General features: G+C 43.0%; 2 protein-coding genes across 2 annotated transcripts; one reads left to right on the top strand and one right to left on the bottom strand.

Moving 5' to 3' along the window:
• Positions 1-29,592: 29,592 nt before the first annotated feature.
• Positions 29,593-32,948, top strand: LOC134398324 (carbohydrate sulfotransferase 9-like). Its single transcript, XM_063125603.1, has 2 exons — positions 29,593-29,695; positions 31,911-32,948. The coding sequence occupies exons 1-2, from the start codon at positions 29,596-29,598 to the stop codon at positions 32,723-32,725; spliced, it is 915 nt and encodes a 304-aa protein (XP_062981673.1). The 5' UTR covers positions 29,593-29,595; the 3' UTR covers positions 32,726-32,948.
• A 7,965-nt stretch (positions 32,949-40,913) lies between these two features.
• Positions 40,914-119,981, bottom strand: LOC134397462 (xanthine dehydrogenase/oxidase-like). Its single transcript, XM_063124146.1, has 37 exons — positions 119,732-119,981; positions 111,250-111,307; positions 108,941-109,037; positions 107,480-107,588; positions 104,663-104,789; positions 102,657-102,718; positions 97,588-97,656; positions 94,716-94,787; positions 93,377-93,463; positions 91,317-91,458; positions 90,393-90,485; positions 88,040-88,191; positions 86,370-86,463; positions 83,982-84,091; positions 78,509-78,693; positions 78,064-78,238; positions 75,388-75,477; positions 74,756-74,925; positions 73,813-73,936; positions 72,202-72,321; positions 71,534-71,630; positions 69,033-69,157; positions 66,565-66,698; positions 59,704-59,791; positions 58,875-58,961; positions 56,866-57,057; positions 56,045-56,190; positions 55,207-55,288; positions 54,591-54,686; positions 52,572-52,700; positions 50,224-50,298; positions 49,434-49,486; positions 48,619-48,733; positions 47,584-47,649; positions 47,065-47,253; positions 44,546-44,713; positions 40,914-42,834 (listed from the first exon to the last, which is right to left on the bottom strand). Exons 1-37 carry the CDS (start codon positions 119,780-119,782, stop codon positions 42,784-42,786), a joined length of 4,080 nt encoding a protein of 1,359 aa, XP_062980216.1. The 5' UTR covers positions 119,783-119,981; the 3' UTR covers positions 40,914-42,783.
• Positions 119,982-120,290: the final 309 nt, after the last annotated feature.

Raw genomic sequence — 120,290 nt, 5'->3', positions numbered from 1 at the left:
CATGGTGCCGCGTTTGAGGTTTCTAACGTGCAAATTGACAGAGCTATCGAAAGGGGTGTGATGGGTGGTGCGTTAGAGGTTAGAGCCGCGCCAAAAATCAGGGGATGATGGGATTTGCTTGCAACTTGGCGTGCGTGTGGACACATGGATAAGCTGTCCTGGTGCCGAGTTTGAGGTTTCTAACATGCAAATTGACGGAGCTATCCCAAGGGGTGTGAATGGGGTGCCTGATTTTCAAAAATTCGCCCAAAATCAGGGGATGATGGGATTGCCTTGAAACTTGGCGTGCGTGTGTATACGCCCATGAGGTGTCATGGTGCCAAATGTGAGGTTTCTAACTTGAACCAAAAAAAAGTTGTTTACTTTTTTAGCTTTCAATGCAACCCTATGGGGGGGGGAAACGGAGCTCCGGATCCGGATCCGGAGCTCCGAGCGGGGCGGGGCGGAAGTGGGCGGAGCGGGGGCGGAGCGAAGCGGGCCGCTCCGAAAAATGGCGGATCTGGAAATGAAGCGGAGCGGGGGGTCCGTGCACACCCCTATTTTGAATGTAACATCAATGTTTCTCTTGCTCGCAGCTCGCGTCTGTTATGTTGCTGCAAGCCAGTTTGCTGATCAATCAAGATTTATAGCCATTGAACCTTTCAAATGTGTAGCTCTAAACAGCTGGGCAAATTGTTGAGCTAAAATTAGTGGCCTGTGATTCCTACACAGCCTTGCCATAACTAAAGTGAGAGCTTTGAAAGTCCCAGCTCATTTATTGATTAATATTTGCCTCTTTCCCTTTCTCTCTTGCAGAGATAAGAAATGATACAATTGCTGCCATTAGCATCAGCAAATTTTCTGGCCTATAGAATTTGAAAACAAAACTCAGGGCCTTAATTTGGATCCATTCTATTGTACTCCATTTTGAAATGCCTCTTCTGTCTCCATTGATCTCCATGCCCTTGATTACATTACTTTCAGTAATGTAATCAAGGGCATGGAGCCCCTGCATTAAACCATGTTTTGGTGCTGCAAACCTTTCAGATGCCTGTCAAGCAAATACTCATGGAGATTGTCATTTGAGCACCTGAGATCCAAGATGATTTACAATACAATTTGACACCTGTCTATTCAGAAGTCCCATTGAGTTCATTACTCCCCGGCAAATGTATGTGGGATTGCTGTCTTCGTCATTGTCTTTCTCATTCTAGGCAGGCTCAAGGTTGAATTAAGCATCATGCTAAGCAAGCCACTGAGTGAGGCACAAGGCCCATGGGGTGGTGGTGGTGGTGATGCCCGTCTCCTTGAACTGAGTCTGCTTTAAAATTCTCTGTACCTTAGAATAACATAACTCAAGGAAGGAATGGCCATGTGTCTTGCTCTTAGGGGAATTTAAAATTATAACATTTGGTCAGATCTAGTTTGTGGGTAAACCTTGACTCAGAAGATTTATTTACACCCCCTTCTCTCATTTTTTGGGGTTTGTTTTTTTGTTTTTTCCACATTATCAAAATTCAATTATTTTTATTTTTCAGGTCATTTGACCTATTGAAGCCTTTTTATATCAGTTTTTTTTCCTTTTATCTGCTGTGTTGGTCTTCATTTTTTATATATATTGTGTTTAGACTATATGTTGATTATGCTTCTGTTTATTACATTTCTGTTTCTTTATTACATTTCTGTCTTGTCCAAGATCTCTGGGCAGTTCACAACAGTTCAAATCATAAAATACAACAACATGATAAAACAAATGTAAAACTTTTAAAAGAAAAACAACAACAACAGTAGCAGGGTAAAGATCTAAAAATAAATAACAGATTAAAAAAAATAAAAATGAAAGGTTAAGGATAAAAAAGCAACCGAAGCGCACAATGTAAGTAACTAGGCAAACCTCTCTTTGCAAGGAATTCTACTACTGGGGTGCCACAACTGAAATCCATCCCCACCCAGTTGTTAGATGCCCTGAGTGATGCAAATGCATTGGGAAATTAATAAATTAATAAATTTACAATAAATAAAGTGAATCATAAGAAGCAGATTAATGCTCTTTACAGCTAAAAGTTTCAGGGGAAAGTCAAGATGTCTCCTTAGAGGCCATAATAAAAGAATCCCCCCCCAAAAAAAAACAAGCAATGATGAACTCCAAATGGCAACTCCCTTTACCTTCCAAAGCAGGTGTTTCGTAGAAAAGAAAGGCACTTCTCAGTAGGGCTGTGCTCCACTTCGCTTCAGTTCGTAGTAGCGATATCAGAGCGGCCTGATACGCCTCCGCCAAAGGAGGAGATGGATCAGGTCAGGGGCGAGGTGAACCATTGTGAAGCCGGTCACCCATTTGCAGAACAATCCACTTAGTCGTGAGGCTCCGACCACCATTTTGGAACTTTTTTCACATAGGATTGCATTGGGCAAAAGAACGCCTATAACTTCTTCGTTTTTAAAGCTACATCTCTGAAACGTACTGTGCTTAGAGAGTAATGATTGGGGGTCATTTGTGTCAATTTTCAGAATTTTTTGTCCTGCAGTTTGCTTGCTATTAATTTTTATAGAATGGGTAAAGCAGGAGGGGGAAACCTATTTTTTTAACATTGATTGCCAGGATTCGACCATTTTTGTCTGTCTCTTCTGCCAAGACTCTCGTTCACGCACTGGTTATCTCTCGGTTGGACTACTGCAACCTTCTTCTCTCTGGCCTTCCCTCGTCTCACATCAGTCCGCTGGTCTCTGTCCACCACTCTGCCGCTAAGATCATCTTCTTGGCCCGCCGCTCTGACCAGGTCACTCCACTTCTGAAATCTCTTCATTGGCTTCCAATTCACTCCAGAATCCAATATAAACTTCTGCTGATCTTCAAAGCTTTTCACGGTCTAGCTCCTGCCTATCTCTCCTCTCTCATCTCACACTATTGCCCCGCTCGTGCTCTCCGCTCCTCTGATGCCATGCTTCTCGCCTGCCCAAGGACCTCCACTTCCCTTACTCGGCTTCGTCCTTTTTCTTCTGCTGCCCCTTACGCCTGGAATGCTCTTCCAGAACACTTGAGAACTACCAACTCAATCACAGCTTTTAAAACTCAGCTAAAAACTTTTCTTTTCCCTATAGCTTTTAAATATTGAGTTTGTTCTGACTCTATACTGTTAGCCTCACCCTACCCGGTGCCTGTTTACACTTCCCTGTGCCTGTTTGCATTCTCTTTCCCTCCTTATTGTTTACTACAACTTTATTAGATTGTAAGCCTATGCGGCAGGGTCTTGCTATTTACTGTGTAATCTGTACAGCACCATGTACATTGATGGTGCTATATAAATAAATAATAATAATAATAATAAAGCCTATGCGAAGCATCTTCCAATCCCAATGTTGGGTGTGGGGGGGAAATAAGCAAAATGGGATACTTAGTAACTTTTCTTTCTTTGTCTTTTGAAGGACTTTGTCACTTTTTGAGTGCATTGGTGAAGCAGTAGCCCCAGCAAACTCTCACACACAAGCTTAAATAATATACAAAGTAAAATAACAGATAGGCAACACAGTACTGCAAGGTACCCACCATAACCTTTTCTTTTCTGGGGAAAAGAAAATCGCACCTACCAACCAAATTTCAGCTATTAAAAATGAATCCTTTGGGGATAGGCTGGAGGGTGGGTAAGGAGGCATCGGTGAGCCATGTTGGGTTGCGGGACTCCAGTAGTTGCTCAAGGATGCTGTGTGCTGACGGTAGGCCTGCCAACCATTGTTGCATGCTAACAGGTCACTCAGCATCCTTCAAATCCCACTGCAAAGCTCAGGGTTGTAGTTTTCTTCTTCTCCTCTGTCAGTTCAACACTGTGCAATACTTTCAGCAATGGATTGCCCAAAGTGTGTATGTGTGTGTTTCATTTTGTCTGCATTTCCAGATTTGGTTAGAATGTTCTGCCAATTTCAGAAATAAATAACAGCCTCTCAGATCCAATGCACTCTGATTTAGGGAGTAATAACTAGGGTGATGATGTGTCCGATGTTATAGAGGACTGTCCTCTGAAGGGCTGTCAGAGGTCAATACTCTATTTGAACACATCCTCTATTTGGAGGGCTATCCAGTACAAATCCAGTTTAAAGAGAAAGACCATTAGAAGGGAATGCAGAAAAGAGATATCCATAAAGTTAATAAAAAGTGGTATCTAACTCTAGTATGGCTAGCCCACATGGATAAGAGCTCATCACCACTCTGTTGGCGAAAGTGTGGTGGGAGTGTGCGGGCGTTGCTAACTTCTGGAAAAAGGTCTTTCATGAAATTTCTACCATAGTTGGAGCAGAAGTTAATGCAACCCCAGAAAAAGCTCTTTTGCACATATTCAAAGATACGAATGGACTTTTACTAAGAAAGACTTAGGATTTTTGCTAATAGCAGCCAAATTATTAATAGCCAGATGCTGGAAAAATGAAACAGGATTGACGATACAAAAATGGTACAGTATAGTATGGGAGCTTGCATTATCAGAAAAACAAATGCAAAAAAATAAGAGTGTCGAGGGGACAGAAAAATTGGGAAACATTCACTGCTGATTGGTAGGGCTTTATTACATACACAAATCAAGATGATGTGACAATAACAGTCCGAGCTGCCTTTCAAAACTTGTGGTTACAATGAGGGGTGGGGGAGTATATTGATAACAAATTGAATTTACCTGCATGAGCAAAAATAATATTTTTTTGTATATTTCTGTATCTTTCTTGCTCAAGTTGAACATCATAATGAAATATATTATGTATGGTTTGGTATACTTACCCATGAACTTGTGTTAAAACTGTTTCTTAACTTGTTTTAATGTTGAAAAGCAATAAAATAAGAAATTAAGAAAGAAAGAAGGGGATGTGGGGAAGCAGAAATTTTCCACCAGCAGTTAGTGCATGGACAGCAGACTGCGGCTTTAGCTAGACCTAAGGTTTATCCTGGGATCATCCCAGCATTGTCCCTGCCTGCTCCCAGGATATTCTGTGTGTCATTTACATGAACAGGGATGGCCCCAGGATGATCCCAGGATAAACCTTAGGTCTAGCTAAGGCCTGAGAGTTTCATCACATGGGGAATATCACATTTGCTAACGTAGCCTCCACCTGCACATTTGTCCCTCATTACTTCTACTTTTGAAAGAGGAAGTAAACAACATGCACGTGGCCCATTCAGTGGGCCGTTTTGATCGCGCTGCTTCTCCTTCACCCAACAGGAGATAGCAGCAACTTCCATCTTTAAAAATAAGTCAGACTTACAGGGGTGGGTTTTTGTGGCACGAAGAAGGCTAGAGTGGGTCACCTGGTCACAGTCATCACTTCAGTGAGATGTATTACATTTCTATGTAAATTATTGTAATTATAGTTGCAAATAATACTATATTTTTATTTAGTATTATAAAAATATAATACTATTTAATTAGCACATGCAGATTGTCCTTTTTTCTTGATGTATTTCCTCCTTTTTGGTCAGCCTAAGAATAATGCAGTAACATGGTAATGCAAATTTTGTGACTAGCAGAGAGGGAGAGTTTTTTGCTTCAGAGAAAGCAGCAGGGGGTTCATTATGATTTCCTTTGAAGCTGTGTATTAAAGCTAATGATATTTGCAGGTGCAAACAAGCAAACCAAAATAAAAGGACAGCCAATAACCTAAAATTGTCGCTGTTGATGTGTGTTTTTTACCCCAGCTGAACAAGGCCAAAAGTCATCCTTCATTTTTGACAAGATCAGCAGCATCTGCCATTTGTGGCCAAGCCCACAAAAGATTGCACATTTTGCACCTATCTTTTTATTTCTTTTGGTGGGTTTAATCAACTGTGAACTCCTAAAAAATTTGATAATTTCTAATTGCGTAATTTCTATAGATTGCAATAGACATGTGTGTACACACACACACACACACACACACACACACACACCTTTTCAGCTGGAATTGGCTTATCAAGGCATGGACTTTTGTAAACAGCCTACTTTATCAGATGTATGAAGCGGACTGAGAACATAGATTGGTGTGGGTGGTCCAATGCTTTCCCCCACATACACAGATGATCTTTGATTTTTTCCCCCCTTATTTTTGTTGGTCCATTTTTATTTTGCACTCTGCATATACCCAAGAGCTAGTCTAAGTCAGCCTTTCAGATAGTTTTTGCTTGCAAAATTGTACAAAATTTCACCTGAAAGTTGTCATTTGAGAATTTTTGGCCTACCCCTCCACTAATCGAATAGTACAGAGAAAAGGGGAAATTTTCCTCTTTGAGGTAACTCAAAGTTTTCAGCCTATCTGGAATACCTCTAACCAAGTCTAACTGGGTGTGCACAACTTGTTCAGCCATTGTGTACGTGCATATTGAGTTTATGTGAAGTGTGTGTGTGTGTGTGTAGCAACAATTCAAAGAATACTTAGTAGGAATTCTATTGAACTCAGTGAGTCTTACCTCTGGGTAAACATGCTTATGAAAAAAAACTTTGTTTCTTATTTTGCTTTTTAAGTGGAGAGGCGAGTAAGAAATAAATTAATAATAATAATAATAATAATAATAATAATAATAATAATAATAATAATGTTGCCTTAAAAACCAAGCTGCTGGAAAGGATTTAAAAATTTAAAAGGATGCAATACTAAATATATTTCATTCTTCTGAGAAAATATGTTGAGGAAACAATCATTTGCCCAAAGCTGCTATGAGTCTACTGCATATTAAGTGAGAACCCCTAGAGGCCTCACATCGGGTTCCATCTCTCCAACCTAGAAGCACATTAGTGGGTCATGATCATTGCTCCAGTTGTAAAAGTGACTTAAAAGCTATTCTGACAATGCTAGACTCCACATGTGGCTGTTAATCCTCTGCATCTATTTTCATTTCAGAATTGAGATCTGTGCACTACACAGAGTGTTTCCTTTCCAGCTTTTCCACTACATCATCTCTAGGTGGCACTGTCCCATTCAATACTGTGAGAATGGAGAGGAAGGGAAGTTGCCCCTCTCCACCCATGTAATGCAGCCCCATTACAATTGTACAAGAGAAGCAAAGCCCTAATAAAGAAATAGGATGTTCCCTCAATCTAAAGAAGCCCTTGTCCATATCATGTCCAGTACTTTGTGGAAGAAAATAGATCTGTGTGAGGTCAATGGAGAGACTCTTGTGGATTCCACAGATGAATCTTTAAACTAGCCCTCCCCAACCTGGTACCCTGCTGATGATTTGTTCTACACCTCCCATTATCCCTGACCATTGGCCACATTGATTGCTGCTGATGGGAGTTGTAATCCCAAACATCTGGAGGGCAAAGTCTGGGGAAGGCTGCATTAAACAAGTCGTGACATGTTCACTGCTGTTACGCTGATGGAAGAGCTATTGGGAGGCCAGCTCTGGTCTCTTAACATTCTGCTCTGCTTCCCTGTGATCACCTGTATATCCAAAATATTGCAAGATTTGTGTTGAGGATTTGGGCAGTTGCAAACTAGTGATGCTAACCTTTTCTGTGAGCATTTGTTTTTCGATATTTAAAAATAAAATAAACCAAGAAGACCTTCAGGAACATCAGAAGCTGCCTTATACTACCACTGCTCCACCTAGCCCAGTATTGTCTACACTGCCTGGTAGCAGCTCCCCAGGGTTTCAGGTAGGGGCCCCCTCTGCCCTACCTGGAGATGCCAGGGATCGAACCTGGAACCTTCTGCATGGAAAGCAGATGGTTTACCACTGAGCTATGGCCCCTCCTTTCTTAGGGCAGAGTCAAATTCCCTCTAGAAGAATTCAAATATCTCTTACTTTGCTGGTAAAAAAAAAGAAAAGAAAGGTTGAGAACCACCCCAACCAATCCAGGTAGGGTGGCCATGTCTCCTCTTTTGCAGAGGACAATTCTCTATTTTGCTCTAGTTTTGAAGGCTTTCTTTGCCTAAAGGGCTGTCCAGTTTAAAGATTAAAAAACAAACATCAGAATGACCAAATCTATGCCATCAGAATTCACAACTAACATTGCTTTCTTGGAACGTTGCAGGCTGGCAGAGCAAGACTGCTGATCCATCTTTACAGGATTTTATTAGCCGTCACGATATCCTACTGCTACAGGAGACTTGGATAAGGGAGGAACTGGAATTGAATGGCTTTGCAACCTACTCTTTAAAAGCAGAGCCAAGTACTAGGGGAGGGCGTTCTAAGGGAGGCCTTGGGATTTTGGTTTCAACTAAACTCAGAGCCACCTTCACTAGTTCAGATTGTTTACCTGGTATTGCAATTTCTCTAGTGATTGAATTTCACACTTTCTCCTTGTTATTAATAAATGTTTATCTACCCCCTTTGAGTAAAAAACATCTAAATAAAGATAGGTGGTTCAGACTGCAAGAGTTCATTGAAAGAAAGACATCTGAGCATCCAGGAGCATCTGTGATACTGGCAGGAGATTTTAATGCCAGAATTGGTCCGAATGATGAAGCTCTCTACCGCCATTATGGTGAACACCCTCCTGAAACAGAGGTGGCACATCTACTACCTGAAAGGCAGTCTAAAGACAGTGGTTGCAATTACTCCGGATTGTGCCTCCTACATATGATAAATTATTTAGATTTAGTGTTGTTAAATGGGGGTACAGAGGGAGACAGAAAAGGTGAATACACATTTTTACCTCCTTTGAGGTACATGTGGTGAGGCTCTTCGCTCCACTGCGACTGCGGATTGCAGTTCTGTACCGCCCCCCAGGCTCGTCCTCAAAATTTATCTCTGATTTTGATTCGTGGCTGTCCTTTTTCCTCTCTGATAACTGTCCTACTCTTATCTTGGGTGATTTCAATATTCATGTGGATGACCCTCAAGATGCTGCAGCTCTACGATTTCGCTCATTATCTTCCTCTTATGATCTTAAGCTTTGGTCTGATGCACCCACACATTCCCTTGGACACTGTCTGGATCTTGTTCTCACTCGGAATTGCTCTGTGTTGGACTTTTCTACTGCTCACTTTCCGTTGTCAGATCATCACCTAGTTTCTTTCAATATTACTCATAATCCTCCTCCTTCACGTCCCGCTTCTCGCTCTTGTCGTGACTTGCAATCTATCAATTATGAGGCTTTTTCCCAGTCTCTACCCTCCTCCCTTCCTTCTGTCTGTTCGGCTGTCTCCTTGGACTCAGCTGTCTCCTTCTTTAATTCCTCCTTATCTTCAACTCTTGATAATCTTGCTCCATCTACAACTCGGATAGTTCGCCCTTCTCAACCCCAACCGTGGCTCACCTCTTCCCTCCGCTACCTTCGCTCTTGTTCCCGGGCAGCCGAACGCCTTTGGCGTAAGACCAGGGACCGGGCAGACTTTGTCCATTACAAATTTGTACTCTCCTCTTTCTCTTCTGCCATCTCACTGGCCAAACAGCAGTACTACTCAACGCTGATCCATTCAAATGCTAGGCATCCCCAGCGGCTCTTTGCGTCCTTCAATTCTCTTCTGAAGCCTAATCCGCCATCTCTCCCCGCCTCTCTGTCTGCTAATAACTTTGCCTCTTTTTTCAATGCTAAAACCCAAACTATCCGCTCTGATCTGGCCAGCTCTGCTCCTCTTCCAGTTCCTGTTCCTCATCTGTCAGCTCCTCCTGCAAATTTCTCTGCGTTTCCTTCGGTCTCTGCGGATGAACTGTCTACAATACTGCGCTCTTCGAAGCCTTCCACTTGTTCTCGTGATCCGATTCCTTCTCGCGTCTTTATTAATCTTATTCCTGCTATCCTCCCTTCCTTGCTACATATTATTAATCTTTCTCTGTCCTCTGGTTCATTTCCTTCTGCTTTTAAACATGCTACAGTCTCTCCCATTCTCAAGAAACCTACTCTTGATAGGCTATCTCTGTCTAACTACCGACCTGTCTCTTTGTTGCCGTTTGTTTCAAAGATCCTGGAGCGTGCGGTCTACTCTCGCTGTCTTGACTTTCTTTCTAGTAACTCTGCTTTGGATCCATTTCAATCTGGATTCTGTCCTCTGCATTCCACCGAAACAGCCCTTACTAAGATCACCAATGATCTCCTTACTGCCAAGTCTAAAGGCCATTATTCCGTTCTTATTCTCCTTGATCTAACTGCAGCCTTTGACACGGTTGATCATGATCTTCTCTTAGATTCTCTTCATGACCTTGGATTTTGTGGCTCTGTCTATAACTGGTTTGCCTCCTATCTAGCGGGTCGCTCTTTCAGCGTGTTGACTAATGGCAGCTCGTCTTCCTCCTTTCCCCTTTCAGTAGGGGTTCCGCAAGGCTCGGTGCTTGGCCTGTTGTTGTTTTCCTTATACATGTTGCCCTTGGGCAAGCTTATTCAATCTCATGGCCTCCAATATCATCTGTACGCCGATGATACACAACTATATCTGTCATCTCCGGAACTTTCTCCTGATGTTCACGATCGTATCTCGGCATGTCTTTCAGATATCTCAGCTTGGCTGCTTCATCGTCGCTTGAAACTTAACATGGCAAAGACTGAATTGCTTGTTTTTCCTCCTAAACCTTCTCCTCATCTCTCATTCTCTCTTACTGTCAAAGATGTTACGCTTACTCCGGTCAAGGAAGCTCGTAGCCTTGGCTTTATATTCGACTCCTCGCTCTCCTTTATTCCTCATATTGAGGCAGTAGCTAAATCTTGTCGATTTTTCCTGTATAATATTGCCAGGATTCGATCATTTTTGTCTGTCTCTTCTGCCAAAACGCTTGTTCATGCACTGGTTATTTCTCGGTTGGACTACTGCAACCTTCTTCTCTCTGGCCTTCCTTCTTCTCACATCAGTCCGTTGGTTTCTGTTCACCACTCTGCCGCAAAGATCATCTTCTTGGCTCGCCGCTCCAACCATGTTACTCCGCTTCTGAAATCTCTTCATTGGCTTCCAATTCACTACAGAATCCAATATAAACTTCTCCTGTTAACCTTCAAAGCTTTTCACGGTCTAGCTCCTTCCTATCTCTCCTCTCTCATCTCACACTATTGCCCCGCTCGTGCTCTTCGCTCCTCTGATGCCATGTTTCTCGCCTGCCCAAGGGCCTCTACTTCCCTTGCTCGGCTTCATCCATTTTCTTCTGCTGCCCCTTATGCCTGGAACGCTCTTCCAGAACATTTGAGAACTACAAGTTCAACTGCAGCTTTTAAAGCTCAACTAAAAACTTTTCTTTTTCCTAAAGCTTTTAAAACTTGATGTTGTGCAGACTTCTACTGTTACTTTCTACTGTTAGTTTTACCCTACCCTGTGCCTGCTTACCCTACCCTGTACCTGTTTGCATTCTCTTCCCCTCCTTATTGTTTTACTATGATTTTATTAGATTGTAAGCCTATGCGGCAGGGTCTTGCTATTTACTGTTTTACTCTGTACAGCACCATGTATACTGATGGTGCTATATAAATAAATAATAATAATAATAATAATTATCAGGCTCTGGAGCATCAACAATTGATTATTTTATTGTATCGTATAATCTGTTAAATTTGGTGATTAGTTGCAGGGTGGGTACGCGTACAGAGAGTGACCACCTTCCTTTAATGGTACTCCTGAACCTTAGGGATCAGGAAGTCCATGCAGATCATGGACCTTGGATCTTCCCTGAGCCTGAAATTAGAGCCTCACATGTAAGATGGTCTGGCAGGTTAGATAACGACCTACGGCTATTGTTACACTCAGAAAATTGTCTTAGATTGCGAGACACTTTGCTAACTGCGGGGTTCTCGCAAACTGTCTTAGAGTCATATCAAGAGATTATTTTACTCTTTCAAAATTGTTTGACTCAGAAAAAACCCACATATGTCCCTCCTTGTAGATCCAAACCTTGGTTTGACCAAGATTGTGTGGATATGAAGAAATCCTTAATAGATAAATACAGGAGGTACAGGGAATTGGATTTGCCGATTCTACCCTCTGAATGGTTGTCTTTAAAGAAGAGATATAAAAACTTGATTAAGGAGAAAAAGAATCAGGCGCGGAGAGTGGATTGGCAGAATCTAATTGTCGCTTCAAGGGCTCGGGACACAGCCACCTTTTGGAGAATTGTCTCCTCTGGTTGGCAGAGTAAACCAGGTAGAATGGACTTTCATATTCCTGTTAAGACCTGGGAACTATATTTTAGTGAACTGTATGCAGAAAGACAAACTGGAATCTCACTGTCACAAACTGAACTGGTGAATGTCCCCGATTGGCCTCCCGTTTCTATTTCTGAAATTAAAAGCCTTATTTCTAAACTTAAACAAGGTAAAGCACCCGGGAGTGATAATATCCTTCCTGAGATGCTTAAGGCCAATGTGGAGTGGTGGGCCCCTGTTCTAGCAGTCTTATTTACTTGTATCAATAGGACAGCATGTATACCAGAGGACTGGGGCCTTGCTACAATTGTTCCGATATATAAAAAAGGGAAAAGAGGGGACCCTGCTAATTATAGGCCAATTAGTCTGCTGAGCATTGTGAGTAAGTTGTATGCTAGCCACCTCCTTGAGAAACTTTTAAGCTGGATGGAGGAGGAAAATCTTCTGGAAGATGAGCAGGCAGGCTTCAGACCTGGGCGTTCCACAGCGGATCAAGGACTTGTACTACAACATCTGGCTGAGAAATACTCCTCTGCTTCCGGAGGGGCACTTTACACAGCCTTCATCGACTTTAAGTCTGCTTTTGATTCAATCCCAAGAGACAGGTTGTGGCAAAGGCTTGAGGATACCAACATTGATAGGCGATTGCTGTTTCTTATTCGTAGCCTCTATGATAAAACGTGGGTGCAGGTGAGATGCGACCGTGTAGGTCATCTGACCAGAGCGATCCAACTCACATTGGTGTTAGACAGGGCTGTGTTCTTGCCCCCACCTTGTTTAACATTTATATCAACTCTTTGGTCAAGGGGCTCTCTGAGATAAACTCTCACCCTCCCAAGTTGGCACATAGATCGTTGTCCATTTTACTATATGCAGATGATGCGGTACTTCTTTCTTTGACATGCATTGGCTTGAGGCGGTTATTAAGAGCTTTAGGCATCTATTGTAAAACCGAAAAGTTGGTAATTAATTACACTAAATCTAAAGTCTTGGTTTTTACCAGAAAGCGGATTAAACATCAGTAGTACAAGTATGACCATCCATCAAACTCCTAAGCTCCGCCCCTGACAGGTGCCCCTCCCCTTTTAGACCGGAAGTCCCACCTTAGACGGAAGCCCCACCGCCAGAAGTCTCTCCTCCGGAAAGAGTGGTCACCTGACATGGATCACATGACCCCAGCGGGGTCATGTGACCCCTCTAGGGTTGCGTCAGACCACCCTCGACCAATAGGAAGGGGTTTTAGAGCCCTAACCCTTACGGGATTGGAGAAATCCCCCCTAGATTGATATCTCAATGTTGATTGGTCCAAAGGGGGTCATGTGACCCCTCTAGGATTGCGGAAGGCCAGGCTCGACCAATAGGAAGGGGTTTTAGAGCCCTAACCCTTACGGGATTGGAGAAATCCCCCCTAGATTGATATCTCGATGTTGATTGGTTCAAAGGGGGTCATGTGACCCCTCTAGGATTGCAGAAGGCCGGCCTCAACCAATAGGAAGGGGTTTTAGAGCCCTAACCCTTACGGGATTGGAGAAATCCCCCCTAGATTGATATCTCGATGCTGATTGGTCCAAAGGGGGTCATGTGACCCCTCTTGGAAAGTGGAAGGCCGGCCTCGACCAATAGGCTGGGGTTTTAGAGGGTGCATGTGGTCCTGTAAGGCCAACCCCCTCGCTCTAGACGCGTATAGAAGGGAGCCCCCCATTTTGCCTGCCCAGACACGTTTTCCTGCATAGAGAAGATGGCGAATCCAACCCCAGCCAGCGGATCTTCAACAGTGCCTCCACAGACCCCCCTGAGGAATCAAAACAGAAAGAAAGGGGTGAGTCATGCTGTCACATATCCTCCAGAAGACAGAGAAATTGCAACGCCAGCACAGAATATTATAAATAATAGTTCTGATGCCACAATGAGTGAACCCTTATCCATTGGGCCTTCTGGATTTTCTTATCCACTGGCACCCCTGCCTCTTCAGCCCCAAAAACCGGAGCTGTTTCGGTCTTCCTCATACCCGCCAACTGGGCGTTTACCAGGATCTTTGTACCCGGCAGAGCCAGATTCTTTTCCTGAAACCTCACAATGGGCTGATTGGAGAATGGATTGTACCGAGCAATGGTCTGATACAGAGTGTGATTGTGGCTGTGATTTAAAAAATGTGCGCCTAAAGGCGGAGAAGTACAATGATGAAGCTGTGGATGGCGGTGGCCTTATGAAATTGGTTCTACCGTCTGAAGAGAAAATGGAGCAGGAAGATCCTGATACATACCCGCCAATGGAAGAACCGATGGACGTTATGACGGAGAATGTGAGTATTTTTATATATGAAATTTGTTCTTAGTATTAAGGCCAGATTGGTTACTAAAAACCCCTATATTTTGTTTTTACACAGGCCCATGGTGCTTTTGAGAAAATGCAGATTGACACTTCACGAGCAGTCAACATTTCCTGCATATCATGTGTTTCCAAAAAATCTGAACAATGAAAACTAAAATAAATTTAAAAAATGATGCTGCGGAGTCAATAAAAACATTTTGTTGTAAACTTACGTTTCCATTCTTGTGTTAACCTATAATATGGCAGATCATGAAGAAATCCTAAGGGATATTTATTATAACCCCGGACACGTAGGGGGGTTGGGTGGTGTGAACTCCCTATTTCAGGAGGCCAAAAAACAGAGCAAAGACCTGAGCAGAAGAGATGTTATCAGATGGCTGTCAGATCAGGATGCTTACACCCTGCATAAACCAGCCAGGATCCATTTTAAAAGGAATAGAACAATTGTATCTGAGGTGGATGCTCAATGGCAGGCCGATCTAGTCGATATGCAGCAATTTTCTAAATATAACAAGGGCTACAAGTACATTTTAACGGTTATAGATATTCTGTCTAAATATGCTTGGGCAGAGGTTCTAAAAGACAAGACAGGTAGGCAGGTGTCCGCCGCTTTTAAAGCTATTTTCACACGAGACGGAAGAGTTCCTGACAAAATACAGACAGATAAAGGTCGTGAGTTCCTAAACAGGGATGTGAATCAGCTATTCAAGAAACAGGGGGTACACCATTTTGTTACCAATAATGAAGTCAAAGCTGGGGTTGTGGAGAGGTTCAATAGGACTTTAAAAACAAAAATGTGGAGGTATTTCACAGCTAACAACACATACACATATATAGATGTGCTACCCCAATTCCTAAAAAGTTATAACCATAGCTTTCACAGAACTATCAAAACTAGGCCTGTTGATGTTAATAAGTCTAACTCCTTGGCTGTTTGGAGAACAGTATATGTTCACGATATAGAGAGAAAGGCAGAGTTACCACTTTTCAAAAAAGGGGATCATGTACGGGTTTCTAAATGTAAGGGTGTTTTTGCTAAGGGTTATGAACAGAATTTTACCACGGAGTTATTTATAGTGGATGAAGTCATCAAAAGAGCAAAGAGACCTGTATATCTGTTAAAAGATTATGAAGGAGATGCAGTGCTGGGGACCTTCTATCCTGAAGAATTACAAAAAGTGAATGCCAGGTCGGATAGGGCATATAGGATTGAAGAAATCTTAGCCACAAAAGGCAGGGGTCGAAGAAAATGTCACCTAGTTAAATGGTTAGGTTGGCCTAGCAAGTTCAACAGCTGGGTGAACGCTTCTGATCTACGTGAACCTGTATAGAAGAAGTATGGGTGATCAAGGGTTTTACGTTACCTTGCCCAGCAACGCCTGTGCTTCAGCTTTTCCAAACAACAAGAGTTCTGCATACACTATACAACTAGCAAGAGCTCTGGATCTCCAGGGGCCCTGGGAAGTGGGGTTAGCTGAAATACAGTATCCACACACCTGGGAGACTCTAACAACCTGCGGACGATTTGACATTTCTGACAAGGAAAGTATGTATCATTTAGTTGTGTGCAATGGTTATTATGCAGACATCCCCGAGCTGATTAATGCGATGAACAAAGTTATATATGGTGGGGATAAAGTGGTCCTACAGTACGACTCTGTGACTAGAAAAGTCAGTCTAAACCCCGAAGAAAGTGTTATCTTTCAATGTGATGCAGAGCTGGCCCACATATTAGGCGCAAAGCCTGGTATGCCAGTCAAAGAATTCCCTTTTCATGCGGACATTACCCAGGGCTTTAATACCTTATACGTGTATACAGATATCGTGGAGCACCAGATAGTAGGAGACTATTATGTACCGTCACTGCATTGCGTACCCGTGAGTGGAAAGAACAACCGCTGTGTAACCATTGGTTATGACAAACCACACTACCTGCCTGTAATCAAGGACCACATTGACACCATCACCATTGAAATAAAGAACGACCAGAACAAAAACGTAGCATTTTGTTTTGGGAAGGTGTCTGTGAAGTTGCACTTTCGCCCTCGGAGAGCCTTTGTATTTTAAAAAATGGCTATTCTGAAAAGCTATGGTGATCCAGCTGTTTATAGGAATTATTATAAGGCACAGGCTGGCTATGCATTGCCTGGTTACCACAGGGGCCCCGTGATGTACGGCGCAGGGCTTGGTGGTATTTTCAGAAGCCTTTTCCGAAAAGCTATACCCCTGTTGAGAAGAGGTATAGACATCATTAAACCCCATGCAAAAACCACTGCACGTAATATTGCTAAAGACATGATAGGACATGTTACACATGAGGTTTTGAACAGAGTGAACACCCCAACACCGCAAGACGGATCAGGCCTGATGTACATTAAAAGGCGGGGCCCTCTAAAAAGAAAGGCCTCACGGGTTAGATTGGTCGGACCACCCCGCCCCCTTAAAAGAAAACAACCGAGAGGAAAGAAACGTCAGAAGAGACGTGTTGTATCAAAGAGACGACGGTCTGTTACAGCTAAAAGAGATATATTTTAAAATCATCGCCATGGCTTTCATCCACTGCGGCTCTGAAGAATGCGCTAAATCTGAACTTGATCTATTCAACATTGGCCCAACACAGACCAGTATTGAGAGAAACCTGTTTATAGAGGTACCCCCTCTCTCTGCCCTTTCAGACTCTGCACCACTGGATTTCTACATTCCAGGGAATGGGGAAGATTATATGGACTTAAATAACACTTTGCTTTATGTGTGTTGCAAAATTGTCAATCCTGACGGAACCAACCTCGCTGTAAATGAGGAGGTAGGCCTGGTGAATTATCCAATAGCATCCCTCTTTAGTCAGCTGGATGTGACACTTGGCGATCGTTTAATAAGCCAAAGCAACAATTCCTATCCCTACCGAGGGTATTTTGAAGCTGTGCTTAACTACAGTCAGGCTACCTTGGAGACACAATTCTCTACAGCCTTGTTTTTCAAAGATACCGCTGGCGAACATGAATCTGCGGATCTGGAGGGAGATAATACCGGGTTTATTAGAAGGGCAAATCTGACCGCGCAAAGCAGGAAGATAGATCTGTTGGGTCATCTCCACTCCGACCTGTTTTTCCAAGAAAAGCTGCTCTTAAATGGGGTTGATGTGAAAATCAAACTTACCCGGAGCAAAGATGCCTTCTGCTTAATGTCTGACGTTGCAGATAGGCCTTTCAAACTTCAAATTGTGGCAGCCTCACTTTTTGTTAAAAAAGTCAGAGTAGCTCCAGGTGTACGTCTGGGCCATGCCGAAGCGTTGCTGACCTCTAACGCCAAATATCCTGTGGACCGTGTCAGCATGAAAGTGTTTAGCATTCCTAGAGGGAGCCGTGTAGCCAATCAGGAAAACCTGTTTTTGGGTCAATTACCTAAGCAAGTTATTATCGGTATGGTCGACAATGACTCTTATAGCAGTGATTATCATAAAAACCCATTTAATTTTCAACATTTTAATACCAATTTCGCGGCCCTTTACCTGGATGGAGAACAGATACTCACCAAACCTTTTCAACCGTGTTTTGAGGACGGAAATTGTGTCAGAGAATACATGAGCCTTGTACAGGCTGCTGGTAAACACATGAAAGACCGGGCGCTTTTAATTAACCGTGAGGAGTATGCCAGAGGTTACACCCTGTTTGCATTTGTTCTAACCCCCGATCAAGAGGGGGGTGACCACTATTCTTTGATTAAAACAGGAAACCTGAGGGCTGAATTTCGCTTTAGTAGAGCCCTGCCTGACACTATAAATATGATTGTTTATGGGGTTTTTGATAGCTTAATTCAGATTAATAACAGAAGGAATGTACTTTTTGACTATATGTAACATGGATAGCATCCAGTTAGCACATGAACTCAGTTCAAACCCCCATACTAAACGGTCATTCTATGGCGTGTTTCCCTGCGACATTCTACCCAGATGGCGGTTACAACAGAGACCTGTATCATTGGTGGTGAACACACATCCTCATAAATTACCTGGAGAGCATTGGTTGGCTATCTACTTGACAGAAGGCACGGGAGGGGAATTTTTTGATTCCTATGGTCATCCCCCCAACTATGAACAATTTCCTAAAACTATTTTGTCATTTTTAAGAAAAAATGCAAGCAAGATTGTGTATCAACCAAGACAAGTTCAAGCCCCAGATTCGATGGTTTGTGGGTACCACTGTATATTTTTTCTTCAACAGCGCTCTAAGGGTTTAACATTTGGACAGATTCAAGACTTGTATCCTCGAAACTTGGAAAGAAACGACCGGATGGTGGTGCAATCTTTAAAAATCCAGAAGAATATGTACAGACATAGATCAGATATGTTCCAAACATCACAATGCTGTATATCATGTAATGAGTTTCACAATAAAAGCAACCTCTAATAGGGGGTTGTTGTTTTTTTAAAAAAGACTTCTTCTTTTTTGATAGCGGGGTGTTTCATATCACAAAAATAAATATGTTTTTAAAAAATTATTTTAGGACTGGTGAAAAAACAAAACAGCACCTTATTTTGAGATTCCTAGTCTGGGGTGGGTGATGTGGGAAATGTCCTGAATGTGATTAAAAGGTTTCCGTGACGATCCATTGTTCTCAGGGGAAACATTCTAAGATGCTTAAAAGGTGACCTGGCCAGGTGATAAACTAATCATTTTGAGATTCCTAGTCTGGGGTGGGTGATTGGGGAAATGTCCTAAATGTGATTAAAAGGTTTCCGTGACGATCCATTGTTCTCAGGGGAAACATTCTAAGATGCTTAAAAGGTGACTTCAGCCAGGTGATAAACTAATCACTATAATTTACTTAATCTTGATTAGAAGGTAAAATGCAAGAACCAGTGTTTCTGAGAACCACCGTATTGTGTGACCTGAAGTAACCTCAGGCAATAATAAACTCTATACTTCTGGAACACCCTTACATTGTAATATTAAAATCCCAACAGACAATAAAATTAACCAACAGCCTTTTTTTCCTGACGGCTGCACAAAAACTGGCCCTAATAAAACATTGTTGAATTCTCATTTTAGCTTTTGGGAGAGAAAATAAGCTTACAACCTGTAATAAATCCTAAGGATTATTATTATTAATAATAATAATATAGCGCCATCAGTGTACATGTTGTTGTTGTACAGAGTAAAACAATAAAATAGCAAAACCCTGATGCATAGGCTTACATTCTAATAAAATCATTATAAAATTAAGTTTTAAAAACTTTAGGAAAAAAGAAAAAGGTTTTAGCTGTGCTTTAAAAGTTGTGATAAAACTTGTAGGATCCTATAAGGATCCATATATAGGTCTCAAAAGAAATATACCCTATCTCTAAATGGACAATTACATCTGGAACACAACATCGGGGCATCCTAACACTGAACACACACACACAAAAATTTGTTTGTGTGGCTTAAAGAGGACATATCTTATTATTTTTGTTTTGGTTTCTTTGCTTTACCCCATTAAAAGTTGGGATCAATATATGTAACCTCAATTTTTTTTTTCTCCATAACCTCTCTCTTGAAATTAGGTCAATTTAAAATCAATAAAAGACTGCCTATTCGAGCTCCTATAACTTTTATTTCATGCAGATGTTGGAGAATCAAACCTTGGTCAATAGTAGATTGCGCACACACCCTAAAACCATCTTCTATAATATTTTAATAAATATGACAGACCTACAATTTACTAATTATACTTAAAAAGCTTGATTTGCAGGGTCTTTTTGTTTGTTTGTTTGTTTGTTTGTTTGTTTGTTTTTTGGGTGGTGGGTGGGTGGGTGGAGTGGTGGTGGTGGTGGGTGGCACGGTCATATATCATATGATGTACCCAATGTCCAATTAGAATCTCTCCCTAGGGGAAGCCCGTGATTGGTTGGGTAGGGAGGGGGGGTGGGGTGGAGATGCCCTATGTCACATGATGTATCCAATGACCAATTAGAAACTATCCCAAGGGGAACCAATTGTTATAGAAGACGCCCCCTGACATGGGGTTATAAAAGACGCTGCGCGGGTATGCTCTTTCCTGAACCTGGCCTGCAGATACAGTGCAACAAAAACACGTGAGTATTATTTACCTGAATGTTTGGGGGTATTTTATCTAAGGGTCTGACGTCTGTGTAGATATAGCTAGTTTTTTTGCTGTAATTTAAGAGAAATGTTCTTTATATTTCACCATTTTTATTTTTATTTTGAAATGTCTAAATAGGCACATACATTTGTTATGTAATTGCATACATAGGAAGTTAAAGATGATGTTTTCTTAGAAAACTAATGTTATACGAAGGTGTAATTCATATGATTTAAAATACAATGTACATGATTCTGTCTTTCCCCTTCATAACGTAAAACTTGTTTTTCCTTTACTAATTTTCTATGATTATAATTTCTCCTTTTAAATCATGACCTTCAGCATTTCTAATACTGTGGTATACAACTATTTTTATAGTTTTAGAAAAAAATTCACTAGGTTCCATTAACTGTGGGAAAGAGACATAAGTAAAAAAGAGAAAAGGGGCCAGGTATAGTTTAAAAAAAACATTTTATTTTCAAACAGGCAAGAGCAACCATTCTACTGAGAAATAATATCTGCAGACACTTAATATCTTCAAAGTGTAGCGGGATAACCATGGTTTCTTGTCTTCAGATCCATTTTCCTGCAATATAATACATAAATAACAGTTTTAAAGAATATAAAGGCAATGCAATATTTAAATAACTATCAATGTGTCCGAAAACTCACTAAATTTTTCAGCCGCCTCATAGAGTCACTGGCACATGTAGAAAAATGTTCCAGGTCTGCTCTAGTCATGTGTAGGTCTGATGCTTGTAGACTTTCGATCAGCATTTTTGCAAAAAGAAAAATAGTCAAGATTCTGCCAAAATTTATAACTCCATCTGAAAATTCCTCATTCATAACCCTGTTGAAAATCTGGCTTGCCTCAACTGGAGAACGAATCTGTAAAATCCTTATCAATGGTGTAATTTCATTTTTCATTCGTTCTTGGATTTTAGAAGTTGCTTTCTGTATGACCGCGAGGTTCTTGCATCCAGTTGTTTGTCCATCATACAAGGTCAAATATTCATGTACTAGCCTAGCTGTTTGCCCATCCATGCTGCTGCAGACCAATGTTAGAAATAAGTATACAATGCATGGTGGCGGGCTTGCCCCTACATGTCTACATTGGTTCCTTCTGGTCCCACCCATTGCTCATCCCAGATAATCGCAAGCTCTTCGAGGCAGAGGAGCAGGACCTCTTCAAAGACATCCAAAGCCTACCCCGCAATGCAGCCCTTCGGAAACTGAATGATCTCATTAAACGGGCACGGCTAGCCAAGGTGAGTGGCAGGCCCCGGTGCAGTTTTCTTGAGTTCTGAAGGTAGTTTGGCAATAGACATAAAAGGAAGGATTTTCCCTGCATAATAGGTCAGGCACAGTTGAGTGTAGATTTTTAGTTAAACTGCAGCTACATCCAAGGTACTGAGTTCATTTCAAAATAACCCAGGTGTGTTTTTTCCTCTCCCACATTATCCACTATGACCCTGTTCAGGAGACACGTTAAAGCATGGCTTTAACCATGGTGATTAAGGTTTAAGGTGTCTTCTGAACACAGCCTGACTTTCTGGCTTAACCACCATGGCTAAAGCTATGGTTTAAGGTGTCTTCTGAAAGGGGCCATGGTCATGCCGACTCTCAGACATAATGGGGGTGTTATTATTTTTGGTTGCTTGAGTTATTTATTTTTAAAAACTGACTACTGCTGGTGTCTTGCAACTCTTTGTTTCAACATTCTTGTTCAGCCATAAAGCTTCATGGTTGGCTTGAACACATCACAGTCTCTCTCAGCCCAAACTACCATTATAATTTTTATCTACCATTATATCTACCATTATATTATATTTTATATTTCTGTAAACCGCCCAGAGAGCCCTGGCTATGGGAGCGGTATATAAGTGTAATAAATAAATAAATAAATAAATAAAAATATCCACCATTATAAATAAGGTAAGAACTGTAAAAAGCCATTTTTATAACTGTAAATGATGCAATAATTCCATTGTTACTCTTTAAAAAAAACACCATTGTATTATCCTCTATGATGCCCTTAGGTCACTCTATGATGCCCTTAGGTCACATTGTACTATCCTCTATGATGCCCTTAGGTCCATGCTTACATCATTAGCTCACTGAAGAAGGACATGCCATCCGTTTTCGGCAAGGACAATAAGAAGAGAGAACTCGTGAACAATTTAGGAGAGAGATATAGGCGGATCGAGCAGGAGCATCAAATTTCACCAGGAGACTTTCCTAATCTGAAAAAGATGCAAGTAAGTGCCAGAAACAATAAAGAATCTGAGAACAGTGATAGCGGAAACTGCTCTGTTTCAACTACACTGAATAAGCTGAACTCTACTGCTGCCTCTACTAGAACATTCTGGTTTCGAAGGAATGCTGTGACCCAGAAGAGATCCTGGTTTTCAGTTCAGGTTACTGTGAAAGTGGATAGCTATACCTTACCTCTAACTTCCAGAATGGAAGGTTAATGTGTCAATGGCTGTGTTCACTCAACACACTAACCCACCCAGTGTGGGTGGTTGTTGAACCATGGTTACTGTGTTGCGTTTTCTGCAGAGTGGGTTATTGTGTTGTCTGGATGCAGTGCGTTTTCCACAGGGTTGCTCATTAACCATGCAGTGTGGCTTGTTAACCACCCTGAACAACCTAACAACAAGTCATGGGTTCTCAAGGTGGCTTCTTCAAGAAAAATAAACTACATTGCATGGTTAACAAGCCACCCTGAGAAAAACGCACTGTGTTCAGACGTCACAATAACCCACTCTGTGTACAAAGTGGCATAACCAGAACTGCATGTATGCCAAGACTCTACAGGGAAAGCCATACAATATGGTAAAGGCACAGAATTTAGATTCATAGAATCTCAATATATTTAAGTTACTTGTAAAGATTATGGATTGGCTTTTATTGCCATGGAACTTGGATTACTTTCACAGAGAATTGTCTGTACACAGCCTCCAGAATATCCTGAAAAGAACTACTGGTTATGAAAGTCATTCACACTTAAAGGAAAGAGAGTGTCTTCTTGCACTTCTCACCCCAGCCAGAATCTGGAATTGAATCAGAGCCTTGGCTTAAATTTGGTAACTGGCCAGTTTGTTTGAACTGACTATATTTGAGGGAGGGGGAGTCTGTGGCCAAGGTGAACCCTCAGCTTCAAAATGACAATGGATTGTTGGTGAGGTCACCTTTCTTATGTTGGATAGTAACAAAATTCACACCCTGTTCTGTCTGCTGTATGTCTTTCAGGAGCAGCTGCAGGCTCAGGATTTCAGCAAGTTCCAGCCTATAAAGACCAAGTTGCTGGATGCCGTAGAGGATATGTTGGCCTATGACATTGCACAACTCATGGTGCTGGTACGCCAGGAGGAGTCCCAGAGGCCTGTCCAGATGGTGAAAGGAGGCGCCTTTGAAGGCACCCTGCATGGTCCCTTTGGGCATGGCTATGGCGAAGGAGCAGGAGAAGGAATTGATGATGCAGATTGGGTGGTGGCCAGGGATAAGCCCATGTATGATGAGATCTTCTACACATTGTCACCTATCGATGGGAAAATAACTGGTGCTAATGCCAAGAAGGAGATGGTGAGATCCAAGCTGCCTAACACAGTGTTGGGCAAGATATGGAAACTGTGTGATATTGATAGGGATGGGTTGCTGGATGAGGAGGAGTTTGCTTTGGCTAATCATCTCATCAAAGTCAAGTTGGAAGGTCATGAGCTTCCCAATGAGCTTCCATTCCACCTCATCCCTCCATCTAAGAGGAAGTTTGCAGGATGAGGGCCAAAGCAGACATGACTTTAAATGTGTGTCTTCTTTTCATTTTTACTCTAAGGTAGGTGCAGAGACCCTGATCTATATCTTAAAAGCCCCTTTCCCCCTATGCTAGATCTGGATCAGGTGCCGTGCAGCTACACTAGAGTAAAAAATGAAAAGAAAAAAGTTGTAGCTGCTAGATACACATTATTTTAAAGTAATGCCTGTTTTGGTCCTGACAGGAATTTTGGAAGGGACAGAAGAAAGTAAAATGAATATACCTAGGTTGTAACTTTTGAGATTGAGGTCACCTTTTGGCTTATAGCAATTTTCAGGAGAACCTGATGGAAAAAATGAACTCTGTTGCCTTTTCATGGTGATGATGATATGCAATTAATTCTGTCTTGGTAACACCCTCCTTTCTTGATATCTGTTGATAAGATGGAAGTGATGAAAAGAATTGGGGGAGTGAAGTTGGCTGTGATCTATCGATATGGGCGTGGAAAGTTTCTGTTTTCATTCAGTCAAATGCAATTTGAAATTCTCATTGGATTTCTTCCTCATGCTTTAGATAGGCACTGTAATCATTGATGGACCCTAAGACAAAACCTTAGATGAAAAGTACCTCTGGTGGAGAGTGGTGCTTAAAACATGCACTTGAATCTGAAGCATTTTTGCGGAGCAGTGCAATTCCCATGCAGTCCTCCTGTCTGTCATGTCTTTTTTTATTCCTAGGCTGACAAGTATTACCCAGAGGACCTTCTCTTCTGCTGCTCCCAGACTGTGGAATGGTTTGCCGGAGGAGACTTGTCAACTTAATAGTCTATTAGCATCAAGAAAACTATAAAGACTGATCTCTTCGGGCAGGCCTATCCAGTGGAGTTTTAGGATGTTCTTAGAATGTTTTTAGGATCTTTTTACAATGTATATTATGTTTTAATTCAGTTTTATGTATTTTATGTTTAATGTTGTTCTCTGCCTCGATCAAAATGGAAAGGCGGGTAAGAATTAAATTTATTATTATTATTATTATTATTATTATTATTATTATTATTATTTAACGATAGATTTCAAGTGTTGCTGGGCTTCTGTGACATAACTCTGAGAATGGTTTAGTGCACTTTGCAGGTATTGCAAATAACAGTCCAAAGTAAGTGGGAGTGGCTTCGGATTTGTCTCCACAATCATTATTTTGAACCTGATCCACATTGACAAGTCTGGGCCAAGCTATTTCCTGCCACTCTTGCTCTCCCTCATTCCAAATTATGCCTCTTACGTACCCCGTCATTTTGTTAGCACCTGGGATGAGATTACAGACCTCGTTGCTTTCTATAAAATGAGCTTCTACTGTGTTTTGAGGGGTGTGTGGAAGATAAAGAACCTGGGTAAACTTATTTTATATCTCTGCATCACTAGTATATAGAGAAATATATATTCTGTGTGCATAAAAATATCCTTATTGCAGTGTATTTATCATGTCTTTAAAAAAAAGTTAATGTTTTTATCATGTCTTATTTATCATGTCTTTAAAAACAATGTTAGCCCCTCCAAAAACATGATTAAAAAATGAAGACCAGATCTGTTTCATTTGGTGTTTCCTTACATATGTGTTTGAATTGGGGGATTCTCAAAATCCTACTCACACCTTCTTTCTACACACCTTCTTTCTACAGTTTAAACCAACAATCCTAAGCATAATATGCAATGCTACTTTGTGTACTTTCCAGCAATTGGACTCATACTAATTGAAAACTGAAGCTCATCCTGATGGTCTCCATAGCCACGCCCCAAAGAGAGTCTAAACATCCATTTCAGTCTAAACATATCAGCAAACTATTCATCTCCACCAGGAGCAGGCATTTTCTAAAGTCAATGGGTCTTACTTGCCCATTCCAGACCAAGCCATTCAAAAGTACTTTGCATCGCAATAGAAAACAATATATTGTTGCTGGGAAAATTCATTACCCCCAGTTACTGTGAGAATTGCAGCTAAGTTCAGAGGGCACAGGGAACTTTGAGAGGGGTGGCTGATGACATAAGAGTCCCTGCTAATAAAAAAGTCTGAGCACAATATCCCTGTGAACCCCAGCTTTGATACACCACTGTAAGGAACCAGTGGTGAGCAGGCGACATGCTAAGCCATGGTGGTTAAGCATTTTGAGCTAAACATTATGGCTTAACGTGTTGTTTGAACCATGACTTAATGTGTTGTATGAGCCATTCCTAACCGTGGTGGCTACATAACCATGGTTTGAACACTCTAACCATTTGCTGCAAAAGGGTTAGCAGTAGGGCTGTGCAGGGACCCCCCGATTCGCTTTGGATCCCAATTCAGACCTTCTGAATTGAGACTGATTTGATTCGGATCAATTTGGACCCAGTCTGCCTCACTTCGGATCTGAATCAAGATTTGGATGTCCAAATAATTCAGATTTTTATTTTTCCCATAGACTTGCATAGAAAAAAATAAATGCCTATAACTTTTTTATTTTTCAAGATAGAAAAATAAAAGTTGGTGACCTTACAGATGCCCTGGTGGTGCTTATGTGTGCCATATTTCAGACACATCTGTGCAGTGGTTTTCCTGTAATCCACTGCTAAAAATGTGGGTTTTTTTCAAGGAAACAAAGCAGCCACTCAAAGCAGAGCGATTTGAGAAGATGTGTATTCATTAAAGCTCACACTATGCCTTCGAGTGCAAATCTCCCCTACTTTTCTTTTGTTCTGAAGTTGACACATACTCAGGCTCTTCCCATTCAGAGAGAAACAGGGAAACTAGGTCGCCTGCAATACACACACTACCTGGCTGGGAGCACTGTGCCTTTTGTGAACTGCCCAGAGAGCTTCTGCTATTGGGCGGTATAAAAATGCAATAAATAAATGAATAAATAAATAGAAATTGAGTCGAAGCAAAGCCAGAAACACAATGCATACTTTGTTTGATATATCCCTGCCCGCCCGCCCCCCTCCATCCTGATATGGGCAATGTCTCTTTTAAGATGCTGCTTTGCCATCCTCAGTTTTTAAGAGTATATTTATTTTTGCATATATTTAAAAACAAAAACATGTTAATGATTAATAAAGGGTACCTTTTTAGCAGACCTACTCAGAAGTAAGTTTCATTGAGTTCAATGGACCTTACTCCCAGATAATCATGTACAGGATTGCAGCGTTAATTGGTTAATCAAACTGACTGATCAATTAAAAGTTGTAGACTTAATGCAGCTCCAGGAACATTTTAGATCCATCACTAGTATATAAGTAGAAGCTGCTCTACTATCATGAGTGGAAGAAATACCTGTTTTTATTAATTCCCCGTTTTTCTTTCTTTAATAAGCACATATCTGAGATTTGCTAGTGTTTATCATGAATTTAGCACCCTCTAGTGGAAACATAAGGATGCAAGGAAAAGATGAACGACACTTTCTGTACAAAACAAAAGTTAAAAAGTCATTCTATACATTCTACACATTACATGGCATCATACCCTGGTTTATTTGTTACATTCCCCCCTTCCTCCAAGGAGTTCTAGTGGCATACATAAGCCTGTGTGCACCAGTTGCTGGGAAATATGGGTGGGAGGGTGCTGTTGCACCATGTCTTGCTTGTTCATCCCAGGCCAATGGCTGGTTAGCCAATGTGTGAACAGAGTGCTGAACTAGATGGACCCTTGGTCTGATCCAGCAGGGCACTTCTTATGTTCTTATACTTGGTTCCTTCCCATTTTATCCTCACAACACCCCTGTGAGGTTGGCCAGGCTACAATATGGTAATGGATCAAGGACACTGTGTGGCTGAAGGGGATTTGGAGTGGCCACAGTCATATGACAGAGCACATCAGACTCCATGGACTGAACTGTAAAAATTATGGGCTTGCCACTCATATACGCTTCCACAGCGTAAACACGTGGTTCCAAAGCACGGATCCTCATAAGAACATAGGAAGAGCCATGCTGGATCAGACCGAGGGTCTATCTAGTCCAGCACTCTGTTTACCCAGTGGCCAACCAGCTGTTGACCAGGGACCAACAAAGCAGGACACGGTGCAACAGCACCCTCCCCAACCATGTTCCCCAGCAACTGGTGCATATAGGCTTATTGCCTCAGATACTGGAAGTATCCATGAGTTGGAAAAAGTGGAGAAAAGGGCAACTAAAATGATCAAGGGCTGAAGCATCTCCCCTATAAGGTTACAACGGCTGGAATTGTTTCGCTTGGGAAAAAGGAAGCTAAGCGGAGACATGATAGAGATGCACAAAATTATGCATGGTGTGGAGAATGTGGATAGGGGCAGGATCTACACTACTGCTTATAACGGTTCATAATGGTTATAACAACTGTTCAGGCCCAGGACACATTACATATATTGTTTTCATAACATTTTTAAAGTGTTATATCCTGCTTGGTGTAGATCGGGCCTTGGACTACCATGGTGATGTATTAAATGTTACTATAGGAGGAAATAATGAACTCGATCCAGACTTTCCTTAAATATTGGGTACCATTTATCAATTACTGGAATAAGTTCTGGCCCAGTGATTTAGCAACTATAGATATTCTATTATGTGTTAAGTTGAAGTATTGTGACTGTCATGACTGACTGTATTAGGAGATATATCTATCTATCTATCTATCTATCTATATATATGGAAAGTGTTATTTTTTCAGCAAACAACACTAGTGGCTTGTATTTCATGTCTTAATACTATTTCCCAAGAGCCCAGACATATAATAAAAATGAGTCAATAATAGCAGAAGTACAGCTCCAGCCGATATTACTGTATATTTCCTTCACTAATTCTCTCTAAGATTAATAGTCTGGGCAGTTAGACCCAGATAAGACATTGCCATGTATCAAAGCTATGTATTAAGATTGTGCGGACTTTATACTGTTAGTTTTACCCTACCCTGTGCCTGTTGGCATTCTCTTCCCCTCCTTATTGTTTTACTATGATTTTATTAGATTGTAAGCCTATGCGGCAGGGCCTTGCTATTTACTGTTTTACTCTGTACAGCACCATGTACATTGATGGTGCTATATAAATAATAATAATAATAATAATAATAATAATAATAATAATAATAATAATCAGTTCAGTAATCAAGATGGCAGCCTTGACCGTTTTTCATAGGTACACCATCACCCCAAAGTGGAATGATGCTGCAGCTGGTTCTGGGTACTGCTGACATTATCGATCCTCTGGAATCCCTTGGGAAATGTTGCTTCGGTTTGGCTCTCTGGTTTGTATGAGTTTCTCTGACTGTGTCGGTTTAGCAAGCAGAGCCTATGCCTCTACAAACAGTACTTTAACCTTACCCTCCCAATTACTTCTTCTCAGAGTAAACATCCAAGGGTACTTTTGTTGACACTGCTTCAGGTTACTTGATCTGCTTCCATTAATTGAACTAATGGACCGATGAGACCATGCACTTCTTCTCTCGAGTCCTCATCTTAGCTTCCCTGAGCTTGATGTTCTTGCTATGGTGGAGCTATCTTCTCCTGAGACCCACACCCCAGGGCCAAGGTAGGATATCCCCTCCCCCCACGGACTATACAGTGATTCTAACCTGACTTAGCTCAGTGTTGTATTCTCATTCTGTGGCCAGGCATGTGCATTTTAACGGAATGATCAAACACAATGGGGGATCGTTAATTATTATTCAAATGGAATATTTTGACAAAGGTGTTTTTTTCTCATCCCTACAACCTTTGCTGCAGTAACACTGAAGCTGTGGGACCCAGTGGGGATCATAAATGCCCACCCCTGGCTAACTTTGGTGGGGAAAGAACACTACACATTTATATTAATCACATGCCATTTTAGCTGTCATCGTTTCCCCCAAATAACCTTGGGAATCGTAGCGTATTGTGGTCAGTATTGCAAAGTATGAAAGATTCTGTTGAAACAAACCCAACCACCTTCCCATCATGGAACAATAATTCCCAGGCACTGCTGAAGAAAGAGAGGTACTGTTGAAAAAGTTGAAGTTTGTTGCTTTGTACTGGGTGGAAAGGCCCTTCACCTGGCTCCCATCTTGACGGCGGTGCTTTGGTGCCACAAGGCACCTGGCTCCTGTATTTGCATTCCTTCCCAGCACCTACACGGGAAGGAACACAAGTCAAAAGTTTCCCATGGCGCTGAGAGGGAAAGGAATGAGGGGGCAGGAACAAGGCAGCCAGGGGCAGCCAGAGGAGGCAGAGGAGAGGGACGCGGGGCACCCAAACCACCTCTCCTCCCTCTGACCTCCCTCTGGCTGCCTGTTCCTTCCCCTCTTTTTTATTTTTACTATCTGTATCTGCGCAGCTGCACAGATACAGGTAATAACAATACAAAGGGGGAGGAATGGGCCCCTTTCCTCTCCTCCTCCCCCCCCCATTTTTTATATGCATTCAACATCTAAGGTCCTCCTCCAGGTGCCTACCCCGAGGGAAGCTTGGAGAATGGCAACCAGGGAGAGGGCCTTTTAAGTGGTGGCCCCTCAATTATGCAATGATGTCCCTGAAGAAGCTCGCCTGGCACCAACATTGTTATCTTTTCGGCGCCAGTTCAAGACTTTTCTCTTCTCCCAGGCATTTAATAGCATTTAACAGCATATGTTGAGTTTTTAATTGACCCAAGAATAGTTGTTTTAAATGGATATTGTTGCTTTTTATACTTAATTATTGGCTGATTTTAGACAAGAAGCAGCAACCGCAAAAGATGTGCTTAAGTGGAAGAAAGTTAAGAACAATCTCATTAAAGTTAAGTTGACAAGGACAAGGCCCATACTCAAGGGATGAGAACTTCTCTAACTGAAGACAAATGATGGGGGGAAGTATATAAAGCATCAATTGGGCCTTGAAGGGAAATCAACTCCAAGATGCAGCCAGTGCACAGCATGACCCCCTTGCTTCTGAGCATCGATTAATGCTGGCCTCTCAGAATCATAGAATAGTAGAGTTGGAAGGGGCCTATAGGCCATCGAGTCCAACCCCCTGCTCAATGCAGGAATCCACCCTAAAGCATCCCTGACAGATTGGTTGGTTGCTCCAACTTGGTGACTAAAGAAAGAATGAGACAGTTGGATTTAGTTCCATTCTACTTAAAGTAGTGTAAATCCCATGTTGCCCTGGGTGTGAGTAGCCTTGTTCCTTTCACTTTGTTTTGTCCCCACTCACCACAGAGGGGCTCATGAATAATGCCAATGAGGCTCATGCATAGTGACTCCCCCTCTGAAATTTGCATGCAGTGCAGCCCCTCCCCCTCCCTTGTACACCCCGATTGGTCACCTCTCTGCCTCCTTCCCCCTCCCTTGTGGCAGTGACAGACTAACCGTGTAACTGGCTGCCTTCACATCACACTGATTAGCTGAGCAGGGTTGCCCTATCTGTTTGAAACAGAGAAAGTGAATTGCTATTAAAGCCTGAGCTTTGAACCCTTTTTGGAGTTTCAACATTTTCTGCACCTCTATGCTGTTCAAACTTCACTTTAAAATAAAAATGAGCAAAATTGGTCTAGTGGATCTCAAGCAATAAGCCTTACAATGCTGTATTCTTATATAAGATAAAGGTGTTCTAAAAGGATTTTAAGCATTTTGAGTCTCAGCCTATATTTCATCCTGCGATGTCAGGTTTTTGGTAACAGTTGTAGTCCAAAACATGGCACTAGGTTGGGGAAGGCTAAACTACAATGAAGAATTTCATCCCAAAGCCATTTGCACACATTAGATAAACTCCTCTCTTCCTATCATCTTTTCCAGGTGATCTGATCATTGAAGACAGGCAAGTAGATTCATCACTAACGTTTGACACTCTCCTGCACATTCAACAGGTCAGGAAAAAAAAGTTGAGGTCCTTCTGCCACAAAAATCGTAAAATCGTCATGCTTCCTCCGACCCAGCAGGAAGCTTCTCAGGTGTTGTCTTCCATTGCAGTGAATCACAAACTGCATTTCCTGTATTGCAAACTTCCAGCCACAGGGGTGGAAGACTGGGAAGAGCTCTTGGAGATGCTGGGGGAGGAAGAAGGTGGTACGCTGCTGATGCCAATCCCCTATCACCAGCAGTTTGGTAACCAAAAGGCACTGAGTGAGTATAACTTGACATCTATGGAGGCCATGCTAAAGTCCTACACCAAAGTGATTTTCATCAGGGAGCCTTTCCAAAGACTTCTCTCTGCTTTCATGCATGACCTGACCAGCAGACTAACCTTCCATGAGTTCATTCAGTACATCTTGTACAGTGGATCCAGGAATGACAGCATTGAATGGGCACCTTTAGTCAACTTGTGCCATCCATGCCTTGTCCAATATGATTATATAATGATGTTTGGGTTCCTTGGGAACGAAGTGCACCACTTAATGCTCCGGACTGGGCTTCCTGAGCACTTCCAGATTCCTGAATTCATAGACTCCAAAGTCCAGTGGACCTATAGCTGGTTAGAAGAGAAGATGCTCAGCAAACTCACCCTCATGGAGAAGAAAGAGCTCTGTCATTTCTTTCGGTCTGACTTTGCTGCATTTCACTTTCCCAGCAGCTTTCTCTGGGACCACACATGCATTCCTGGAAGCAGTTAAGGTTTACCTTGGGTGGGAGAATGGAGCTTTAGGGGAATGCAGCCAAACTGATCTGGTCTGCTGAAAATCACTATTTTATACACAGTGACGAGCTATGTTGCTTATAGATTCCTGATCAATATTGATTCATTGTTCCTGGAGAGCCACTTGCTCAGAAAAAATGAGCAAGAGAGTATGGTTCAAGTTCCTCAGCCTCAACCCACTAAAGTGAACTGCCAGCAAGTTTTATCACCATGAGTTTATTTTCTCCACTCTAAATTTAACTAATTCATTTTACTTATTACATTTCTGTACCACCCAATAACCAATGCTCTCTGGTGGCTTAAACACCTAAAAAATTAAACACCTAAAATACAATATAAAAAACCATTTACATACAGATAGGTAAACAGACAACACACACACACACACACACACACACACACACACACACACACACACGTGACTACTAAGAAGAGGGCCTTTTCTGCTGTGGCACCCTGGCTGTGGCATGAGCTTCCCAGAGAGACTTGCCTGGTGCTTATGTTGTGCTCTTCCTGACCACAGGTGAAACCCTTTTTGTTTTTCCAGGCATTTAGCTCTATTGTTTTACATCTGTTATTGGATTTTAAATTTCCTCATTGCCACTAGGTCTTCTTTTGGTTTGTACTTTTATTTTGTAGTTTTAAGCTTTTACATTTTATATAGTATTTTATGATGCATTTTGTGGTTTTAATTGTTGTGAACTGCCCAGAGAAATGTAATACATAAATATTATATTTGTATATATACACACACACACACACACACACACACACACACTTTTAACAATCAACAATACCAGATATCCCAATAAGTATCCATTTGAAGGTGGCATCTATGCACCACCTGTTCAAATGTAGAAAGTGTTGTAAGGTCCTCAATCCATTGCATTGGAGGAGGTGAACCTTTATCCTTCCAGTGTTGTAATATCAGTCTTTTAGCTGTGAAAAGAGGCCAGAAAATCTCTCTAAACCTGTCTGTCATGCATGTATAGAGATTTAAATGACCCCAGGATTGGAGTTAGCATAGGTAGGGATTTTGTTTCTCCTGAATACATGCTCTGTATGTTAATACTTCTTTTCCATCTGTAAACCCCGCCTTTTTACCTACGAATAAATATGCCCCATTTTGAATATTCAGTGAATCCTCTGGTGTAATTTGTAAGATTTCTTCCCCACAGACCTCTTCTATGACTCCTTATCCTTGGCCCGGCTTATTGTGTTCAGATTTATAAAGGTCAAGGGACTTCCGGGAAAATGGCGTTGGAGGCTGCAGTGGTGTGTGAGTCTCCGCGACTCATATAATTTAGTTTAGAAGTTTTACTGTTTTATTGACCTATTTTAAGCAGTTTTATTGTTTTATTGTTTTACTCTTTCACTTGTTTTTAATTGCTCTTCCTGCCTCTGCATTTCCAGCTTGCAGTTTTGCAGCTCTTGACGTGCTGCCTCCTTCCTTGAACTGCAAACTGCTTTTTACCAAGAATATAATTAACACTTGGCAGCTTTCGAATATTAGTTGCCACTCCCTGAAAGGGGGTTTAAACTTTTTAGTAGGGTGGACTTTTTTAGTTTGCCTACCTCTTGGTCATTTGGCTGACTATGAGAAGGAAATGAGTTTTATCACCTCCACAAAATGCAAGTAACGCGCCCCGCGCCAAACAGTGCAGGCTCGACAGTTTTATTGCTTGGCAGCCTCCTCATGCCATCTCTGCTGCTTCTCCGAGAGATGAAATCACTTTGTCTAACAGATATGCTCCTCTGGCCGAGGGAGGCGAAGTTACTGGTGAGTCTATCTTAGGAGACGCTGGCGTTTCTCAAACAAACCAGCCAACTGGCAAATCCACGGAAAACTCCCAAAGTGAAGCTTTTTCCTTTGAATTACTGGCTGAGCAATGTTTTCTAACAGCGAGGACACTCCAATCGATTAGTTCTAACTTAGAAACTGTGCTAAGTTCTTTAAATAAACTGTTGACATGGCTCCCAGAAAAGCTTCTCTGCCAAGGCATCCAGGCTCAACCTCCACCCCGCCCTCCCCGTTTAGATCTGGTATTCGAACTTCTCTGCAATAATGGAGGCTGTTTATCTACAGCCCCCAATAGTGGACCAGATATCGGAATAATAGAGCGAAAAAATGGTGGCCTAGTTCTTCAGCCTTGCTCGATGGTTATAGATGTACATCCCCATGGAGGACAACACCCATTCTGGGGATCGGTTCAAAGTGCTTACTTAAACCTCAAATGGCTGCTAAATATTCAGCCATCATATTTGTTGGCTGTGGAACTACTTTTCTCTTCACCTGTTTATAAGAGGTACCTATTGAAGTTTACTAAACCTACCACCCCAAATTTACTAATGAAGGAAAAACTCTTTCTGCACACTGTGGGGATCTACCCATCACGGCTTTTTAAAGATCTCCAGGTTAAACCATTAATATCCATCAAAAGCCGCTCTAATTCTATCCTCCAGCTGCAGTTTAATGCCCCCAAACGGAGTAGCAGCAAATCCATGGCTTTTTCAACTGCGGTGTCTGAAGAAGCAGATTTACCACACAAAAGCTTTTTTCCTTCTTCCTGCCCACTGTGTGAAGACCAGCCTCAAAGCATCCAGCAATCTCCGAGCAGGCCCTCCGACTCCCTCATCTTGGAACAGGAACTGCCTCCCGATTCACTTCATTTGGGGGTGGTCGATTTCTTTTGTGCTCAGCCCTTGGTTGAAGGGCAACATACCATCACTACCTTGCAAGACCTGATAACTTTTGGTCAAGACACTCCTGTGAAAGTTGACAACGTTCGTCCGACGTCGTGCCTCTATCCAGGAGTGCTGCATACATCGGTGGGGAGCAAGACGTCATCCATCCCATCCTGCCAACTGCCACAGCTGTCTGGAGGGCTGCCTAATGCTAATCAAGTAGGGCCGACATCAGAGTTAATATCGCCCAGTCTCATCGATTCCGACCCACAGCTTCCATCGAACCATATGACAGCAAAGAGGAATGGCTGCATTCAGAGGGACATGGATGGACCACTGATCGGGATTACCCCTCTGCATTGATGCCAGTGGCCCCAGGGTGATTCCTACCTCAGGATCATATCCTGGAATATTGTGGGCTGGGCGAACAAACGTTGGGATAGCTGCTTTTGTCAATATATCTCTTGCTTTGATGTAATCTTGCTTCAGGAAACCTGGGCCATGGACACTGTTGTTGTTAATGGATTTTCCTCCTACTCTTTGAATGCTCACCGGGCAAATAAGAAAGGTCGTCCAAGGGGTGGCCTTGCCATTCTGGTGTCCTCCTCACTGATAGCTAAGGTTACTGAATTAGAAAACTGTGAACAACTGGCATTTGGAATTTGTTTGGAAATTAATGCTAGTCATTTTATTTTTGTGAATGTTTATATCCCTCCTGCTAAATCCAATGAGCAGATCAAGAAACTCTGGCATAAAGTAGAGAGCTATTTATCCACTCAAATTATTAGGTTCCCTGATGCATATTTATATATTCTGGGTGATTTTAATGCCAGGATTGGCTCCAATAACCACGATCTAGAAGCAAGATACCCTATCTTGAGTGAACTTAGGGAAAATCGAAATTTTCCACACAGAAACTCAAAAGATCAGTTTCTGAATTACGCTGGTTTTTGCCTGGCTCAATTTCAGCTCAGTCTAGATTTAATTATTTTAAATGGGGTGGACCTTTGGGAAGGCTCAGGTGAATTTACCTTCTCAAATTTATTTGGTTCAAGCACAATAGACTATGGGCTGGCATCTAGAAATGCCTTCCAGTTAGTTTATCGTTTTTATATAGGTACAAGAACCTGTAGCGATCACCAGCCTTTAACCCTTACTTTATGTGCCCCAACTCCTAATTTAAGACTACCCCATACCCACTTAACTGATGTCCTGTTTGAGTGCCCACACAGAATAAGGGTAAAATGGTCTGATAAATTAAGCAGTCTTCTAGAGGAAAGATTAAACTCCGATTCAATAATTCGACTAAGATCAGCAATTTGTGGAAGGAATCGGTTGCATCCTCTATAAAAGCATATGATGATTTAATCGACTCCTTCCAAGATGCTTTAATTCATGCAGGCAGGTCAGGCCCAGATAATACTGCCCCTACGATCTATAAGGGCCCTATTTGGTTTGACAGAGAATGTTACCTGAAGAAAAATGAGTTAAGGGAGTCTTATATAACCTACAGAAAATCGGGCTACAATTATCTCCCTTCGACCTATTTTCAGCTAAAAAAGCAATATAAGTCCCTCATAGCCCAAAAAAGACGCCAAGCTGAACGAAACTCCTGGTCCTTGCTGTTAAATGCCTCCTTGAATAATGATTCAAAAATGTCTTGGCAGATCGTGTCAGGCGCCTTACGATCCAACTGCCAAGCACCCAGTTGCACAATTCCAGCTCAGGTCTGGGAGGATCATTTCAGAGCCATTTTTACCGACCCAGACACTATACAATCAGCTCAGGCTGATATGCAGGATGTCACTTTCTCCTCCTTCCCCCCCTGGAATTCAGTCTCTAAGGAGGAAATGATTGAATTAATCCAACAACTTAAAGGGGGTAAGGCACCCGGCATAGATTTTATCCCTGCTGAATTTATTAAAATCAATCAGGATTGGTGGGCCCCTTTGTTAGCCGCTCTTTTTACCTTTATAAATCAATCTGGCAAAATCCCTGACAGTTGGAGACACGCAATTGTGGTTCCGATATTCAAAAAGGGACATCCAAAGGATCCTGGGAATTTTAGACCTATCAGCCTCCTCTCAATAATAGGCAAGCTCTATGCTCGATTTCTATCTAATAGACTAACTGACATCCTCGAGGCCAATAATGTTGTCACGGAGGCCCAAGCTGCCTTTAGAAAGAATCACTCCACTTCTGATCATGGTCTGATTCTTTTTCACTTAGCCGAGAAACATCTTAAGTTTCTACGTAGCAAACTGTTTGTCGCCTTCATGGATCTGAAGTCCGCTTTCGACTCCATCCCTAGAACTAAACTATGGGAGAAATTAGATAAAATCCTGGTGGACAAAAGACTTCTTAATCTTATAATGGTTCTATACAGCGACAGCAGGATGCAAGTTAGATGTGGCACACAGGGACAGCTTTCAAATGAAATTCCTATGTCTAGAGGAGTAAGACAGGGCTGTATCCTCGCACCTACACTATTTAACTTATACATAAATGATATTGAGGAGGCCCTGTTTGACCATGAAGGACACTTGCCCAAACTTGGCGCAAGGAAAATTCCTATTTTACTTTACGCAGACGATGCTGTTATTCTCTCCCGCTCTAGACCTGGTTTGAAACATCTTTTAATGAAATTCTCCAACTTTTGTTTGACCAACGATCTGAAAATTAATTTTGAGAAATCTAAAGTCATGGTCTTTGAAAATAGATTTTCTCAATGTCGGTGGTCCCTTGATGGGCATATCCTGGAACAGGTGAAAATTTTCTCTTACCTGGGGCTGCTTTTCCATCATACCCTGTCCTGGAGTGCCTATAGATCGGCCACCCTTAATAAAGCTTCAGTCAGTTCAGCTGCAATAACACGCTTTTTCTTTACTAAAGGGGGAATGTTTATACCGTCTGCCATCAAAGTGTTTAATGCCAAGTCTGCAGCCCAGCTTTTATATGCCTCCAATATCTGGATAGGGGGATTAACATCTGAGATAGATAGGCTGCAGACAAGGTTTTTGAGGACCCTTCTTCAACTCCCAAAGTGTGTCCCTAATTCTGTACTTCTGCTGGAAACCGGGGAAAGCTCTCTTTCGCTTAGGGCTTGGTGGTCTGCCTTAAAATTTTGGATGGAAGTTAGTCTTTTTGGGAGGGGCTCAGGTCTGCTTCCCTGTCTGGCTCAGGACAACTATGTGAACAGCTGGTCCAAACTTCTTGCCAGGAAGTCAGCTTCAATAGGTCTCTCCTCTTCCCTCCTCCTTAATCTGGGCTTGAACTTTGCTTTTAAAGCTGTCAAACAAAGACTGTGGGATATAGCCTTCTGCGACTTACGCGCTCGCTCTCATGTTTCTTGCTCTCCCAGTGCATTGCACGTTCATTACGTTGGGCCTCTTCAGCTGGCCGACTATCTAAAGAACTTGTCGGTGGCTAAATATCGTATTGCCTTCTCCAAGGCCAGATGCAATGTTTATTCTATTGAATTACTTCAGGGCAGATATGCTGGTGTCCCGTATCAGGAACGACGGTGCCCCTGTAGGAACATGGAAGTGGAGACGATGGAGCATATCCTTCTGTCCTGTAGCTTTTATAATCAGGCCCGCCATCTTATGATCACCCCATTGTTGAGCAAACTGTCCAGAAGTACAGGCAAATTTTATGTTAAGTTTCTGTTGGAAGATAAGTCCTCAAGTGTAACTTTGGCTGTTGCTAAATTTCTTACAGTGGCGGCTAAGATTAGAGCTCATTGTGTATTAGACTAAAGTTGACAATAGCTCTAACTGTATGATTTCATGTCTGATTCTTGTGTTTGTTTGTCTGTTGTTTGTTTCTTTCTTTTTATGGATCTATGGATCGCAATAAAGAAAGTAAGTAAGTATAAAGGTCAAGGGTGCTCCCAACCCAGTCAGGGAATTATGGTAAACTACCTGAGCAGATCTTGGCTATAATTCATTATGCATTGATACTGGAGAACTACCTACATTATAGGGAGATGGTACCCATCTCACATCTAATGAGAATTTTGCAGCATTGAATAAAATGAATGGTATAGTTTTGGCATCTGTGTCCATTTGGTCTTTTAAGGATCACACTTTGAGTTCCTGTATCTTCCATGTCCCATTTTTATTCAACGTGGTAATATTTGCTTAAGGAGTCGTATGGAGTTATGTTCATAATTGTTGATGAAATCATTTGGGACATGGTATGGATGTTTGAATCACTATTAACACTAAAAATAAAAAAACTGTCATGCTTCATACTGTGTATGTGTGTGTGCATTTATGTATGTCAACACCTATACGAGGCCTGAAGCACTGGATCTTCTGCATTGGCAGGGATTGGACAGAGGTCATTCAGAACTCTGTGGCTGTATCATTCTATGAATATATTAGTGAGGACCCAATTTCAGTCCCAACTTTCTGACAGTGACCAAGAAACAGAATCTAGGATGAAGTAATGCAGATGAAGGGGTGCGACTATGAATGTAGGTGCAGGTTTAATGGCTGAGGTCATCAAGGGTAGGGAGCAGGTTTAGTCTCCAGCCTACGTAATTTCAAAATGCACCATTTTGCCTTTTCCTGTGCAAGTGTGTGGCTGATATTCAATCCATGGGAGCAGAGGGAAGCCAATGCACAGGACAAAATGCTCTGCCTTCCATACCCATCACTTTTTGAAATGATCGTCACTTACAAGTATCTGCAGGGGAAGCCTATCACAATGGCAGGATTTATTTATTTTTGGTAGTTGTTGTTTTGCTAGTTATTAATAAGCAAACTTCCAAAGTACTTTTAAAAGCACATTTATTTTCAATATTGTTCATTTCAAGAAGTATTTCTTATACATCCAGATCACAAAAGTAACGAACAAGAAACCTCATTAAAAGGATTCTATAAAGTATTTAAAACTAAACTAAGTGGTTCCTGTAGACATGCCATTCTTATGAAGGATTATTAACTATAATAGGCTGTTTTTACTAAGCTACTACTATTACTACTTTTGCAGAATGTCATGCTACAGCTATGTTTAGTTTGCTTAGCAGGATATTTTATGGACTGGACAGAAATCACGGACTTTGCTTAGCAGGATATTTTATGGAATAGTCAAACATCACAGACTTTGTTCCACAAAAAGTAATTACAAAAAAGAACCATTTAAGGCTCTGAAAACTGAGGAACAGCCATGAGTTGGATTTATGACAGCAAATGCCAAGAATCGGAAAACAATGGCTGTAGTAGAATCACAGAAAGTCATACTATAGACTACAATACTGAATAAATGCACTAGAGGTATGCTGTGATTTGCCCATTTTATTCACAACAAATTTTACCCACACCAGAAGAGTCCACACAATAACCACAGTATGAGAGGCTGGATCAATCCATTTTCTTGGTTCTAATGGTTTGCTATCATCAAGTGCCAGGTGTCATTTTGGGAAAAGACAAATAGAGGTAGAAAACAATACTGTTTTTAAACAGTACCACAATAGCTTTGAATGCCCCTAGTCAAGATGGATGCATTAGCATATTAAGCAAATCCTCAGAAAAATAAGGATGCTAGACATAACTAATGTAAGTCCCATTGATTTCACTGGATCTGCTCTAAATCTAATTCCAAACCAATAAGTGCATTGTCTCACACATATCCATTACTGACAGGCTATTTTCTTATATTGTGGAAATGCTATTACTAGTGGCAATCAAGGCAATTAAAACATCAATGAATGTTGACTGTGTATTTCTCCTAGAAGGTACGCACTCTGCTTTTATACAACAGATCTAATGTTATCAAGAGATTATACCCCAAGGGCACAGTGCAAAATCAGTACCTTTGAATGATGATGTTCATTGATTTCTGAACATTTGGGGGATGAGTTTACATTTGCTTGACTCAGAGCCAGTTCCTATAAGGCTGTTGTGCTTTTGTATTTGTTTTTTGTTCTTATAAAAGGACATATTTAGCACAAGGAGTGCAATGTGGTTTGGCCTGTGGAAATGGAGTGTAGGCTGTGCAAGAGGAGTTAAGTGGCTAACTAAATTTTATTCCAACATCTCTAGTATTATTATGAACTGACGCTTCTTCAGGGAACAACTGTTCAGAACTCTCTTCATTTCTTCATCACTTTAGGGCTATTCCTCTGTCATTAAAACATGGGAATAGCTCTTCATACAAGATGTTTAAGAAATAACCATGCTGTGCATTTCAGTTCACTTGATCTTCTTCACTTTCAACTTTAATGGTGTCTGGATGAATCCACTGAAGTCACAGAATGCTATTCACTCTAGATGCATAAACAGCAACTAAATGGACTTCAGTGGCTGCCTGCTACACAGAGATCATAGCACAAAGAGAATGTAAGAGACATCTAAATAAATATACATGTAATGGAGTGTTCTTCTGAACTTCTCTGTACCATAAAGTAGGGGATGACAGCACTCTCTAGGGAGTCACCATGGAACACAACATCCTCAGCCTAGCCTATTTTCAGCAAAACTAGTTAGGGGGATATGCGCACTATAAGATGCAAGAAAAGCTGAAATTCTATGACTTATCCAAACCTAACATGATTTTTTTCAAAACTCTCTTGCAGTGCAATCCTATTCAAAAATGTGCCATTGAATTTGATGGGGCTTACTCCTGGGAAACTGAGTATACAATGGAGCCTTAAGCGTCAGTTCCATGTACACCTACTTTTGAGTAGACTGCATTGAAATCAATGTGTCTTACTTTCAAGTAAATACATTTGGGATCAGGCCATTAATCAATCTTTGTACAAAACTGCATTTTATCCCAATGTATTTGAAATCCTCAACTTACCAAAGGGGCGGGGGGGGGAGTTCAGAGCAGAGGTTTTGAGCTCATCAGTTCGATGTTCATTAATTTCCCACATGCATTGGGGCAGAGTGCAATGGGGTCCTGCCCTCATTGTTGTTAGCAATTATCCATCCAAAAGATTAAGGAGAAAACAGTAGAAGAAGGATTGGCTGCATCAAAATCTGTTGAATTAGCATTTTTTTCAGTGTCATGATTACACTTCAAAAGTGAACATATTGACAAGCTGATCTTTTCTCCCATCTTTGCCTCAAACTTAAATGAACCTTGTCAGAGTTTCAGTTTCACAGATAGCAAAACCATCATTTCCTCCCTCTTCATTACATTTACATTCCAGCAATAATCCATCAACAATAACCCTTCATCAGGCAACTGATGATTCATCAATTTAATTACAAAGCTTCATGAATCAGCAGGGCAGACACAGGAATACAGATCTCATTCAGCAGTAGCCTTCACTTTCTTTTGGTCCTTTCAGGTAAAACCAACTTAACCATTGGAGATGGTTCTTAGAGATTGCTTCCTTCATACTCTCACAGACCATGGCTTGAAAGTTCCTGGCTCAGCAGATGGACACTGGACAGAAAAATAAGAATGAAACAGTTGAAATTGAAGGGCAAGGAACAGTTGCCATCATTTGAAAGATTTAGGCCCAATTTGACACATTCTAGTCGCTAAGCAACTAGAAAACAGCATCTTCTGGTTTAATTATCCCCCACCCAAGCAAAGCAAAACTGAGGATTGACATTATTTATTTATTTATTTATTTATTTATATCCCACCTTTTTCTTCAATACTGGGACTCAAGGCGGCTTTACAAATTAAAACATGTAGCAGTTGGTGACTAGTATCTACTACATGGTCAGGCTATAGGATGGCCAGTATTCCTACTTTACAGAGGACAGGCCTCTATTTGAAGGTGTCCCCTATTTGGTGGGCTGCTCAGCACAAGACTGTTTTAAAGTCAAAGAGTTAGTCCCTGGACAGCAGAATGAGCAGTCACATCAGTCTAGTGACATGGATTGTATTTCTATTTAAATTATAGTTATTATTTCTAAATTTGCATTTATTGGTGTCCTCTTTCGTCTCTTTTATAGGCGATGCATTTCCTCTTTTTTGGCAATGCGTAAGTGACAATGCGTATGGGGAAAGTGCCCTGTTTCTGGTTCAGCCCTTTATAAATGCCAAGAAAGCTGAAAAAGTCAGGCATGAGGTGAAGAAGCAGGAACAGGTAGCAAACAACTTTTAAAACAAGTGCTGGTGTTAATCCGGTTTAGAAGTCACCTGTTCTTAGAGTTGCAAAAAGTTCATTGCAAAAATTCTAGCAATTGGGTCAGGTTAGTGGACAGACCCTGGTAGGTCAGGTGCAGAACCTGAATAGGTTCAGACATGCAAACAGATACTTTTCCATGAGGGCTCAGCTTCGGGGATGCAGGGAAATAAAAACTGGATCATTCTTTAAAATTGTGGCTTCAACAACTAAAGTTATGGCAACTAGCAAAGAGGCAGAAAAAATGGCTAGCCAGAAAAAAGAAAAGAAAAGTAAAACCCAGAAAAGAAAAGAAACCCTCCCATAAAATCCCACTTGGGGTGGGGGTATTGTTGTGAGAGCTGGAGCAATGTAGTAGCTAAGAGATTGAGCTACGGAACTAAAATCCCTGGTTCAAATCTTGCATTAGCCATAAACTCACTAGCTGGTCTACCTTACAGGGATTTTGTAAAGATTACAAGTGGATAATGCATGTGAAGCGCTTTGGAAACTTGAAAGTATTGGATAACAGGAACAACTCTGCTTGCTTCCAGACACTAGGGGGCGATAGACAACGTTGCATGGTGAACAGCAGCTTGTCTAGCTCATTCCCACGTTGTCCAGTACCTTCCTCTTCCCCTTTCCTCCTTCTCCTCCTTGCCTTTGGCAACAAGCATCACCATGCCATGTGCTTCTCTGGTGATGTGTGTAAAAGCTCTAATAAAGTAAGTTGATTGAACTTCCTTTTAAACTAGTTCTTGCCTACATTTATCACCTCAAATACTAAAATGCTGTGTTGCCACACTTTCTATCTATCTAAAGCAACTCTGCTGTAAATCATACCAGACTTTCCAACAGAAAACGCGTTATAAATGTTAAGTGTTGTTACTGTTGTTACTTAATGATAGAGAAAATCATTACCACTGAAAACTTGTTTAAAGCTGACCCCTGATTCACAGTTATCTTGTGGGCAACTGACGAATGACCACTGAATTATATTACAGAAGAAGACACTGTGAAGCAGGCATGTTAACCTACCAATTTGGTGAAAATATCAACACAAGCATTGCGTATTCTCTCTGGGGTGGCTGGGCTGTCCAGTCTGAATGTCCCTTTTAGGCCTGATTCTTCCCTGGCAGAAATGATGGCATCTTTAATGGCATAAAACACAGAGGCTGACAGGAACAAGGGAGGCTCACCTACAGCCTAGAGAAATTAAAGAGAATCAAGCACAAAATGAGACATTTCTTATTCACAACATATGCTGAAACTGCTCATGGTATCAATTGCCCATGACCAACATTAATGGCTAGAAAATTGTCTTTATTTATTGATTCAGAATTTCACTAGCCATTTCTCCTTAAGCACACATGCGCACACACACACACACACACACACACTACTAGAAACAAACATGGAAAACACATGTATTCAAATAATTTCTTTTTGTACAATTGGCTGCCTCTGCCCTTGAACCCCCAGGTAACATTTCATAGAATCATAGAATAGTAGAGTTGGAAGGGGCCCATAAGGCCATCGAGTCCAACCCCCTGCTCAATGCAGGAATCCACCTTAAAGCATAATGTCAGCAGCAGTCAATTTGGGGACAATGTAACAGGAAGACAATAATCCTATAGGAGTGTGGAATTAGAGAAGGAATTACAAGGAATGAGCCAGTGGAGATGTGTGGCTTCACACCTTGGATAGCTCCTTTAGAGTTCTGACTGAAACCAGGAGTGAATTCACTACCCCACTGACATCCGAGCCACCATCCTCTACTGGAATGTGCCATCCCAGCAGGGCTCATAACAATTTCTCCACAGTGCTCAAAGGAGTGCTTTCTGTTTAAATGTATAGAGATACTACATATCCTTACAGAAGGAAAGATTTAACATATCATTTCTATGCCCAGTAACACTAGGAAAACAAATGGATAACTTCAGAACAACCTTCTATCTTCAAGCTAGGGCTGTGCATTGCTTCAGATTCAAATCCCGAATCTGAGGCAAATTGGGGTGATTCAGAGGGCTTTGAAAGAGATCCGAATCGAATCGAAACAGGCCCAAATCAGTCCAAAGCAAATCGTATGATCTGAATCGATTTGGATTAATTTGGACCTTTTTCCAGGGCTGGTGGTACCATAGAGGCCACTCAGGCAGCCGCCTAGAGCGCCCAGGTAAGGGGGGCGTCGAACGCTGCACCCGGAAGCTGCTCTCCCACAGCAGCTCTGAGAGGGTGGCTTCCGGGTATGACGTTCCAAAGCCACCCGCTTGCCCCAGCATCCTGGTTTCACTTCGGCTGGACACCCACCCAGCCGAAGCGAAGCCACGCCCCCCCCACTCCAGCGTCCTGGCTTCGCTTTGGTTGGGTGGGCGCCCAGCCGAAGCAAAGCCAGAACGTTGGGGTGGGGGCAGCGGATGAGCGGCTTTGGAACAGCGTGCCCAGAAGTCACTCTCCCAGAGCGGCTTCTGGCTGGGCATGCCATTCCGAAGCTGCCCACCCACCCCAGTGTCCTGGCTTCGCTTCAGCTGGGCAGGTGAGATGGCACCCTGTGCCTAGGTACGCTGGGGTGGGTGTGGGTGAAAGCAGCTCAACTGCCTAGGGCGCAAAATAGTCTGGCACCAGATAGACATGAAAATTTTTCAAGCACAGATAGACATGAAAATTGGCACCATGATAGGGCTTCAGTAGACCTTCATTCCCGCCAAGCTTGAAGCATATCAGTTCATCCACTGATTTTTAGAAATTTTTAAAGTTTGAGATTCTAAAATATTTATTTTTAAAATACACTGTCATTTTTGAAGATAAAGAGATGAAACTAAGCACCACAATAGCTCTTAAGTAGGACGTTTTACGTCTGCCAGGATTGAAGCATATCAGTTCATCCCCTGATATTTAGGAATTTTTTAAAGTTTGAGGTTTTAAAATTAATTCTTTTAAAAATATGCTGTCATTTTTTAAGATAAAGAGTTGAAACTTAGCACCACTATAGCATTTTTCCTTGAAAAATCACATTTTAGCAGTGGATTACAGGGAAACCACTGAACAGATGTGTCTGAAATTTGGTACACATTAGCATCTCCAGGGAACCTGTAAGGTCACCAACTTTCATGTTTCTATCTTGAAAAATAAAAAAGTTATAGGCATTTATTTTTTCCAATGCAAGTGTATGAGAAAATGAAAAATCAGTAATTTGGACATCCGAATCTCAATTCGGATTCAGATCTGAGGTGAGGCAGACTGGGTCCAAATCAATCCAAATCAAATCAGGCTCAATTTGGAAGGTCTGAATCGGGATCCGAAGCGAATCAAGGGGTCCATGCACAGCCCTATTTCAAGCTACTTCAGCTGCCTTCTTCGTTGCTTGTACCTTCGACATGAACCCTGTAACCCCCACATGTCCTCTTCCTTCCTCACACACTCTTGTACAGTGGTGCCCACTAAAATAGCCCCAATGGCGATCCCTCCCCATTGGCTATGGGGGCTAGAGCTGATGGGAGTTGTAAGCAAAAGCACAAATGGGAACACAACCCATCCCATTCTAATAATACAGTTACCTTGGATGAATAAATGGCTTTGCTGTTTGGACAGTCCCGGAGAAGAGAAACGTGGAACTCTGCTGGTATGTCACCAAATGCAGGGATTTTGTACATTCCAGGCCCTCGAGTATATAAATTGCCTTCTGGAGAATAGCGCAGCTCCTCGAGAGTAAATAGCCCAATTCCTTGGGCAAATGCTCCCTCTATCTGCAAAAATAAACCAAGACCAAGGTCACTTTTTTTCCTTTCTTTCTTTCTTTTTTTTTTTTTTTTTTTGCACATGAACTAAACACAAAAAATAAGAATTTGAACTGAATGTTTCACAAAGGTACCAAGTTAATACAAATGCTTAGGGCAAATTCCAAGATGCTTAATTTAGCCATGCTAAATTTCCAAAGAGCAGTTAACAAGCTCCCATGCCAAAAGAGTTCATGTTATTGCCATTGTTTGTTAGACTGGTTGCTGCTTATTAATCACTTTAATCTGCATGAACATTCACACCAGCTCCACAGAGCATGGCCACATTGTATTGCTTACCTGCCCTATATCTATAGCCGGGTTCAAGCTGGTGCCAACATCCATCACAATGTCTGTGCGAAGATTCTAAATATTGGCAGAAGCAAAGACTGAATAAGCACAGGCCTAGACGTATACAATTAACCAAACCTAGGGCTTGCTTGATTTTACATTTTCATGGGTTTTACAGCTAGTAGTCTGTAGTGGTGAAGAGCCTGAGCTATGAGCTGATACTGTCCAAGTCAACTCTCAGCCCAGATATAAATGTACTAAGTTGTCTAAGGCACGCTATTGTCTCTCAGCCAGGCCTCACCCTCCCATCTGCAATACAGCAATAGGAAAACTGCTAAGAATTAATAGGATAAGAGATGGGGATGGGATCCATATTTAATCATATCCAAAGCAGACTCATTAAAACCACATGGGACTTGAGTTTGTCCCAAATAATTCAAGTCCCATTGATTTCAATTGTTCTACTCTAAATATGACTAAATCTGGATCCAACCTGGGAAGTGCTTTGAGTGCATATAAGGAAACACTATTGGCTCTTAACTCAAAGTCTGATACATGGAACCCTTGTCAAAGCAGACTTCAGGACTTGTCAGTTGTATGTGGCAACCACCATCAATATGAACTACAATAATTATTATAAAGTAGGGTAGAGAGGTACAGAGAAAGAGAAGTTAAGACTCTTATGCAAGGCCATATAATGAAGGCCAGAGAAGAAAATAAACTTTCTTCTCTCTCTCTCTCATTCTCTCTCTCTCTCTCTCTCTCTCTCTCTCTCTCTCTCTCTCTCTCTCTCTCTCACACACACACACACACACACACACACACACACACACATATATATATATATATATATATATATATATATTATTATTATTATTATTATTATTATTTATTTATATAGCACCATCAATGTACATGGTGCTGTACAGAGTAAAACAGTAAATAGCAAGACCCTGCCGCATAGGCTTACAATCTAATAAAATCATAGTAATATATATTCCCCATCAAAACAAAGAAGAACTTGTAATTGTTTAGCCTGCTTACCTTATGGTCACCTGTCAGACAGTCTATTTCAACCTCAGAACAAGCAACACCATAAGTGAAGTAATGAAAGGGCCTTCCTGAATTTGTCTTGAAGTCATACCCAACGTTAGGAATTCTTGAGGGAAAAGGGACACGAAAAGATTGAATCAGCAGAGATTTGATTTACTGTTTCACTGGAATCAAGATTTTGCCCAACTGAATCATAGTCATGATGTGCAAAACTGAAGGTTATTGGACTCAAAATGGTTAGGGAAGTTTGAGGATCAGGGCAGTACTCCTTATTAACCAACTTTGTAGGGAATTTGAGAATATGCATCATTTCGATCATTCCAATTTCCATCCCTCTCTGCTTCCCCCCTTTTCTTCCTCCTCCACTCCCCATCACCCCACAGCAACAGAAGCTTTTTAGCTCTTCTCTCTACCTCTTGTCCATACTCCCCCTACTGCAATCTTGCCCAACCTGGGTCACTCCAGATATTTGGGTTTAAACTTTTCAAGAAATAATTAAAAATCAATCAGTCAAGTTCTACAAAGCATCAATGAATGGAAATGCTTTGTGTGTGTTTCTCATCATGGGTCAAATGGAAACTGCACAGTTGGGGACTTCAAAGCTTAGAGGAGTTGGGAGGCACGTGATGATGTTTATAGTACACAACCTTCATGCAAGAGATGACTGGATCGCATCGTCTTCTTATATGCCCAAACAGTTCATGAAATTAGTTCACACTTCATCCAGACAGGCAGAAAGAGCACCCAAGTGCCAAGGGTGCTTAGGACATCCTTTCAAAGACCAACTGGTTCCTGTGCTGACTCACCTAAAAAATCCTGTAGCTGACAGACTCACACAATTATGGTAGGCTGCTGACACCTGATGAAAAAAATACAGATTACTTTTTTAAAAGCTAGTTGTCTTAAACTAGAATGCCTATAAAGCATTATGGAAAAGCTCAGAATGGAAGTGCTCTTTAGGAAAACACAAATGAGAGCATCCCATCTATGCTCATAAGGGGAAGGATCATTACCAGTAGACTCCTAGGGGCTGTTCATACAAGACGCTAACCCACACTCAGTGGTTGAGTGTGGATTTGTTTTGAATTGTGGGTTGTTTGATGAACTGTGGGCTATTGTGCCATCTGAACACAGCCAGGGTGGTTTGTTAACCATGCAGTGTGGCTTATTTTCTTGAACAAGCCACCTTGTGAAACCATGTTTTGTAGCTGGGTTGTTCAGGGTGGATAACAAGCCACACTGCATAGTTTACAAGCCATCCTGGCTGCTTTCAGACAACATGATAACCAGCCCTGTGGGAGATATGCTATGTTCCGACAGAACACTAACCCACAGTTCAACAAACAACCCACAGTTCAAAACAACCCAATTTAACCCACTAAGTGTGAGTTAGCACATTGTGTGAACAGCCCCTTACACTGAAGATGAAATCCCCTCAAACAGAGGACATGCAGCGTTGCTATAAGGGCAGCTAGAATGTACATCAGTCCCCTACTGCCTCCTTTAATCCCTGTCACAGTACATGATAGTTATTGATGATTTGCTAATAGTAGCAAATCCACACATACTTCTAAACTGTAATAAGTGTAAACATACCCAGTCTTCCCAGGATCCTTTGGGATTAGCAGCTTTGAATGGCTCCAATCTCTTTAAGATAGCCTGACAGGCATTCTAAAATAGAAAAAAAAAGAATCCAAAGAAAAACAACACAGCATTAAAATATATATTCCTTGTGCCTGCAGATTACAAGTAAGTATACTCATTTTTCATTCATCTTAAGTTGAAAATAGATAACTCCCTGTCACATGGCCACCGCTTCAAAATGTAGGCTCTAACCATGTGTTCGTAAGGAGGCTCTGGACAGATAGTGAGCCAATAATTACTATGTTTCCCAAGTTAGAAATGTTCTAATATCCACCATATGGCCAGAGAACCACGTCGTTTACTATTAAAGTCACCATGTTGACCATGTTTAAGCAGTAACCTTGCTGTTTGTGTACTTTCATCCCCAATCTAAATGTGCTAGGGGCTTTCCACAATCCAAAACTTTGTAAAGCAAACCAGATAGGTGTGGGGGGGGGGGGTTTACTGAGAGACAAATACACAGCAGGAGAATCAGTACCATCAGTCTCTTCCTATAAGATAGGGATGCAGAATCTCTTTCAACCTGGGGGCCAAATTCAGCTTTGGGGGCCAGATTCCTGTGGTTGGTAGGGTTGAATGTAAAGGCAGTGAGACAAAAGGCAAAAGTGATGGGACCAAAAATACAAAAATGCCAGTATATTGTAGCTTAAGGGTGCAATCCTATGCATGCTTAGACAGGAAAAAAAAGTCCTATAGTCTGGCTGGGGCATACTGGAAGTTGTGAGACTTTTTTCTGGTTAACCATGCATAGGATGCACCGTAAAGTTCTTACTGTCAGTCTCTAAGCCTTAGGAGATGCATTTCGACTTCTCAGAATGGAGGAAATTACACAAAAGCCAGGGAACCACCAAATGTTTGGGGGTTGGTGAAAGAAGGTGGAGACAGGAGACCAGAAACCCTTTCACTGTACCGAGCAATGGCGGATTTGGTCCCTGGGTCTCAGATTCCTCACCCCTGCTATAAGAGATGGATCGGTTTAGAATCTTCTGCTGGTTTATCTCAGATTATATCAGATTAAATATATATGGGAGTTTAGTGTCCAGCTGCTGTACTTCCGAATGGTGGTGCTACTACTAGTACTAATGACTGTACTACTGGTGTTATAAAAATGAATATTGGAACCTCTGGATGGAAGAAGCAAAGATGGAAACACCAAGGAGCTCAAAGAAGCAATTCCCCAAATGTGTGGAACGTTGGAAGTTGCCTCGTATGAGTCAATGACTGGGTTCGGATGACACAATAACCAATGCTGGTTTAAATAGTCCACTATGGGTTAAATAACCCACCGTGGGTTATCGTGTCATCTAGTGGTGGTGGGGTTTTTTTTAAAAAAAAACACCCCACAGTGGGTTGTTTAACTGAAATAACCCACGCAAAAAATCAATGCTATTTGTCCATCTGGCCCTATATCACTTTCTCTGATTAACAGTGGCTCTATAACACATGGCCTGTATACCGTTCCTTCTGGACTTAAGTGAAGCCCTGCTGCCCACTGCCACGGTTGTGATGGTGAAAGCGGAAAAAGAAGCTGCAGTCTGACACTAAACTTCAGCTCCTCCATGAGCCAATTTCATCCCCCCACCCCCGCCTTCACCAGAGGAATCCCTGTTTTAAAACTAAGGATGCAATTCTTTGTATGTTTAGAGAAGGAAAAGATCCTACAACTCCCAGCATGCCCCAGGCAGCATGGTATTTTGTAAAACATTTTTCTGTCTAAATATGCACAGGATTGTGTCCTAAATGGTTTTGCTGCTGCTGTTGCTGAAAGCTAGATGTGGCTAACTTAAATCCTATTGATTTCAATGAGTCTACTCCAAATATGACTAAATCTGGATCCAACCCGGAGTGCAATTTTTTTTTATTTAGAACATTTCTTGGCTGCCTTTCAGGGCAGAAGCTATAGGTTAAAAGAGCCATCATTTTCTTTTTCAGCAGCATCCAAAATATAACTGAAACTCCCAAAAGTGTGTGGCACACCATTCAAGTTGCTCTTGAACAGTTTTCAAAACATTGGCCACTCTGTATTTCTAAAACTGCAAAAAGGTTGTGACCCTGTTCAGTCAACACACTAAGCTACAGTGGTTAAGCATTGTGAGCTAAACATTATGGCTTAGCGTGTTGTGTGAACCTTTCATAACCATGGTGGCTACACAACGGTTTAAAGACACTCAATAATCATTTGCCGCAAAACGGTTAGTGGCTTGAGCATGATTTATCACATTGTCTGAACAGGCCCCCTGGTTTCTTACTGTAGATTGATAATCAAATATAATTATAGAGTGGTAATGAGTATTCCTTACAGAAACAGCCATCCCATTGATGTCAGCGCTGACAGAAGCAGCTGTTGGAGATGTGTTTGGCACAGTGTTGGTGCTTGTCTCACTGATATAGATCTTGGAGGTGGATATTCCCAGAGTTCTGCCAGCAACCTGCAAAGACACATCATGGTTTCCACTGCAGTCTTTATCACTCATACAATGAATCTTGGCTTGTAGGGTGTGAAGACTTCTATATCACATCATATTCCATGCCATTATGGAAAGTGCATCCTTCAGTTATGCAGTTACGGAATATGCTGTTTCAGTCTATCTTCATTTATCATTGCAAGTAAAATCAAAATACACAAGAAAGATGCCACACTTCCAAAGAACATCTAATTTTCAAAGCAAGCATAGAAAACTATATTTTATCTGTATATCCAATCAGCCAGACAAGACGGAGATACTGTTAGCGGGTGGTTTGCCTGTCTGGCTAGGTGATGTACACATTGTTCTGGAGAGGGTTGCACTCCCCTAAAGCATCGGGTTCATAGTTTGGGGGTGCTCTTGGATCCAGAACTGTCACTTGAGGCACAAGTGAACTTAGTGGCAAAGAACGTCTTTTATCAGCTTAGGCTGATATACCAACTGTGCTCTTATTTGGACAGAGATAGCCTACCTACAGTTATCCATGCCCTGATAACCTCTTGTCTGGATTACTGCAATGCGTTATATGTGGGGCTGCCTTTGAAAACAGTCTGGAAACTTCAGCTGGTGCAAAACAGGGCAGCACATTTACTAACAGGGACTGGCCAATGAGACCACATCACGCCAGTCCTTTTCCAGCTTCATTGGCTGCCAGTCCAGGTCCAGGCCAGATTCAAAGTGTTGGTATTAACATTCAAAGCCCTAAACGGCTTTGGGTCAGGCTATCTGAAGGAATGCCTCCTCCAATATGTACTTGCCCGGACCCTAAGGTCATCTTCAGGGGTCTTTCTCCGTGAGCCCCTGCCAAAGATACTAAGGCAGGTGACTACCAGAAGATGGGCCTTCTCTGCTGTGGTGCCTCGGCTGTGGAATGAGCTCCCTAAAAAGATTCACCTGGCACCTACACTATATTCTTTTAGACACCAGGTAAAGACCTTTTTTATTTTCTCAGCATTTTAGCAGTTTAACAACTTAATTTTAACTTTGCTGTTTTAAATTTTTATTTTAAATCTGTATTAATTTCTTCATTGCTGCTCAATTTTATCCTGGTTGTGTTTTTATATTGCAATTTATATTATGCTTTTATACTGTTTGTTTTATATTTTTAATGTTTTATATTTTGAAGCCTCATACCCCTCTCTTTGTTATGATTTTCCTATTATGCTGGAAGCATTTAAAGGATTTTCTACATAAAGTTTTTAACCCGCACCTTTACTGAGGCTTCTGTTTCCAGATTCTCTGTGGAATTAAGATTAGTTCCTTTACATTTTTATTTCCCATGAGTTTTTTTCTCTGCATTTCCATATGTTCCATTGCATAACCACTAGGTGATATAGCAGAATTGTACAAGTATATGATGATTCTATAATAATGTTCAGAAAAATACCAGACTTTCCTCCTTAGGGGGAAAATGCAAAGCATGGGAGAAGTCCTGGAGGATGACAACGCTGAATAAAGGATCCGCAAACTACCGTGAGTGAGCAATCACGAGTGCAAAATAAAAGCCTCATGTAGAAAAGCTCTAAATGATATCCTGGCCACAATTCAGAAAAACACAGGAGGTAGAACAGTTAGGCCAGGTTGTCTTTTTACTTCTTTTCTCAAAAAGCAGCCCATCTGTCCAAAAAGCAGATTGCAATGTAGTGTGAGAAAAGGGAGTGAGTGGGGATATTTGCTTAGAAAAATAGGGAAAAGGCCCAGATTTAAACATGCAGATTTAAACAATAAGAAAAAGACCCAGATTTAAATAAGCTTCCTGGACTGTCAACATTTCCTGTCATAAAAAAACCATTGGAGCAGGGATGATATGTTTTAGAATAGCACCAGACAATTATATACAGCCTCCTAACTTACCTGAATCATCTTGGTGTGCAGGCCCTGACCCATTTCCGTCCCACCATGCGTGAGCAACACTGAACCATCAGTGTACACATGTATCAGTGCACCAGCCTACCACAGAAATTAGACAGACAGGTTGTCAAAAACTCTTTAATACAACATCTCTAGGGTGCTCTGTACAGACACAGTCTACGTATAATCAAGTTTCTTCACTTCATATATGTCTATGTGGTCCTAAGCTTCCCCATTGCCCGAGAAGCCCATTAACATGCCTGTCAGTTGAACAACACTATAGAACGCAACCAGGTGTAGCATTTCCATGTGTGAGGGGAAAGCTATGAATCACTCATAGATCTGAAATTGTGCCTCCATGTTTTCTCGATTCTAACCATCACTATGGCAGTATCACCAAGTTTATGTGACTGAGGGAAAAGGTTTCATATCAGATAGCTCCTTTAGAGTTCTGACTGGTTCTGACTGAAACCCAGAGCAGATTTGCTGCCCCGTTGACATCAGAGCCACCAGCCTCCACTGGTAGACTGAAACATTTTGGCACAAAAGTGATCTACACTGGTAAGCATTGTAATATGAAGGGTATTTTAAAATGTAATAATTTAAGATGCTTGCCAACCTGGTTCAGAAACGGGACTGTGAAGCTGATCCCAAACTTGGTTGGAATTATAGCCATACCTCTTTTCTTCCAGCGATTCTGCCTAGGAGAACAGGACAATGTCAGTCTCTGATTCCTTCTCAATATGCATCCATTTGAAACAAGACACACAGCTTTCTTCTGCATGCTTTCTTTTCCTATGCAGTTTTGCATCAGAACAACATTTACTGGAAGGATGAAAACTCACTGCTTTCTGCTTCCATTTTCATTATGGGATTGCAATTGGCTCAATTACATGGTTTAGATTGAATACTTCCTATCTCCCTATCTTCCATTCGACTCAATAAAACAGCCCTATCTAGTGGTGGAATTATGATAATTATACCAACTTTACAAGGAGCAATTTTGTGGTTGGGTTTTTTAAAAAAGTTGATTATCTCTGTGTTTTCTTACAGCAGAATAAGGGGGATAGTACAGGAGATGTCCTGGCTGTTCATGACATCATGTAATTGACCCACAAACTTCCATGAGTAAGAAGCGTGCTGTAAATCACTCATTTAGAGAAGCCCTCGGTTCCCAACATTTTATTTTAAACTCAACTTGGTCATGTTTCCTCAAACGATCAAACTTATCGACACCCCTCTAAGGCTGATGTATGCTTGGCATGGAATATAAGCCAAACAAGAAAGTCACAAATGTAGTGCTGACACCACTTTGCTATTGGTTCAGGCAAAGGTGAAACACACATCTTTATCACAAGACTTTGATTTCAAATGACAAAACCCAATATCTACCAGGGCTTTATAGTATTTTTAAGTACACCTGAAATTATTCTTAAAAGTAAAAAAAAAAAACCTACCGGTTAAACTCATCAATTAGCTTCCTTCTGCCATGATAGTCTGAATTTATGAGGCATTCTTCCCAACATCTTTGCACAGTGAATCCTTCTAGCTTTTGATCAAAATGAGTCATATCTCCTTCGTTATATAGATTGAGCTTTCGTACCTTCCCGAAGCAAAAGACATACGATCAGCATACATTAACATTTCAAAAGCCTGTGATTTTTTTAATTAAAGAATGACTAATCATATATTAATAGGATATTATTACAGTATATACTGGGCATCCAGATCCTAAACATGTCTTCCTAAGCATGCAGGTCAATTCCACCAAAATTCTGAAGAGTGTTTGGGTAAGGAATGGCGCACAGCACCTTTGACGTGTAAGATTGATCAGTATCGATGTTGAGAATATGTTTCTCAATGGAAACACCAACAAGACTGTACCAGCTGACAGGTGTTCCCTTGCTCAAAAGGCAACCTTTGTTACCTTAATGTTTTTCCTAAAGCTTTTAAAACTTGATTTTGTTCTGACTTTATACTGTTAGTTTTACCCTACCCAGTGCGTGTTTACCCTACCCTGTGCCTGTTTGCATTCTCTTCCCCTCCTTATTGTTTTATTGTGATTTTATTAGAATGTAAGCCTATGCGGCAGGGTCTTGCTATTTACTGTTTTACTCTGTACAGCGCCATGTACATTGATGGTGCTATATAAATAAATAAATAATAATAATAATAATAATAATAATAATAATAATAATAATGTCAGTTGGCTGAAGGATGCATGTTTTATGGAAATGGCACCGTTTATGGAAGCATCTCTCTATGAATGCATGCATACCTCTTCTGCTGGCAGCCCACACTTCAAGGCAATGTCACTCATCCAACACTCAGCAATCATCATCCCCTGGGGACCCCCAAACCCACGGAATGCTGTATTGGAGGACAAGTTTGTTTTGCAGACAATGCCTCTGCCTTTGATGTTTGGGATGTTGTATGAGTTGTCCATGTGCAGCACAGCTCTGTCCATAACCTGGTAACCAACAAAAATAAAACAGATAAGAAATCCACTTATTAGATAGGGTATGGGTATTTGGCTTTCTTTCTTTTTTTGATTCTATAATCATCCATCATTAGCTGCCCCAATCATTTTTCTGATTCTACAATCATTAATCATTGGCACATTTTTCACTGACATTCCAACTGCAGAAAATGTATCCTTAGCATCGTGAAACAGTAATGATGCTGAATTTTACCATGAATACTGTCATCATCTTATTAAAAAGCCTAACTGAAACTGCAGTTTAAGTGGTAGCTGAGATTCTGTGTTAAAGTTCCAAACAAGCCCCAATTAAGGAAGACTTGGGGTCAAATGATTTGTAGTGAAGCCCCAATTTCAGTTTAATGAAAAACAACTTCAGCGTGAAGTAATGTTGTGGAGGAACAGCGTACGTATATGTCTGTATATGATGCACACACATGCTGAACTTTTCCCCTGTCCATCAGTGTTATGCTCCAAATCACCCCACGCTACTTTTTACTTCATTTTTACTGGGGAATACTGGGAATTGCAGGACTTTTTTCTGTCTAAACATGCATACGATGCATGTTTACCCTAAGAAAAATACAACTGGAACCCACCCCTACCCACAGGGGAAAGTAGCTTTGGGGAGATGATTTAGAGTGGGAAAATGGTAGGCAGAGAAAGGGTTAAGCATGCACATGCATGCATACCCCCACCACACACATACAATCTGTACAGCACCATGTACATTGATGGTGCTATATAAATAAATAATAATAATAATAATAATAATAATAATAATAATAATAACAATAATAATAATAACAACAACAACATAAACACACATATCACTCAGCTGCTCAAAATTGCTCTGAAGGGGATTCCTCCCATTTGCATTAAACATATAATTTGGTCCCTTGCACCACAGTTATAAAACCATTCACTTTTAGTAATCTCATTGTGACATTCATGTAGTGTAGCTCTAAAGTGAACTCCCCAACCTGATAATCTCCCGATGGGCTGGATTTCAACTCCCATCATACCAGCATGGCCATTGGTGTTGCAGTACAACACATCTAGAGGGGACCAGGTTGGGGAAGGCGGCTAATTATTATTATTATTATTTTTATTATTATTATTATTATTATTTATTTATTTATTTATTTGTTACCTGCCTCTCCCTCTGGATCGAGGCGGGGTATAACACAAATGCAAACATCATAAAATACAAATAATTAAAACATTCAAAACAGCACATTATTAAAAGGCATCTTAAAATTCAACTGGGTAGGCCTGCTTGAACTAAATGTTTTAGCATTTGAATGGAAATTGGTAGCTCGGGTTAGAAACACTTAGGTCACAATCGTATGCATTTTTAGATGGAAAGAAAGTCCTACAATTCCCAACATTCCCCTGCCAGCCATGTTGGCTGGGGAATGCTGGGAGTTGTAGGACTTTTTTCTGTCTAACTGGGCCTAGGATCACACCCTTACAGTAGCAGAAGTTTACAAAATATGCCAGCAAAAATTTCTAGTCTTAAAGCGACACTTTGAAGTTGGGGGATGGGGTTGAAATGTTCCCCAAAGATGCTTCACTATGCTCTTAACCTTAATTTCCCCCCACCATTCCTCCAGTCATTTCCCTTCTTTGCTGCTGCATTGGGGCCATCCCACCTACCCACCCCCACAAGCTGTCCTCCATCCCCTTCCTTCCCAAGTGATCCTAGCCAATCAGGAATCACAGAAGAAATACAATGCAATGGAAAGGTGAGATACTAATATTTTAAATAAACAAATAAAGCACAGCAGAATGTTTCTTTAACTTACACCATGAGAAAGATCAACCGAATTCCCTCCATTGCTGTAATATACCGCGTCTAGACTAGTAATCCTTCCATTCTTCTTGAAACCAACCTGGCAGCAGAGGAGCAGAGAAGTAAACAATAATTTTGTAGAGTTCAGCAATTAAAATGACAGATGTTTGGATATTCATTAAATTGTGATCCCTAGACATGGAAGATAACCTTCCAGAAAGGCATTGATAGTAATTTAGCTTTCTCCTAGGCCAGCCTTCTTCAATGCGCATGCTGGTTGGTGATGATGGGAATTGTAGTCCAACATATTTCACAGGAGGGTAAGGCTGACAAGCCTACCAGCAGCTTTCTGTAAATTTATCTTGCAAAACAGGAGAGGCTGAGATGAAGCAAGGTGAACCAATTCAGCTAATATAAACACAAACTTTTATGCTTCAGTCCTCTGATGGGACTGTCCCATAGGAATACAGAAAGCTACCTTGTACCAGGTTAGACCATTGGTCAATTCTCCTCCTGACTGTCTACATCTCAAGATATTTTGGCCTACAATGCCCATCTTCCCTCATCGCTGTTTCTAGTTAGCTAACAAAAGCTTAGAATGTGAACTGCACTAATTCTCTCTAGTTCGATTTTCAGTTTTAATTTTTTTAAAGTTTTAAATCTTGACTTTTGTATATTATAGTTTTAATTGTAAACTGCCCAGACAGCCTTGGCTATTGGGCAGTATAAAAATGTAATAAGGTGCAGCATACGCTTTCAGCTATGCATTGTAGACAATGTTGCCCATTTGTTAGTATGACTTTGTCAAGAGAGTGTACTTCTAAGAACTAATTTCCTTTTACCTTATACTGTCCCAGAAAGGGATGTCTTCCACCAGAAATCAGCATATCTTCATCTCGATCCAACATGCATCGTACTGGGCAACCAGCCCTGTAAAGACATCAAAATCAGGCAGAGAATGAGACTGTGCCAAGGATATTGTCATCACATATGTTTTATTGTCTTAAGATCTGCAGGGGAAGCACTACATTATTTCACAGTAAAGGGGAGAGACTTTTCTGTGGTGGTGCCCAATTGTGGAACACCTCCTCTTAGAAGAATGTCCCCTACACTTCCTGGCCATGGCCACCACCCCTACTCCCAGTGAGAACTGCCTGTTTTTATATCCTTCATCTTACTTTCTCTGTATGTATCTAAACAAATATCTCAAATTCAGATTGCTGATAACTCTCCAGCATTATTTCCCCATTTTAAATAAACCGTCCATCTTTCCTTCCCCAATTAATCATCTTCCTGTTAGGAAACAAATGGAAGATTAATTCTATCTCCTATTTTGTTCTAAGTTCTTTCAAATGAGAATTAGTGATCTAGGTTCCAATGGAATTAAAATCACTGTTATTTCATACATTCCACCAGTGATCTTCCAAACTTTCTGAATGCATAGGCAATGCTATTACATAAGTATGTCTCCTTTAAAATAATTATTATAGATCTTGTTTTTAAAAGTTCTGCTCTTTTCTTTGTCTGAAACCTAACAAGTTTATGTTTCTAATTTGATGGGTGGATCCCACACCCCTTCCAGACTCTGTTTTGGATTTCAGAGGTTCTAATTCCACCTCTCAATTTAGAAGAGGCTCAGGTGGCTCTGATGACTTCTGCAATTCAGATGAGACATGGGTATTAACGAAACATCCAGCTATTTTGAAGACTAAGGGTACTAGGGATGTATGGATATTGTTAAGTCGGCTCTGTCAGTTTTTCATGGATTGTCAGATGTCTTTCATTCCACTGTCTGCTTACTGACAGAATCCAGGTTTTAAGGTTTCTTTTCTTTCTTTTTAGAGATGTATGAGAATGTAATTAAATTTCCACAAGTGCGCATTAGTGCAAGAGTGGATATGCGGAAGTCCCCCCCACACACACACACACACAAATGAATTAACATTCTGCAAGTCTGCAGAATCTGCATAACTCAGGAAAGGCTGGAGGGTGACAATACACCCTATTTACCCCATTGTGGCTGTGTAGTGGTGCTGCATTGTTTATATGATGCAGATACCAACTCACAGCCATGATAGGCTTTCCCCCCAAAACTGCGCTTTTTGAAAGTGTTGATTTATGGCATTTTTTTCCTTTGCTCCAAGGTCACCATGTTATTTTTTCATGTCTCAGTTGTGGCCTTGGTTCAGGTTATACAAGTGGGAAGACAGGATTTCTCCAACATCAATATTCCAGTTGAGGCTTTTATTGTGTCTTATTCACCAAATTTTACAATGGATCCTAATACCATTGTCTCCCATTGATAATCCACCTGTGTTTTCCCATTGCTTCTTCCATCTTTTTTATTACCACAGAAGATCCATTAAGGAAAGAAATATGTGTTTTTGATAGGCAGTGCTAGTAACCATCCATATGGAACCACCCCATGGATCCCACTTTATAGTATTTAATTTGTATTAGGCATGTGCTCCGCTCCGATTAGAAGCGCAGAAGCAGGAGTGGATTGGCCTGCTTCGCCTTGCCCAGAGGCGGAGTAGAAGCGGACCGCGGACCCCTAGAAGCAAGGTGAAGAGAAGCGCCCATTTTTCAGAGCTCCTCTTTCAGGCGGACCGCTCCGATCGCCATCTTGAAAACATTTCGCCCATAGGATTGCATTGCGGAAAAGAATTGCGGATAACTGGGTTGTTTTTGAAGCTATCGTTCTGAAATTCTTGTGCTCAGAGAGTCATGGATGGGGGGTCATTTTGAGCCTACTCTCAACTTTCTGCGTCCTGTGGTTCACATGCAATATTTTTTAAAAAAAATCGGGTACATTTACAATACAAACGGTAGGGTAAACCGGCTGCGGCACGGTGGGGTTTATTTGAAGCGATGACAGGCACATTCAACTCCCAATCCAGATGAGAATTGATCACCTCATGAAGCATCCTCCAATCCCAGCGTTTGAGGGGGAGACTAAGCCAGAGTCACCCTCACAGTCAGAGCTCTCAGCGTTTTGTGGGTTTTGGCGTTCGTGGGGATAGGAGGTAGTTTTAGCTGCTGCTGTGTTTGGACTTTGGAGATAGGATTTAGCTTGGTGTGTGTTTGCTTCTTTCTGACTTTTTGCTCAGTTTGCTCTGTGTTTTTCCCTTACTTTGATTTAATATAAACTTTATTTTTAAATTTTGGAGTGTGTGTTTGTTTGGTTGGTTGGTTCTCCCCCCCTCCCCTCTCTTAAAGCCTGATTGTGTTTGATCTTCCTTGTTCCTTCTATCTATATACCAAAAAAAAAACCCAAAAAATAAAAAAAAAAATTCTCTATTGCTCTGTGTTACTTGGACTGTGAGTCTGCTGTGCAACAGCCACAGATAGAGCATTTAATCAAATCCTGTTTGGGCAAAGCATACACACACTTCTTGTCCCATTTCCCTACATATAGTATATTCTTATACATATTATTATTAATATTAATATTATATTCTTATACATATTATTATTACTATTAGTATATTATTATACATATTATTATTAGTATTAGTATAATCAAAATTAGAAGAGGGAGCAGGCGCATGTCTGTGAAGGGGCGTGGTGAAAGCAGTGTTCAAGGCAAGGCTCAGGCTGGCACCAGTAAGCAGGCTGCCTCTCCTGCTGTGAAAATCAAACTGGCAAGTCCTTGGCTGGCTGCTCTGCAACAGAAGCAGGACAAGCAACAGGCAGAGGCAGTCTCTTCTGCTACTTGTGCCCGGCGTTCTCTTTTTGAGGGTGGGAATGGGAAAAGTGCCCCTTTGCAAGAGGCACGTGGCTGCAGTGCCATTACAGTAGGCGGCGGAGGAGGAGTATCCCCAACTCCTTCATTATTGTTTGAGCCTATGAGCCCACTGCTGGACCTGTCTCCAGACCTCCTAGACAAGCAGGAAGAGGCGGTGGTCCTCCAGGATGTGGGGGCTGAGGAGGAGGAGCAGCAGGCCGAGGCTCTCTCCCCAGTCTCATCCCACACCTCTTCCGATGCCACCCCTGTTTCTGTGGCAACACCAGAGAGCTCAGGCGGGCAATTGTTGGTGCCACCACGGAAGCGAAAGACGAGTATAGCGTGGGACCACTTTGAGTTGGGAGCGGATCCTCGCTTTGCTGTCTGTCGCCACTGCAAACTCAGCCTAAGCAGGGGTTCATCTACAGGGCATTATGGAACCAGCAGCATGAAGATGCATCTTCAGAGGAAGCACCAGTCGGTCTTGCTGGGGAAAGAGGCGGGCAAGGCGACTGGTTCCAGGGGAAAGCCGAAGACTGCTGCTGGCACTGCCACTCTAAGCTCTCCATCTCCCATCCCCACGAGGGTTAGGCAGGCAACCCTGCAGGACATGGGGTGGGGGAAGTATGGACCCACAAGATGGCGTTTTCCAACGCCCACCCAGGGTGCTACTGTGGTGGGGCATCTGCCGGGACTGACTCCTCCCCAATACTAGATCTATGACATGTCACTCTGCCTGCCCCTCTGCTAGCCTGTCCTCCTCCTCGGTGACCGACTCGCTGGGATGGTTTGCATTTGCAATGCGTGACTAACTGCAGTGCTGGCTTAGAAACCAGCCATCCTGGCCTCACTTCCTTGTGCCCCCAGAAATGCCCGCAGCCTGCCTTCCTGCCCGCCTGCTTGCCTGTCTGCCCGCCTCCCCCGGGGTGCTGCTGTGGTGGGGCATCTGCCAGGACTGACTCCTCGCCTGCTCTGCCTGCCTCTCTGCCCGCCTGGTGCCTGGGAGATGGGCTTTGCGGTTCGTGCCCAGCACCCTCCGGCACGCTTGCTCCCAGTCGTCCTCCTCTGTGCCCCTCAATGCGTAACTGCTGGCTTAGAAAGAAACAACCAGCCATCTTTGCCTCACTTGCTCCTTGCGCCCGCTTACGGGTTGGTTTGCTATGCGTTAGTGCTCAAGCCATCCTTGCGGCACTACAATGCATGCTGCCTGCCTGCCTGCCTTCCCTCCCTTCTCGCCTTCCCGCCTCGCAGGCATGGTGTATGTGTCTTGCTTTGACTCAGGGGAGAAGTCCTTCCTGCGCTCACTTAGACTTTATCAAGTTCAAAAATCCATTTTTCAAGTGTGCAAGAAGATTTAGGATTATCTCATGGCATGTTGGGATTTCCTTTCAACTGGCCCCATTGAGCTGTCTGCATTGCAATTTTAAAATCCCTGACATACTGGAGTGTCCGATTTTCAAAACTTCCCCTAACATCAGGGGATGATGGGATTGGCTTGAAACTTGGCGTCCATGGGGACACATGGGTAATCTGTCATGGGACCAAAGGATAGGTTTTTGACGTGCAAATTGACGTAGTTGTAGAATGGGACTTGATTTGGGGCGAGTTAAAAAGTTTAAAGCCGCGCCAAAAATCAGGGGATGATGGGATTGCCTTGAGTCTGGGCGTCCATGTGGACACATGGATTAGCTTTCATGGTGCCGAGTTTGAGGTTTCTAACATGCAAAATGACAGAGCTATGGAAAGGGGTGTGAATGGGGTGCCTGATTTTCATAAATTCCCCTAAAAATCAGGGGATGATGGGATTGCCTTGAAACTTGGTGTCCATGTGGACACGTGGATAAGCTATCATGATGCCGAGTTTGAGGTTTCTAACGTGCAAATTGACATAGTTGTAGAATAGGACAATTTGGGGTGAGTTAAGCCGCGCCAAAAATCAGGGGATGATGGGATTGCCTTGAGTCTGGGCGTCCATGTGGACACATGGATTAGCTTTCATGGTGCCGAGTTTGAGGTTTCTAACATGCAAATTGACAGAGCTATCAAAGGGGTGTGAATGGGGTGCCCGATTTTCAATAATTCCCCAAAAATCAGGAGATGATGGGATTGCCTTGAAACTTGGCATCCATGTGGACACATGGATAAGCTATGATGGTGCTGAACTTGAGGTTTCTAACGTGCAAATTGACGGAGTTATCGAAAGGGGTGTGAATTAGGGTTATGGGTGGTGCATTAGAGGTTAGAGCCACGCCAAAAATCAGGGGATGATGGGATTGCCTTGAGTCTGGGCGTCCATGTGGACACATGGATTAGCTTTCATGGTGCCGAGTTTGAGGTTTCTAACATGCAAATTGACGGAGCTATGGAAAGGGGTGTGAATGGGGTGCCCGATTTTCATAAATTCCCCAAAAATCAGGGGATGATGGGATTGCCTTGAAACTTGGCATGCATGTGTATACGTCCATGAGGTGTCATGGTGCCAAACATGAGGTTTCTAACTTTCACAGAAAAAAAGTTGTTTACCTTTTTAGCTTTCAATGCAACCCTATGGGGGGGGGAAACGGAGCTCCGATCCAGATCCGGAGCTCCGAGCGGAGCGGACATAAGCGGAGCGGGGGCGGGGCGAAGCGGCCCGATCCGCAAATCACGGATCTGGAAGTGAAGCGGAGCGGGGGGTCCGTGCACACCCGTAATTTGTATGCTATACAACAGGGAGGAACCTGTGGGCCTCCAAATGTTGTTGGAGTCCAAGCCCATCAACCCCAACTATCATGGCCAATGAATATGTGTGATGGGAGCTGTAGTCCAACATTATCTGATGGGCCAAAGGTTCCCCACATCTGTCATAGAAGAAGGAAAAAATATATTTCAATAAACCATGAAGTTACCTTTCATCTACCTTTCCTAGAGTCTTCCAAAGGTAAATGTCAGTAAAGATCCTAGCTTGCTTCTCAGTGAGCTGTTGCTGCCCACCCTCCCCTCCTCAATATGTTTGGAGTCACTAGACTCCTTGCCCATGCTTAACTCATCTATCATCTTACATAATTCTTTGCCTTCTTCCCACTCTTCCTTTGCCAACCTATAGTATTAATCATCATCATCATCATCATCATCATCAACAACAACAACATTTATATACCACTCAATTATCTAACACAGATTCCAGAGCAGTGAACATAGGTATAAACAGTAAAAAAAAGAAGATTAGAAAAGCAAGTCCTGAGGAACAGATGCAGAAGTACCAAGTTTTGTGTTGAGAAGGAAGAAACAGACTAATTAGCCTGTGGATCTAGGAGTTTAGTGTCTCCAGAGTTTTGTTATAGATCAACCAACGGTCAAAGAATCCCTGCTTCTTCTACGTGGGTGGAAGAGATGTAGGTGGACCAGCCATTCCCATTATTTCCTCAAACAGCTGTGCTGTAATTAATAGCAAACACAGTTGTATCCATTCACAGTTGTGAACACCCCATGTTCCTTCCCAGTTACACAGCCCAGGCTGAGACAAATGTCACTCTTCAACACGATGGAAGAGAGCGCTCCTTCTCCCCAAGAACCATGCTGATAGCCTCACATCTGAGGATGGCGATCCACCTCTAAGCCCCCATCATATGGTTGCCATATTCACACTGTTTCTTCCTTCGACAACAGAGGTGGGAAGATTCACAAACAGGGTGTCTATGCATTTGGCCATTCAAGAAGAATGCCCAGCTTACATATGGGGTTATGTTGTACATGATATAAAATGGGGCAGATGGCACAGAGAAGTCCTGTCCTTGGTGCTGGAATGCTGCCATCTCTGAATCACAGTAGAGTTTTGAATTCATCTGTGGTGAAAGGACTCAGGTAAGCACATGCAGAAGCGCTAGATCTGAAGCAAATCCATTTTCTTAATCCTCTTAAACAAACAGACAAAGTCCTCTTGAACTCCAGGTTATCGTAGGCTGGCTAAACAGAGGTTCCATTCATTAGAACTTACTTAACAGCAGCCACTGCCACAGCTGTGGATACAATCGTGTTCCTTGTCTCTTTTCCTCCAAATCCTCCTCCCATTCTCTTCACGCGGACCACAATTCGGTTTGATGGGACCCCTAAGGCATTGGCAACAAATTCCTAAGCAAAAACAAGTACATGCATCAGCCTACAAGCAGCAAAACCGCCACCAAGTACATGACGTAAAATCAGCCCTCTTTCTGAACAGGCGTGTGTGTGTGTGTGAGAGAGAGAGAGAGAGAGAGATATACACTGGCAGGCCAACAAATGAATATCTAAGTTGAATTTATAGTAAAGCTTTACAACATCAGTACCAGGCTACTTGACTCTCATGAGTTTAGTGTTAGCATCAGGAAACTAGAAACCCATGGGGCTGTCTATATGTCTTCTAAGTCTGTGCAGTTGAAGTGGGTCAGTTATACAGTGCAGCCGCTGACTTGCAGCCACCGTGGGCCCTTTCCTCGAAGTTGTGCAGTTAAAAAGTCGGGAACTCTCCCTGACTTTTTTCTTCAAAGCAAGGCACCACGACCCTTCCATCATGTGACCTTGCTCCATGATTGAGCCAAGGGTGGATGATGACCCCTGATTGGTTGCTGTAAATGGGGCAGAGTTGTGTTAATTAACTTCTCTGATGCTGTGTTAATTCAGTCCAATTTATATCCGAAACTGTGCATTTGTGGAGGGAGCTTTTATCCTTTACTTTGCTGTGCATCTCCAGTTTCTAAAAATAGAGATCAGTTGCATTCCCTGACAGTTTGCTCTAATGGGGCTAGATTAATGCATGGGTGCTCTCATAGGGAGAGCACCACACCCCATTTCACCCCATTCCAGCAAACTACCAGGGAATGCAGCAGACCTCTATTTTTATAAACTGAAGATGCACAGCTGTGCATCAGCAAAGTAAAGGATAAAAGCTCCCTCCACAAATGTGCAGATCCTCCCTTCAGATCCTGCCCTGGATAATTTAGGATTTTTACTTCTTCTCAGATAAGTGGGCATAATGAGGGAGGGGTGGGAGCTATTACTCCCCACCACCCCAACCAGAAGTATGTTTTCCCTGGCACTGAAAATCCAGGTTTTAGGGACAGTCAGCTCTTCCGTATAACACTGATGAATCACAGCCAGTTTCATTGTACTGCAGAGAATAAGAGCAATGTGCTTTCCTCCTGGGCTCATCAAGATGAAGTCCAAAACTTTTGGTTCTCAGCTTATTGACAGGATGCTTTTTACTAAGCTACGTGGAAATGCCAAACCAGAAACACTAGAACAGGGGTACATGAGGTACAGCTCTGGGTCGCATGCCTCTTGGATGCTCCCTATGCAGCTCCCAAAGCTAGCAGGACCCCACTCACTTTTCCCCACAGCCGGCGGGGGTGAGGGTGAGGGCGCTGATACAGTTCCCTGGCTTCCGAGATCACTGCTTTCCCACTGGTAGTAGTGATGGAGAAATTTCAATCTTGGTAGCAATCACTGGGGAATGGGAGAGGCTTTTACCCAGTGGAGGCTGGTGGGTGGCGCCAATGTCAGTGGGGCAGTGAATCCGCTCAGGGTTTCAGTCAGAACTCCGGCGTAAAGCACCTTGGGTAGCTTTAGAGTTCTGACTGAAACCTGGAGCAGATTCACTGCCCCACTGACATTGGAGCCACCAGCCTCCACTGCTTTTACCTCCATACACACAGAGAGCAAGCCCTAGTTCTCTGCGAGCAAGGATGGAAGATTGTGTAGGTGGGTGGGGGTGCATGTGTGAATGCACATGCATGTGCAGCTCCCAGCCCAACACCGAAGAGGTTGTGCACCCCTGCACTAAAGAATAAAATATAATTGCTTCTATATCCACAGACGTACAACACACACAGACAATTTGCCAAAAAAAGTCTTTTCATCTGCAAGCCCAGCACAGTTTTGCTAGTAAACGAGCATTGCTAAGGGTTTATGCTTTGCTTTGTCTTGAAGGGCCAAACTACAATTTTGTCCAGGTTTTTAAGTGCAAACAGCATCAGCTCTGTGTGTGTGTTTAGGGTGAGGGGTGATAATGAATGAGATCAGAGCAGACATGGGGATGGAATTACACCTTTTCCTCTCCTGCTTCACTGCTGAGAAAAATCCCCCCTTTGAAGCTGTAAACTAAGGAGCAGTAAACTCATAGGATCTCCATCACGAATGTTCTCATAACACATACTTGGTAAAACATATGTATCTCCGGAAAGTGTCCAGCTCATTGTTGTCACTTAGGCTGCGATCTGAAGCTGTAAACTAAGGAGCAGTAAACTCATAGAACCATAAAATAGAGTTGGGAAGGGGCCTATAAGGCCATCAAGTCCAACCCGCTGCTCAATGCAGGAATCCACCTTAAAGCATCCCTGACAGGTGGCTAAATAATTGAAGTTATTCTTGTTTATATAAATGTGCAGACTACCCCCCCCCAAATAAAATCTATCTAAGGGGATGACTCACTTGTGTCTTCATTAGATTCTGGGTAGATACAAACAGCTCCATTTCTCCATCTTCTCCTTTTGGCACAGCAATAGTGCAGTGAGTCTCCAGATAAAAATGCTCCTGGCCGCCAAGGTACATCTCACCTGTGGTGGGGAAAAGTTTATTTATTTATTTATTTATTTATTTACGATATTTATATACTGCTCCCCATTCAAAATTTTGGAGCGGTGTAAAAGATAAAATACAATATAAACAGAGTAAAACAGATTAAAATAGATTTTTAAAAGAAGCAGAATGAAAGGTGAACCGTAAACCATGGCTAGTCATCAAGGGAAGGCTTCCTGGAATAATGACGTTTTCAGGATGCGCCGAAAGGAATACAAAATTGGTGCCTGTCTGACCTCCAGAGGCAGGGAATTGTATAGGTGGGGGGCCACCACACTGAAGGCTCTTCCTCTGGTGGACTCCAATTGGAGGATGGGTCTATGTGGAACCACTAGGAGCAGGCCCTCGGATGACCTCAGTGACCAGGCAGGTTGGTAGGGGAGAAGGCGCTCTCTCAGGTATCCTGGTCCCAAGTTGTTTAGGGCTTTGTACACAAGTACAAGAACCTTAAACCTTGCCCGGTAGCGAATAGGCAGCCAGTGCAGTTCCCTCAGCAGAGGAGTTGGCACCAGAAAGAGTACAACATAGCACTAGGCGAGCCTCTCTGGGAAGTTCATTCCACAACGAGGTGCCACAGCAGAAAAGGCCCTCTTCTTGGTAGCCACCTGTCTCACTTCCTTCAGCAGTGGCTCCTAGAGAAGGACTGCTTAAGATGATCTTAGGTTCCGGGCAGAATATATAGGAGGAGATGATCCTTCAGGTAACCTGGCCCCAAGTCATTTAAGGCTTTGAATGTTAATACCAGCTGTGGCGTCACCCACATTTCTATTCCCTTAGGTATGTCTCTAGAGTATGTCTAGAGAGTGTGGACTGAGTGGGTGTGGCTGGTGATGCTGTGGAAAGTGGGGAGGAATATATATATGGGGGAGCTGAGTGGTTCTGATTGTCCTGTTGGTGATTGGGTTTGGAGAGTAGATGTGTTTAGCTGTGCGATTTCTTGTCAAGGAGTGTGAGGAGTGAGTGAAAATAAGATCATAGGGACTAAGGATTGTTATTATTAGATTTGTTACTACCAGTATTCTTAAGAACAGGCAGGAGTTAAATAGAATTTGAAGGAACTAAGAACTGTAAACAACAATAAACATTTTCTTGTCAGTATTATTATTATTATTATTATTATTATTATTATTATTATTATTATTATATTTTTATACTGCTCAATAGCCGAAGCTCTCTGGGCAGTTCACAAAAATTAAAACCACAATAAAACACCCAACAAGTTAAAAACACAATTACGAAATACAGTATAAAAAGCGCAACCAGGATAAAACCACGCAGCAAAATTGATATAAGATTAAAATACAGAGTTAAAACAGTAAAATTTAAATGTAAGTTAAAATTAAGTGTTAAAATACTGAGTGAATAAAAAGGTCTTCGGCTGGCGACGAAAGGAGTACAGTGTAGGCGCCAGGCGGACCTCTCTGGGGAGCTCGTTCCACAGCCGGGGTGCCACAGCGGAGAAGGCCCTCCTCCTAGTAGCCACCTGCCTCACTTCCTTTGGCAGGGGCTCACGGAGAAGGGCCCCTGTAGATGATCTTAAGGTCCGGGTAGGTACATTTATTTATTTATTTATTTACGATATTTATCTATTGGTTCATAAATAAACATTTTACATTAAACTTTCAGTCTGCTATATTCACAGAAAAGCCTTTTCCAAATCTCCTTACCTTTTCCCTCTACTTTAAGGGGAAGGTTACTTCCTCAGGTATTTAGGTGGTGATGCTAGCCTGAGGGAGGTGTGCGCATCAAAGCCTTGTGTGTGAGGTGGTGGCCTCGCACCAGCAGTTTGAATTGAGCCCAGAAATGGAATGGCAGCCAGTGCAGATGGAAAGGTGCTGGCATAATATGATTCCGTTGGCCCCTCCAGTCTCTGCTACTCTCCTGCCCCCAAAGCTTCCACTGAAACACACATTTCCTTTTCTTCCTCAACTTCTTCTACCCAAGAGAAGTGACAGCAAAGAGAGGGGGTTTCCTTTCCTCTCTCTCATTCACTTTCCTCCATTAGTATCTTTGGGCATGTTGGACTTTGGGAAGTGTAGTTCATTAAAGGGATCTGAACTACATCTCCCAAACTTCACAGTGTTAACCAGGGCAGCACTTTGCCATGTTCTTAGCCTCTGATCACTCATTTTGGCTCAGGAAATGTTCCTAGGTTTTTCCCAATTTGAGGGCAGAGGAAGCTGTGGGGGGCGGGGACCCCACAAAACCAAGGAGAACTTCAGAAGGTTCATCCATCTCTAATTATTTTTCAAACAAAGAATCCTGTTACGATATTATTCATTTGATGACTGCATAAAAAGAGGACTTTGATAGATGCACAACATCTTACAAGACACGCAGACATAGAAGCTCACCTTCTACAATATGATCAGCCTCTTGAAATCCTTTCTGGATATTTCCTTTCTCGATCTTCCTTACACTCTCAAAAAATGACTGTTTCTCAATGGCTTCCTGTACAAATTAAATAAGGACACTAAATGTTTGTATTTGCAACAGTTGCTGGGGAACATGGGTGGGAGGGTGCTGTTGTACTCATGTCGTGCTTGTGAGTTTCTTGTGGGCAGCTGGTTGGCCACTATGTGAACAGAATGCTGGTCTAGCTGGACCCTTGGCCTGATCCAGCATGGTTCTTCTTATGGGGACCATCTTCATGAATATAGATTGTGTGGATCATGTCTATGGACTTTATGCATATAGGCCTCTTTTCCAATGTGACATCCAACATCTGGACAACAAAAGGACTCAGAAACAAACAGAGGTTGCTTCCTATAGACTGTGCACAGGCTGTACACATAATAGGCAGTATCCAACTGTGCTGCTCCACCTCTGCTGATTCCGTTGTCTTCATGGCAGTAATGTGTCCTCATAGCATATACATTAATATACACACACATCCATGTTAGAAACAAAGTTGCATAAATCTGAGTAGCTGCCTTCAAAGGCATCTCTTTCACAAGGATCTAGGCTAAGCATTCAGGAGTCTGGGATTGAGGGAGACATCACATTTGTGTCACCATCTTACCTGAATGGTAACAATAGGCGTAAGGTCTTCATATGCAATCTTCACTGCTCTAGCACCTCTTCGAGCATGTTCTTGCGTGTCTGCCAACACCCCACCAATAATGTGGCCAACGCAGGTGACCTGGGATTCAAAAGACCTTAGTTTAGTCACTGACCCCTGACAAACTCAGGCTGCTTTTTTATTTTTTTTCTGGAATATTTCATTTTGCAGTTATTATCTTTGAAACCCAATTTCAATTAAAATGGGCATGCTTCTGCATTTAGATATGCAGTTGCAGAACAGCAGGAGTAAATCAATGTTGCAATCAATGAAGTGCTCAGTATGTTTTATGAGAATGTTCTCATAAAACATACTCTGGTAAAACATATTAGGGGTGTGCACGGACCCCGTACTCCGCTTCACTTTAAGATCCGCCATTTTCGGATCGGCCCGCTCCGCCCTGCCCCCACTCCGCCTGTGCCCACTCCGCTCCGCTCGGAGCTCCGGATCCGAATCGGAGCTCCGGTCCCCCCCCATAGGGGGGGTTACCGGGCAACGGCGGCAGAGCCCGGTAAGGGACCAAGGGGGAGGGGGCCTTACCTGCCTCCGTCCGTGGTCCGTCGCCGTCTTCAATTGAGCCCGCAGTTCCACCAGGAAGTCTGGGCCGCAAGTGCGGCCCAGACTTCCTGCTGGAACCACGGGCTCAATTGGAGACGCTGACGGACCGCGGACGGAGGCAGGTAAGGGAGAGGAGGGCGGGGGGCGTTACCGGGCCCTGCTGCCGTCGCCGCATGGGCGACAGCGACAGCGGCAGGGCCCGGTAAACCCCACTTACCTTTCCGGCGGAGCTCCAGATCGAGGCGAAGGATCCGCCTTCACCTCGATCCTCTTCGCCACGCTCCGCCGGCCCCCCAAGCCTCTTCGCCTCCGCCTTAAGGGCAGGCGAAGCCCCCCGCTCCGCTACTGCTTCTCCGGTCCGATTAGAAGCGGAGCACATCCCTAAAACATATGTATCTCAGGGAAGCATCCAGCTCATTGCTGTCACTTAGGCTGCAATCCTACTTAGAAGTAGGTCCCACTGTGTTTAATGGGAATTACTCCTAGGAAAGCATGAATAGGATTGCAGCCTGAAAGTATGCCTGCACCGCTTAATTTTGCATGATCTATCACTTCAAATAGTGCAGGTTTGTGCTCCATCCCATGTTGTCATTAAATCTCCCCCCCCCCATTAATATTCCACTTCCTAGTTCCTGCTGTATTCATGTGACACTTCATGCTCCATTAGAGGGGCACCAACATCCCCACAAGTAGTTTGCAAGGGATTTGTGCAGTGTTTTTCATTCCAGACATTGTCCCACTCCTCCTCCTTCATTATCAGATACTCTCGTTTTAAAAATACCAAATATATGTATAAATCCACTACAGATGCCCAACCAATTTCTTCTGTTACTTTTTGGAGGCAGGCAGGGGTGAAAAAGTACTGAAAGCCTCCACTTGTCATGCGGGGGGGGGAGAGATATTTGATGAATTAACAATGCTAAGCATGTACAATCAAGTAATGTAGTCCCATCTTAACTCGTAGGGGATAACTTTGAAAATTTTATGAATGGAACAAACAAAAAGGCTACATACAGTGTCCTTTGCAAAGATGGTTTCATCATTAGCAATCCCACTGGCATTACTCCCAGGAACATCCTTAGCAGAGACAAAACATACAAAGCCAGGTACTTTCTGGGCCTCTGTGGTATCAATAGAACTGGGAGGAAAGAGGAGCACAGAGAAGGATTAATTCAAGTTATTTAACCACATAGGCTCATGTAAGCTGTATCGGAAGAAAGGATTCCCTAGAAGTTTGGCCAAAATTCAAAATCCTAAGTGCACATACACACAGCTATGATGTAGCAGATGGGTGCACTACATGACTTGCCTCTTTTATAGATGCTTCCAGTCTTGCAGATTTTAAACTCCTTCCGGAGATAAGTGTGAGTCACAAATATTTCCTGAGCTTTCATTTTAGTTGAAAGAGGCTGGAATGTGTTTCTGTGAGTGCAATAGACAGAAACGCCTTGTACCTCCCAAGGGGTCTTGGCTATATAAACGTCATCCAGTGTTAGTCTAACTTAAGTCCTATTCATTTCAATGGGGCTGCTCTAAGTAGGACTAACACTGGATACAACTCCAAGGCCTTAGATAGATGGGGTGATATCCTGGGGCAATCCCCAGGATCATCCCTGTGCATTCACATGACACACGGGGGATCCCGGGATCAGGGAGAGATGATCCCTCCCTTGCCCCGGGATCTTGCCCCACCCTTTGAGCCTGCTTTTTCCACGGTCTCGGGCTCGTGCACATCTTCTGTTTGTTTTTTAAAAAAAGAAAATGGTGGGCGCAACGTCCTCTCGCTCCGAGATCATCGTGCGCTGTGTGTAAACAGAGGGGGGATCTCACGCTAAAAATATTGCAAGATGTTCACCCCTCCGTCACGCAATACCAGGTAGGTCTAGCTGAGGCCCAAGACTCACACCATCATAATGGTGGGCACTGGATGCTTGTTTGAAAAGACAAAGATACTTACACAATCTTAGCATGGGCTTTGGTGCTGGTAACTAGCGTTAGGTAGAGTTCATTCTCATAGCGAGGGATGTCATCGCAATAGACTGCCTCTCCACTCGCCTGTTTGGCAGCCGAAAGGTGCATCAGGGGTCGTCCCACTGTATCTTCGATGGACTGCCCTGGAGGTACTTCCTGCAACAAAACCAGAGACTGGAAGTACTTTCCTGGGGCTACTGGTCCAAGGTTAACCTAAATATCCCTAACATATATTATACAATGGAAATATTGTATAAATTCCAGTAGCAGCAGTGGGGACATGAGAGGTTTAGAGAAATATTCAGCACATTTATTCCATGGACAGTTCCTTCTATCTAGAGCTGAAAGGAAGAACACATATACAAATCCATACATCATTAATTTGGGTGTGTGTGTGTAAGGGACGCCTATGCGGCAGAGTCTTGCTATTTACTGTTTTACTCTGTACAGCACCATGTACATTGATGGTGCTATATAAATAAATAATAATAATAATAATAATAACAACATAAGACTCAGGGAAGAACAAATGCTAGCCAGGTTCCTAGAATGGAGACAAAGGCAGCACCAGGTGTGACAGTAACTGGAAGGTTGACCATGTGATTCCCTATAACTTACTTGGAAAAGTTGTACATTATTGACAGGATCCTTGTGAAATAATTCAGTGGCACTGGCATACCTCGAGGGGACCACATCACCCAGATTATTCTGCAAAAACATATTTACAACCCAACTTTAATTTCATTTCTTCTAGGAAAAGTTAGTTTTTTTTTCATATATGACTTGTAACTTACACAAAAGCATTACTTAAAAAAAAAAAAACCACCCCCTTATCAATAGCTAATACTACCTACAGTGGTGGGCAAAATTTTGGACACTTTTTGAAATTTTCATGTTTTGCAACTTTGCATGCTTATAGAAAATGTTCTGTTTCACGAAATTCAAATGTTTATATATCAATTGAAAGACCTGATTCACGTAATACAACAATCCTGCTTCTTTTCCTGGGTGTTCAATCAACTCTTTTCTTTGGTGCCATTTCTGATGTACGTACATACACTTTTAATTTGAGAAATCCTTCAAATATTCAGCAAAACTGACTTTCCCCAACTTGAAACATGATGTATCGCAGCTACTGCCATGCGATTGCTCCCCAGAACAAGGACTGTGATAGGCCAGTAGGGTTTGCAATTCCAATCCACTTCTTCAATCACACCTGTGTTTGTTTTTAGACTAAAGTAAGCATAACTTTTTTTTGTACTGCAGATATTTGCATTCTGTTTTTTTGTATTGAATTCAGCATTAAATTCTCTTTCAACTGATAAATAAACATGAGAATTTCAAAGTGTCCACAGTTTTGGCCACCACTGTATACAACTTACACATTCAGTTTGGAAATCAGTTTCCGTTTGTGGCTGGTCTAAAGGATTACAGCGGCAATCGTATACACATTTACCTGGGACCAAGGGCCTTGCTAGACCTACCACCAAATCCGGCGGTGAGGAGAGGCCAGGCCGTGCTAGAAGTAGCGTGGCCTGTAGACCCTGTCTACACCTGAGGCACGACGGGGCCGAGGGAAGCCCCGTTGCGTCCACCATTTTTTTTCAGTTAAAGCGGCCGAGTGCGCAGGAGCGCACCAATGACCGGTAAGTATTTTTTAAAAAAAAAAATAGGGTCCCCCTTCCCCCGATTCCCCCCCGATCTCCCCTGGCCTCCGATCCCCCCCTGTCCCCACCTGCTGTGTCCTGCTGACGCCGCCACCAATGACCCCAGTCACTCTGTCCCGCTGCTGCTGCCGCCATCACTGTCCCCAGCCGCTGTTTCCTGTTGTCACCATGTCCGGCCTGTGATGCCTGCTGTTGCCGGACATGGCAACAACAGGAAATGCTGGCTGGGGACAGTGACGGCGGCAGCAGCGGGACAGAGCGACTGGGGACATTGGCGGCAGTGGCGGCAGCAGGACACAGCAGGTGGGGACAGGGGGGATCAGAAGCCAGGGGAGGTCATGGGGATGGAATTAGGGGAAGGGGGTGGGAGCGCTGCGGCCCATCCACCGCTTTTCCCGGCTACTCGCGCATAAGTGCGGTAGCCAGGAAAAGCGGCGGAACGGTCCACACACCCACGGTCCCAGCCCCAGCCCCAGCCCGACCTGAGGCCGGGACCGAAGGAAGAACCGCACTACAAGCAGTTCAGGTTAGCATGGTGCCAGGGCGGCTCAAGCCGGCATCCCCTGTGCTTCATTTGGACACACAGGGATGAGCACGGGCCTCACACCGCACTAACCCCTGGTCTAGCAAGGCCCTAAGTATCATTCAACCCAATCTGACCTACTTTTAAGTAGACTTGCATCGCATCAGCCAATTTAGTCTATCATAAATTCTTTGGGTTTCCTCCTTTCCTTTCCAGACTTGCCATTTTCCTCCTTCTAATCTTTTATGTTTTTATGACAACCACCCACTCAACAGTGGTAAGTTGAGTATCAGTCTGCTTTCATATTCTGAGAAGGAACAGATGCATCTGCTACTAGCTTCTTCCATCAGCGGAGACACTCCAGTTCTCACACACATTTTAATTCTGCTTTGTACTGTTTAAGGTATTATGATTACACTCTGTAGATTAAGAGCTTTTCTACATGAAGCATTTATTGCGTGCTCATATTCTCCACTCACAGTTGTTTATGAGTTCTTTAGATGATGTCATTACCCTCCAGTTTCACTTCTGTTTTTAAAGAGCACTTCAGTGATTGTTGTGAGGGATTGGGAGGGAGTAGGGAAAATACAGCATTATTTGTGAAAGCAAAATAAAATGCATCCCCCCTTGTATAATTGCGTTATCCTGTTATACTCAGCACCACCTAGAGGTTATATGGCAGAAAAGCAGTAAGGAAAAGCTCTTTGTGTATAGCTCAGAGCTAAATTCTGCAATGGAGCCAAAAGTAGATTCAACAGATTAATAGCCTCATGTAGAAAAGCTCTAAATGCATATTGCAGAATTCCAGTGCTAGAAACACACCAATAGGACCATTGAGGAAACCTAAATATCAAAGGAATTAGGTAATGGATCTCCTCCTCAGATAAATAGGTAATGATCAGTTTCTCTGACTTTCCTACCATGAAGAGAGAAGTTCTAGAATACCCAGAACCTAAGCACAGCCAACCTACCACAAAGACTCATTTCCCATAATGCCCCAATGTCTAAAGGTTCCCAAAAAAATTCAACAGAAGCAGCATTTGTCTCCACATGCTGTGAATTCCTGCCAGACCCTCACTCTGGCAAGATGATGGAAGCACTCACATTGCCATTGAGTTCTAAACTTAATTTCTGTAGCACGGTGAGATAGAACTTAAAGAAGAAGCTGAGCACGAGAGTCCGTCGGAAGTCCACCATGCCACCCGGGGCTGAAGGGGACAGATTCATCTCACCAGCCAGCCTGTGGCAGGCTTCCTGCAAAAGGTTTTCTTTCCATTCCCTGCGGAGAAATGAACCACAAATGAACACAAAATTCCGCTTGCCCTAAAGTCCATGCGGTACAAGTCCTTAGGCTGTCCCCATGTTCAACACATCTGCATTGCCAACATGGGCTGTGGAAAAATCCGTGGGGCCAGCCCAGGCAATATGCTGGCAGAAACTGTCGGCTATGGGTTCTCCTAGATAATATTCCTTCTGCACCGACGACTCTCATGCAGGTACACTGTAAGAATTTCCCCTGTTCTGTAATATCCGAGTCTTGTTTTCCTACCTCCCAATGAGCTCCTGACATGTCTTTGTAACCAGCACAGTTGTGGGAGCCATTCCTCCATAGCTCAGCTTAATTTCTTGTACTCGATCGGTGCCCTCGTGAAAGAGGACTCTCATTCCGCAGGTCACGATAGCAATGTCATCCTCCCGTCGTGAAGCTTGCTTGAATGCTGAGAAATATTCACCCTAGGATAAGAAAAGGAAACTTATTTATCTCAAATTCTTCACTTTGAGGTGGGGGAGATGAATAGAATAAAGACACTCCAATAGTCTATTTCTATGAACAGAATTAAAATTTCACAGCATAATTTTAAGACATGGGAGCAGTGGCAGGGATAAAGTAGGGCAGCATATGGGAGAAAGATCATGGACTTCTGGGCTGAGGGTGGGGTTAGCGTTTCATCATGAAAGGGCAGAAAGTCATTTTTGTGACTAAAAATAGGCACTAATGATGCATACAACAACTTACAGCATTCACTCTGTAGGCAATTTATTTATTTATTTATTTATTACATTTCTATACTGCCCAATAGCTGGAGCTCTCTGGGCGGTTCACAAAAATTAAAAACATTCAAAGTATAAAACAACAGTATAAAACCATAATATAAAATACAATAAAAAAGCTCAACCAGATAAAAACAGCAGCAACGCAAAATTACAAATTTAAAACACCAAGTTAAAATTTATTTATAGACTCTTAAAATGGTGGGAGAATAAAAAGGTCTTCAGCTGGCGTCTAAAAGCATATAATGTAGGTGCCAAGCGAACCTCCTTAGGGAGCTCATTCCACAGCCGGGGTGCCACAGCAGAGAAGGCCCTCCTCCTGGTAGCCACCTGCCTCACTTCCTTTGGCAGGGGCTCGCGGAGAAGGAGTCCGGGCAGGTACATATGGGAGGAGCGGTTCCTTCAGATAACCTGGCCCCAAGCCATTTAACCTGGCCCCAAGCAATACCCATTAATACTACAAACTGCTTCTACGTTATTTCAGTGCTGAGCTGGCTGAGGCATCCCAATTTGGGAGTGGTTCTGTTGTCTTGAAATTGTAAGCAGCTGTCAATCTGAGAAAGATCAGTGGATGTCCAGGGTCATTTGATTTCTCACCTGCTTCCAGCTAAGCCAACTGATCTTTCATTCAAAACACCAATTGTCACTTATTAATCCTCCTAGATAGTATAAAATGTTAATATTCAAGAGAGCCCTAGCATTTGTTTTTCTTGATTTAATCACAACCATTTCATATTAATATATTCTCCCGTTTTAGAATTTATACTGATAGATAAAAGCTAATTTAAACACACACACACACACAACTCAAAGATCACTAATTTTAGATCTTTTAAAAAATGCAACATAAATTAAACAGTCAGTTGTCAACCACATAATCCTGGAGCAAATAATTCCCCTTATTTTGGAGGTATTTCACACTCTCCTTAGGCCTGCACATCCTATAGATGGATGGATGGATGGATGGATGGATAGGTAGATAGATAGATAGATAGATAGATAGATAGATAGATAGATAGATAGATAGATAAATAGATAGATTTGACATGAGTGAAACCATTATTCTCTACAATGGGAAATTGCTCAATGTGAAAATTGTGCTGCACAACTGTTATATAATGAGTTCTGGGAGAAGTCACACAGTACATTTTGTAGGTGTGCACCTTAGATTTTCTAACTACGCGCCTGTAACAAGCAGATAGTATACATTTATCACACTGAGCAGATGTACTGTAAACCTGATCACACACCTGGCTTTGCTGCTGTGTAGGTGTGGTGGGAAAGGCCCTTTCACATATGTACTTTCTAAACACCTGGGTTGGGTGGATCATAGCCATTGCATTCCAATTCTTCCTAGGTGCGAATCACTCCATTGACATAAAGCCACCAACAGAAAAGTAGAAAACACCTACTACCAAAGTCCAGATAGTGAAGTTGGGAGCCAGTGCCTGTATGCCATAAACCAGCCTTCCCCAATTTGGAACCCTCCAGATATGCTGGACTCCGTCTCCCATATCCAAGTCCCAAGTAAGTGGTGGCCCAACACTATGGAGGGCACCAAGTTTTAGGAGGCTGCTACAGTCACTGGTGGCTGAGTGAATAAGGTACCCTGCCCAGGCATTCAACAGATCTTGACAAGAACAAAACTTCTGAATAAACCGTATTTCTCTTTCATACATCATTTCACAATCTACTTTCCTCCCTTCACCTCCACTGTCTCATATGCTTTGCTATACTGCATCATATTTTTAGAGAACTCAGTTCAGCAAAATATGACAAGAGTGCCGGTATCTCAGAGCAACTTTAGACATGCATGAGCCAATTCAAAAGCAAATGGTGTTTTTGTAGGTGTGCACTTCCTAATACACACCCAATGCCCTTCTATACAGACAGTTTTGGATGTGGGCCTTAGCCCGTGAAAGTTGGGTATTTAAAACAATTTTCAGGAATTGCAGTTAAAACATGGCTCTCATGCAAAGGAGACTGAGGCCATAGCTAGACCTAAGGTTTATCCCTGGATCGTCCAGGGGTCAAACCTGTTCATCTAGGTGACACACAGGGGATCCAGTTCTCAGGCAGGGGTGAACCCTGGATGATCCCAGGATAAACCTTAGGTCTAGCTGTGGCCTGAGTCTCAGTACAAGTAGTGCTTAGGAGAGCAGTGGGCAATTTGTGGTCTTCCAGATGTTTTGGTCTAGAACTCCCATCATCACTGGCTACAGCAGCTAGGGCTGATGGGAATTGTAGGCCTAAACACCTGAGGGGCCACAAGTTACCCACCCCTGGCTTAGGAGGTCCAAACCCTTGTGCTTTTTCACAGTGTGGGTAATTCAACCCTTCCCATTTCCATGTGCCACCAAATGCATTTTGTTGAAATATGGCTTACTATGCAGACTTAGCACCCTCTGCTGTGCATGTGTAAAATGACATTAAGCCCTGCTGATTTCAAAGGAGCTTACTTTGTAATTGTGCACAAGTTCGCAGCCTTTTCTACTGCCTCACCTGAGGTGCTGTGATTTACAGCATGGCAAAGCAGGCATGAAACACTAAGAACTCAGTGTCAGTTTTCCCTAGCAGCCACAAACACCCTAAAACCCACAGAAACCAGAGTAGCTCGGTTCCCTTTCCAGATGTTCACACATGTAAGTCTTCTTTCTTCTTCAACACTGAAATACTTATATGACTTGCCGTGAGAACCAAAAAAAAAAAAATGTGGATAAGGCTGGGTGAAAGTGCAAAAACAGCAGCAGCAGCAGCAGCCACCACCAAACAAAACAAAGTACTATAAAAGCTTTATAAATTATGACATTGTACTGGTGCACCAAAACATCTAGGATGGTATGACTAATTTATGCCAGGGTTTATTTGAATTAGAGCCTTTCTGCACAAGGCTTTTATTGCATGCTCATGATTGATCACTATGGAAGTTTGCGGGTCTTTTACATCACATAGTCAATTTCCAGGACAACTCCCATGCTTTTTGACCTTTATCCTACTTTCAAAAGGGAGATAACCCGATAAGAGACATTAATCCAATATACTGTCTGAGTGTAATGATGGCATTGTGCCATAACAGCACCATTTAGTGGCTGTAACCTATAGAACTGAATAGAGAAAGGAAGTCCTTCATTCAAAGCTTGTGTCTGGCCATGTAATCAGAATGAAACGACACACATTACTGCAAAGCAAACAAGATGGTCCTTCTGAGGATGCTATAATACTGGGAATCCATTTTTATTTTATTTTTTACATTTCGTAATCAATGATTTTGTGTGGTCAGTGATGCCTATCTGAAGGGCACCAAGGATCTATACTGCACCATGCTCTGGGGCCCAGCAGTTCTGGGATCCGTGCAGCTCTGCCTTGACAGGCATGTGCAAATTTCACCACCAGGCACTGTGTGGTTGCCCTGTTTCTTGTGGGTCCTGAGCTCAGCTGAAGCCAAGGCAGCTAGCTTCCCAGGGGCTTTAGGGGAGAAACAGATATCACCTTACATCTGTATCTAGCACCCATGCCTGTTGGTTTTCTTAACTCTATGTAAGTGCAGCGGTCCAGTCCAGATCTTAAAGGCCACCCAACCAACCAATCAACCAACACGCTAGTATCCCAATCTGGATCAGGGGGCCCCACCTACGCTACAGTAAAGAGGGGGAGAAGAGGAAATAAGACAAAGCTGCTAGATACAGACTGAAAGCAATATCTGTTTGGGCTCTCAAAGCACTTCCCTCTCAGCTTCCCCACCCCCCACCTGCCAGCCTCCAAGCATTCCAATGTGGTGGCCAAGGTGCAAAGTTGCAGGGCCAAACCAGACTAGCCACTAAACCAGAAGCAACTTTTATGGCCAAACTTAGGGCGACCATATGGAAAGGAGGACAGGGCTCCTGTACCTTTAACAGTTGCATAGAAAAGGGAATTTCAGCAGGTGTCATTATTACAATACAGAGATAATCCAGTATCAATTTATGACAGTTTTTTTATTCCACCACTAGATGGTGCTGTTTCATTGCAACAACCTAATTCTTTTCAATGACATTCTCTTTTAAATTAAAAATCACATGGGCGCTGTTCCACGCCCATTTTGAATGTGAAAAGATCCAAGACCTGGTTAATAAGTGATTTTTTTCCCTAGAAAACCTCTGTATATCTGGAACCCCACAGGAGGAACAGTAGCTGAAGGTGTATGATTTGGAATTGAAAAAAATAACCCCCACCCCGAGCGGCTTTTTCATAGAGAAAGCAGCTGCTGCCATTTAAAAACACTCATTGGCATGAAATGTCTGGCTCATTCCTTTTCATGGTTTCTGCAGCCATTTTACAGTGGCCCTGGGAGTGAAAGGGTAGCCTCTTACCCATCACCCCAAAAAGAGGAAAAAAGAATACACAGATTTGCGTAAAATATGCGTGTGCTAATTTATATTTATAGATGCAAGTGTAGAAATAATTACTGTAATTGAACTAAAGGGGGGAAGATTGTGACCAGGGGGCTGTCTACACACCGGGAGTTACCTGGGCGTTTTCAAATGGAGTGACATCAATATGGCACTTCTGTCATCTGACGTCACTCCAGGGACAATCCAGGGGCAGTGGATGGTGACCAGTGATTGGCTGCCTTCCCCCAGGAAGAGGGTGGGGCAGCTCCAGTACCCAGATGTGCACCTGCAAAGTCTGCTGTCCAGGTGGGGAATGTCCAGGCCTCTGTTACTCTCCCTTCTTGAGGTTCTTTATCTTTAAACAGGACTTGGACTGGACAACCTTTCAAATAAAGGAAGCCTTAAAATAGAGGACTGTCCTCTGTAAAGTATGACATATGGCCACCCTAAGGGAGAATTTCACAAATGTAGGGGGCAGGGTTCTGCACAACATTAATCAATATAGCCAAGAAAGCTTAAATTTGTACTCACAATAAAGTAATGAAAAAGTAATGAAACTATTCTCAAAGAAAGGGGGGGAGTGCTTTCGAATCATCTCACCTTCCTGCTGAAGGGGATCTCAACTGAGACCAGTATTTCCTGAGGCTTTAGTTTAGTCTTTCTATAACCAGTAAAGAAGGTTTCATCCATCTTTATAGTCCTGCTGCCCTCTGCAATGAAAGAAGATGGTGGAAGGAATGTGTAAACAAGCCATCTCCCAGGCCATGCAAGCAATTACGCATTCTGATGTTTTGTCTCCACAAGGAAAAGCATGGAGCTATACTAATGGTGCAATATGTTTTCCTGGCAGTTAAGAACATAGTACAAGTGGAACAGGATAGCAATGGAGTCTTCCCATGATGTTGTGTGTCAGTGTGTTTGTGTCTTGTGTAGTGTCTCTTGGCAAGATTTGGGTCTCCTGAAGACCCTTCTAAAGGGGGACCAGCAGCAGGGGACAGGCAGGGTGTCCTGGCAGACTCATCTTGTCACAAGGCAAGGCAAGGCAAAACCATGGACCAAAGAGACTGGCTGGTGTCCCATGCATCCAAGAGCCAGTGTGGCGTAGTGGCTAAAGTGTCAGACTGGGAGTCAGGAGATCCAGGTTCTAGTCCCCACTTGCCCATGGAAACCCACTGGGTGACTCTGGGCAGGTCACAGACTCTCAGCCCAACCTACCTCACGGGGTTGTTGTTGTGAGGATAAAATGGAGAAGAGGAGGAGGATTGTGTATGCTGCCTTGGGTTCCTTGGAGGAAAAAAGGTGGGGTATAAATGCAATAACAGATAAATAAAATAAAATACTGTTAAATATTACATATCAGTGGCATTCAAATATCCACCAGGGAACTCTGGTTCTTTAGAAGTTCCTCAGTAAGGATAACGGCTGAAAGCACCTTGCCAACCAGTTCTGATCGCCCTCTACAGAGGTTCTTTGACAGACACTGATATAAAAAGGGTTCCCTGAAAGTAAAATATTTAATAACCGCTATGATGTACCAGTGCACATCGCTTACCAACTCTGTCAAATACTAACTACTAGTGCATATGTGCTATCAAATGAATAAATAATAGCATATGGTTTTATTGATGGTTTTATCTTTTTAATTTGTTTTTAATGTATTTATGCAACCTGTGGTATTTTATTGATTGTTTTTATGTTGTTTATCTTGTTTTAAATTTGTATGCTGCCTAGGGTATTTTGTTTATAGGTGGGGTATAAATTGAAATAATAATAATAATAATAATAATAATGATGATGATGATGATGATGATGATGATGATAATAATAATAAGGCTGCAAAATATCAACTGTCAGATATCAAATATTGAAAACAAATACATAGGGAAGAATCCAATGCTGCCTGTGTACCTTCATTGATTATATTGCACCAGTGGGCCTCACTGCTGGCACAACAAGAAGCTCTTGCTTCCTAGAGCAACCCCAGAAACAAGCTGAAACACTCGTTTCTGGAATAGGACTGCTCAGCAGTGCTCCTTTCTGGAAGCTCCACTGACCTGTTCCATCCCATTTGGCTCATTTCCGTTTTCTTTAGGAAGCACTAGCTTCCTTTTGCAGCAGCAGTGGGTCTCACTGGTGCACGGGCAGCACTGGACACTATCTTACAGAAAACATCTCGTGGGCCCTTAAGGCACAATCCTATGCATGTTTAGACAGAAAGAAGTCCTAGAGCATTCCCCAGTGAGAGTTGTAGGGCTCATCTTCTGACTAAACATGCATAGGATGGCACCCTTAGGGACTATATGAATACACAAAGTTATCCTGAGAATATTCTTCATCAAAAGTCGCAAAAGAACTTAGAGAGCCCTCGGTCAATGGACAGAGGCCTCTGAGGTCAGAGCCCTCCATCTATCCTATGTCCTGCCAACAAGAGGCAATCAATTTCACTTCCTGTTTAAAAAATAAAAATTTCAGCTGCACAGGCCCCTGAGCCTGTCTAGCTGACCTAATCCAGTTGTGGCAGAGACATTGATGGAGAGGCTGTAGGATCCTGGCCTCTTTTCTCCCTTCCCTCCCTGCCCACCAGAACATCTTTGAGCTCTTCCAATAACATCTTCCAAGCTCATTGTTGCAACCTTGGTGTTTCCTATGGTGGCGCTATCGGGACGGAGGGGGAGGGCAAAACAGTCCAATGACAGATTCCTCCTCCCAAGGTCGTAGGAGTGCCTACAGCCTCAGGTAGGGGCATCTGACATATCCTATAGTCCCTGGCACACTCTCCCTGGGACCATAAGAATGCGCTCTAACTGTAGCAAAGCTATTCAAGTATTCTTCATTGAAGCTGTTGAAAATAACAGGCCTTGCAGCTCTGCCTGACTGACTCAAGAGAGAACGTAAGTCCAAATTGTCCTGGCTACTATCATCAAAGTCTAAGCAAACCAGGAATTGGTTGACACCTACCATTTCTACTTAAAGTTAAGGGTGACTTACCATTTGACACCAAAGTCAGTTTGCTCCCACTTGCCATAAACACTGGATTTAAGTCAGATATTGGACTTGCAGTCATTATATTTCCCCCAACAGCCTGAAATGAAACACAGAACATGCATGAATTAGATATCAGCTCAAAAGACATCACTAAAAAAAACTAAAAAACACACACACTGTTACTTAGGGTGACCATATGAAAAGGAGGACAGGGCTCCTGTATCTTAAACAGTTGCACAGAGAAGGGAATTTCAGCAGGTGCCATTTGTAAATATGGAGAACCTGGTGAAATTCCCTCTTCATCACAACAGTTAAAGCTGCAGGAGCTATACTAGAGTGACCAGATTTAAAAGAGGGCAGGGCACCTGCAGCTTTAACTGTTGTGATGAAGAGGGAATTTCACCAGGTTCTCCATATATACAAATGACACCTGCTGAAATTCACTTTTCAATACAACTTTTAAAGATACAGGAGCCCTGTCCTCCTTTTCATATGGTCACCTTACACATTGTTACTAGATTATCAGGTAAGTAGAAAACAGACAAAGACAGAGTATTCCGATTTTACACAATTTATATTCACATTATAACTAGATGCAAAGTCCTCAGCTGCAGGAAAAGTAGTTCATGTGAACTAGTAAACAATGTTAATTTTCTGTTTGTTCACACATTCATGATACACTAACCATTTTTCATAAGATGACCAATTCGTAAATTTAAACTGTGAAACTAATTTATTACCATATTGTATTTTGGGGGTTTAACTTTTGTGAACCGCCTAGAGAGCTTTGGCTTTGAGGTGGTATAAAAATGCAATAAATAAATAAATAAATAAAGGCACAAACCTATGCATCAAAGAAAGAAAGAAAGAAAGAAAGAAAGAAAGAAAGAAAGAAAGAAAGGAAGGTCGGTCGGTCGGTCCTATAACTTGGCTAGTTAGGGCATGTTGGGACATGGACGATTTTTTTTCTTAAATTAGCCCTCCCCAGACTCGCACCCTCCAGATGTTTTGGACTGCAACTCCCATAAGCCTCAGCCAGCAATGATGATGGGAGTTGTAGTCTAAAACATGTGTAGGGCACCAGGTTGTGGAAGGCTGACTTCACAGAAACCCAACAGCCACGGCAAGCTTCATCTCACCACCCTGAGAAGCCTTCTTCACATATTAATTTATGTGCTGGGGTGTTCATGTCATCAAGGAGCAGCGGAGCCATGCCACTGGCCTCACCTCCCAAAGTCATGTGGCATCCCCAAGCCCTGCCTCTGATGCCAATGCGCAATGTCGACATCCCAGAAGGAAAGCCTATGAGCATAGAGTTCTATGTGTGGTGGCCAGCCTTCCCCCAACCGCTCACCTCCAACTGTTTTGGACTTCAATTCCCATCATCCCATGCCAGCACAGTCAATGGTCAGGAATGCTGGGAGTTGTAGTCCAAAACATCTGGAAGGTACCTGGTTGAGGAAGACTGAGGCAGGCTTTCTCCCTGAAGATGTCTCTGCCTATGGTGTGGACATCAGGGGAAGTGTGCTGAGCCAGCAGCTCAGCCCTACTGCTCCTTGACCACACAAGCCCCCTTTTCATGCAGGTAACACCTGAAGGGGGGAAGACCCAAACAGGAAGTAAAACCACAAAGTGAGGTACACCTGCCTCTCTCTTCTCTGGCAAAACCTTACCGCAACATTTCGGATTTGAGGCCCTGCAAACCATCTCAGTTGTTCTATGACAGCCTTGAACACCTCTGATCTGTAAGGAGGAAGCTCAGCCACTGCTTTCTGCAGAACCTCTTCCAGGTGGCTCAGAGTGCAGGAGGCGCCAAAACTTATTCCTGGAAAATCAGAAACAAGAGGGGTTGCCCCATCACCTTAATATACATTCTCAGGATGAAAGAGTTGCCCTTAGGTACTGGCAGACACTGAAGTTATTTTAATATCTTTATCCTGATTGTGGTCTGCCAAAAGAATCAGGACAGGTTTTATTTCCTTCATCTAATGGATTCCTGCATTAAGCCGGGGGGGGGGGCGTGTTGGACTCGATGGCCTTATAGGCCCCTTCCAACTCTACTATTCTATGATTCTGTTACAAGGATGAGCCACCTATTTGTGGCCCTTTAAGGATGGATGTGGCACCCACTGTAGGGTGTCCCATCCCCACTTCCTCTGCTGATGTCCCCGCCACCACAAAAGGCACACAATGAGACCCATCCCCGTGCACCTTGTCCTGAACAAAATAATTCTGCAGAATCCCCATTTCCCTGCAGAACTGGGCTCCTGACAGCTTCTGTTCTGCAGGAAAAAGGACCGGGGGTAGCAGCTCTCCTCGCAGCCCCAAAGGATTGCCTTCCCCCAATCTAATTTAGGGGGGGCTTTCTCTTGGGCATCAGGGACTACCACTCTTATAGAGGATGTTAATGTTGTCAACATGCCAGGATTTTATCTTTTTTGCCAGTTGCCAGATTCAGATGACGCAAAGCCAGAGAGAATTTCAGAGATGCCATTTTTGCAACCCACAGAACGGGAATGGATACTGTGACACAACCTGCCCTGGGGTTCGGCTGCCTCTGCTTTGGGTCAGCTGTCCTCACTGACCCGTAAGCTTCAGCCCTTATATTCACCAGGTCCAGATCTACACCAAGCAGGATAAGACACTTTGAAAACAGTTGGAAAACTGTACATGGAGTGTGTCCTGGGCCCCAAAATGTTTCAAAGCAGTAATGTAGATCCTGCCCAGGTATAAGAGACACCCAAGATGCCCATTTGGTTCCTTTTATCCACACAAGAGAAGGACCCAGGAAATATGAACGCTATTGGTAATACAGAAAGATGAACAACACATGAAATTTTATGTTTTAAAAAGCAAACAAATTAATATTTATTCAATCCAAGTAGTGTTATATCTTATAATTAATCACTCAGTTCTTGGTCTTACGCTATCTAATCTACCCTTTCTAAATCCCACTAACTAGACATAGTTTCATCAATCCCTAAGGCCCTATCTGTCTGCTCTCCCCTTCTTTAAACTCTAGTCTACACACACACACACACACACACACACACACACACACACACACCTCCTCCCAACTTTCACTCACTCTCTACAAAACAATTAACTTTAACTCACCTGGGCTCTATTTAACCCAGCAAAAACAAACATCAACACAAACTCAACCTGACAAGCATCATGATTTTGTCACAGCTACATTTGTAATGGGGTGTGGGTGTGGGTGTGGGTGTGTTAGCAATATTGTGCAGATACTCCTACATGCTGCACGGTGACATGAAGATCCACCCCTTTAAAAAAAATCACATGCTGGATTGTTTTGCAGGATACACTCCTTGAGATTAGGAATGACAAGGGCTGGAGGGCTGGCTCTGATGTGACCCACCTATACAGTCCTTTCTTCCCTTCTAAGACAGGAGTGGGCAGAAGGTAGGTCTGCAGATGTTTTGCACTTCCAACTACCAGCATTCCTGACCATTGACCATGCTGGCAGGAGCTTCTGGGACCTGAAGTCCCAAACCTATGGAAATCTGCCTTCTATCCACTGCTGCTCTGGGACATCTGGCAAGCCCCTATGAGCTCACCACTTCATCTGCCTATTCGTCCTCCTCCTTTCTCCTTTCCAGGTGAATCTTTTATGCTCCATCTTGGTGCGTAGCAGCATCCCAGTGGCACTTTTCCACTCCACGCTATGAAACAGAGCTGCCAAACAGCCCCAGCCGAGCAGCTTCCAGCACTGGTTTTACTTTTCTTTTCTTTTTTACTCAATCTTGTCCAACTGCTTCCCTGTAAAACTAACGTTTTAATGGATTCTTGCCCACTAAACTTATGCAACTTGGACTGTTATTTTGTTACACATTGCCCACAGGTGTACATCTTGGCCAGAGGAGCAGGGAAGAGGATACGAAGGCAGGGGATCCTCCCAACTAATCAAGATCTGTCCTCCTTTGCATTGCTCCCAAGCCTTCCCTCGTACATTCCTAGAACCCCTTGCCAGTCCCTTGAGGCGATAGGCGCATTGCCACATACCCTCCTTTGTGTGCTGAACAGAGTTCATTTCTGGGATCCAAGTTGGCGCAATTATCACAGGGTACAGCATGTTCTTTAACCTCATTTCAATACCTTAAAGAAACAAAATCCAGTGAGGTCAAAGCAGTCATGGCAGGCAGCCAGAAATGAGCAGGTTTACCAATGAAACAGCAGAGCTGTTATGTAAAAGCCCCAGCCCACTTGAAGTCAGTCTAAGTGACAGTATCCTGTATTGACACTTAGAGCAATCCCCAGGGGTGCTTCTGCAATATTGACCAGGGACAGAATTTGCATTGGCTTGCCATGAAGGTTCAGGGCCAAGTCCCAAATGGATTTTCTCTTGCGTCCAACAAACACTTCTGCAATATATGATCGACACACCCAGTGTTCTCTTGCTAATTAGAATGTCTACATTCTAGCTGTCATGAAGTTAGAAAAATGCCAGCGGGGTGGGGGCAGGGACCTTGTGAATAGGATAAATTCACTGGCGATCTAGAGGTGATGTTTTTCAGGAAATTTAATTGGCCTGCTACCATCCACCCTTCACCTGTAAAGTGGGTGTTTTTCAGATACACAAAATATAACCTTTAAAATCTCCAAGAGAAAAAACACATATCTGCCAATAGATGCTGAAAAACAAAGAACTGCACTGAATGTTATATACGTCTATTTCCCATGAACCTGACCAGGCCACCAGAGAGGAGGTAGGGTAGATGATGCTCAGATACCCAGATGGGAATGAATGGTCTCAGACCTGAAATCATCTTTTGGCATGTTTGTGTTTCATAAAAATATGAGAGAACCCTGCTGGATCAGACCAAAGCTCCATCTAGTCCAGCATGCTCTTTCTCACAGGGGCCAATCATTTTAGCATTGCATTTATAGACAAAAACACTCCAATGGGAGCCAAGCTCTTCCTCTTACCCACTTCCGTGTTCCCGACCACAAGCTTGGCGGTGGGGTACTGAGCTTTGAGAGCCACCAGTTCCTTGAGGGTTGAGGGCTGAAACCACATCACACGCTCGCCTTTAAAGCACAGCTGCTTTTGAGGTTTATTATTGTGCGTCTGTGGAAACAATGCCAAATTTAGCTTCAAATAGTGACAAAGACGCTTGGCTCTCGCAGGGACTGAGCTAAGACATCATCAAAGCTATAGGTCATGGCAAGAAAGAGATTTTTTTAAAAAAAGATTAGAAATTAGTCATCATTGTTGCACTTTGGTGTTTTGTATCCTCTTAAAGCAACCGGTGATGTTACCAGACAAAACAACAGCATAACTTTGTTGTAAAAGTCACCACAAGGTAACTCTGTCCCTCAATATACCTGTGTTAAATAGTCTTCTAAAAGCCGTTGCATCTTAACCCGCCTATGTTGGGGGGAAGGTTCGTATGGGCCCCAGCCACTTCACATTTCATGTATTCTCCATATTCTTCAACAATGTGGTCAATTGTTCTGTGGTGTTTCAACCCACTGCACCTATTCCTATGTATGTTTGATCTGACCATGGTCACGCATGCCTTGGTTACATCCATTTGGACTACTGTAACACACGCTACATGGGGCTGCCTTTGAAAACTGTTCAGAAACTTCAGCTGGTCCAGAATGTTGTGGTCGGACTGTTGACCAGGGCCAGTTATAAGGAGCATGTGACTCCCTTGTTACAACAGCTTCACTGGGTAACCGGCCTGTTTCCAGGCAGAATTCAAAATATTGGATATGACCTATAAAGCCCTATGAAGCTTAGGGCTAGGCTACGTGAAAGACTGTCTTCTCCTATACGCGCCTGACCAGTTCTTAAGATCTTTGAGAGAGGCCCTTCTTTCAAGACTCCTGCCTTCAGAGACCTTTATTGGTCTCTGAAAGCACAGAGTTGCGACAACACAGTTGCAACCATAAAATGGGATAACCTGATGTCTATCACCAAGAGATTCATGGGGAAAGGCCAGAACACAAATGTAATTTAAAAAAGAGCGTATTTCTCTGTCAAGTCTATCATCCAAGGATAACTTTCTTGATCGAACAATCCCAGTCTACGCAAATGTGAAATTAAAAGTCGTTTCTGAAGCACCCTGCTGCTTAATGTCTTGGAATATTCACAGTGTGTTTTCCTCTGGAACAGCAAACTGCCAGAAATAACAGAGATACTGTGCGTAAGATTATTTACCCAAAGATTAAAGAGTGGTGAATCAAGAGTCCCTAATTTGCCTACAGTTGTTGATACTCTCTCTTTTCATCTCATACACATGATCCCCGTCCCCCTCCCCCACTTTTTCTCTCCCTCTCTCCACTTTAACTTCTGATTCACCCCCTTAATGTGTAAACTAGTAGAAGCTGGAATGCATCATTTAAACATGCCCTCTGTCAGGAGCAGTGGAGCCTGGTGACTCTGATCTCAGCAGGGTGGTGAATCCGCTCCAGGTTTCAGTCAAAACCAGTCAGAACTCTGTGGAGCACCTTGGATAGCTCCTTTAGAGTTGTGACTGGTTGCAGATGAAACCTGGAGAAGATTCACCAACCCACTGGTATCAGAGCCATCAGCTTCCACTGATCAGGAGTGGAGACGGAGCCAAATCCTGCCTTCTTGGGGTCCCAATCTGGCCCTCCAGGGCTCCCCAGGGAGCTGCACACCCTTCCCCTTGCCCCACCTACTTTCCTCTAACCACCAATCATTTGGTGATTTCCTGGCTTTTCTGCAGTTTTTTTCCCATTCTAAAACGTCAAAATGCCTCCCCTAATGCTTATTTACTAGCAGTAACAGCTTCTAACTAAAATATGCCACTATTTTTCAATACTTTAGCCCTGCCCCTTTTGCCATCAGACCTGTCCATTCCCTGAGACCTTCTCCAGAACTGAATTTGAACCCCACGCTGAAAGAAATTCAACTCCCCAGCCCTAGGTGAACGCACAGACGTCAACAGGTTCACCCAAATCTTCTAGGGTGTGTGGAATGCCTCAAGAAACCTATTGGAAGAGGGTGTACCTACCAATAACTCTGGTGGAAATATAGGCTCTTGTGTGGGATCCAGAGGCTGGAACTCAGATGGACTGAACAAGGTTGAGGGGATCAGGCCCTACAGAAGACAAATTGCCATTGGTTAGTGCAGTTCTCTTTTCTTCACTATTAAAGAAGAGTGCTCTTTCTAGGAAAATCTTTCATACATACGTGTGTGTGTGTGTGTGTGTGTGTGTGTGTGTGTGTGAGAGTATTATATCTTAATTACTAGTCTAATAAAGAGAACCGATAAGTAATGCAGCCCTCATCTTCATGCTTTTTGCTTTGCTTTTTATGAATAGGATTCCCCCTCCCCTCCCAGTTACAATAAGAGTCTTAAACAACTGCAATACCTGCTTGAGTAATAGTAGCCATGTAACTTCGGAATATACTCCTCGGGGTTTCAATAGTTAGATAAATAGAAAGAAATACATGCATTTCACTATCAGCCAGTGCAGGTTCCCAGTTTCTGAGGGCCCTTAAGCAAAGCAGCCACACTGGGGCCCTCCTTCAGTGACTCTACCTTCTCACCACCATTGTCACCAGCTGCTATTGCTCTTCATCCACTTCCCCATGCTTGCTTGACAGGCAGAGAGTCAGTGACCGAGCAGTGACCTACTGCTCCTCCTTCTCACAACCACCATTGCCTTTGTGAGAGTAGGAACAAGGCCACGAGGAGCAAGTCTGCTTTGTCAGTGGGCCCCTACTCCAGTGTGGACCTTTGGTAGGTGCCCAGCCATGCCTATTCTTGATGCCAGTCCTGCTACCAGCACAGAAGCACAATAGTTCATAGTGGACCTCCATGGCCCTGATACTGGAAGAACTGAGGTTGACCTCAACTGTATACCATTCCTGTAAAAAACCCAGTTAGGACAAACTCTTTCAACAACAGACAGGAAGATGTTGAGCTCATCCTTGGCTTTCCTCCTTCAGAGGTCCTGCCCAGTATTACAAACACTTCTGGTTTTTATCCCTTCGGTGAATTGGCTTCCTCTTGCCCTGAATGTCATCCTGTGATGTCACGCCCAGCTGGCTTATTTTTTTCAGCCCTCCTCCAGCCAGCCTTCCAGGATGCCTCTGCCTGCCATTCTTTGCAGGAAGCTCTGAGGATTGAGGCCAATTTCTCGGTGACTGCTGGGTGAAGCGTGCCATGATAGAGATAGATAGATAGATAGATAGATAGATAGATAGATAGATAGATAGATAATATAGCTTTACCTATAGCATAGATAGATCTATGCTTTACCTAAGCAGGCACTGATCATCTAAATATTTAATTCTACAATAGAACAAGAAATAAGGGGAAATATCTATTGGCCCTTTGCACTTACTGTATGGTCTTTTTTTTCATCCATGCAACAACCCAGGCCATTGACTTGATTTCCACAGCATCCATGACCATTCTGGAAAAAAGAAATAAATATTTAATAGCATAATAGCATACTTTCAAATATTAAAGCCCCCCCCCAGCCCCAAAAAATGTTTCAGGAGAGCTATCCTGCTGCCTTTCCAGCCTCCTTCCCTCCCACTCTGGAATTCCCCAGCTAGATGGGGAAGAAAAAAACACCCATCTAGCAAAAATGCAGAGCAGGTGCATAGTGACGATCACCTCCACTACTCCTGGATGATCATAAGCCTCCAAAAACCCTAAAACAATCTATTACAAATACAGCAAATTATAACAAATATAATTCTCTAATTCTGAAAAGCCATGCCATCCAAAATTGTACAAAGACATTAGGATAAAATGTCCCTTTAATTTTTTTTCTGTGTTCCCTTATTTTAATGTATGTCAATCCTTCCATTTGATGACAGAGCACACCTTATTTAACCATTCTGAGATAGAAGGTATACTGATGGATTTCCACACAGGGGCTATATGTTTGATAAACATCCGAGAAGATTTATATAAATCTACTATGGTTGAAGGACAATGGGAAGCATGCCCTTTATAAAGGACTCAGAAGTTTAGAAAGCTGTGATTATTCTGAGCCCACATTACACAGAGACAGATGAAAAACAGGAGTATATTGAGCCACATGGGAGGTCTGCATTTTGGAGCCTCACAACCGGAGTCAGAACAAAGCAGAAATCTCACTCTGCTAGGTCCGCCTCTTTGGTCCCACCACATCCACACACTCATTGGCTCAGCAGCCCGCCACCCCCGAAAAGGAGATGCTGCTGCTGAAGCTGTGCAGCTGCTCTTCACCAGCCTTTCTCCCTTCGCTGCCTTCCTGTTATCCTCTACAAATCACTGTTCACTCCCTGTTAAGAGGAGAACCCAGCTTTCGCACATTTGTAAAGAAATCTTGAACATATCCTTGACATTTTTTTGCATTTCTCTTGAATTCAGCAGCATTCTTTTTATATCCCTTCTCCATTTTTATGTTAGCTCTCCTTCCAAAGAACATTTTTAAAAATATTTTGTGGTTTCTAAAAAAGATAACAATTTACATTTTGGAGAAGAAAGTCTGTTTTATTTTTAAAGAAAACCCTTTTTTTTTTTAGCGCAATCTACTCAGTTCTGAGTCAGGCCATACCGTTTTGACACTAGAGAATTAAGACACATTCCCTCTTTCCAGAAAACCCTGGGAATTGTAGCTTTGCTAGTGAGGGACTAGAGATCTCTAACAGATAATTCTCTGCACTGCAATTCCTATAATTCTTTGGGGAAAACCATGACACATAAAAACTAATACATAGTATCTAAACAGGAGTGGGCAACTTGCAGCCCTTGGCTTGATTTCAAAATCCCTCTACAAACTATCAGTTTGGACCTCTAGCAAGAGCAATCTGTCTCTCCCTTAGATGTCTACTAGGCAGGAAAGAAGAGGGAGAAGCAGAAGGAGAAAAGTGGTGATAGAGAGAGTAAGAGAATGAGAGAGGGGGGACTGGAAGAAACAGAGGGAGAAAAGGATGACTTTTTCAGTGCTATCTCCCATTGGTACATTATATATCATTAGACTATTCTCTGGCGTTGTATCCTAGAATCATAGAATCATAGAATAGTAGAGTTGGGAGGGGCCTATAAGGCCATCGAGTCCAACCCCCTGCTCAATGCAGGAACTTCTCTGGAAATTCTTAGCAATTGTTACTTTCTCTCAGTTTCTTCTACTGAATCTGAAGCATAACAGAGAACTGTTATACCAAGGAAATTCTATACAGATAATTTTAGTATGCTTACATGTTGTCCTCTGGAATTTCTCAAACAAGGACTATCCTGAATAAAATTTAATTGCTAATTAGTGACGCTTTTCATGCCCTCTTTGAGTTGAAATACCCAAAAGGCACGGTGAATGACACACATAATGAAGGTTCATCCTCCCTTTTCCTAGGAGGAGACATCAGTCAGATGATTTACTCCTCTGATATTGCATTGCTCACATGAGCTGTGAGCTACATTTATGAGCTGCAGAGCATATATACAGACAACAAATAATCATATAGCATATTATCATGCAATCCTATCCATGTTTACTCGAAAGTAAGTCTCACTATATTCAATGGGACTTACTCACAAAGTTATTCTTTGAGAGAAGACATGCCATTTAAACTGATATAAAAACAATATAGGTCGTAGGCCATAGCTAGATGGGGCTTTATCCTGGGGCAATCCCCAGGGATCATCCCTGTGCTTTCACATGACGCACAGGGGACCCCGGGATATGGCCCTACACTTTAGGCCCGCTTTTTCCATGGTCTCAGGCTGATCCCGAGACTGTGGAACGTGTGGACGGGCGTCATGGTTTGTCCCGGCTCGTCACAGTTACTCGCAAGGAGCTGGGACCCGTGCATGGGGCACAGAGCCCCTCAGGAGCTCTGCACCCATCAGGGGTGGGGTGGGGGGAGCAGGATTTTTTTTAAGAAATAAAAAAACCTTACCTTTTGTGCACAAGTGCTCGTGCGCTCCTTCACCTTTTTTTAAAAAAAAAACCAAAATGGTGGGTGCGACATCCTCACCCTCTGAGGTCGTCATGCACCATATGTAAACAGAGGGGGAGATCTCACAATAAAAATATAGCGAGATCTTCAACTCTCCATCACACTAGACCGGTAGGTCTAGCTGAGGCCATCGTGTCAATGCACAATCATTATTGAATTACAGTAAATTAAAGCAGATCATTAAAGCCAAAGTTAATTTTCTCTTCTGGAACTATTTTAGGGTTTTGAGAGGCAACCAATATGTTTACCCAACTAACTTACCACTTCATTTTCCTTTCCAGCCATACAGCAGCCAAAGCCATTTACTTTTCCTCCACAGCATCCCCCATCCTAAACAGAAAAAAATGCTTCCAAATAAACTTTTTATTAAAACTTTATCACATTGTTAAGAGATATTAACTACCTTTGAATGAAGGGGGATGGGGAACCTGTGGCCCTCCAGATGTTGCCCCAACTACAACTCCTATTATTTGTTTTTTTTAATTTTGTTTGTTTTTATTACATTTCTATACCACCAACTGGCCAAAGCTCTCTCAGCAATTCACAGAACAGACTTAAAACTCTAAAATATAATAATATAGTAAATCAATATAGAAATACTGTAAATTTATAAAAGAATCAGATCAAAGCAGGAACCAAAATAAAAGGCAGCAGCAGTGTGACAATCTAAAAATGTACTAAGGAAATTTTAAACCTGAAAGGCTAAAAAGCCTTGGAAAATTAAAAGGTCTTCACCAGGGGGCTGCCCTAAGGCACCAGGTTGCCCTGCTTTTATCACACACACACACACACACACACACACACACACACAGTGCTTTTGCTCCTGCTGGGTGGCGCCAGGTAATCCCAATGCAGGAGGCAGCGTTGGCTTTCTGGAGGCCATTTGGCTTGAAGGGGCGGCCCCTCCACTCCCCTTTGCCCAGTTTCCAGTGACCAATGGGAGGTTGCCTTCTGCCCATTAACACCCTCCGTGTGGTGCCAGACTGAGGATAGGTGGCACAAGAATTGCGTTAACCTCGCTCCAACATGAAAAGTCCCTGACTTTACCGCTGCGCGTCTTCATCTCTTTGCCGTGTTGCAGTGAATTGGCGACTGTGGCATATAGCTGACTCAGTGTTGATTCGCAGCCACCTTGGGCGACATTTGCCCTCTGGTGCTGAAAAGACCACAACCTAGGCACCCGGCTAGGCTCTCTGGAGAGGGCCTTTAACAACTGAAAAGACCCTCTCCTTAATGGCTGCCCACCTCACTGCATTCATCGGAGGCATCTGGAAAAGGGCCTCTGAGGATGACCTTATGGAAGTTCGTGATCCTTCAGGTAACCTGGCCCCAAACATTTTAGGGCTTTGCAGGTTAATACCAGCACTTTGAATTGGGCTCAGAAACAAACTTGGCAGCCAGTGCCAATCATAAAGCACTGGTGCAATATGACAATATCAGCCAGTCCCCATTAATAATCTTGCTGCCCTATTTTAGGCCAGCTGAAGTTTCTCGGCCATTTTCAAAGGCAGCCCCATGGTTAACACATTTTAGTCATCCAAACAACAGGTGACTGTGGGAAACTGCAGCTGGCCTATCTCTGACCAGGAAGGGGTCGTAATTGGTATATTGGCCTAAGCTGGTAAAAGGAGCTCTGTGTCACCAAGGCCAGCTGAGCCTCCAGTGACAGTGCTGGATCCAAGAGGACTATCACCAAACTATGAACTTGATCCAGTGGTCATCCCTGACCATCAGTTATGATTGCTGGGGCTGATGGGAGTTTGAGTCAACAACATCTGAAGTGCCACAGGTTCCCAGCGCTGTTTTAATTGCACAGATTGAGACATGTAAGCCTATGCGGCAGGGTCTTGCTATTTACTGTTTTACTCTGTACAGCACCATGTACATTGATGGTGCTATATAAATAAATAAATCATCATCATCATCATCATCATCATCTGTGGGCTCAAAAGATATACAAGGTTGTAGGAACACAGGATGCTGTATAATACCAAGTGAAAAGGTTTGTGTACTTACTTCACTATTGCCTACATTGGCTACCAGCCAGTGCAGGCAATAGTGAAAATACACTGGCTGGTAGAATCTTAAAATAAATCTTATTTTATCTGAAGATTTTTTTAAAAAAAAAACCCTATCCAAAAATAGCAGGGACTGAACCTGGGCATCAACCATTCAAATATGCTGCTGTGTTCAAACCTGGGAGTGGTTGAGAACCAATCACAGCTTTTAAAACTCAGCTAAAAACTTTTCTTTTCCCTATAGCTTTTAAATATTGAGTTTGTTCTGACTCTATACTGTTAGCTTCACCCCACCCGGTGCCTATTTACACTTCCCTGTGCCTGTTTGCATTCTCTTTCCCTCCTCATTGTTTACTACAACTTTATTAGATTGTAAGCCTATGCGGCAGGGTCTTGCTTTTTACTGTGTTATCTGTACAGCACCATGTACATTGATGGTGCTATATAAATAAATAATAATAATAATAATAATAATAATAATAATAATAATAATAATAATAAAGATGCAAAGCATGCATGCCATCACTGAGCAATGGCTCTTCCCATGTTCTTTCACATAACACCTCCCTTTCCTTTCAATAGAATTTGCACCAGAATTTCCCAAGGGATCATGTTCCATATCTGTTCCAGAAACGTCAGACTATGGATCAAATCCTTTACCCGTTGTTCAGGGGGCCACCTGCCAATGGCAGCTTCCAAGATATAAATTCACAATACAAAATCAGTACAAGATTAAACCATAAAACATCATAAAACAGTGGAATAAAAAACAAGGACCAACCATAATGCTAATCACAAGCAGCATTCAGCCAAATAAGAACAATGAGACTCATTATAAACCAGAGTAGCATCATAGAAACAGCAATCCAAGAAAATCCTCAGAAGGTGCAAACAAACTAATTTTGGCGCTTTGCAGCTACTACAGAGACCGTTTATAATAATCATTATTTATTTTATCATCCACAATAGGGGCAACTGTGGAGGGGAGGTGTGTTCAGGAGTGAAAACGGGCCCCAGACCTCCCAAAATTGCCCACTTATGGTTCAGATTCCGTTGAATGCAAGACATAGAACTGTCTGAGTTGTAAGGACTCCTCGTGAGTAAAGTTATACTCACAAGTAGACCATTCCTCCAGTGGGACTGATGGCTTGCAAGCGTGCTCTGGGTGGGGCCAAGAAGACTCAGGCACAAATGCCTTTTGTTACAAGCACAGCGTGCTGGAACAAGGTCTGTGCATTGGCTTTCTGCCTTGTATTTCTTGGATAGCCCAGCTCTTCCCTGGAACTACTCGTATTTGTCCAGCCTGCTAGCCTTGCCTAAGTCCCTGGAGCTCTGTCCTTGTACCACTGTAAGTGGGACACTTATCTGTTAGATAACCCGACACTGATTAATAGTCCTAGCAGATTTGACGGAGCAGCAGGTAAGCCACCAAGGGTACTGATGCCAGGGCCTGAAGCGAAAATAGCGCAACGTTTTCCACCTTGCCTTTCCCTCAACTGTTGCTATCACTGATCACCACCTCAGCATCCTCTGTACCGCTACACTGGTGTAACGCTGACCAGCCTTGATCTTAGTCACTCCCTAAATCTCCAAATGTCTCTACTAGATATATAACAGGCTGCAAATGGCCTAAAACTCAAAAATCAAATATAATAATAATAATAATAATAATAATTTTATTTATTTATTTGTTACCCGCCTCTCCCTCTGGATCGAGGCAGGGTACAACAAAAGGCACAATCCTATGCACGTTTAGACAGAAAAAAAGAGCTACAGCTCTCAGCATGGCCCAGCATGCTGGGAGTTGTAGGCCTTTTTTCTGTCTAAACGTGCATAGCATTGTGCCCTAAACTAGCTAAAAGCAAAAAGCACTTTGCTATAGGCCAACAAACCACTTCTAGCTCCACTCAGCCAGAGACTCAGAGCCTGAGAACCCACCAGGCATCCCTATTTTGGGTGACCGTATGAAAAGGAGGACACGGCTCCTGTATCTGGTCACTCTATTATAGCTCCTGCAGCTTTAAATTTTGTGATGAAAAGGGAATTTCACCAAGTGCTGCATGCATACAAATGACACCTGCTGAAATTCCCCTTTCAGTACAACTGTTAAAGATACAGGAGCCCTGTCCTCCTTTCCACATGGTCACCCTATCTCCAACATATATTCTGCTTCTCTCACTTCTGGGCTGCTAGCCATGTTCCATGGAGCCTCACTGTGACAGCACTGGGAAGGACAAGGGACATTGTTTTCTTAGCACAGTTCATTTCCCGGGTCCCTGATAACCGAGCTGCATAACAGTTGGCTTTGTTTTTTCATCTACTCTCAAAGCCTCTTGCCCATGTTCTCTGTCACAGCAGCCATGGAGAATAATGTTTTTGTAGTCCTCCCTCAGCTCTTGATCTTTCAGCACCAGTGCTCACTTCTGCTGTTCCTACAGACAGAGGGCTTTTCTGCATGAGACTTTTAACCGACCACTTAACTTTGGCTTCTGTTTCCAGATTCTTTGTGGGGTTAAGATTGGCTCCTTTACAAGAGTTCTTTTTTCCACGGGGGTTTCTTTCTCTGCCTTTTTATATGTTCCATTACACAAACACTAGGTGATGCTGTGGTATAGCAGAACTGGGCAAATACATGAGGGTTTCAAGCCGCCATTCACAGAAATACCTGGAGGCAAAGGCTATCAATGGCTACTAGCCCTGATGGTTGTGTGCTATCTCCAGTATTCTAGGCAGTAAGCCTGTGTGCACTAGTTGCTGGGGTGCATGGGTGGGAGCGTGCTGTTGCTCCATGTCCTTCTTGTTCATCCCTGGCCGATGGCTGGTTGGCCACTGTGTGAACAGAGTGCTGGACTAGATGGACCCTTGGTCTGATCCAGCATGGCACTTATGTTCTTATGTTCCCTTGTTAGAAAACAAAAATACCATAATGGTTGCAAAGCACAGAAAAGGCCCTGGAGGATGATAATATAACATAAAGCACCTGCAAACTACAGTGAATGAGGAATCATGAGTACACAATGTAGAAAGGTTTAGAGTCACAGCAGGCTCAGGCTATCACAGCTTCTCCTAAACTCATCATTTTGTGAGCCGCCCAGAGAGCTTCGGCTATTGGGAGGTATAGAAATGCAATCAATCAATTTTTGTGGCCAATTCCAAGTTGATGTGTTTGATCAGGGGAGGGAAGGAATGAAAGAAGGTGTTTTGGAAATATATCATTTTTTTTATATTTTAAGTGTATAATCCATTAGTACTTAGCAAAAGCCAATCTGAATCTATCACAACCCTCTTTTTAAAAAATGCGTAGCCACTTACCTTTGCAAATGTCCGGTACCCCTCCAGAATGGGCCTGTATCCTGTGCAGCGGCAGAGATTTCCTGGATTGACAAATCAAGTTGCAAAAGTTAGGAGTCACTTAAAATGAAGGAGAACCATTTTTAATTTCGGCTCTGATCTTCTGTGGAGAATGCCAAACTTTGCATCCAAAAGTAGGGTTTCAGGCCTGGTTTTGGTATGGAAACAGCCATGGTTGCCCTGTATGATGACCTATGTCGGGAGAAAAACAGGGGGAGTGTGACTGTTAATTCTCCTTGATCTCTCAGTGGCTTTCAATACCATCAACCATGGTATCCTTCTGGGACAACTGGCTGATTTAGGAGTGGGACGTATTGCATTGCAGTGGTTCCGCTCCTACCTGGCTGGTCGGCTCCAGAAGGTGGTGCTTGGGGGACATTGCTCGGACCCATGGGTTCTCCAGTATGGGGTTCTGCAGGGGTCAGTCTTGTCCCCCATACTGTTTAACATTTACATGAAACCATTGAGTGCAGTCATCCAGAGTTTTGGAGTGTGTTGTCATCAGTATGCTGATGACACACAGCTCTATTTATCCTTTTCATCTTCATCAGGTGAGGCTGTGGATGTGCTGAACTGGTGCCTGGCCATGACAATGGACTGGATGAGGGCTAATAAACTGAAACTCAATCCAGACAAGACTGAGATACTGTTAGTGGGTGGTTCTGCTGACCGGATGGAGGGTGTTCAACTTGTTCTGGATGGGGTTGCACTCCCCCTGAAGGAACAGGTTCTTAGCTTGGGGGTTCTCCTAGAACCATCTCTGTCACTTGAGGCTCAGGTGGCCTTGGGGGGCAAGGAGTGCCTTCTACCAGCTTCGGTTGGTGGCCCAGCTACGCCCCTACCTGGACAGGGATAATCTGGCTTCAGTTGTCTACACTCTGGTAACCTCCAAGTTAAATTACTGCATTGCACTCTATGTGGGGCTGCCTTTGAATATGGTTCGGAAGCTGCAGCTTGTGCAAAATGCAGTGGCCAGAGTGATAACAGGGACCAGAAGGTTTGAACATATAAGACCCACTCCGGCCCGCTTGCATTGGCTGCCTGTATGTTTCCGAGCCTGATTCAAGGTGCTGGTTTTAACCTACAAAGCCTTACATGGCTTGGGACCACAATACCTGACAGAATACCTCTCCCGACATGAAGCTACCAGTACACTGGTCTCAACAGCTAAGGTCCTCTTCCGGGTGCCTACTCCAAGGGATGCTTGGAGGACGGCAACAAGAGAGAGGGCCTTTTCTGTGGTGGCCCCCCAATTGTGGAACAATTTCCCTGACAAGGACTGCCTGGCATCGACATTGTCATCTTTTCAGCACCAGGTCAAAACTTTTCTCTTCTCCCAGGCATTTAGCAATATGTAATTAGCCTGGGTTTGTTTTTGTATGTTTTTGTGGATTTAAATTTTTGTATGTTGTTTTTAAGTGTTTTTATCCTATGTTAAACTGCCCAGAGAGCTTTGGCTATGGGGCGGTATATGAATACAATAAATAAATAGGGGCCATTTGGCAACAAGGAAAGAATGAGCCTCTCTGGGACTCTGCATAACTTTGGAAGATGGAGCTCCAGTCTCAAAAGGCATTTCCCCAAATTTCCTGGCTAACATACAACCAGCTTGTATCAACTGACAATGATCCTTCCCATACATACACATCTCCTGCTTCATTACGTAATGACTAGTTGGTGCATTTTGTCTTAGCAGTTCTGCACATTAGACTCTGCGAGGGCTGAATGGTAAAAAGGATGGGGGGATTCTGTACAGATTTTTTTTTCTAGTGAAATTTCATTTAACTTTATCTGTTTTACTGAGATCTGATTGCTTCAGCAAGGGCAGACTAATAGAAATGAATTTAGAAGGAAATGACTACCTGTTGTTTGAAATGGCCTGCCTATTCAGCTAGGTTAGATTGTGCAGCGGATTGGAAACAGGGGCAGGGAAAACACAAGTCAAAAAGATACAAAGTCATCTTTACCTTGGAAAGCATCTTCTATCTCTTCCATTTTGGGTGCAGGGTGATTGCGAAGCAGCGTGTACATGGACATGACAATGCCAGGAGTGCAGAAACCGCACTGTGATCCGTGGCTTTTTGCTATTCTTTCCTGGAAGAGAGGGAGGAACACAGCTCTGACTAGTATAATACTTTGCATAATTCCGAAATCATGGTCTCCTCAATCATTTCAGTTGCCCTGGGGTTAAATTAATTCTTATTGAAGATTAGTAACCAGAAGCAAGTTCAGCATTCTGATGCCTAATCGCTTAAGCAATAAGTAATTGCATCTGCTGTGCTATTTGTAAAAACAACAGCTTGTCAAACCTTAAGGTCTAAGAAATGTATTATGGCATAAACCAATCTTCCCTCTACCTGGTGCCCTTTACATGTATTGGACTACCACTCCATCATCCCCAGCCAACATGGCCAATGGTGATGCTGGCTGGGCTGATGGGAGTTGTCCAACACATGTAAAGGGCACCACGTTGGGAAAGCCTGATTAAGCTTTTATGGACTATAGTCCACTTCATCAGATACTGAGGGCTCATCTACACTAAGCAGGATATTCCACTATGAAAATGGTATGAAAGCAGTATATAAAAGGCAGGAGCCACAGTACTGCTTTATAGCACTACTGCAATGCACTGCAGGATCTACGCTACTGCTTTACAGTGGTACTGTAAAGTAACATCGGAGCCTGCTCCTGCTGGACTCTTCCCCCTCCCACAGGGCAAACTGCCATCTTGGCCCTGTGGGGAAGAAGAAGGACCGAGGGGACAGGAGCAGGCAGAAGTAACATCAGAGCCTGCTCCTGCTGGACTCTTCCCCCCCCCCCCACACACAGGGCAAACTGCCATCTTGGCCCTGTGGGGAAGAAGAAGGACCGAGGGGACAGGAGCAGGCAGAAGTAACATCGGGGCCTGCTCCTGCTGGACTCTCCCCCCCCCCCACAGGGCAAACTGCCATCTTGGCCCTGTGGGGAAGAAGAAGGACCGAGGGGACAGGAGCAGGCAGAAGTAACATCGGGGCCTGCTCCTGCTGGACTCTTCCCCCCTCCCCAGGGCAAACTGCCATCTTGGCCCTGTGGGGAAGAAGGACCGAGGGGACAGGAGCAGGCAGAAGTAACATCGGGGCCTGCTCCTGCTGGACTCTCTCTCTCTCTCTCTCTCTCTCTCTCTCTCTCTCTCTCTCTCTCTCTCTCTCTCTTCTCTTTCTCTCTCCTCCCTCCCTCCCTCCTTGACTCCTTTTCCTTGTGTGTCATGTCTTTATTAGATTGTAAGCCTGAGGGCAGGGACTGTCTTTTTTTGCCAAGTGTAAGCCGCTCCGAGAGCCTTTTTTGGCTGAGGAGCGGGGTATAAGTATGATAAATAAATAAATAAATAATAAATAATACTGAAGTGCACTGACAACTGTTGTGGCCCATGACACAACTGCACCAAGCAGGATATAGCACTATGAAAATTGTATGAAAGCGGTATATGGTAAGTGTCAATGGGCCCCAACAGTTGTCAGTGCACTTCAATACCACTATAAAGCAGTAGTGTGGCTCCTGCCTTTTATATACCGCTTTCGTAGTGGAATATCCTGCTTGGTGTAGATGAGCCCTGAGTTACAGGTACAAAAGCAGATGGTTGGGGCATTGTTGAGGGATTCCAAAGGGTGAAGTCAGACAGTGACAATTGATTTTTTTTAACAGTAGCCATTTACAACACCAAATGGTCTGTCTCAGTAAAGCAGATTCCCATGTAACTGTTCGTTGAATGATCACTGTTAATAACATAATTGTCACTGTCTATACTTTTTGCATTACATTTCCTTGGACCTCACTGATTATAAATCCCCAACCATAACTGTAATTCATAATAACACTTCATGCATATGGTAAAGTAGACTATCCAAGGCTGTTAATCGACTGTTAATCCACTGTGTCTTCTTTTTGTCATAAATTCTTTTTGTCACAGAATTGAAATCCGAGCACTACACATCTCTGCTAACCTCTACATGGGATTATGGTATAGCAGAATAGCACAAGTGGGAAAAGTGTTTTCTTCTGCTTTCACAAATAATACTGCATTTTCCCTGCTCTAAAAACTGTGTTTTAGACATAGAAGTGAAGCTGGAGGGTCACATTTTCACATAAAGACCTTGTAAACAACCATGGATTGTTTTTAAAGAGCACTTAGTTTGTTTTAGATCAGGGGAAATGTATTATTTGTGAAAGTAAAAGAAAATGCTTTTTCCACTTGTGTATTTGCACTTTTCAGCTATACTATAGCAGAGCCTAGAACTCCTCGCCTGAAGCATCTATATAATTTTTATTTGTGAATGGCGTGATTGTGCAAATTGCCTTGAGAAGGCTGTATAGTCGTTAAAGGCAGTGTATACATATTTTAAATCAGTCAGTAATTAGCACACTCCTGCTTTACTCTCCAAGATCACTAGCAATTTTTTTCAGGAGAAAGAGTCTCATGACTTAACTATGATCAATTATACTTCCCCTTACTCAGCTCCAACTAGAGAGTTTTGTCTTCTTTCCTTAAACCAGCTCCTTAACTGTCATACAAGAACTGCATTGGATTATTTCCAATCTTAGTTTAACATAAATCCCATGAATTTCAATGGGTCTACTCTAAGTAGGATTAACATTGGATACAACCTATTGCTTGGGAAAGGTTCATGAAACAAGCCATGTTGTCTACAAATTAGTCGGGTAAGAACTAGAAATTTAATGTACCTTTGGCAAAAGAGAAATGCAATGCAAGAGGCCAGAACACTTTGTTACAAAACTCCACAGTTTACCTGTACTGGATGTAGCCTTGTCTTTGTGCTTCCTATGCCTTCAACGGTAGTTACTGCTACATGGTGGAGAGCACAGACAGGGAATAAACAAGCATTTGCAGAATAGTTTCTAGAGCCATGTTAAGGAGACTGATCACCTTGTAAATTCATTTTCTCATATCACTAGACAAGGGCGATGAAATCACAAAAGCCAATGGTTTAGGGCTGGGCTGCTAGCTTTGAACTGAAATTGAATACATACTGGCCAGAAGCAGGCTAATCCTAGCGAACAACACGACTTGCAATCTTCTTGCTACTATTTTAGTAAAATGTGAACAGTGGTGGTAGAAACCTCATGGCTGCAATCCAGATATAATGATGAGCTACAAGGTATTGCACACAACTAGTGGCCCAAGACAGTCGATAAGAATCCATGCTGTGCCATTCACATGGAGAGATGGAAAGATGTACCCCCCACACACACTCACACCCAAACCAGGTGGGGATTACATTGGTTGCAGATAGGCACATAAATGTGCATTCCCATCCCATCTGTGTACAGTGTTCCAATCCAGGAAAGGAATCCTTGTGCAGAGAATGGCTTCTGCACACACACATCTCTTTCCACAAGAGATCTAAAGAAGTTGATCAGCTTTTTCCCTAAATGATGAAGAATGTAGACAACCCACTAGTGAAAGCAGTCTGAAAATAAACAAAGTACTTAATTCTATGACAGCCTTCTCCAGCCCCATTTTGTCTGTGGATAATGGAAGTTATAGTCCAACACATCTGGAGGGCTCCAGGTTGGAAAGGCTGTAGTAAGGACGGCCTAGGAAGTCCGAAGTTCTCACTATTGTGAAGGGGAAATTAGGGGAGGAGAGTGAAAAGGGGAAGTTGGGCTAGGAAAAGATTAGAATAGAGGACATAGCACTATGACTTCCTCCAGAGAGAAGCGTCACACATTTGACTGTTGTTGAACTTTGAACTGCACAAAACAGTCTGTCATATAAGACAAATATTAATCTAAGAAAACAAAGAGAGCTGAGGAAAGTGCTGTGGGTGTTAATAGCCGCTCTCATCAGATGCTTCAGCGAATGCAGAGAAATTGCAACAGCAGAAAGGTGGAACGCCAGGATGTGTTGTGACATGAAGCTCTGCATTAGGAGGACCATGATTTCTGCCATTTCTAGAACTGCCAGATAATTGTGTTGCGTAGGCCAACAGCCTGACAGCAGTCCAAGGCACAACGCAGAAGGTTATCAACAGTCTACGACTGACCAATGCACTTACTTGAAGGAGACACATCTTAAAATCTTTCCTGTCAACAGATCTTACTGTGACCTGGAACTGAGTTGAGCTTTTGGGAGGAGCTGACTTCGTGCAACAGCATGTTCCCATCCATTAAGTATTCGTCCTCATTATCAGAGATGCCTACATTCAATTCCTGTTCTTCCGTCTCACCACATGTGGCTCAAAGGATACATGATTTTCTTTTGGAAGCTGTCAAACTTGGAAATCATAACAGTGCAGGCACCACATCCGCCTTCTCCACAGCCCAGCTTGGTTCCACATAAGCCGACTAGCAGAATTAAGGTTAAGGAAAATATACCACTGGTCCTTTTAGTAGGTTGGCTGGGGAATGTTGGGAGTTGCAGGATTTTTTTCCTGTCTCAACATGCATAGGTTTGTGTCCTAAACTGTCTTAATCTGTCTTATTGAAATCATTCTCTTATGGAGGATCATCTGATTGTTTTCAATGGGGTTTACTAATCCCAGGAAAGTGTCTATAGGATTGTAGCCTCAATGTATCTAATTTTGGTTGTTTACGCTGCTTTGCGAGGGCCATAAAATGCAGACTAACTATATCTTAAACAAATAAAATTGTATCCTTTGTTTAATTGCTCAACTGGATCTGCTGTTGCAAACGAGATGTAGAATTAACATGCACAAGGTATATTTTATTTTATATATACACATGACCAGGAGGAGGAATTAGAGTAGGCATTGTTTGTCCAACATAAAGGTCAATGAATATTTACTTTCATCAGGACAAAATGCAATGGTGTTCTCCTCTGGAGAATTCTGAATCCACTTAGCACTGCACAGTCACTTGTCCATGGCTTTGCAGCTGAGCTTTTTATGAAAAACGAATAAATGGACCCTGATCGAAGGATTTCCATAGTCAATCATGCTTCCTGTTATGAATCCCAGCAACCTAGAATTTCCTAGAATATCAACTCCTCAAGTGTTATAAGTTTTGGATAGATGATTGATTTCTCCCAGCTCAGATTTTAATCCAAGTCAGAGAGCTTTTCTCCTCCAAACAGTTACCCAGCCACCCCACCTGCTTTCCCCCCCTTGCCCATTCCTTCCTTCTTTCTTTCTTTCCTTCCTTCCATAACCAGCACTTACTCAGCAGTAGTGGCAGGATTATGGCAGTGGAAAGCCATGGAGAAAGGGAAGAGAAGCCCCTGGCCTGCTACAATGCAGCGCGACAGACCACAATGTCCGCTGTAGCCCCTGGAAATGTAGTTTTCCCAAGGGGCTAATAGCACTTAGGAAAACATTCACCAGCCACAGGCACTTGGAGGGAAAGAGGCTTCCCTTCCTTTCCTCTGCCCATGGCTTGCTGTCACCGTAGCATTACCACTGTTGCCAGCAGTGGCAATTGGAGGGTAGGTGTCATGTGGAAGGGGGTGGCAAATAGGGGGTCCATTCTAAATTCAGATTTGTTCAGAAATAAGCCAAGCTCTTTTTCCCATTCTGTAAGGATTCTGTATAGCTTATTTTGTAGCAAATCTGACACAGGCTATGGGGTTGGTAGGGTCTCCCTATAGGATTTAGGCCATCAGTGTTAAGGAGGTCATTGTTAAGGATCATTCAAATAAATCCAGGGGCTGCCTTCATGGCGCCGAGTTGGCGCCGCTCCGTCACCAAGCCCCATGGGATCACGGCTGCGGGGTGGCAGCCAGCAATCTTAACAGAGGGAAGCAGTGCAGGCTTTCCTGCATCCATTGAGATTGCTGGGCCCGCCCCCTCCCTCTCCCCTAGTTTTGGCGACCAATTCAAAGTCACCTTCTGCCCAGGAATGCCCCCAGCTCAGTGCCAGAATGAGAACAGCTGGCGGAAGAGCTGTGTTGACCTTGCTCCCACAAGAAAAATCAGGGTAAGTCCCCAACTTTACAGTGACCATATGAAAAGGAGGACATGGCTCCTGTATCTTTAACAGTTGTATAGAAAAGAAAATTTCAGCAGGTGTCATTTGTATATATGGAGAGAACCTGGTGAAATTTCCTCTTCATCACAACAGTTAAAGCTGAAGGTGCCCTGCCCTCTTTTAAATCTGGTCACAGTATAGCTGCAGTATAGCTCCTGCAGCTTTAACTGTTGTGATAAAGAGGAAATTTCACCAGGTGTGATATGCATACAAATGACACCTGCTGAAATTCCCTTTTCTATGCAACTGTTAAAGATACAGGAGCCCTGTCCTCTTTTTCATCTGGTCACCCTACCCAACTTTTTTCCTGTGCATCTTTGCCTCTTTGCCCCACGTTAGCTCTGAATCAGCGGCTGCGTCATAAAACCACTGTAGCACCGATTTGGAGCCACTGTGGGGGCAAAGGCAACATTTAGACTGTCCCCAGGTCTAGATTAGCAGATGCCAGATGCTCAGAGCTCAATCACAACTCAAATGCTGCTGGACTTCGGCCTGTCCCTGCATCATCAGACAACTACGAAATATTGTGACTGTTTTCAATCTCATACACTGCATGATGCCTGATATCAGATACGTTTCCTCCGAAGGTAGGTTAGCAAAGTAGTTTCTGGGTCCACATTTTTCTCCACCACCTGAAAGACAAGAAACATTCATTTTCTTAAAATGCAGGTGCCTGTATGTGCATAGACATGTCACAGTGAATGCCAGAAACAATGTGAATGTTAACAGTTCCCAGCAACCAATAACATTTTGAGAAGTCAGAAAATTCTGATATTTGCCAGTAAATGTCTCAAACCAGTAAATCTCTGAAATCAAATGCCTTTGAGGAATGACAATTTCTCACATGAGGCTTTACTTAACCTTGGTGCAGTATTACTGAACCGTGCAATAGCATTTTAGTACCTTTAAGTACTTTTTAAACATTTTATCTTGTTTTTATTTTTACTTTAGGGAGATGTTTTTTTACTTTATTTTACATTACTTTAATGAAAGTTTTGCTAGCCACCTTGAGTGATATATACGAGAAGCTGGGACATAAATGATCATAACAGTGAATAAATTATTGCCATTCTTGCAGAGCAATCATATGGTCTGGGGGAGTGTCCCGGGGACCCTAGGATTCTTTGGATTTCCCCTTCTGAGGGCTTAGACACCGTTACGACCCCAGAACTGGGACTCTGGTTCCAGTCCCTCCTCCCACCCCCTCGCCGCCACCATGGAAAGAACTGTGTCAGCTACTTTCTGAGGCCACAAAAGTAAGCGGGCATTCTGGTGGGAGGGAAAGGGAAGAATCCTGTGTCCTCTCCAGTCCCAGTCCCACACTTGCCAGCGTGACCTCTCTAGACCTCAGAGGCCTGTCTAGAGAAAAACACAAAACACGGAAGATGGAGTGGTGAAAAACACCCCGGTCTCTCTTTCCACCCTGCCAGCAGCACCTCATCAGGGCACTGGATACACAGAAGCCTCCGAGGTCAAAGGCTTCTGTCTCACAAGGGTTCAACCCATAGGATCACACCCTTAGTGACGTTCTGGAATGGGGGCTGATTAGGACGGAAGGAAAGCTTTGGCGATTCTTCTCTGGCCTTTTCCTGCAATAAGGGCTCAAGAGATTTCTCTAACAATAGCAGAGATGGTTGATTTTTACCCTACATCTCTGGTTCTAGATGGCCCTTTAGATGCCTACAGCACCACAGGACTTCGTTCACTCTACTTGCAGATTTGGGCAGGATCTACACTATTGCTTTATAATGGTTTATAACAGTATTGGCAAACGTTTGGGCTCAGGACACATTTCTTATACCATTTTCAAACTGTTTCCAAAGTGTTATATCCTGCTTGGTGTAGATCTGGCCATAGAAAACCAATGGGATCAGGCTGCTACTTTTTGTCAACATCAACATGCCATTTTTCTTCCTACATGCAGCACAAGGAAGACCGGGCACAAGAAAAGATACTGCAAGGTAGACTTCATGGCACCTGAAGTTACACTGAACTCCTACCATCTTGACTTAACGCGTGGGTTTTTTTTCCATTCCCACCAGAGCTGGAACCTTCAGCCCATCCTTTTCCTAATGGAACCATTTCTTGGTATTTCCACACAACAGTACCCCTTGACCAATAATGGCTTCCACATCACTTTTAAAGGCTTTCTCCACAGACTGATCCTACGTATCTTTGTCTTCTACAAGGTCCTCTAAAGCATTGCTGCAGCTTCAGGAATCCTCAGCTACATTCAGATATTTCCCAAGGAATAGGAGAATGCAACCATTGGCTGAAAAAAAAGTTGCACACCTCTAGGATAAAGGCTTAACAACACACACAGGCCCAGTTCAGAAGACACCTTAAACCATGGCTTTAACCACTCCCCCCCCCTACCCCTGATGGGCACAGCGCTCCTGAGGAGTGCTGCTCCTCATGTGCAGCTCCCGGCTCCTCACGAGGAATTGCGAGGACGAGGAGCTGGGTCAACCTGCAGCGCCCAGCCACATGTTCTGCGGTCTTGGGCTCAGCCTGAGACTGTGGAAAAACTGGCGCTAAAGGGGAGGGCGAGATCCCGGGGCAAGGGAGGGATGATCCCTCCATGATCCCGGGATCCCCTGTGCGTCATGTGGATGAACAGGGATCATCCCAGGGATCATCCCCGGGATTTCGCCCCATCTAGCTATGGCCTACGTTGCCCCTACTCCCCCTACACTAAGTGGCAAAGGATGAAGTCATTTTTAATGTTAACAGCCATTTTGAATTTCCCAAAATTTTAAAATACCTCAGAACAGTGCTTTCTGGGCAAAACAAAATTTATTTATTTATTTATTTGGAATATTTATATACCGCTCCCCATTGAAAAATTTCAGAACGGTGAACAAGGTAAAATGAAAATAAAAACAGAATAAAAACAGTTAAAACAAAATTTAAAAGAAGCAATAACAGTAATCCAAGGCTGCATGTTAGAGAAAGGCTTCTTGGAATAAAGATGTTTTCAAGAGGCGCCGAAAGGAGTACAAGGTTGGAGCCTGCCTGACCTCCAGAGGCAGGGAATTCCACAGGAGAGGCGCCACCACGCTGAAGGCTCTTCCCCTGGTGGATTCCAATCGGAGGATGGATCTATGTGGAACCACCAGGAGCAGGCCTTCGGATGACCTCAGTGACCAGGCAGGTTGGTAAGGGAGAAGGCGCTTTCTCAGGTATCCTGGTCCCAAGTTGTTTAGGGCTTTGTACACAAGTATAAGAACCTTAAACCTGGCCCGATAGCGAATAGGCAGCCAGTGCAGTTCCCTCAGCAGAGGAGTTACATGCTGGAAAGGGGCAGCTCCAGACAACAGCCGAGCTGCAACATTCTGCACTAGCTCCAGCTTCCGAAGCAGCTTCAAAGGCAACCCCACATAGAGCGCGTTGCAGTAATCCAATCTTGAGGTTACTGGTGGATGGTCTGATTCTCTAACCCCTAACCTCCAACCACAAAAAAATCGCCTCACCTCCAAAATGTAGCTAAAACAAAACAGCCAATTTTGAGCTAGTGAAATGGCTGAAAGATGTTCCTTGTCCATTTAGTACTGTCTTAACTGGAAGCTATGCTGCTCCTAGCTCTCTAGCAGCCCTGCAGCCTGACCAGCCCAGCTGGATGCGCACATAGCTGAGGCAGTACTGATGTCACCTCAATGGCTGTGTGAGCATCCCAATACACTCTGACACCAGGCTTAAGTATTCCTTAACATCACATTTAACACAATTCCCTGCTATTTTTTAAGCCATTTTGAACCTCCAGAGGTGGATTCTGGAGGTGGAGGTGATTTAGGACTTGTGGACTGTTAATCTGAAGAAGTCCGACCAAAAGTAAGCCTTGATTGTTAATAATACTGCTGGTTCTAATCTTTCCTCATTGGCTATCAAACGTTGAAAACTTTGCCCTTAGGGTCAATAAACAAAATTCCTTCCTGGCTCTAAGGCATGGAGTTCTCTTTTGTTATTAACAGATTATCTAAGCATATCACTTAAGTGCTTGCATGCGCCAAGGTGAGCATGTGCACTTGGGTCTTATCCGTTAGTATAAAACTAAACTATGTTCATTAACAATGACAGCCTAGGTTGGCAGGAGATTCAGAGCAGGCCGAAAAACATATTTCTGCATGCCATGCAATTCACCGCCTCAGAGTGTGGTAATAGCCACTAGCCAAGGCTGCTTTAGACACACTCATGGGGGGGGGGGGTAAGCCAATAAACAGATTGGCTATTATCTATGATGGCTAGGTGGAACCTCCATGTTCAGGAGCAGTAGGCCACTGAATACCAGCTGCTGGGGAGCCAAGCGTGGCAGAGGGCTGTTTCCTTCGAGTATTGCCAATGGTCTTTCCCAGAGGCATCCAGTGGAAGCAGGATGATGGACTAAACAGTCCTTTAATCTGATTTTGCAGGGCTCAATAGATGTTGGATGACATGACAATGATCCTAATGTGAATATGTACTTAATATTTAAGGCCAAACTGTATGTTACATTAAACACGGCATTTGGCCCTGCATGTGTTAGTTTGCTATATTTGTAAATAGTAGCCACCTGGGTCTACAGTAAAAGGAGTGGTTATTAACCCTTTATCCTAGAAGTGGGCAACCTTTTTTCGGCCAATGGTTGCATTCCCTCATGGGTAATATGTTGGAGGGGGGGGATATTTTTGGTTAGTGAAGATAAAGCCAGCAGTGGCCAGGAGCAGGACCAAAAATGAGTGGGTCACTCTTTTTTATCTTTCTTTTTCTGTCTCCTCCTTTTCCCTTGCTCTCTTTGGCACTCTTCTTTTCTCTCCCTTCCTGTAGGGTGTCCATATGGAAAGGAGGACAGGGCTCCTGTATCTTTAACAGTTGTATAGAAAAGGGAATTTCAGCAGGTGTTATTTGTATGCATGCAGCACCTGGTGAAACTCCCGCTTTATCAAAACGGTTAAAGCTGTACCAGACCTGCCCTCTTTTGTATCTGGTCACTCTAGTTTATGTCCTGGAACTTTAACTTTTGTAATGAAGAGAGAATTTCACCAAGTGCGACATGCAAATGACACCTGCTGAAATTCCCTTTTCTATACAACTGTTAAAGATACAGGAGCCCTGCCCTCCTTTCCATATGGTCACCCTACTCCTGATGCTGGTGCCAGCATTAGTGGACAATTTTAATTGGGGCCACAGTGTGGAAGGAAAAAGATAGATGCAGATGGCTCCTGCAAATTCTATTTAAAGTGAACAAAACCAAACTGCACAGTTAACATAATGTGCCACTCAGACCTGAGTTGGGCAGCAATATTATTGTTTTTTAAAAGTGGCCAAATGAGTGCCTCTCATTTTGTGAGGACTAGCTGCTTTGAATGATTTTGTTGCTCCCTCCCACCCTTTCTCAAAAAAGTGATAGGTCAGCTGTTTCCAGTCGTAACCAAGTGGCCACGTCATGCTATCATAGGTTAACACAGAACATGAACTGCTAATTTTACTAAGAAATTAAACAGGTGCTTAGTCCACATCAAAAGGTATGCCGATTAAATACAGTTGCTTGCTTGCTTGAATACCATTATAATTTGTATTCCTATATATAAAAAAAAGTATCTTAACAATCGCTGCCTATCACTCAGCCTTGAAATCACATGCAACAAACAGCACCGGTTATTTGCAATGTCAGGCTGCCAGAAAGGGAGACAAAGTAACCTTTCCCTACAGCTTCAGTGCAACGCATCCTGTTCTGTTCCAGCCTCTTGATCAACATTCCCAGGGGGTGTGTTGAAATGCTCCACCCATACTTCTAGCCTCCTGTTCCGGTAGCGTTGCATAACAATAACCCATTCCTTTCTTCAGTGACCTTAAGGGGTCCAAAATACACTTTTGCAACAGAGCCCAGCCTTGAGACTTCCAGGTTATCATCACAGAACTAACGCAACTTTCTCTTACAAATTCAGTCCACTTTATTAGGCAAGCGTAGAGCAGAAGTGATCTTTTAACATCACTCTCCAAGGGTGGGCTGGTGGATCAACATTAGCAGCACTGGAGAAAGCCCTTAAGGCAATTTCTAGACTGCGGAAGGCAACGTGGTAGTGTGAGCACAGATGCACTCCCAACACCTTTCTTGGCACCTGCCGAAGTGCCCTGGTACCCTTCCCACATTCCCCCCCCCCCACTAACACATTTTCTTATCAGCAGCTGGAACTACTGTGAATGCTGTTGATGCTGAAAACTGTGGAGTTATTTAGTATGTTGGGGCTCAGACCCCCACCTCTGCCTTATATTCAGGCTTTGGGACAGATTACTTGTCCTTTGCCATGCCTCCCATGGCAGCCAATTTGTGGTGGTGCCCAGGACACTTCCTCAAATTGTCAAGTATGCCTACGGCCCCAAAAAACTGTTACTTACTTCCATTCTAGATCATGGAAAACACACTAATGGTGTGAAATACACTATAATATGAATAGGCACCCTGTAAGGGAGGGGGAGAATCCTTATTTGAAAAGTCAGATGATGTGCAAAATGTCTGAAATAGAGAAAGATGAAGCACTGTTTCACACATTACATAGCAAAAGACCCAAGTTGGCCACCAAGTTGATTGTAAACAGGGAGTTGCAGTCAGTCCATGCTCCCTGATGGCTATATAGCACATGCATTTAACGCCCTCACCCTTTACATGTGAAGATGTGCAGCTTCAAAACATGATGTATAAAGCAGCCCAAACATGCACAGAGAGAGGCACTCGTGCAGGTGTGTTGAAGCTGAGCATATGTAAGCACCCATCCCGTCCGGCCCAGAATTGTTCTTTTCTGATCTAGCTGGTGTGGGTCAGTGTTGAGAATATTGCAACCTCATCTGCAAGTTACAGGAAGGGGCTAGTCTTGCAGTTAGTTAATACATGGGAATTTAAATCCCTGCTAGCCTGAGGAACTCCATAGCCTACAGTGTGGTTTCCTATGAATTGCTCCTCCCCTTCTTTCACCCACTCTTTCTCTGACTTTTACCATTGCTGGGAGCACATATGCTTGCTTTCTCTCCTGCCTATGTAATGGAACACAAAGTGGACTGAACAAACTCGCTTGAAACTCTGCACTGTGCCTGCATTTTTATGCAACAATATTGTGAGAAATACACTTTACCTTTTCATCACTAAAGAAGGCCGTGGTTTTTTTCTTTTTCAGCCTTGTGTGAATGTGGCACTGGTAAAAACGCTCATTCTGTTCTGCCTTTTTCTGTTTTCTCTGCTAACTGCCCTTTTAAATGGGAGGCAGCAATACCAAATAATACCCATCAGACAGGTGTGTGTGGGTCTTTCCCAGCCCTCCTACCTGAGTCCCTTTTACCTAGAGATGCGGGAATCGAGCAGGCGACCTTGTGCTTGCAAAACATAGAATCATAGAATCATAGAATAGCAGAGTTCGAAGGGACCTACAATGCCATCGAGTCCAACCCCCTGCTCAATGCAGGAATCCACCCTAAAGCATCCCTGACAGATGGTTGTCCAGGGATGCTTTAGGGTGGATTCCTGCATATCTCCATGCAAAACATATCACGTCCTACTAAGCAATGTGCCCTCCCTGGTTATAGATACACAAATAATCAGGTAAAATAGGGTGTGAAAGTGGGCGTAGGGGGAGGGTGTCAGGATTAACGTGCGTTTATGCATCAGGATAAGCTAGTGCTTTGAGAGTCCAGCTACTACGATCCTTCCTTCCATCTTTTTGTTTTTAAGCGTGGCATTTGCAGGGCGCACGCAGCAAAGCCGGAGAGGCGCGCTCCCTGCCCCGACCTGAGCAGAATACCATTGGGGGCATTCTGCTTCCCGAACTGCAGCCTTCACCTCCCGCTCAGAGCAAAAGCACACGGCGCTGCGGGGAGGGAAGGGCAGCGGATCTGCTCCGTGATTTGCCGATGCAACACAGCCCCATCTCCGCCCCTGGCCCTTCCCAACTGTGCCAGGCACGAGGAAGCTCTCCAGAGCTGCCAGGACGAAAAGGGGCAGATGTTACCTCCGTGTGGCACCTCCGTACTGCTGGAGCCAAGAGGGTCCATCTCTTTCGCTAGGAAGTGCCAGCCCAAGCAATAGGCAAAGGAGCAAGATTCCACCACGCCGAATCAGCTCCATTGAAACTATTTATAGTGGAGACGGAGGGAAGGTGCTCGCTTGTTGCAGTTCATGTACTGCAGTCCTGTGGCCAGGGTAAAATCTCCCGAGGGCTTTGAGATAAGGCAGAGCCTTTCCGGGTCAGACAGAGCATGTGGATACAATGTGCTGCCTCTAAAAATCACCAGGAATGGAATAACCCACCTGTACCTCTACCTCTGGCTGCTTCTGGGGTAATTGTGAGCATTTGATCTCTCTATGTGGGGTGGGGGGGATTTGCTGCGGATTCCTGGGGGTTGCTCTGTTTGCTTTTGTAATTTAATGTTTGTGCAGCCAAGAGTCCGGTGCTTTCCAGCCAAAAAGCAACCCAGTGCACCTTGTTGCTGACTGTACTACCCACCATGCAAGGCGTGCAAGAATAGTTATGTCATTTACAGTATATGTACTCATACATTTTTCCTGAACTGCATAAGAAATATTCACAGCGTATCAGTTTACATGCATCTACTTAGTTTAGTGGGCATCTCCCGGTAATCTTCAGCTCCACTTAATATTAATTTATTGATTATTAATTTAAGAATCACATATTCTAATTAAATTAGTGCCCATATTTTTATTCTGAAATATATAACCATTTTATCAGCATGAAATTAAAACCTGGCATTTCTGGAAGAAAGTCTGAAAAGTTAATACTGTTATTATTAATAATAATTAGACCATCTTTCTAAAAAACAAAACAAAACACCAGCTATAGCAGCAACTGTTCTTTTGGTAACTGTAACCAATACTCCCTTCCTCTATCTTAAATCAATGTCATTAGTTCAGTAAAGGGGGGGAAGGGGATATTTTTCTGCTTTCACAAATATTAAAGGCTGTATAGCTGTAACGGGGGTTGTGCAGCCTGTTGAAGAGAAGGACACGTTAAGAATAATCCATGAGTTGAGTTACAAACAAACTTAAAAAAAAAAAGTAGGGGTCACCCTACCTTCTTGCCATTTACAAAGAAGACCAACTCATCTGTCTTTTCTGCAGTCATCCTGGGCACCTTCCGACCTTTACCCAACAGTAGGGGAGGGTGTCAGATCACACTCTTTTGAATAGTCCCAGCACTGCAACAGTCTGAATCCCAGTGACACCAGCCCAAGCAATATGAGGAGACCTTAGGAATCTTTAACCTTATTTCAACATTAGTGCCGTGTAATAGTCCAAGTTATATAAGAGCCATCCAGAGGCGTGTCAGCTGTACTTGGCTGTGCCTTTCCTCCTCTAATGATAGCACAGGAGACGTTGAAAAGAATAAAGTCTCCACCCCTTTCTCTGCCCTGAGATTATACGGAATCAAGCTTCAAGTACACGGCTATTTGAGTACATACATAAGGACAGTCAAAACACGGCAGAAGGAAGCATTACCAGCCCTTCTGTTGCTCTATGTAGCTGTTACAGATTGGCTGTCATAATATAAGAACATAAGAAGAGCTATGCTGGTTCAGACCAAGGGTCCATCTAGGCCAGCATTCTGGTCACAGTGTGGCCAGCCATCATGT

The sequence above is a fragment of the Elgaria multicarinata genome, chromosome 4, assembly GCF_023053635.1.
Source record: "Elgaria multicarinata webbii isolate HBS135686 ecotype San Diego chromosome 4, rElgMul1.1.pri, whole genome shotgun sequence".
Classification (NCBI taxonomy): Eukaryota; Metazoa; Chordata; class Lepidosauria; order Squamata; family Anguidae; genus Elgaria; species Elgaria multicarinata.
Note: the sequence above shows the minus strand (reverse complement) of the source record. Positions and strands in the feature narration are given on the sequence as shown.

What these genes read in the sequence shown, in the direction of transcription:
- LOC134398324 (XM_063125603.1), top strand. Translation starts at nt 29,596, where the DNA reads ATGCACTTCTTCTCTCGAGTCCTCATCTTAGCTTCCCTGAGCTTGATG. An exon ending in ACCCACACCCCAGGGCCAAG is followed by an intron (nt 29,696 to 31,910) that starts GTAGGATATCCC and finishes CATCTTTTCCAG; the next exon opens with GTGATCTGATCATTGAAGAC.
- LOC134397462 (XM_063124146.1), bottom strand. Translation starts at nt 119,782, where the DNA reads ATGACTGCAGAAAAGACAGATGAGTTGGTCTTCTTTGTAAATGGCAAG. An exon ending in TCTTTGTAAATGGCAAGAAG is followed by an intron (nt 111,308 to 119,731) that starts GTAGGGTGACCC and finishes CTTGTCTTTCAG; the next exon opens with GTGGTGGAGAAAAATGTGGA. An exon ending in CGGCTATAGATATAGGGCAG is followed by an intron (nt 47,254 to 47,583) that starts GTAAGCAATACA and finishes TTATTTTTGCAG; the next exon opens with ATAGAGGGAGCATTTGCCCA.